General features: G+C 28.4%; 3 protein-coding genes across 8 annotated transcripts; 1 reads left to right on the top strand and 2 right to left on the bottom strand.

Moving 5' to 3' along the window:
- Positions 1–9,971: 9,971 nt before the first annotated feature.
- Hdc (histidine decarboxylase) lies at positions 9,972–64,002 on the bottom strand. 6 transcript variants are annotated; one of them, XM_087157476.1, is made up of 17 exons: positions 63,706–64,002; positions 46,518–46,561; positions 43,304–43,332; positions 38,873–39,045; positions 37,454–37,567; positions 36,269–36,388; positions 34,762–34,896; positions 30,670–30,813; positions 29,842–29,908; positions 29,088–29,250; positions 26,641–26,711; positions 25,555–25,574; positions 23,515–23,613; positions 21,515–21,616; positions 16,563–16,904; positions 12,496–12,582; positions 9,972–10,477 (listed from the first exon to the last, which is right to left on the bottom strand). In XM_087157476.1, exons 3-16 carry the CDS (start codon positions 43,329–43,331, stop codon positions 12,532–12,534), a joined length of 1,629 nt encoding a protein of 542 aa, XP_087013602.1. In that variant the 5' UTR covers position 43,332; positions 46,518–46,561; positions 63,706–64,002; the 3' UTR covers positions 9,972–10,477; positions 12,496–12,531. The 6 variants fall into 6 exon arrangements, with proteins under 6 accessions (XP_087013602.1, XP_071033747.1, XP_071033749.1 ...); XM_071177646.2 differs by lacking the exon at positions 12,496–12,582 and having other exon boundaries at positions 63,706–63,944; XM_071177648.2 differs by lacking the exon at positions 46,518–46,561 and having other exon boundaries at positions 63,706–63,944.
- A 7,867-nt stretch (positions 64,003–71,869) lies between these two features.
- LOC107456660 (uncharacterized) lies at positions 71,870–79,439 on the top strand. The gene is made up of 3 exons (XM_016074587.4): positions 71,870–71,989; positions 73,546–73,632; positions 77,663–79,439. The coding sequence occupies exons 1-3, from the start codon at positions 71,975–71,977 to the stop codon at positions 79,079–79,081; spliced, it is 1,521 nt and encodes a 506-aa protein (XP_015930073.3). The 5' UTR covers positions 71,870–71,974; the 3' UTR covers positions 79,082–79,439.
- Positions 79,440–84,058: 4,619 nt separating this feature from the next.
- On the bottom strand, positions 84,059–96,125 carry LOC107456669 (uncharacterized). The gene is made up of 3 exons (XM_016074599.3): positions 95,916–96,125; positions 86,782–86,904; positions 84,059–85,495 (listed from the first exon to the last, which is right to left on the bottom strand). Exons 1-3 carry the CDS (start codon positions 95,925–95,927, stop codon positions 84,917–84,919), a joined length of 714 nt encoding a protein of 237 aa, XP_015930085.1. The 5' UTR covers positions 95,928–96,125; the 3' UTR covers positions 84,059–84,916.
- Positions 96,126–113,531: the final 17,406 nt, after the last annotated feature.

The raw sequence follows: 113,531 nt of genomic DNA, 5'->3' as shown, positions 1-113,531 counted from the left end.
AAAATGTCAGATTTAAAGCAATATTAAAAAAAACCTCTTGAAAACAAGTTTTTAATAACTGCTCAAAATTTATTGCACAAATGATAAGAGACAGACCAAAATTTATTTCTTTATTGGTGAATACTAATAATTACGAGTGCTTAACATTCGAAATTATTCAGAATTTTTTTTCACACAATTTCTTAAGCTATGAATTTATTAAAAAATATCGTAAAAGTTTACTGAACATTAAAATGAAAAAATAATTGAAAAATATAAATTTTTTTAGAAATTCTTTAAAATATAATGAATATATTATGTCACTATTAAAGTGTAAAAATTAGATATTCTGGAGATTATGCAGCTAATGTGAGAATAAACAACAGGGGGTGAACAAAATAATGGAAACACTTCTATACTGATGTTTTATTTTTTCATATTTCTCAAAATACTTGAACAATCTTTTTATAACTTCAGAATTGTTTAGATCAGGCAATTTCTCATACGTATCTATTAAGTTTAAAGCTTGTAGAGTTTTGAGGGACTGTCATTAAATTACAAACTGAAGTAATGTTTTGGATCACCCTTTGCCGAAAAATGTAGCAATAAATAAATTTGTAACTTGTGGCAGTTATTTTAGATATTCTATTCAATAATTGCACAAAATTTCGTAAACCTAGCTTAGATATTTCTAGAGATATTGACATTTTTATATAAAAATGAAATTGCATGAACTAAGCACTTTTAAATTTATAAAAGGATTCTCAAAGTATTTTTTGAGAAAGATAAACAAATGCGTTAGTACAGAAGTGTTTCCATTATTTTGTCTAACCGCTGTAGGTTCATCCGTTAAAGTGCGAAAAATGTTTCATTTTTCTAATTATATAGGTAATCTGCAAACTACCTAGATAACCTGCACATTACCTATTAGGCAGAAAATATATGTGAACAGATAGAAAAAAGTTGCTCGCTTCATAATAGAGACAACTAATAATTAAGAGTGCTTAAAATTCAAACTAATTCAGATATATTATTTTTTAACATTTCATTCTGATAAGAAATATTGAAAGAGTAGAAATCAACAGACAGAGTTATTTATAGCATTTACCTCAGTATTTTATTTTTCAGTGTTTTCAAAAAAAAACGTAAGCTTTAAAAATATAAACTAGGGTTTAATCTCCAGCTCAATAAGCTCGATATCTGAAGAACATTTTCGTTTTTTTTTTAAAATTTTCAAATGATTAAACTATTAATTCAATCACATTTAGATTGATAAAAATTCTGTTAATACACCAGTTTAATGTCACACATTCAATTTATTGTGAAATACTATATTTACCAATCGACAATATTTATAACTTAATAAATGTTAAAGCAGAATCACGTTATAAAATAAGAAAACATTTTTAATTTTCACCAATAAGCAAAGTAAAATATTTATACTAAAACAATCGCAAGTATCTGTATTTAAAAAAATATTAAATGATTATAACTTAGTTTAAGTTTCCTGCGAGTGATAGCTTATCATATCTGTGGATATTTTTTCATGAAGATTATATCACGTGATTTATTTGTCTAATACAGTGATTCTCAACCTTTTTTTCGTTGCGGCACACTTTTAACGATTTCGAAATTTGACGGCACACAATGAAAAAATTAGATTAAAAGTTGTTTAATTACCTAGTTTGCACTGTGTTAAATAGTTTGTGATAATAATTTTGAATGTGGAATAAAATAATATGCACTACAAAATCACATTTATTAAGGGATTAATTATTTCTTTCGACCAATTTTTTATTAGTTAGTAACAGTTATTTATTTTTTTTGCTAGTTATAAATTGTTAGCTTGTTTTCTATAATTATTAACTGTTTTTTTTTATTTCTTGTTGACCAGTTTTTTTGCTAATTATTGTTAGCTTAATTTTTGCTAATTATCCTTTGTTAATTTGTTTTTTATATATTTGTTTTTTTAGTTATTCTTTGTTAGTTTGCTTACTAATTGCATAGCTTACTTTAATGATCAGCTCTTACAACATTTTTTAAAATTGTGTGTTAAACACTTCCATCTTATTTTAAGATTGTCAGAGACAATAAAATCGCCGACGAAGATGCTATCACGCTGTTGAAGCGTGGGAAAATTTTAAAAAGTATATACATATACACTTTTCCTTATTTTAAACTTTACTCATAATTAAAAAAAGCATTATAATTTTTATTGTATCATTTTTAATATTTGGAGGCACATTTTAAGAATTTGGCGGCACACAAAAGTGCCGCGGCACAGTGGTTGAGAATCACTGGTCTAATAGGAATGCGTGCAACGGCCAACATTTCATTACATTTTTATGTATAATTGGATATCTTTTTTTCTTTTAAATTCGTCTTTTGAAACTTCAGACCAGAATGACGTGAAATATATTAAATTTTTTACTGGCTTTACTCACTTTTTAAACCCATAAGAAGACATTTATTCCAGACATTTTCCTTCTTGATCAGGAACACACGAATATTACAGGGTACTACACATTTAAGGAATCTTCCAGAATGAAATTTTTTTAAGATATGCAAATGCCCTCAGTATCACGTGAGCCTTAATACAGAATTACCACATGAATTTCATGGCATTAAATGTTCATCCTATTCCACTGATTTATCATTTTCTTAAGATATGCAAAAGTCCGATAGATATTCATTTTTTTAATATTTCGCCAATAAGGATTCTTTATCAAGATGACACGATAATTACATAATATTAGATATTTGACTCATTACACTACAAAAGATAAGCAAAAGTTTGAAAGATATCGATTTTTGACATTTTGCCGTTGGAATTCTTAATTGGAACGAAATAATATTAAATGTTCAACTCCTTCTACTGAATTATTATTTTCAAAAGACACACTAATTCCGACAAATATTGATTTTTGAATATCCTGACTGTGGGGAATTTTGATCAGAATGGTATAATATTAGCTGTTCAACTCATTCTGCTGAATTATTTTTTTAAAAAGGAACGCTAATACAAACTGATAATGGTTTTTGAATATTTTTCTGATTCTTCATCAAAATGGTATAATACTAAATGCTCAACTCACTCTACCGAATAATTATTTTCAAAAGACGAGCTAATTCCAACTGATGATAATTTCTTAACATATTTCTCATTCTTGCTCAGAATGGCATAATATTAAATATTCAACTCATTCTACTGAATTATTACTTTCAAAAAACACGCGAATTCCAACCGACAGTAATTTTTGAATATTTTTCTCATTCTTTATCAGAATAATATAATATTAAATGTTCAACTCATTCTACAAATTATTATTTTTAAAAGATACGTACATTACAATAGATAGTAATATTTGAATATTTTCTATTCCTGATCTAAATGGCATAATATTCATTCTACTGAATTATTATTTTCCAAAGACTCTTGAATTCAGGCAGATACTTATTTTTTTCCTGCTGAAAATTATGATCAGGGTATCATTAAGTTTTTAGCAAATTAATAAATATTGTAAAATTCTAATTTTTGTAACAAATACAAGAATGTAACGATTTTACTAACATTGCAGGACCAAAAAACTTTTTTACAAAAGTTTATTGTAAACAATTTCTAACAGGTATTAACCTATCATTCCAAAGTTGAAATACCCAGAAGCCTATTATTCTAACCAGCTCAAACTGACTGAACCCGTTTTAGAATTAAAAAAATAAATAAACTATATACAGTTTATTTAACTGGTAATCCATCTTTTCTTTCTCGATCTTCTTGCATAAACCAATCTTAACTATGTAATTAAATTGATCTTACAAAAACATAAGCTGCTGAAGCATGCTACTTAAGTGCATTTTCTTGAAAAGAGAACTCCTAATTCAAACTGTTTATGTTTTTTGTGAACCCGAAAGAAAAATATTTTTGTTACTGGATTAACTTTGCTAGTCTAACTTATCAACCGCTGCTAAGTACATGCGGAAATTTTTTCTGATATTAATTTACTTCTAAAAATTCAGTTATATGCAATCATTTTACTTTGTTTTTAATGTTTCTGGTTATAAATTAAAATACTTCATAATATTCATTGATGTTTTTAATTGAACAATTATCCATGAACTAATTATCCAGGAACTAGGGGTGATATCTAATTCCTGACAACGCCACTCTTTACTTTCACTAATGAATTATATTCATATTTTAGCAGGCCATTATGTAAATTACTTGTTTCCATTGAGTCTCCACCCTGTATGTAGAACTGCAACATAATTTTCCTTTTCGTCGAGCTATTGAAACGAAATGTTTTTTGTTAAAAAATTACAGTCAAAGTATTAATTCAATTTTTGTGAATAATCCAACTTTGTTTATTTATTTTTATACAACAGAGCTGCTGTTATTAATAAATTTTTCAGTTTTCCATCAAAATCTATCTATAGACTCATAATTTTTTTTAAAAAATTTACTTTGCGTTGAAATGAAACAAAAAGAAGCATTTTGTGAGAGCTTAGCTTACCAAAGTAGCTAAAGAAGTTTCAAAAGACCAATATTATTTTACTCAATAGAGTTTTAAAAATTTTATTAAAACTATTTCGCAATGCAAACACCTTTAAATTCCTATATTTTGTGCAGGCTGTTGTTTCAATACCCCCCTAAATTTTTATTTTTAGAATCATTGTCTAAAAAAGTCAGAAGTATTTACCGCTTTGGGTTCGCAAATGGAGTAATATGTAAACATGAGGGGGAAAAATTCATTAGCAGAAGCTTCCGAAATAATTTTTAGTTTTAGAACTAATTAAAATTAGAATCAAAAATCAGTTCATCAGTCAGATGGAAGGTAAGTATGTCATAGACGAAGACTGAATGCCTTTTAGCTTCACTGGCTAATTAAATTGGTCATAGATGGTTTTAATTTCCTCTCGATAATATTTTGAATATTTTAGTTTTTTTCTGCAGCTTTAATATTTTAATATTCAAACCTAATGTAAGAATTGGTGTCAGAACGAAAGGCAGACCACTTACGAAGTCAACGTAGAAAAGGATTTTTGAGAAAATATGTGGAGAAACCCTGCATTAAATTGTACTGACTGGAGGAAGCAAACTGAGAAAGTTTTATTGGCCTGCCCTGAGCTGTAGGGCTGATGATGATGAAGAAGAATATGGAGATTTTAATTACTTCATTTCGACAACTTATATAAAAAAAAATTATGCTATTGGTTGTAATTTCCAATCATCCTAAATGCGTAGAAACATCGAAAGGTAGGGTATCAGGAAATAAATAAAAAATAATCAATGTTTTCAACATTTTATACTTAGCAAAGTATTCAAATTCTTTATGCTTTTTTAAAGAAATAAATTTTAACTCAAATTATATTATTTACAAAAATTCTTCTTCATTAAGAATTAATGGTATTTAAGTAGGATAAACATTAAAAATTCCAATCCATAAAGTAAAAAAGCAATTGCATATAATGTGTTCTATGCCGATTTCAATTTATTTTATTTTATTTTATAATTAATGTTAAACAGCCGATCCATTTTTGAGTTTACGATTCAATGTTCAATTCCATAGATTTTCAATTTTGAACAAAACCCCTTAAGACAAGGTAACTTCTTGATCAAGTATTGATTCAAACTAACCTTCGTGGAATACCTTTTAAATTGAACTAAGCCGAATTTGCGTTACGTGGAGGGAAAAAACACGAATAACTCCCTCAGTTGGTCCGACGTCAAGGAATTCTAACCTTTGATCAGTCAACTAGTCAGAATACATTTTACATCAGTACGGAGGTCGGGTGAGCCAAGTTTAGAATTCATATCGACCAGCCATCGCTGCGATTCAAATCTGGACCACATCATTAGGAGGCAACTGCTCAAACTCGAAGCATCTTGCAAATGTCATCATCATTTTGGTATATGTCAGGATAATTGAAAAAGCCTTTCATCCTCTTTTTTAGCCTGACATTTTCCAGGCTTATAATTACCAGTTCATGAGCTTTTCAGCGAAATTAAAAAAATCACGAGACTGAAGTTAAACCTGTATTTCTTAATATGCTGGTTCTTTGAAAAGACAAAGATAATGAATCACATAAGTTGAGCAAGACTAATTATAGGCAAAAATAAATCGTTAGACAATTTGGCTATTCTAATTAGCTTTAAAGTATTTGGGCTGATTGCAAATAGCCAAAAACATAGTAGGCTAATTGAGCAATAAATTATCTATTTTCTTATAAGGCCCAGAGTGCCATTACAGAGTATCTGAACTCAATGCAATAAACTTATAAAGTGTTAAGATGATTAAAACATACTGAAAACTTTTTGAATTTGCCTAGGACATTGCAGTAACGGGTGACAAAGAGCTGTTTTCCTATTCGCCTATGACACAGATGAACAATTAAGTTTATTTTTTAATGTTATGACCATTGTGTTGATGTCGCGACATCTGACGATGTCTACCAACCACATTGCTCTGACATAACATTATGGTTGAAGTAATTTTCTTTATTGTTTAGTTCTATATTTAATTATTTTTGTTTTTCAGTTCAATAAACAGTATTTTCCCACAAAAATGAACATTGCTAGGGCTTTTGAATAATTTTTTGATCACAAATTATAACAGTCAATTTTAAAGATTAATAAAAAAATCAGATATCGTAGTAGATTATTATATTATATTATATTATATTATATTATATTATATTATATTATATTATATTATATTATATTATACTATATTATATTATATTATATTATATTATATTATATTATATTATATTATATTATATTATATTATATTATATTATATTATATTATATTATATTATATTATATTATATTATATTATATTATATGTAGGTAAATATTTTGGGTTCAAAATCTTTAATGTAAATGCGATTGGTAAATCAATAACACTTGTATCAAGTACTACTGCAAAATTACAGGCTTAATTCAGCTTTTAAGCGACATGCTCATTAAAGATTAAAGTTTCCACTGCCGTGAACATTTTTTAGCATATCCAATAATTTTAAAAAATATTTTAACAATAAGTATTGTTTTTCTGGGATTATATTATTTTTTGCATGTTTTTTTCCAGTTATTATTATATTCTCTGTTGTGATTTTTCTTAATTTTCATCTGAGGAAATCTATTTATTTTAATTAATTGATTAATCTGAAATTTTGCTCATTTTGAGATTTGCAGCATTTAATTTAAGTCATTGGTTCCAGTTGAACAAACCTGTTTTGAAAGTTCTAGTCTTAACTTACTGCCTGAAAACCAACTTAAGCATAAGAAATATAATTAATCTTAACTGAAATTAGAAAGTCAAATCGGAAGAAAAATTGCACTTTTCTTTATTTTACTAAGTTGGTTTGCTATTATCATTTTTTTTACTCTGCTTTCCTTCTTATTTTCGTATCTAATATATCAATTTTTTATTTTTTATTTTCGTACCTCGAACTAGTTTTCCTTCACGTATTTTTGATTTACTTTATTATTGTCCTCCTCACGTCAATATCTTTTTTAAATATTCTATTTCTGCTTAATTTCTCTTTCTGTTACTCTACCTTTTTCGAACTTATTTTTTATTACCCCTTCATTACAACTACATACTATTAAAAGGCCCCGCACCACCACACCAGATGTGATAAAATCGTACATTTGGCTAATAAAATTGTATTTTAGCGAAAGTAGTGACAAAGGATTTTTCCACTGGAAAGAAATATATATACAGGATGATTCTAAAAAGATAGGAAAAATTTTAGGAAGTGGTAGTACACACCCAGACAAACAATTTTTATCAAAGAATGCATGGTCGAAAACAAAACCCAAAACCGCTAGAGGGCGTCAAAGTTTATGTTCTTATATGAGGCAAAAACACACAAAGAACGATGAAGTTAAGTTATAAAAGCAAATTTAATGGCATGTGATTACAATAAGTGTTCAACACAGTGGCCGGCAGCGGCTATGCTGGTACAACGGTGAAGAAAAGATAGGCGAACTTTCCCTGCAGTGGCCGAAAGCTTGGCGACAAATAACGTAGCGCAGTAACTCGCAATACGAATGGAGCTTTCTCGTTTGCATGAAAAAACTTTCCAAATGCGCCAGCACCTTTACGTTTTGTTTTCGACCATGCATTCTTTGATAAAAATTTTTTGTCTGGGTGTGTACTATCACGTCCTAAAATTTTTCCCATCTTTTTAGAATCACTCTGTATTTAACTCGATACTCAAAATTACATAAAAATGAATTTTTCTGAACAAATCAATATTTTTTATTTGATTACAGTAATTTTCAGTAGATGCACCTTGACCAATTAAAATTGTGTCTAAATTATATAAGCCTAAAACATTTTCTATGGGAAAAAATTAATCATAAAAAATTTGCATTTGGCAAAGACTTTTGAAAATTGGCGAATACTTTTGAATACCAATTTGCTGGCTAATAATTTTAAATCCTTATCGCAGGCCTTGTATATACTGTAATTCCTTTTATATTCTTTATTTTTTATGTATCCCTTTTTAATTATTTCCTTCTTTAAATTAATTTACCTTCATATTATGCTAACTTTTTCTAATTTACATTCATATTATGCAAACTTTTTGACTAATTTACATTAGTTTATTTTTCTCTAATTTACATTCTTATTATGCATTCTGGCTATTTCACCTTTTCGGAAATTAATTTTGTTTATTTCACCTATTAGAATATGACGATTATTGGACTGAAAATATCGAAACCTGTTTGATTGAAAAAAAGAAAAAAGTTAAAAGGCGATCATTAGAAATGCCTCCAATTTTCAATTGGTTTTTAATGTTCTTCAACCTACCTTCTTCTATAGTGATTCGGCTGATTTTGATATCTCTTTCGTTTCTTTCTTGTTTGAATAAAAACTCAAAACAACTAATTCATGTAATTTTTTCCCCAGAAATCTGAAAATTTATCTTAAGACTATTGTTTCAAAGAACCTTTTATCTTAGTACTTTTACTTAACCCTTTGCTTACTTCTGGTACCGTAAGTGGAACAGAATGGCTTCATCATGCTAAGTGATTTAGTAAGCATATGGTTAAGATTATTTTTCGATTACTTTGTCACTATATGAAAGAGCTCTTTTTTGCGAACTCTGTACCATTTGCGGTACTGCTGTGAGTTCAGAACAGTTATTCATAAGTAATAGATCAATTTTAGGCTGTCCCAGATAGCAGGTAACCTTTTGATCAACGTTGTACTTTCATTTTCATTTGGTTGGCATAGAATAGTTGATTAATTATGTTTTGTTTAACTTAGTAGAAAGATTAGTATGCCAAGTTTGCTTCCTTATAGATTAAATAAAGCCATACAAAAAAAAATTTACAAAAAAATCTTTTTTTTTAGCTTTTACTATAAGCCTCGTATTTGCCTTTCTTCCCCACTGTAACTTTGTCTCGTCAACACTTTATTTGTGTTAAAAACTTATAGATCTGGCCTACCTTCTCTCTTAAAATGTTAAAGAAAGAATATAAAAGATCGCGCAAATAAGCCTTGCTTCACTAATGATCATAAAATCTAAAATAAATCTTGAAAAGGTGAATTTATCATTGGTTTGAGTACGCTTTTTATTCTTGATTTGAGAATGATGATTCATCCTCGATTACAAAAGGTTTTTATAGCCTTGTTTTCTAACTGCAGATTCAATATTGATTTTAATGGGTTTGCTTTTAACGATTATTGTTTGCGTAATGCGAACCTCATAGTGCGTATACTAGAGTACTGAAATTTAACATTGCTTCAAGCTTGTATAGTTTATTTGCTAATCAATTATAAACCTTGTTGGGCTTTGTGATTAATATTGTTACATTAAAATCAACCTTGCACTTCTATCTGGTATCTTCAGCTAGAGCCATGTATGTTAATTCTGAAAATGGCACAAAACGTAGGAAGAAAATCCACATTATTTTGGAAACAAAAACGTACTCTAATCGTCTTACATCGCAGACTGCAATATGAAAGAGGCAATATATCAGCTTGCAACATTTATTTAAAAAGCATATGATGATAAAAGCAACAACAACAAAAATATCAACTACATGCAACGCATTAAAATATATCTCCATAAATTATACAGAGAAAAAAATTGCAAATGATAATAGTCATGACTAAATTAAATTACTCTGTGGAGAGCACTTGTCCACACTTGGTACAACGCGTATCCTCTTCTGCATCCTGTCCATGGCTGAGTTCTTCGATGGCTGGAACACTGTTTTTTGAAGTTTTATCCTCTTTGTCTGAGTTGGCAGCCACCATCAAGTCTATGTGGGAGTCCAGACTGTACTGCCGTTGCCCTCTGATGAGCCCCTTGAGCCTTCTTTGCAAGACTGGTGAATCCTTGCTGGCAATTCTTAAAGTCCCGTTCCTATCTAAAAACTCCTGAATAAGCAGCATGAGGGCGAGAAATAAATTATTAGTACTTACGGGTATCAGGTGCGGAAGTGTGAGAAGTGCAATAAAACTCTTGTAAAAATGACGCTGAAATAACAAAATAAGAATGATTTTCTTCAAAATTCTAGGTTAATATTATAAATAATAAAGTAAAAATTCAATGCGCAAAATGTTTCGTGTTCACTGCCCTTAACATGATATTTTAGAATCATTATCAATATATATGAAGTTATAAAAAAAAAGCGTAGGCATCAGGATATTAAAAAAAGATTTTATCAAAAAAAAAATATTTAAATTTTTATGCTAAGTTAATGTTAGAAATATTAAAATAAAAGTTCAATGCAAAAAAAATTCACAGGATATTTTGGATTCACCCCCTTTAACATGAATTTTTATAATCATTATGAACAATCATTGATATATGAAGTTTCGAAAAGAATATGCACATCACGGAGTTAAACCAAATTTTTAACAAAAAATTTAGTTAAAATTTTATGCCAGAATAATTTTAGAAATAATAATATTATGCAAGGTATTTCGTATTCAGCTCTTTTAACATGAATTTTTTTAATCATTCTCAACAATATATGGCTTTGCGTTGCATGGAAAGGAAAACCATGAAAACTTTCCGCGGTTAGCTTGACGGCAAGGGGATTCTAACCCTTGATCCGTCTACCAATGAGGATATTATACGTCAGCACTCTGGTCGGTGCAAGCTAGATGTGGAATTCGTATCGACCAGTTAAAAAGTCCTCCACGAAGACAAATTTCTCCCAATACTTGTCTTCTAGATTGGGTTCAAAATTGCATGACTACGTTGTTGATCATTAGTAGTCGTAAATTGGGTTGGCTGTTCAATGACTGTTATAAAATTAAAATATATGACACAGAAAAAAATACATATCAGGAAACATAAATAAATATCTAAGTGTAAAACAAAAGCTTTGCGAAAATCTGGAGGATCATTACATAGGTAAATACCAGGGAATATAAGCTTTTAAGCATTACAACTAGTTTGGTTGTTTTATGATATAGACAGATGGAAAAAGGGACTTCTTAGAAATCGATCTTATTCAGTTTTATCCAGTTGTCAAACTAATTCTGTTGCTCTTAATTCAGCCATTATAGAAATTGCCATTGATAATGATTTGTCTGACTTAATAAAGCTTTTGATTTTTTCCAATAAAATTTATCATTAATCCCCTAGTGTTCCTTCATTTTGCAATGATTCCAAAACTATTATATAAGAGCAGGGATTATGAAACGATTTTGTACAATATAAATAATAAAAATGAAATTTAATGTAAAATTTTATTTAAACAAAATAAAAAAGTATTAAAATGAAAATAAATAAATATTAAAATGAAATTAAAACTATTATTAAATTCAATAAAAAATTACAGATAAATAATAGATTAAAAAAAAATTTTTTTAAAAAAACAACTTTTTTTCACCCTCTCTTCATAAAGATAACAAAAATTAATGGAAAATTTGTGATAAACGGAAAACGTCAGATAAAAATGTATTAAGCTGGATTTGTTGATTTATTCATACTTTATACAATTTCTGAGTCCACTTGGATAATATCGAGAGATGGTGAAAGGTTCTTCTTGGAAATCGATCTTATTCAACTTCATCAAGCAGTCAAGCTAATTTTTGAACTAATTTAATTATTTTAGCTAGTTTAAATTAACCGATCAACTAAACGGAAAATTTTAAGCATTTTATAGCGATTGAATGATTTTCTAAGCATTGAAAACTTTTAAAATCCGATACCTGACGAGCTCCTGAAACGTGATACCAGCGTAAATAGTGAGAAACACATTCAATCTATTTTCTTTGAATTTTAGATTTTGTTATTTAGAATTAAAGGTGAGTTTTTTTTAACCTTATATTAATAAATACTTCTGAATATTTTTAAATAATTCATGAAATTTTAGAAGGTAGGAAAAATGAAATCCACAGAGTGTTTTGATATGCAATCATTTCTAAATGTAAAATATTTCATAATCATTGCCCCATGCATTAAATAATGCATGGTGCAGTTTAACTTCCTTAGATTAAATAAAATTCAGTTTCTTAGATAAATAAAAATCTTATCGTACCTTTTTTTTAGAGAGCGCAATTCCTAAAAAAAAGTGCTAAAAGACTGATGCCGATCTAGCTCTAACGGGATATCTCCATTTTCCTACCTATTGTGAAATAAAAATGAAATTTTGAGAATAACGCACACATCTACTACTCACACCGTAAACTTTTACAATTATTGGTTTAAAAATAATTAAGCTTTTGTGGCCAGGTAAGAGAAAAACTTAAGCTTGACCGAAAATCTGTTTTTTTTTTTAAAAAAATAAGCTAATTAAAAACAAGAATTTAAGAAAAGGTTTTTGTGGCACCGTAAGAGAAAAACTTGAGTTTGAGTGAAAATCTGATTTTTTTTAAGAAAAAATAAGCTAATTAAAAATAAGAATTTAAGAAAAAGTTTTTTGTGGCGCCGTAGGAGAAAAACTTGAGCTTGACCGAAAATCTGATTTTTTTTTAAAGAAAAATAAGCTAATTAAAAACAAAAATTTAAGAAAAAGGTTGACAATACTGTGAAAATGCAAGAAGCTTCAGAAGTTTTAAACAGCTGAAAAATGTAGTAAAGATTTAAAAAATAAAATAAAATGAGTTAATATTTATATTAAAGTATTAACAGTGAATGTCTTCGCATTGTTGTTGCAGATTCATATAACATGTTATAATAAAATAAAAAATTTAAAATGAGTTAGCATTTTAATTAAAATACTAATAAAGCAAGCTTATACATAGTTTAAACATTGCTCAACGTGTGATTAACAAATAAAACACATAAAGCGAGGTGAGTTTCCTTAGAAAATGTAAACAATACAAGTCTGCGTAAGGTTGTTGCAATGTAGATCAACGTGTAATAAACAAATAAAAGGCATAAACCGAGTTGCATTTTTGGGATTTTTAACAATAGAGTCTAATATGATTAGTCTAATAGTTAATGAAACAATTAAAAAATGTCATGATTTTGTTTGACAGAAGTTGAAAACTAAAAAGTAGTGATCGCGTTTTGAGAAACTGTGAAACAAAAACTTAGCATTGCTAAATTTGAATTCAAATTTGCTCGTAGGGCGAGATAAATTTTTACCTATTTTTAATTAATTCATAGAATAGCAATTATACAAACGAAATTTAATTTTTTTTTTTCAGTTTTACACAAGGGAATTAATAATTACATATTTATTCCAAATCATCTAAAATAATAACAAACAAAAAAATTAAATAAATAAAAAAAAAAAGTAGAAATGTTACTGAACAGTACGCAAAATGAAATATGGACCACCCTGAATAATTTTTGATCTAATGATTGAATCTTTATCTTCTAGGACTCAATCTTAATGATTCGAGGGGATGACCTCAAACATGCTAATTAATTAGTGCTGACGATATTTTAAGTCACGAATTCAGACATGAAAACGCATTGTCCCTGAATAAGCCTCCCCTTTTTATTCGATGGATTCCGATTTCTAACATTCAAAATACAGGAGGTGGCGGCAATCTGAGAAATATGGCTCCAATAGTTTGATTTATTGAAAGCAAAATTTATTATCTTTTTTACATAGACAAAGATTTCCCGAATTTGTTTTAGGAAAAGCTATTTGTTAAACTAGTAAATGTTAACATCTATGTTCATATAGTTTTACACGAGAAGGAAATAGAACTGTTACCATGGATAAAGTAAAACCAAACTATCAAGTAAATATTTCGAAGAAACTGACGCGGTAAAATATTACCTGTTACAGCTTCATTCGCTTCAAAGATATTTATAAGGTAAATAAAAATCGACCTGTTTCAAGCGCTTCAAAAATAGGCGCCCATTTTCAAGACTTGTCAGACAGGAATAAGAAGAAACAAAAGTGATTTGAAATATAAAACATTGTCAATGGAAAATGGGAAAATAAAGAAGAGAAACTCTCTATTTTTGAGGTTTATCCTCTTTATTTTTCCATTTTTCGTTGACAACTTTAACTTTTACGCTTCAAATCACTCTTGTTTCTTTTTATTCAAGTCTGACTCACATGTTCTCATTTTTTCACAAGTCATTTTTATTTACCTTTTATGTACTTTTGAAGTGAATGAAGCTTTTAATCAGGTAAAACCAAACTAATTAATAAAAACCAAACTAATTAGTAGATAAATGAATGTAATACAATTTAGTATGTAGATATGAAAATTCATTTGGGTACACTTAACATTTTTGTCGACTTGGAGATAATTTTGGCTACTTGGCGATACTTAGCGACCATTTTGCAACAAAATGATAGTTCTGGAAAATTTGAGTTTCAAAGCGATACGACTAATATTTACGGAGTTTTACAAGAATTGTCAAGAATTATGCCGAAAGTTCTTGTGTCCATCGCCAGCCCTATATTAATAGGAGTGTGCCTCGCAGTAAAGTAGAGAGAACATTAGTCCTTTTGTGACCTCAATAGTAATCTGATTTACGGGTCTCTTGTGAACAGTTTGAAGTTTCAGAGCCGGTGATTTGTTGTGCACTAGCCAATTATCCATGCTGCAATTAAGTGCTGAAAATTGCTGTCTTTTCTTGAAGATTCTACCAATAAATTTTTGGAGTCCTAAGGACTGTTTTGTTCATCTCCAATCGATACGAACTGCTGTGCTCATTACAGTATATATATAAAGACCTTTAAAGCCTCTCTAGCTTCGAAACTGACTACAAAATTACTTTTCCTAACTTGGGGATCATATGACTGTTACTCAGAAATAGACTAGTATCGAATTAAGGGTTCCTCAATTTTATAAGTTTAACCTGAACCGTTTAACTGCATTCCAAAAAAATATCAAAATAACGGTAGTACGATGTGGTAGATCATTTACCATACGAATTAAATCAATGGAAATATAATTGTCTACAAAGCATCTCCCACTTCGAAAATTGTAACAAAACTGCTATTCCTAACCTGGGGAGTCATAGAAATGTTGCTCAGAATAAGACTAGCATCGAATGAAGAGTTCATCAGTTTACTATGCTTAAAATAAACTGTTTGGCGGAATTTAAAAAAAATCTAAGTAACTCTCGTATAAGGGGATCGATAATATGTATCGTATATATAAAGTGACCAAACTGAGATAAGGTAACCTCGTATAAGATGACCAAACAGGTTCAATTAATGGAAATACCATTCAAATCACTTCTTTATTCGAAAATGCTGACAAAGCTGCTATTCATAACTTAAACTTAGGGAGTTATGACTGTGGCTCAGAAGAAGACTAGTACCGAATAAATTGTTTCTCAGTTTACTAATTATAACTATTATATTGACTATTCATAACTTAACTTCGAGAGTCATGATTATTGCTCAGAAGTAGACTAATACCGAATGAATTACTCCTCAGTTTACAAAACTTAACTTGAACTGTTCCGCCAAATTCCAAGAAAATCAAATTAACCCTCGTATAAGATGATAGACCATTTACCAAAGAGATTAAATAAATGGAAATATTAGTACCTTCAAAGCATCCCTTGCTTTGAAAATGGTGAAAAAACTACTATTTATAACTTAACTGTGGGAGACGTGATTGTTGCTCAGAAGTAGACTAGTAGCGAATGAATTGTTCCTCAGTTTACAAGCTTAACTTGAACTTCCAGGAAAATCAAATGAACCCTCGTATAAGATAGACCATTTACCATACGAACTAAATCAATGGAAATATATTTGTCTAAAAAGCATCCCTTGCTTTGAAAATGGTGAAAAAACTGCTATTTATAACTTAACTGTGGGAGACGTGATTGTTGCTCAGAAGTAGACTAGTAGCGAATGAATTGTTCCTCAGTTTACAAGCTTAACTTGAACTTCCAGGAAAATCAAATGAACCCTCGTATAAGATAGACCATTTACCATACGAACTAAATCAATGGAAATATATTTGTCTAAAAAGCATCTCCCGCTTCGAAAATGGTGACAAAACAGCCATTCCTAACCTTGGGAGCCATAGCACTTTTGCTCAGAAGTAGACTAGTACCGAATGAATTGTTCCTCAGTTTACAAAGCTTAACTTGAACTTCCAAGAAAAATCAAGTTAACCCTCGTATAAGATTGACCATTTACCAAACAGATTAAATAAATGGAAATGTTATTACCTTCAAAGCATCTCCTGCTTCGAAAATTGCGACAAAACTACCATTCATAACTTTGGGAGTCATAGGACTGTTGCTCAGAAGTAGACTAGTACCAAATGAAGGGTTCCGCCTCTTGATCTCGGCTATGGACAGAGGACGTCTTCCAGATGGTGATTCGTTTAAGATTTGGCTGCACATTAACTGGATGAAGGTCCAGTCATTCTGGATGTCTTGGAATGTTGTCCGAGGTGATGTGACTGTGAAACGGATGACATATTTACCCTTAAGAGAACTAGGAACGCAATGTAGTTTTCCACTGGTATTTATTTTCTTCAGAAGTGTTTCGGTTAGCTCGTTTTCACCCTTTTATAAGGATAAAATAACATTTGTACGTTAGTAAAATACAATTTTCAAGTAGCAATTTTACATTGTATATATATAAATATCTGTAAGGAAATTAAAGTTTGCAAATTTTGCCCTAAAATGCATGTGAAGCAATTGGTTGATTGCAAATTTTGTATTCTAATACATATAAAGTGATTGGTATTTTGTAAATTTCGCATTGAAATATGTACGATGCAGTTGGTAATATACAAATTTTGCAATGAAGTACATATTAGGTAATTAGTAGTTCGCAAACCTCGCATTGAAATATATATGAGGGAATTAATTGGTTGCGATACGAGACAATATAATGTAAGTGTCATTAATCTAGATGCCTATATACACTAGTTCTTGAAATGACTTAGTTTGTAAATCAAACATACGCTTAGTACAGAGAGAATATTTAGACGAATTCAAATTAGTCTTAACAGAACCGTAGCGGATAGAAATTACATGTTATAAAATTATTCAATGCAGTTTAGAAAGACTTTAATACTAAAATATTAACACCCATATTACCCAACTAAAAGCACGCATACATACTTTAACCCTTGACTCAGATTTTTTTTAAACACATTTTTTCTACTTCTTTAGATTATTTTGTGTTAATTTAAGTAAAAATATTTGAAAAATATTATATTTATCATTTTAATAATTTATGGTTATGAAATACAAAATAAAACATCAATGTCTTTTTCTGCTCTATAGATCTTTCTAACACGGTTCACTTCCAAACAATGTTTGTTTTTTTTATAAATTTCTACTTATTTACAATTATTTAGATCTAAGAGAAACTCATCATTGAAATTCATTAATTAAATTCATCATTGAAATTTCCTTAATTTATAAAATCAGAAATTGATAAATTTTTGAATATGAATTTTCAATTATTTTTTTTCAAACTACTTTTTTTTTGGATTTTGTATTTTAGAACAAATATAATTTCGATAATCTAACCTTTTTTAGTAACTACTAGACTATTTTATTTTAATTAAAATAAGCCAAAATATATTTTGGATACTAATTGGTGAGTTAGAAAAAAATATATAGAAAGGCACATCGATGTCCATCTGCTTCAAAGGGCTATAACAGCCCTTGAACATTCAACCTATTTTTGGGTTTACAAATATCAATGTTCAACTCAATAGTCTAGTAACTCTGAACCCAACACAGAAGACAAGGGAATTTCTATACGAAGCATTGAGATAAGCTAGCTTTCATAGCAAACTTTTTGATACCTAAACAAATTCAAAATAAACTTCTAACATTTAAAAAAATATTAGTATAAAACTAACACATATAAAAATTACCTGCCTACTAGAGTTTAATTTTGGCTTCACCTTTCGTTAATTAAATCCGGCTACAGACAACCATTATTAATGATGGTACAATTATTAATAATCTATTGCTATTATTATTAAGCTTTCACTATTACTAATAATATCAATAGAAATCCTTTATTTAAGACTTCAATTTTAATTTTTGATATTTATCATCATATTTCTTAAATTATCGATTTAAAGCTAAAACTCTATTTTTGCGACTTGCCACTTGATTCCTAAGATTACGTTAAAAAATATATTTAACTATACATCTCTTAGATCAAATATTGTAAGGTCATGTAAGTTCACATCATATAATTTCTTCAGGGAACAAAATGTTCTGTCTTCCTCGCCGGTTTAGAACCGGTCTTGATTCGAGATTTAGTAGTGTACATAATAAGAGTTGAGTCAAAACGGCGTCTACAAGAAAGTAGAATTTATTTTTGTGGGGGGAAAAAAAGTGGATCGCAGACCTTTTTTCACCTCATAGGAGTCTGCAGTTGTAAGATGACAGTTGATTTAAGTTTACTTTTACATTAACGAAAAAAAAATTTGAAAAAAAACTTAATGTTCTGATTTATCATTATAACAAAAGGTGATAAAAATTTATCTAAGATCGATTTTTCAATTTTTTTTTATAAGCATATCCTTGCATTATTTTACTTTGCTTGAATGAATTTAAATAATAGAAATAATATATATATATATATATATATATATATATATATATATATATATATATATATATATATATATATATATATATATATATATATATATATATATATATATATATATATATATATATATATATATATATATATATATATATTTATATATAGTATATTATTTGTACAATCAATAATATACTATTTCTAAATTTAAATTCATTAATACTTTAAATAAAGATAAAACAAAGAAAAGATCATTCATTAAATGATAAAAGCTAATGTTAATTAATTCGTGGTGGGTAAAGCTAATGGATATTTAATTGAAGTACTCTTTTTTTATATTTTTCAATCACAGTATATTTCATTTTCGAATTTATTTCAAGAGTAATAAAATAAGAGTGGGGAATTCAATTTAAACGATAGTAAGAAAATTACTAATTAAGGCTGATTGGATAATTTCTTTTTTAAATTTTCTGAATAGCATTATATTTTATTTTTGAATTAATTTCAAAAGTAATTGAAAGTGTTGAATTAAAACTAATATCATATGATAGAACTCAGCATTGAACTGTTATTTTATAAAATAAGCTTAAATAGCATTGCTATAATATCATTTTTTACACACAAAATTTAAGAGCTTATCTTATTTATGTAAAATCTATAAGTGTGTGTGTGATTTAGATAGAGAAAAGTGATAAAGCGTTTTCTAAATAAACGATTCAGCTTTCGAAATCATTTTCTACTTTTCCATTTCAAAATCGTTGTCTACATAAGACACTTTTTGAGTTAAAAATAATTGTTATAAGTTGAAGTTGTTTTGTAACGTTAGAGAACGATAACCTTATAGAATGAAATTGTTTGCTATTGTTTCTTAAATGATTACACAAAAAAAAAAAAAAGAAATCAGAACAGTTCTTCGAGTTTTAATTCACTTTTATTAAATCTATAAGAATTTCTGAAATTGATTAAACATTATCATACAAATTTAAAAAAATGGATTTTGTCTATTCTTCCTTCGAGAGGGAAAATAACTCGTTTTTGAAAAATTTTGTTGTTGACTAAAATAACATTATATAGCGCTGAATTTATAAAAGAATTACTTAACATAATAGGTCGATGACCTTAAACAAATAATAACTATTGATAATAATTTAAAAACAATAAGACATGCAAAATAAAAACTAATTTGGATTTCTATTTAGGCATACGTATTATCTCAAACAAATCAGAGGAAAACACAGTTTTAATTTACTTTTATTAAATTTATAAGAAATCTGAATCTTAAAAAAAATTATTACTCAACTTTCAGATATTTCAAAAGTTTTAAAATTTGTTCTTTCCTTTTTTTCCCGAGAGGAAAATCTCATTTTTTTTAAAAAAAATTTCTTGAATTGTGACGAATTTATTGAAAGTTAAATATTTAACTTTATAGAACAATAACTTTAATTAAAAACAATGTTAGATAAAATATAAGAATGATCAAACGAGCAAAAATAAAAGAAATTTTATATAGTTTTAAAAATAGGTTCAAGATATGTTCAAGATATGCAAAGATATATTCAGTCAAAAGTGCCTATTTTTCAAAATTTCTATCAAGTGCTTTGCAATCTCAAAAAAATTATGTTCAAACAAAAATAATGAAAACATTTTTTTAATTTTGGAGAAGTTAAAAGAAGAATATCTTTTTTTTAAAATTGCATCCAACAGAAGTATTTGTATTGAAAGCTTAAACAATGTCATTTTTGGAAGAAAAAAAACTTTAGATTTATGTGATAATCATTAATTGAGGACATTATTTTTAATAAAAAATATATGGTAGAAGTTCGTTATCGGGAAGACAATGCATTTTTGTTATAAATTAGAAATATAACAGAGCATTTAAAAGGCCGGGATAGCCTGGTAGGCAGAGAGCAGGACTCACGTTTGTGAGAACGGTAGTTTGAATCGGGTCACAAAGTCCTCCATGTTCCCATGACAAATCAATACCTCTGTCGATAATGAATTGGAGATTGATCGTTCAGGTCAAAATTGGTGCACGTTCAATCCGTTGGGTCACCAAGTCCTCCATGTTCCCATAAGAAATCAATACCTTTGAGGTTATTGAATAGGTGATTGATCGTTCTCTAGTTGAGGCCAAAATTACTATCTGTGGGTGAATGAGTGGATGTATTAATGAATCCGCCCTATAAACGGGTGTGACGTATGGGTGAGGCAGAAGTTGAATTCTTCGCCATTGACGGAACCACTAGAAAACAAGGACAACCGCACCCCCTTTGCCTTGATAGCCGACGACAACAAAAACATAACAGAACATTTTTATAAGGTAAATCTAGGAGAGATTGCGCACATAGAAGTTCTGGGAGATAGTACAGTACGCACACTGCAATTCTAAGTATTTGTAAGAAAGGTAGTACTGCTTTGTAAACTTCATAGAGCAAGTTGATTGCTACAAACGTCTAGGACATGGCATAGCTATGTAGTTTTTTTTTTCGCAAAACATTGTTTGTTGAATTGTGCGCAGACTCTCCTAACTTCACCTTAATAAAAAAAAGAAAAAGAAAGCATGAGTAAAATAATTTTTTTCTAAACATCATACTTTGATTCTAAACACAACCAGACCAAGATGCCTCTGGGCAGGAATTTCAAATCTGTCATCATCTCGAACAAGCGTTTCAAATAGTTTTGCAAGCTTAATACCCTTAATGGAAATTTTAAAAAAGTGTTAAACATTTTTCATTAAAAACAAATATTTTACACAAAGTTCGCAAAAAAATTGTCATCCACAAGGTTTATTTTTCTCTGAAGACAATCATTTATAGCTCCAATTTATAAACTAAAAATAATTTAATAATTATTATATGTTTTATTATAATCACTAAATAAGAATCTACACTATAAGGAATATCTGTAAGCCTGTTTTATTAATAATTGCTTTATTATTATTGATTTATTATTTATTTTATTAATTAAAACTGATTTTATAGAAATCTTATAGTTAGGTAAAAATACTAGATATTTTTAAATTAAAATTCCTTTTGTATTTTATTAAAAGTGAAAAGCTACATTAAATCTTTCAATTAGCTTCCAATTAGTTTATCTATTAAATAAAAATTAATTATAATAATTTAATAACGTATTGTTTTTGTTCCAATCAATCCTCATTCACCGCCAGTAATTTGTATTTCTAAAGTCCTTCTCAACCATGACGTTTACAAATATATACAATAAAGTTGACAAGTAATTGTAAGTGAGGGAAAAAAAGCAAAATTCTTTAAAAATCTTACGAATCACTATTGCGGATGATGTTTTAAAAAACATCAAAATCAATTTGAGTAGTGAGAAAAATTTTAAGTTTGTAATAATAGTTCTTTTCTTTTTTAATGTTCTTTGTTCTTTTTTAATGATTATCCAGGTTTTGATTACGATTTTGCTTTTACGATCTCAAATGTGATATCAATATTTGATAATAATTTTGACACGAGTTCAGAAAACGAATTCTAAATGTGGAAATTATAGAACACTATGTATGATATATTTAAATTATTTTAGTTTTTCAATAGATTATTCAATTATTGATTCCAACTAGTATAAAATATGCTTATAAAATATTCTTCACAAAACTATCTTAATTGTTAAAGATATTATTTATGTATATAATTAAATTACATTTACATAGTTAAAAGTTTTTAATCCTTTTTTATTAAATTCTAAATGCAATTTTGAATACAACTCTAATACATATGATATTATGATAACTATGAACTGGGGAATAATTGTTGCTCGTAAGCCAATTGATGACTCTAGTACAGCGGTTCCCAAATTGTGTTCCTCGAAAACCTAGGGTTCCGCAGGAGATTTAACGGAGTTCCAAGACTGAAGACTTTTCTTTAACATTTTTGAAATCTGCAATTGTATTTAGATACAATTAGAACTACATATTTTACTTATTATTTCCATTCCCTTTATGAAATTATGTTTAAAGTAAAATGCCGAAGAGAGAGAAATTAAAATTTTGAAAAAAAAATCTTCTAACAATATATTTCATGAAAAATTAGGAAAAGAACATGCAATTATAAAAGAATTGCAATAACATTTCACACTGTTTTCGTTTTTTTTTTTTTTTTTTCAAATCAAAATAAAATAACTGATTTCCTTAATAAAGAAATACGCTTTCCTAATAACCATTTTAAATATTTACAAAAGCTCTTTTTTTATAGCAATGTAAAAACAAATTTTTAGCTAGACTAGTTACATTTTCAAGACTGCGAATTTAACTGTCGAACATAAAACTCAATTACTCATGATAGAGCGATGAAAAGAAATTCATTTCTCTCATTAATTATAAAAAAGTTCAAAAGTCAAAAGTAAGTAGTATTTTGACGGTTAATGCGTACAAAATTGTCATTATTCACTTCAATTATGAAGTCAGGGTTCCGTCGGAAGAAGATTGATTATTTAGGATTCCGTAGACAAAACATTTGGGAACCGCTGTTCTAGCACCTGCCACTGCTGCAAAGCTAAGACTCGTTTGCAAGTAACATTTAACAGCAAATTTAATATTAAGTTAATTTACATGGCAAATAAGAGTTTACTTACATGACGAATGTGCTTCTGAAGTCCTTTTATACCGTAATTCCTCAGGACCATCCACAATTTTAGAGCACGGAAGCGTTTACTCAGCGGTATTTGCCAGTGCTGTGATTTTATAAAATTTGTATTACAACTTTAAAAAATATATTGCAAACATTTTAGAAATGTGACATTACATAGCTGACTAAGCAAACAGAAATTAAGGACAGGCACAAGTGCTAGATACAAATCATCTTATAATTTCTCTCTATATACAAATTTTAAGGGAAAGGAGTACCTTTAGGTACTGCACAGGGATTCAAAGCACTATTACGATGTTGCAATTATTCATTTGAGAGATAAACCAGTTGTTCAGAAAAGATTATTACTATACTAGCAATAGTATAGCTTGTTATATAAGAAGACGAGTTAAATTAAATTCATCGATTTGTGCAAAGCTGTTCATAATTTTTGTCATTAGATGGCAGCACCATTAAAATTCTAGTTCTCTAAGAAACAGAAGTAAAACTGAAATGAAACTGAAACAAAAATTTCATATCTATATTCTGCAAATATTTATATTGGTTTGTATTAAAAAATGGAGTATGTTCTCAATAAAGCAATTTTCAGTACTATATCTAGAAACCTCGAACAAAAATAGTATTTTATAAAATACTTTTAAGTTGAATTATTTTGTAGCAGTCTATATTATTCTACAATTGAATAGAATGGAGAAATTTTAAAAATTTGATTATAAAGGTAAATATTACATTTTGTAGCAAGCAATTAAATCTTAAAATGCAAATTATGATTAAATAAAGAATAATAGTCTATAGAATCTAGTCACGTTATGTAATTTTGTTACTCTCATTCAGAAAACTCTGAAAGTTTTGATGCTGCCATCTATCATTCAAATTCATGCATATTTAGATTTGCAAGACGTACAAGATGCGATTTTTATGTGAAATTCCACCAAACTTTAAATATTGAAGTTATGCATAGCTGTGAATTAGCATGCCACTTTTTTACTGATAGGTTCAAATATTCGGTCCTCAAAATATGTGTGAATAGGAAGGAAGAGGAGAGAATCAGCAATCTGGAAAATATGGTGCTTATTATTTGGTCAGGATTGAAGTCCGAAGTTAACGTTATAAGATAAAGATTTAATTTTCTCTTAATGCGTCCCGTTATCTCTCACTGAAACTAATTAAGCGAAGCTGAATTTCCATAAAAGTGAAAAACTCATCTTTTCAAAAATTATACCATAAGTGAAGTTTTACATCGTTTTATAAATGTCTAATTTTTTTATCGTTTAATTTAACGTGTTTTTTTTTTTGTTTTTTTTTTTTTTTTTGTACTAAATGGTATTTAAATTTTTAGGACAATATTTTAAAACATTTCATGATAAAATGCAAAATTTACTCAGAATTAATTGAAAAATTATTGAGAAGTATAAATTTTATAATATCACTTTTTTCTGCACTTTGCAAGCGATAAAGTCCAATGCTGTCAATGCAAGAAAATTCAACTTTTTTTTTTTTACAGTTTCAGTTTTATTTACTTTTATTTTTATTTACTTTTATTTTTAGGTTAACAATATTTTTTTTAAAAATAATAGTAATAAATTGATAAATAAAATAACTGAATTTACTTGCGCTGCCAAAATGGAGAACTAACCCTTTTTTGAAATTTTACTACTCCATCGGGCAGTAATTTGTCTGATTTCATTCAATTTTCATCATTTAAAGCTGCATAAGTTTAACACTCATCAATACGAAAATTTTACCATTATTGACAAATATTAAAAAATAAAAACTAATTTGCATAATTATGACCTTTTAGAAAAAAATATATTATGTAGGCAGGCCACTGGGCAGCAGATTATGATTGCTAACCATAAAATAGAATCACTAAGCATGCAGATGAATTAAATAATATTCGTTATATTAATAACTTAATTATTCTGAATGTTGTTAATACAGAAGCATTGTAATAATGAATATCATATAATAAATAGCTATTATGTAAACATACTGTATGTAATATAGTTATACTATTCGGACTTACCGTGAAATCAACAGCTAGACCTGCAAATTCAATTTTTTTATTTGTGAAGTGATAAAACTTGAACAAATAAGAGATAATTGTTGAAAAACTATTAAACTTTTTATTAGCTATGTATGTATTTTCTTCCCCATTATGAGTAAGATTGTTATATTTTCCTTTGTGCACCCTTTCCTTCTCATAATTAAATTAAATACAAATATTGTGACTCAAAAATTACTTTAAAATAACTAATAAAATAATGTATAGTTACGCAAATAGCGGTTTAAACCAGAGATAGGAAAGAGCATAGTTTGTGCTTTACTTAAAGATTCTTTTAAAATAAAATAGATGGCGACAGTATATGTTTAAAAAAAATTCTTTTCGAAATAAAGTCATAAGTTGCTTCATAAGTTGCTTTTAAGTATGGGTTGAGATTCAGGACCGGGATAGTGGGTGAAAATCGCCCAACAAGAGATCTTAACTTAACATCGTTAACATTTATTTATTTATTTTTAAATGAAATTAAATTATTAAATTTTTTTGAATGTAAAAAAAATTAGTCTCTACAGGAGAAAATCCAATATCTCTGATATCTGAATCTAATATCTATCTAGAAAATCTGATATCTAAATTTTATGCGATAATTGCTTTTCATATATATTTACGTACGAGCACGTATGAGCCTATCAACGATTTTCTCTAAATTATGGAAAATGGACTTTTTACTTTACTTTTCACAAATCAAAAACCGTATTTAAAAAAAATTGAATTTATGTTTTATTATTTTTTTAAATATTTTTATTCCGTAATTAGTTGCCTTTGTTAGATGTGGCTTGAAAGATATTACAACAATTCTAGCATTGAAGGCAACTGAAACTATATTGTAATTTTAGACATAAATTTTTAAACCGCAATGTTCGTATAAAATTTTCTACTAGTTTTAAGAATTTAACTATAAGTTTTTCCGCAGAGCGAAATAAAATATAAGATTAATTTCCGAACATAGTGGAGCTAGTAGATTTTTAAATATTAGAGAAAAAATAAATTTGTATAAAATAAATTTATAATTTGTAAAATTGTTACTTTTAGGATTTAAATGTATCTTACCAGTGTTTTCATGCTTCAAATATAATGGATCGACATTAAATGTCCGATGAAGTCTTTCACTATTCCTTACCCTAAAAATAATTTTATAAGTAAATAATTTTACTTATAAGAAGTGTTAATTTTATAAGTAAATAAATGTTAGAACTTCCAGAAATTCATGTGCATTTCGTCCATGCTTTCACGTGTGTCTTAATGTAAAAGAGAACTTGAAATGGATAATGTTTATGGCACTTAAAATTACACATAAGTGCAAACATATTTCATTTCAATAATTTGGGTTTTTTATTTTATAAATGTTAATTTTATAAGTAAATAAATGTTAGAACTTTCAGAAATTCATGTGCATTTCGCCCATGCTTTCACGTGTGTCTTAATGTAACAGAGAACTTGAAATGGATAATGTTTATGGCACTTAAAATTACACATAAGTGCAAACATATTTCATTTTAATAATTTGGGGGTTTTATTTTATAAATGTTAATTTTACAGCTTAATAAATGTTAGATTGTTAGATGTAAATTATCGTCGTTAATGAAAAATAATATGTTACGCAACATCAGCTATAAACTAATGAAACATTATATGACAAAATTGCAAGGTAAATATGCATGTTAAAAGTTATTATATTATTTATAAATAGCAGTTATTTATTTCCCATTTAGATACCAATCAATATCCTAATTATTTCGTGTGATTAATTAATAATAATTTACTATAGTGTTGAATGCTGAATTGAATGCCTTAATTTTAGCATATTAAAGTTATTCATTTTGTGATATTATATTCTGTACGATCAAACCTACCAATAACAAATTTACCAATTGTAATTGTACAGTGGGAAATCCAGTAACAAATGGCTAAAGAATTAAAATTAATAATTTTATAAATGGAATAATTAATAATGTCATTGAGTAAGAAAAGGAAAAATTCTAATAGTTACTTAATGGGGATTTAGAATTTTTCTTCTTTAATATTATTGTTGTTGTTTCTAATGATACTTGCCAATACCAGCAAGCCTGCTTGGTGGAACCAAGCGAATTGATAAAGCGACGCCATTGATAATTAAATAATTTTAGTAATAATTCTAATTGAATTAGCATGATTCTTTCAGTGCCGATTTATTAGTTATTTTCTTTTTTTCCTTCTTACGAAGAACTGATATTCAGCTAATTATAAAATAAAGTAAATCCTAATAAATATGCACAATACGTAAACAGGCATAATAGCATAAAAAAGTCATGCGCCATCCGGTAATGCTTTTTTGTCCATAATTATCTCTGAATTTACACTATCAAATGCTTATTTGTACGAATGAACCAATAAACAAGCAAATTAACTCCATCAAAGCTAATTTAAACTTAATACTTCTTTGTTAATAATACCAAATACTGTTGTTGTTGTTTCTATTCCCCAAGAGGTCCATTACAATTAGACCAAATCCATAAGTCCAAAAATGTCCAGAAAGTCTAAAAACAGATCAGGTTTTGAGTAAACACCAAATACTTCTGATTTATACTTAACATAAAATTGTTCCTGTAAATATAATGTCATTTTTAATGACTGATAGTCGAGGTTGTATCATTAATAGGTTTTCCGTTTATAGATCTTTTATAGGCCGTTTATAAGCCTTATTAAAAGATGTTTGTGTACATAATTCAAGCATAATGTTATCCAAACATATTGCACTTATGACGAATGGTACTTATCGAGCGATTTCTAAATCCCATTTTCGCGAACGTTAGTGTACAATATAATATGCTACTGTGTAGACAATTGCACTAATGAGAAATTTGATGCAAACCATGCTATGCTCTAATTTGCTGCAATTGTATTGCATATTACAAATACCAAGTTCTTGCAAACATTATTATACTACATAACAATTTGTTGTAAATACTATTATACCATACACTAAGAGTTCATGTATAGTATAATAGTTTTTACAGTAAATTATTCTTCTGGCACAGGCGATAACAATAATCGTAGTGTGAATTCTATGCAAATAGAGTAAAGACTGGTAAATTAGATTTTTGTCGTCTGTTCTCACGTCGGAATACGTCAGTCTGAAAACTGCTTCGGGATATGCTCATTAGATGCTCTGATACGCCATTGTGAACCCAACTCAACCCCTTCCTTCTCGCTCCCGTGAAAATGACGGGCTGGAGTGTTCAGTAGTAACGTGCCAATAAGAATAAACTAATTCATTTCTTTCGTCCGGAGAACATTTTATTTCTTATTTTACACGCCAGATGGCAGTACCATGATATTTTTAAGGTAATTGTAGATAGTTAGTTTATTTTAAACTAGATGCCAGCACAAATCAAATACGTGTATTTAGCAAAATAGGCACTTTTATGACCGTTTTCTTGAAAATTAACCGATCATTAAGGGGTTAAGTTGCTGCAAACAGTATTATACAATAAGCAAAAGTTCGTTAAGTCCTTTACCACATAGCTGTGCAGTCAAAATGTATCATTAACCATTTAGATGGATTGAAAGCGAATGAGTCAGCGTATTCTACGCCTTCCAACCAATGCCTGAACTCGGGGCAAACAAAAGCACTCCCGGCATATGCTGCGTCTACATGAAGCCACATATTTTCTTTTTCACCTAAAATTGAAAACAGAATTCCGTTTAAAATTTAGAATACTAACAGAATTCTATTTTTCTTTGTTTTTAATTATTCTGAAAAATGTATAATTGAAGAGACAAAGGCAAATATTAAACAGAATTTTACATCACATTTTTTTAAAAAAAGTATACAATAAGAAAAATCCCAAAGTGTTATAAATTAATTAACATATTTTGTTGCTAATTCTGTTATGATGCAGTTTGAAACTTATAATTTTGCTTCAATATCATTTCCTCTACAATTTTGTATTAAAAATACTTGCTTGATATTTAGTTTATTAAGTAATATTGGGAAATGTACTAACACAGTATATTTTTTTACATAAATATTTTATAATGTATTTATCAGGCTTAAATTATTTTATATTAAATAATTTTTAAAATTTTTGATTAATTATCAGTGATTGAGAATTGTTTGGAATTCGTTTTTAAAGTATTTGAGAAAAATTTCACATTCATTTAAGTTCCTTCTCTCTTAAAACCGAAACATTTTATAATTGTAGTTTTTTATAAAATGAGCATTTTTATGAAATTGCTTATTAACTATGGTGAATGGATTTGTTTACTTACAGACCAAGCCTATTTCTTTCAAGTTGTCAAATGCACAACCTCCAGTTGTTCCTAATGTAGCACACACCTAAGAAATTAAAATGATTGATATTATGATTAATGTTATGATATTAGATGAATCATATATTCATATGATATTAATTATGTAACATAATATACACCGAAGAGCCATTACATTATGACCACCCTGTTAATAACATGTAGGACCACCTTTAGCCCTCAAAACTGCTAGCACCCGCCGTGGCATTGATTCCACAAGGTGCTGATAGGTAGTCTGAGGTATCTGGTACCAAGCTCTCACCAACTGGTCTTGCAATTCTCCCACATTGCGAGGGGGAAGCGTGGCAGCACGAATTTGGCTTTCCAAGTAGGACCACAAATGCTCCATTGGATTAAGGTCAGGTGAATTTGGGGGCCAAGACATGACTTGAAAGTCACTGGAATGTTCTTCGACGACTCGACCCTTATGACATGGTGCATTATCCTGTTGGTAAACACCATCCCCGGCAGGAAAAACTGTTGCCATGAATGGGTGAGCCTGGTCTGCAACTATGTTCAAGTAGCTTACAGACGTCAGGGATTGTTCTATGAAGATTATGGGTCCTAATGTGCCCCATGAAAACATTGTTCCTGGGCGAGAAACCATGAAAGCCTGGGCGAGCCCATTGTTATAGATGGAGGGTGGTCATAATGTAAGGGCTCTTCGATGTATATTAATCATATAACATATATTAATATATTATCATTTATGATTGATACTACCATAGATTATGGAAGCAAAAAAATTTTTTTTAATTAAAAGGCTTATAAAAGGAAAGAAAAACTTACAAAAAATGGAACAAGCCCTTTCTCTCGATCTCTCAGTACAGCGTCCATCAATTTGTCCCCTCGCATACTCAAGTCTTTATCACTCTCAATATAACGCATTTTCACCAGTCCTATCAATCCAGCTTTTTCCACAGAAGAATGGGCCTTATTAAATATACATGTTTATGAGTATTAAAATAAAGCATAAAATATCATAAATTTTTTAATTAATTGAAATTAATGAAATAAAATAAAGCATAAAAAATTAATAATAAAGCATAGAAAATTTAGAATTTTCATTTGTTAGATACTCAGAAAAATTAGTTTTAAAAGAAATTCCTTTTTCTTGCGAGAATATACTAATCTCCTCACACTTGTTTCTTATTTTCCTTCTTTCATATATTGTACTTCTCCCCTATCGGTTAAACCACTTATTGCAACGTGCTCGTCTCCTAACTTTTCCACTCTCATTTTGTGTTAAGGCATTGAGAAAGGCTTTTTTCTTATAGAACCGAAATTATAGTATGCTAATTTTTGTGCCTTCTCTTGGGCTTTATTAACGTTGCTTTGCTTTATTCATATGTAGCACAAATTATACCCTATTCTCATTTGGATATACTTTAACTAGATCAAAAAATTTACTTTTTTAAATTAATATACTAATTATAGCTATTTTTTAATAAAGTGCTTTTTTAATATGCAAAAATATGCTGTCAATTGTACTGTTTTGAAACTTTTATAAGTTGACTTTGAAATAGTTCAAACATGGTCTATTTTATGAATCTTTCAATTTATTTCAAGACATATTCAATTTAGTTCAAGTTAGAGTGCTTTACATTCTCACAAAAATAGAATAACTGCTGAACCGTAATAACGGTAGCTTGCACCATGATTTCGTTAAAATTTATTGCAACTCTAATGAAGAGGTAGTGATATTGCACCACATTTCCGTATACGTTTAACCGAAACATCCAACAATGGAGTTTAAAAAGAATTAATTAGTACTAATATGGTTAAATAATTGGCACTAAAATAAAGTTATAGCAAATTTTCAATACATTATGGTTCAGCTCACTCTGAAATTTCTCACACATTTGGTTAATTTTGAAACGATGCAAGAATTTATGCATTAATTAATTTAGAAAAATCAGTTTTGTTTCTGAAAACTAATGTTGTATTTCCCTCTAAATTAATGCATCAAATAAAATGTTTTTTTTTAATTGGTTCGTATTTAAAAGCATATAACAAAATATAATGATTCCAATTAGCATTTCATAATTCAAAGGAGTAAAAAAAGTCTGATATGAATACAAATTTTGTATGCATATTTTTTTGTCTTAATAATATCTACGTAATCAAATTGAATTCCATAACTTTTTATCCTAAATGTTTTGACTAGCTGAGATCGTTTATAACTGGATTATAAAGCCAATGCAATAAATTGTAAGCTTTTTTAAATTACAATGAATTTAGTAGTTTCAGTTAACAAAATATTTAATTGTTGCTCAGTTTTTCCTTGGTTTTGAAATTAATAAGGTTTTCTGACGATAATTAAAAAATTGATTTATTTTTTCGCAATATAATAAAAAAATTTCTTTTTTTAATCTTCAAAATTTTTGCTCTTAAATATTAGTTTTAGAGCAACTGAACAATCAATAATTCTCTGGCATTTGCTTTTATTTTCTAAAATATCTTTATTATACTAAATTTTGAACTTATCGGAAGATACTTTATTTATATTTAATTATTTTAATTAATTGAATAGCGTCGTATTATAAATACTGTAAAAGAGGATAATAAAAGATATTTTAAATTTGTTTTTCTGTTGGAAACAATCCAATTCTATGACTGGCAATAAAAAGTTGTAGATAAGGATTTGACAGCGAAACATATAATGTAATACAAAGAAATAAAATTTTGTAATGACGAAAAATATGCAAAACTCTTGCAAAATTTTATGAATAATGTCATCCTGACTCCGCCCATGGCACATGGGTTTTATCAGCTATTAAGAAAATTGCTTTAAATCAAAGAGCCTGTTATACCACTATAGGCATTACATATTTTCTAGCCTGTATAATTTTTCTAATTTCCTAAACTTTTTTTTAATCATTCTTTATCGAATTTTAATTTAAATAAATCAATTACTTAATTTTTATTACATTTTATAAAGAGCAAATATATAATATTTTATCCTTTTCTTATGGATCAATGTAACAACTAACTATTAATTTCAATTGTTATATAAGATTCATTAATTCACTGTCGCGACTAATTGAAAACAAAAATCTATTTATAACTCTTTGTTCTTTATTTCTTACTGCAAAAATGTTTCTGTTACATGGTGATAATGATTATGGTAAAGGAATATTCAGTGTGCCAATTTAAGTGGTGATGATGGAATATTAAGGTGTGGGTGGAAGCTTGTACAGTATAGTGGACTAGTTGAAGAATACTGACAAATTGAAGATGATGAAAACAGAAAAAGATGATGAATATAACACTTGAACCGGATCATATTTAAAAAAAAGCTTTTATTTTTATTATATTTGCAGAGCTCGAGGCACCAAATATAAAAAATTATCCAGAAGAATTTCAGTTGAATCAATTTTGCATAATAATATTAATAAGGACAGGCCTTGGGAGACAAATTCCCCACGACCTGCCTAATCAAAAGCCAAATTAAAAGAGTACATGTAATTTGTTCCCAACGGACACAGAAGCATGAGTAGGAGATCCAAAATTGGCGATTCATTAAATTATAACATAGCCAAAATAAAGCCTACCAGCATATCAATATTGGGTTTAAAAGAATACCTTGGCAATCACGAGTCGCCAACAAATTTATGAGAATTATTACAACCATGCAACTGAAACATTTTTGCGGTTAGAAATTTAGAATAAAAAGTTATTAATAGATTTTTTCTTTCGATTAGAGGCGGCAGTGAATTAATAAATCCGCATTAGTAATGAAATAAAAAGTATCCGTTACATTGATCTAAAAGAGAAGAATATTTTAAGTTCGTTTCAAAAGATTAAGTCTTTGATTTATTTTAAATATAATTCTATTAATAAAAATAAGCTTAAGTAATGAAAGATATTTTAAAAGATAGGGAATAAATATGTAATGCCAATTGTGGCATCACATATATCCCCGCTGGACACAGAAAAAAATATGTAATATTTTTTTTTTTAATTTATGGATCTCCCCCATGTTGCAAAGTAAGTTATTCACTGAAGCATAATATATCCATGGAACATATAATATACACTTATGCATAGTTAAATATTAAAGCAAAATTATTATTCAAAAAAAATTTTAGACATACAGTTATACTTCAAAAATATATTTTCAATATTCATGTTATTAAATCTTATGCTGATGTAAAATTAGCTGAGCATTGTCATCACCTGGGCAGGACATTCTAATTTCTTTCGAATTTGAGAAAACTTTATCAGTAAGAAACAAGTCTCAGTCTTTTTGGCAATTTGTTTTCCCCCAATTATTTTCCAATTAATATTGAAGGCTATGATATCTTTCAATAAATTACTAACCTTGGATCTATTCCTATGCTCCTAACTGTCTGTTGGGAACAATTCAATCACTTTTAAAATTGATTTTTGATTAGGCTGATCATGGGGCATTTATCTCCCACGGCCTGTCTTTGTTAATATGTACAAAATGTATTATTTAACTCAGAAAGTCATATTACGAATAAAAAATGATTTTATATATCAAGCTCTACAAGTACTAAATAAGAAGTTTTATTATAATTAGGATCCAGTTTTAATCTTCAGCTGTTATTTTTATTATCCTGTTTTCATCACTATCTTCAATCAGTCAATTATACCATACAACTTCTAATCACTTTTGATTTCATCATTATAGACCAATTTTTTTTGCCAATGAACTTTTATTTTAACTTAATATTACAATAATTCCCTTGCTTGCAAATCATATTCCTACTTTTATTTAATAAGTTTTACGCTAGAGATATAAGATAATTTTTCCTTTTTAAATTAAAATAAACGGATGCAAATCAGTTATAAGCATATCGACATTTTTAAAGGATCCTAATCTAAACTTAATTTCAGTAATAAAAAAATACTAACCTGATCAGATGTGTATGCAACTAGTCTTGTATTGAGTTCAACTTCATCAATATGTTCATATTTTTCCTTGTACAGCTGAAACATTTGAGTACGAGCTGCGAGTAAGCTGATAAGTGTAGATTCACTGGCTGTCGTCTATCGAAAGATATGAAGAAAAAACAAGGTATTTTTACTGATGCAAAGAATGATTCTCAAAATGATTCGAAATATCGAATCAAGAAAATCAAAGGAGATAAAATGTCGCGGTTTTCCTCCGTGTTCCCATAACAAATCGATGCCTCTGTAGATACTGAATTGGAAATTGATCGTTCTCTTGTTAAGCTCAAAATTGGTGCACACTAAATATTTCAGGTCACAAAGTCCTCTACGTTCCCATAACAAATCAGTACCTCTGCTGATACTAAATCGGAGATTGATCGTTCTCTAGTTTAGATCAAAATTACGATTTGTGGGCAAATGAATATATGCATCAATGAGTCCGCCCTATAAACAGGTCTGACGTATAGGTGTGGCAGAAGTTCTTCGCCATAGATGGAATCATTAGAAAACAAGAACAATCGCACCCCCTCTTCCTTAATAGCCAACGACAACAACAACATAACAGAACATTTTGATATGGTAAATCTAGGAGAGATTGCGCACGAAGAAGTTCTGGGAAATAGTACAGTACGCACACTGCAATTCTAAGTATTTGTACGAAAGGCAGTACTGCTTTGTAAACTTCATAGAGCATTGTTTGTTGAATTCTGTGCAGACTCTCCTAACTTCACCTTAATAAAAAAATAAAGAATGAGTAAAATAATTTTTTTTAAACATCGTACTTCTTCTTAATCAAAGGAGATAGAATGTCACGGTTTTCTGTATTCTGATGGAGGAACAAGAATATTTACTCTTTCGAGTTTCAAAATCAATTACAATACTTGTCACCAGATAGCACTGGTAACTGAGAAAAACCAAGAAAATTTTTTTTTTTAAAATAACCAGCATTTGCCTTAACTCGCAGTGCATACTGAGAAAAAAAATTACTGACGACCATGTTTAATTGGAATACGTTGACATGCACCAGCGAACATTGTTTTAAAGTTTTCTTAAAACTGCGCCATCTCCTGATGAACTTTCTTACTATTTTTTAAACTTGGTTCGAGTAAATTCCGTAGCTCACAAAGCAGAATGCAACAAAAAGTGCATTTCAAAGTTAACAAATTGTTTCAATAAAGATTTGTTTTAACTAATAATAACCAACGTTAAATCTAATGATTTTTATTGGTCATTTTAGAGACATTTAGTAATATGATACAAATAATGTAAAATTCGAAATTTTCCTATTTGTTCGTGTGATAGTTGTTATTTCATCTGAAATTTTAAACAAAAATCATTGAAAGCCATGTACAGATATAATAATTTAATGAGATATTTTTATCAAAAATGTTACAATATTCCCTTTTTAGACTATCTAGTAACTTTAAATTTTAAATTATCACTTTCTATAAAAATAATGTAAGTTTACCTGTATAACTCCTCCCCCTCTACCAGGAGACGAATGCAGGAAAATTTCAGGTAATCCTATTGCTTTTGCCAGCCAGTCCATTACCACAATTTCTAATTCAGTGCATGCTGGACTAGATGCCTAGATTTAAAGAATCTTTAAATATTGTTTCAATGCATAAAAAGTCTCTTCAGATTGTACAGTTTTTTTTTTCGAAAATAAAATTGAATTTCTCGCCATTTTATCATTACTTGACCTTCTATTAATATTCTTAAATAATTTTAAGGATTAAATAAAAACAGTGTTTTTTCAGAATATAGTTTGACCAAGTTGAAGCCTTTAAATAAAAAATGTTTTGAATAAATCTTTCATGATTTGTTTTTTGTATCATTGAACAACTTACTTATTTCTAAAAATTTTGGCCAAATTAAAAAAATAGAGCAATTTACCTCCTAAGTAATTTATCTCCCAAGAAAATAAGTCTTCGGAAACTTACTTAGAGATACATTCCTTGCACTTGTGAATTCTACTGATCAGTATGACGTAACGTAACCCAACATGACGTAACGTAACGGATCATCATGCATCATCATGTTTGAAAAACTTGATTTAGTTGAGAAAAAAAGATTGAAGAATTGATGTTCATGATTGAAAATATTATTGCGGTCCTCACTGAAAAACTAACTGGTCCTTTTTCGGTCTAAAAATGCATAGTATGCTTTCATGAATTATTTTCTGTCATAAATTATTCGCAGCCATTCTTTTTTTAAATTTTTGATGGCAACACGTATCAATCATTTGATTTATTTATCAATTATGTAGCTTCTTTCGATGTCAAAATTGATTTGAATGTAGTTTTTTTAACAATATCTGAAAGAAAACGCTATATAGTTTAAATTATTAATTAAATTAATATTCATAATCAAAGTTTTTGTAATATTTCTAATTATAATTAATTATCAGCCTAAATTTTTATAAATTAAATTGTAAAAGCAATTAGAGTTTGTTTGTTTTTAATTTAAGATTTTTTCAATTGTTTTAAATAAACCGAAAAGGTTCATGCAGTAGAAATTTTCTGATAAATTAAGCAACAGTTAAACCTAATCTGTAAAACATCAATAAAAACTTCGATCTAGGTAAATTTAAATGTTTCTTTTTTGTTTATGAGAAACATTAGTATAAACAAATACATATAGAATATCTTACCCATGTAAATCCGATGTTACATAAACCATCAGCCAGCATATCACCTAGAAGTGATGCAGGGCTGTTGAGAGCTGGAAAATACGCGTGCATCTGAGGAGATTGCCAATGAGTGATCTGTTTTCGAAATAAAAAGTATGCTTTTCATCAATTAATTTGTCACTTACTTTGTTGCACATAATAAGCAAAAATTGTTTTCATTAAATGAAATATCGTATTTTAGACTGTTATGTTTTAAACTGTCATTAGCTTTATACACAATGAAAAAAATTCCGGTAAAATTATCGTACTGTATTCTAATAACTTTCGGACGAAAGAAAACTTAATTCTGGTAATAAAAACTAAAATATACGGTAATTAAACCGTTCATTTATATGACAACGGCATACAGGAATTTCTGGTTTTCTGTGTTTTTTTATAGTTCTTATTACCACATATTTAATAAAAAATACAAAACTGAAAAGTGAATTTAACCGAATAAATAGTTTCTATAGCATGCTCCAAGATATCATGACAGACTACCTAATATTTAAACCTAGAACATGCAATTTAACTTACCAAACTTTATTGCATAATATAAATCTATATTTCACTGCTAATTTAACCAAAATTATTACCAAAGCGTTTCAGAAAATTACCGAGCTTTTTGGTGTTTCCATGCGGCAGAAACACAGTAAATTTTACCATATTCTGGTAGTTTTAACTATACTTTTTTTTTCAGTGTAGAAGAATGTATAGTTACGGTTGTAATTCATGTATAGCGGTTGTAATTTATGACTGTAAAATTATGATGCAATTAGATTTTAATTTTTTGTCATAAAATCAATGGATTTTAATATAATGTAAAAATTAGGTACTTTTTACATGTGTTTTAAAACAAACTAATAAAACCCATAAGAGTTATAATGTTATGATATTTGCACTATAATGTTGATTAACAAGTGCAAAACAGTTTTTAATATTCAGAAGTATGATTAAAAATACAAAATAAAAAAAATAAAGTTGTGTTAAATATTAGTTAATAATATATTTAATTACTGAAAAACTATTTAATTAATTTAGTTTTCAATTACTGCGTTTTTTACTGCTATTTCTGGACATTCACTTAACAGGATTTAGTGAAAAACGTATCACATTTATCTAAATTAAGTACGTAATTTTATAAATAAAATATTAGGGGAACCGAAAATTAATGCCGTTTCGGTGAATTTGATATTTGGTATCAAGATTTTATTTTTAATCCATAATGTATTCACATTCATTAGCAACAAACTTTCAATGCGAGATTGAAAATGAATCGAAATGGATAAAAAAAAATTAATTGGTTTTTTAAGACAAGCGAATATTTAATGCTCCGAAACGACATTACTTTCCGGTCCCCCTAATATATACACATTAGTTGTACATTTCAACAAAACGTACCCCTGGCATTATAACACGTTCAAAATCTTGAAAGATATCAGAGAAGTTTTCTCCTTCCTCTGGAGCTGAATCCGGGAGCAGAGGTCGAAGATAACCTGGCTTAACATCCGGAAATACTCGTCGACTACGAATAGTCTCTAAGTAATTTGCAATGTAATCTACCATTGCATATCCTGAAAAACAACACGTTGTGTTTCTAAGCAAGATTAAGAAATGATAAGAAGACACTGTAGTATTTATACTGTGAAAAAATCCAGATCAAATTACGGTAAAAAATACCAGCACTCAGGGTGCTGGTACTTTAGTCTAAAATCCATTTTTTACCGGAACCTGTTACAGAACAAAAATATCTGATATACTGCAGTCTTTACAGTAATATTAACCTTAAAACCACTGAAACACTCTAATTAAATAAATGTTACTGTAAAAATTACTGTATAATGTTTTACGACAATAATGGATTTATGGGATGATGCACGCAAAATGCCGTACCGAAATTTGATTCGATCCGGAATTTTTTACAGTGTGTAATAATCAGGGACTGTTCATGTAAACCATTTCCAATTTTTTGGTCGATATATTTTTAGAATCTTCGCAAAAAATGAAATAATAAAAAAGTATGTATAGTAAGGGATACAGATGTTTAAGCGGAGAAAATACAAAAACGCTTACAAAATTTTACGAACCAATACTGAAGAACTTGGACGGAAACCACCGTGGATGACAATCCATCTTTCTAATTTAAAAACATTCACTAATGATATCATTTGCAATGGCCAGTAGACAAACAAATATTTTTCCTCTTTTTTCCATTTTCATATAAATTTTTTTATTATTTTAAAATAGTTTACCGATGATATATATTTTTAGTGATATATATTTTAATAGTGATATATATTTTTAGAACCTTTGTAAAAAATTAAGTAAAAATATTTGCCCATAAAGGGATAGCAAATTTTAATACTTATCAGAGAAAAAAAAAATTCTTTCGAAATCCGATGAATCCTTAGTGTAGAAAACAGTTTGATATCCAATAAAATTAATTTAAATGTTTGGGGAAATTCGAAGGTGTTTCTAATAGCTGTCTATCAATTCCTCTCTGTTTCCTCTAGCAATCAAATATCTTTTGATGATTTCAGTTCCACCTTCCTCAGTAGTAATTCGTAAAATTTTGATAGCGTTTTTTTTTCTTCTCCACTTAAGCATTAATCCGTGACCTTAAAGGGCATAGTTTTTTTTATAAAACTTTTGTGAAGATTCAGAAAATATGTTTCAAAACTTCATTTGCTATTACATTATCAATTTGTTAGTACTTAACCCTTTCTCTCAACTGGTATATTTTTTTCAAATGAAATTACTTCCATTAATCATTGGATAAACTTTTAATTGTATTTTCTGTTTCTGTTTCAATACTTTTCCATTTTGTCAAAATTATCTTATTTTCTATTTATTTTTAGAAAATATTAAATTATATGCTTTATCAGGTTTGCTCATTGGTTTCCTTGTTATCATGATGGATCTTCTGCGTATTCTTCGTATTTCATTTTCAAAATGAAGTAAAGTTTCAGTTGAAAAAAAGAAAAAAAAGTGAGCTAGTAATTAAGAAGCAATTTTGCCATTGAATCGCCTAATTCTACAAATTAAATAATCTTTTTCATAATCAAACTATTATGCTACTTTAATTATAATTATGTAATATATATATATATATATATATATATATATATATATATATATATATATATATATATATATATATATATATATATGTATATATATATATATATATATATATATATATATATATATATATATATATATATATATATATATATAACATATTACATATTACATATTACATAATATTATTATATTATGTTTATATTTATACTTATGAGTAAAAATAGGAAACCAATTAGCTAAAAATTTTAAATCGTGATTGATAAATCATGCATTTACGGCTACTGCTCCCTATTTACCTGCGGGTATTAAAAGCACTGCTAAGTTTGAAATACAATGATCAAAACAATTAAAGGATATTGAAGTTGTAGGTTGAACTTGCACCTGGAGAATTGTCTGAATGATAGATATATTATCAACAGACGCTTACATGAGATAAAAGATATATTTTTTTTATATGAGATGAAAGTGATGTTTGTTCGGTAGGAAAAAATGAGCTTTATTGAGCGATAAAAAAAAAGGGAAAAAAGCACGATTTGTTCAGAAGAGAAAAACAAGTAAAGAAAAGTGCTTGCTTAAAAGAAAATCGTTTTTAGTGAGGAAATGGTTTCCTAGGACGGCCAGCAACGTTGAATACCTTTGAGGCATCGAGTCAATGAGGTTATTAATGAAGGGCTGGAATATTCTGTCTCACTCCTCCAGAAGAGCTCTTTCCAGTTTTTGGAGAGATTGTGGGGCTGATAGTCGTACAGGAATTGGTCTGCTTAGAATGTCCCAAACATGCTCGATTGGGTTCATTCCTGGAGAACACGTTGTCCAATCCATTCGTTTGATTCCTTCCTCCAAAAAGAAATCATTCACCAAGTTAGCACGATGTGGCCTGCAATTGTCATCCATTAACATGAATTCATCTTCAATTGCTGCAGCTTAAGGGACTACAATAGGTCTCAGGATCTCATCTCTTTATCGGAGACCTGTCAGAGTTCCATTTCAAATGATATGGAGATCGGTGCACCCATCAACATAGACCATCACTCTCCTACCGCCAAATCTTACATTTGCGTGCACGTGAGCAGGATTGTTTCTAGTGCCACGTTCCCTCCAAATGAAAATACGCCTATTATCAGGATGAACAGAAAAACTTGGCTCGTCAGAGAAAGGAATATTCCGCCATTCATTTCTACTCCAGTTCACATCCTCTGTAGCCCACTCCCTGAGGGCGCGTCGGTGCTTTGTTGTTAACGTGATACGCACCATTGGTCTGCGAGCATACAAACCTACAGCGTGAAGGCGATTTCGGACAGTTTGCGTCGATACTGTGGCGCCAGTAGCCGATCGAAGCTTTTGTAGAAGAAGAGTGGCATTCATATTTCGGTGTTTCCAAGATAGCTTTATAGGGCGTTGTTGCACGTCTAGACTTTTGCACTGATCTTCGGCCTGTACTTCCAGTCTCAAAAAACAGTTCCTGTAAATGACACTTTGTTAAACTCCAATGGCTGAGGGCCGGGATAGCCTGGTCGGTAGGGCGCTGGGCCCATATCCAAGAGGTCGTGGGTTCGATCCTCGCCGGCCGAAGACTCCCCGTGTAGTAAATGGTGACTGATGCACGTTAAATCTGTCGAGTCTCAAAGTCCTCCATGTTCCCACAACAAATCAATACCTCAGGAGTTTCCTTGTCTTCTGGATTGGTTCAAAATTACAAGGCTACGGAGTTGAACATAAGTAGTCGTAAACCCATGAAATTGGGTCGGCTGTTCAACGACGGTTATAAAATAAAACTCCAATGGCTGAGCCATGATGGCTCAGGGGATAGAGCGTTCGCCTTCCAATGAGGTGAATCGATTCGAATCCCAGTCGATACGAATTCCGCATCCGGCTTGCACTGATAACAGTGCTGATATGAAATATCCTTAGTGGTAGACGGATCACGGGTTAGAGTTCCCTTGCCGTCAGGCTAACCGTGGGACTTTCTCGTGGTCTTCCTCTCCATGTAACGCAAATGCGGTTAGCTCCCTCAAAAAGTCATCCACGAAGGCAAATTTCTCCCAATACTCGATCCAGGAGTACCCTTGTCTTCTGTATTGGGTTCAAAATTACAAAGCTACGGAGTTGAACATTGCTAGTCATAAACCCATAAAATTGGATCGGCTGCTCAACGACGGTTATAAAAAATAAAAATTTAAAAAAACTCCAGTGGCTTGTGTTTGGCCCCCCTCTATCCAGCCAACAGCTCTCCGAACTTCTGATTCAGTTAAATGACTTCGTTGAGACATCGCACTCATCGAAACAATGCGCTAACTGAATGTCGATCATTCTTTTCCACTTTGTCTTACATTAAGTTAAAAGCCAAATCAACTTCGCTGCTGCTAAAGCATCGTCTTCGACAACAAACTCAAAATTTGCATACTGCGAAGTTTGAAAATAAGAAAAATTTGCACTTGCGACTCTCTTCTTTAATTTTATACACACAAAAAAATTTGTTTACACCTTTATTTTATAATTGACAAGACTTACAATATCCTTTAATTGTTTTGAGCAGTGTATGTTGAAAACAATACTTAATTTGAAATATTCATTCAAACTTAAATCCTAGTGTAAGTAATGTAATATTTTGAAACTAAATCTATATAATTATGAAACTAAAACCATATAATTATGAAATAAATTATCATAATCTTGAGTCTATGAAATACTTTTTTTATAAAAAGAAATACTCTTAAAATATATGACGAAATCAAATAAGGTACTCACCATGACTTCTGTATTCATTTAGATCCATTCTAAAAACAAAGATTAAGATCTAAGATTAAAATATAGACAGAGGAATACTTTTATATATAATTTAAAGTTACAAGGGACAAAACATAAGCAAAAATTGAAAAGTGCGGTAAATATTACATTATGTTAAAATCGTCTTTATTACCAGAAAATAAGTAAGGTCTCGAATTCAATTATAATTAATTTTAAAAGTTATGAAGTCTCTAAGTTTCAGCACGCAGACTACCCGATTCTTGGAGGGGTTATTCTGTTTGAATTTTATAGAAAAAAATGCATAAAAACATTAAATATTGCAATATTGCAAGTTGAATGATAATATTTCAGAATTCAATTTACTATTTATTGTTTCAATGCTTTAAATCTAGGCTAAAAAAAAGATATCTCTTAAGTAAAGTAAGCTTTTAGACTGAAAACTTTTTTTTTTAATTTTAAACTAATCAACGACAATTCTAGCTTAACATTAAAACTGACAAGAATAGAACCTATTAAGTCGGATTAATCTATTTACATTTTAAGTAAATATCATGCCTATAAGTCAATATATGTGCTTTAAATGAAGGCAAGAAACTAAAACTTGTGATAATAAGTACTAAAAAATTAAATTTAATAAAATTGGATTGAATTGAATTTTAAATTCAAAAGAAGGTCAGAAATTAAAATGTAGGATGTCACTAACTAAAAAAATTGAATTAAAAGAAGCTCAAAAAGACGGTAAGAAATTAATATTTAGGATATTACAAAGTAAGAAGTCGAATTTAATGAAGACTTTTAACTAGCTTCAATAGCTTTTAGAAATAAGATGAGAAATAAATATCTATGACATTACAAACTAAAAAATTGCATTTAATGAAAATTTAAAAGAAGATAGGAAATTAAAATATATCATATTGCAAACTTAAAAATAAAATTAAAAGAAGGTTAAAAAAATTTGAGAACTTAATATTTAGGATATTTCAAATTAATAAATGAATGTTAATGAATGTATTTAATGAAAATTTAAAAGAAGATGAGAAATGAATATTTAGGATATCACAAACCAAAGAAACTGAATTTAATGAAGCTTTAAAAGAAGCTGAGAAATAAAAATTTATGATGTTACACGAGTTAAATTTTAAATGATTTTGCATTTTAAGTAAATACTGGATATACCTTGTGGTGTACGATTTGGAAGAAGATGATAACGCAAAACTTCCTTAACAGTTCCTGAGACTGAGTATATTGACGGTACTGAATGCCTATTCATTTGATGTTAATCTGCAGTCACATGACTTTATTTGAAACGTCTCCCGGGAAGCCATACGATACTCGAGAAAGGGCTAAAAAAAGGTGTGATCGCTAGAGCAGACCTGATCCTCAATACCTGTCAAAACTCAGTATCCTTGAATCCCTCAAACCCAACACATTCTGACTTATTAAGGGAGTTTTGTTTCTTATCTATTAATCTACTAGTCCATGTTAGATTTCAAATATACCACATAAGTTCTTACAGTTATTTAACACAGGTGGTGGCAATTCAATTTAATATTGTTAACAAGGTTATCTATTAACTTTTAGATTTCCTGACCTATGCAGTACTATTTCTCGAATTTATCTAACATTATGTAAAAATCGTCTTTATAACATATATTATCTAACTTATAATCCAAATTAACATTATTTTATATAAGCTTATCAATTTTTTAACTAAACTTTACTAGATTTATAATATACTTGCATTTCTATGTTCCTAAATCAATTTATTTTTAACGAGCTTATTATTAGTTAGACTATAAGACTTGGATAGCATATATGTTCCCAAATATTTTTTTCAAGCATATATATTAGTCAACTCAGTGATTAGAAAAACTAAATTATTTGCAGCTACTTTATTACAAATACATTCACAACTGTTTCACTACAAATGTACTTAAGTACAGTTCCTACTTCTTTATTAGAAATGCAGTTAACTACAATTAAAACTACACTTTTTAAATGTAGTTATTTCAAATTACTTTAAAAATTTAGCCACTATTTCACTATTTTAAGGAGACGAATTTTGCTGGTAACAAAATTTACACCTTTGTTCCGAATGGTTTTCAGTAAAAGTTTGCTTTTTGAAATGCGAGAAATTATTAAAAAATATTTAGCAAATTTGTTATTTTAAGCTATTTAAGTAGTAATTATTTGACTCTGAATGTTTCATACCTTTCTCGACGTCGAATATTTAATTTAAGATAATCGAATATAAAATTCTAATATATTATGTAGATTCATGTATTTATTCAACATGTATGTTTCAAAATGTTTTTGCTTTGAGCAATATTATATATTTATTAACTAGATGTGTTAGATTTTCATTAAACCATATTCGTATTTGCATTTATTAAATGCAAAATTAGATATGGAAACATAAATGTTTGGCTAAATTCTGAAGAAAAAAATTATACAAGTAAAATTATAAATTTCACTATAAACAATTTAAAGGGAAATCACTTCAACACATATTTATTTTTACTTTTTTATTTTTACTTTACTTTTTACTTTCACATTTCTATTTTAGTGCAGATTGTACGGAAAATATACAGTACTAACAGATATTTTGTCCTGTATTGTTTAACCGAGTTCACTATATCTCCTATACAAACACTACAATATCATATAAATTCACAAAAACAAAACATATTTTTTAAATGTAATCCCGTATATTTCGTTTAAAAAAATCAAAAATTCCTCCACATATTTTAATTACAATTCCAGCCTACAACCAACATCCAAATATTTTGATTGCAGATAATATTTTCTTAAGAAAATGTATAGTAAGTACTGAAAATGTATTGTAAGTTCATAGTAAATATCGACTATACTTACTATGATTTTATTTTATTAATATCGCTTATAAAAAAGGAGGTCTTAAAAAGAGCTCTAATAACTATTCACTTAATGACGAAAATATTGGTAGAAAATTAAAGATCAATTTTAAAATTCTATTTGTAGTGTTAAGTTAAAATTAAGATAACTTGTTACATACATGCATAAAAATTTTATATTTTTTTAAAGTATTTATTAAATATATTATAAATAGATATATTATAAATAAATATATTATCAGTACAAGTTTACAATAGATATCATTGGTTTTCACTTATTTAAGAAGTTAAAAATAAAAATTTTAAAAAATGAAACAACTGAGATTATTTATGCTTGATACCTGCAAGTAGAAAGGTTGTGGCCTCAAAGGTGATCGAATGCCTCCTAAATGAAAATCAAAGAAGACTGTTAGTTTTTAATTTTCGATTTCCTCACTCAATGATTCGACAACAATAAAATCAAAATCATTGACGAATATTATGTCCTTGAACATTTTCTTATTAAATCTGTTGATATGGTTAACATTTACTACTCACATTATCAATAAAAGAAAACCCAACCTATTTGTTTAACATTATGGGAAACCCATTTTAAAGTCAGTTATTTTTTTTTCCTTTCTACTGCAATAAAGTTTGTTTGAACAATTACTGCTCCATTGCCCAAGCTATCAACGTTAAACAGTTCCGCATGTCACCTTCAAGTAATTTTATTGGAGTGTTTTTATTAATCCAAGTCCATAAATTTATTTACATTTTCATATAAAGACAGAGAATGAACGTAGATAATAAATGGGGGTGCGAATTAAATTTATAACTTAACGCTTCTATAAGCGAAAACAACTACTAAATAAAAATTAACAATACTTATTAAATATATTATGAAAATAATCGTGTAAAATCTACATATTTGGATTTTTTTACGTATATAAATCCTGCATCCCCCAGAGCTGTTTTCATTTAATTGAAGTATAAAATTGTTATGTAATTATTTCAATCGTCATCACCCTGAATAAACGAGGGGTTAATTTTTCAGTTTAGTAATCCAGAGTATTCAAAGTTTTCTGCAATCTACTTTAGGATGTTAATTTACTGGTGTGGTGTAGGGGTTTAATTTACTGAGCTATCATAATGGAAATCAGGAGCTCGATCCTCAATAGTGGCTTTAAGCCCGCCCATCTTCAGATCGATGTGTGCCATCTTATCCGGAAAGTAAAAGTAGCCTGTGCGCAATGTTGGCCACATTGTCATAATTATGCTTTTAGTCATGATATTGTTGAGCCTTGGCCGCCATGATTCTTTTGGCTTTGCTTTACTTTACAATATTATCAGTCGAGAGCGACATATTTTTTTGAACTTTGCTTCATGCAGGTGAAAATAATTTACACCTAACCAAAAGTCATGAATTTAAAAAAGGACACCTATTCGGTATGGTGGGCTTGACCTTGGGTTCGTTTCCCCGTGCTAAATAACTACTTTAAAAAGTAGTAGTTTAGTAACTACTTAATGGCTGGGAGTCTTATCAGACGGCATTCTTTCTGATCATGTCTCAGTGAGTCGTAATTTTATTCTACTTGTAATGGCGGCTTAAGAGTTCGGCATACAGTTCGATGGTAAGGAAGTGTGGTGCAGGCCGCATGATTTCAACTGCTATCTTCCATCCGATCTAAATTATCGTGTGAGCAAGCGGATTGATTAACATGGAATCATTATCAAGCATGACTTCTGAGACTGTCACCAATAGATCATTAGTGTAGCTGTAGCGCGACGTTAATTACAAAACGATGACAAACTATAAAGAAAGAAATTATATTGCTTGAATAAGCTTGCCTTTATACTACGTGACCCAACTCTGTCTATAAAGAAAAGATAATAATGGTATACATCGTCTTGATGTTAAAATTTTCGCTTCTGTATATAGGTAAATATAGGTAAAATATTCATTTTGACACATTTAAAAACGTGATTATGGTTGCAAATAAAATCCTCCTGCAACAACCAGCTTATTAATTATAGAACTTACATTCTACAATGTCAAATTCACCGATACGTTGAACCAATGTGGTCAATATTACGCACCTACCGCCTTACTTCTCTGGCAAACTTTCAAGAGAGTTTGAAGCTACCTTCGGGGATAGAACTCTGATCTCTCATATATTATGATATACGAGCATATCTAGACACATTTTGGACTGATTCAACATTATTGTGGAGGGTATATTCCTATGGAGGAACTATTACATTTCATTACTACCTATTATGATAGTAATAAAACAAATTGAAAAATTTATACATTTTATTTTAAAAAATATTAATTTGAAGATAAAAGCAAACTTTTCTAATCGCTAACACCTGGAAGGCGACGACGGTTTAGAATAATAACACTTTTGTGTTGAGTCATAAATATTTTTAAGAAAACACATTACGAACGGGTCTGATCAAATACAAGTTAAACCTAGGTGAGATTGCACGTTAAGAGAGACTACGCACGGAGAGAACTAAATTTAACTTTTCATTTTTTATAAACGGCATGAGTAATTCGGAATATGCTCCAATTTCTATGTTTAGAAGAAAAAATTTCAGAAATCTATTTTTATAAAAATACGACCTTTGCTGTATAATGTTGGACGAGCAATCAAATTTATTATTTTGATAGATAGGTTTTTATTTCAGGTTCTATTATTACAAGTAAATTTATCTGGAATTTGTCTTTTAAATAAATTATGAATTGAATCAGTCGATCAACATTAGAAGTATTTTGTTATCTAGAAAGCTATTAGAAACGTCCTCGTGTTTCGCAGGAACTATTGCAAAAAAGCAATATACTTGCAACTAGAGAAGAAGTTGTTGTTGCTGATCTCGGAATCGTCTAGCAGCGCTAGATGACTCCCATGAATCCGAACACCACCAAAAAGTCCATAAAAAGACTGGAGTCTCGCAGGATCTCATCTTTACCGAACACCAAACAAGTCAGAATATGCGTTGGGGAGGCCATGTCTGTCGAGCACCAATGACATTCAGGATAAGTTTTTTGGCCACGGTTGAAAGTAAGGGATCTAGTGTGGCCACTCAAGAAGCGTGAAAAGGCAGTTTGATGGGCTCTCGGTCTAAGATTGAAAGATTCTCCCGGTTTTTTTTGCAAAATACCAAGAGTGGTTGGGAGGAGTTCTTACGGTCTTGTTTAATTTCATTTTTGCCAGGGAAGAAATTTCACTAAAGGTAAGCTTCCCACAACGATCAGTGTCTTCTTCGACAGCGGATTTGGCCAGGAAGTCAGCTCTCTCATTCCCATCAACCCCAACATGTGAGGGTATCCACTGAAAGTGTAAGCAATGGTTGGATGAAGGCCTGTCAATTATCATGTGAAGAGAATTTAAGCAGCTTCAATTAACCCGAAGGTCTAGGGCAGGGGTGGCGAACCATCATGCATCAACGTGCCATTTTTTCTAAAATATATTTTAATGGGGTCATAGACGTGCCGACAAACAGTTTTGACTTCGTGATTATTGGGTAAATAATAATACTAAATACTATCAACTCAAAAATCTTTATTTACTACGAAAAAATGCAATTCTCAACTTTTGCAATGTCTCAATTATACGCGCAATTCAACTTAAAGTAAGATCAGTGTGACTTCTGTTGTTGCAGATTAGATGACAAATAACTTATATTAGGGTTATAAGATGTTAGTTTAAGCAGAACTGTTAATTTATTTTTGCTAGTTATTTATTGTTCGCTTGTTTTTTTATGGTTATTAATTTCTTTTTTGGCATTAATTGTTCTTTTTTTGTGAATTTTAATTGAATTGTTAATATGCTTCATAGTAAACTTTGTGATCGGTGGAGTGCCCAAAATATTGTGTCGCGAGCCACTGGTTCGCCATCCCTGGTCTAGGGCAACAGAGGGAGAAGACTGACTTAGCCCTGAGTGCCTGCAGACTTTAGCTGAGCATAATGGAATGGCCTTCACGCCTAGGGTGACCCTACCAAGAGTATACACTCCCGGCGTACTTCACCACTCCGCCCAGGTACACCCCCTCGCCGGCTACTAAGAAGAAGTGAAGTGATCATGCCTAACCATGCAGTTTAAATCAGATTTAATTGGATACCTGTAAGCAATGTAACGCGCGTGTGTTGAGCCTGATTGGCTTCTGAATCATCATTTACTACGATTTACAACGATGACGTCACTTACAGGTCTCCAAATGACAATAAAATGCGTATTATTAACTTTTAAATGGACTGCTTTCTATTAACTTCAAGATTAAATAAATTGGTCCTTTGTTCTGAGATGGTTGATAAATTTACCGACACCAATTGAAAAGTTCATATCAAATGTAAGAAGAATATTTTTAAATTTTAATTTTTAATATTTTTTGGCGAAAATGTTTTGTTTTTTTTTGGATGAAAATTTCTTTATTGTTTTTCCCTGGATTTTACAGAAAGGCGTAAGCATGAAATGTATTAATATTAACCAAATTCTCATCAGCAAAGAGCTCTGGCAACTTTGGCAAACATTAACCAACAGTTCTTATTGTAATCTTGTTAAATAAAAAGCCATGTAATATCTCCAACCAAAATGGAAGAGTTTGAGCGTTTGTTTAGTTGGATAAAGGGAGTCCTTTGCTAGCATTAATTCTTGGATCACCACTGCTATTCAGCAGCGTTCTTTTAGCAGATTTTTTCTGTAGTTACAATTAATCAGTTCTCTTTAATAATATTTTACTTTTCTGGTTATTTTATCAAGAGGTTGAAATATTACACTATTTATTAACAAAAACATTATAACAATGTTATTTAAGTGCATGCATTATTATAAACGATTTCATAGTAATTATTTATAATAATATTAATAATCTCTTTTATCCATGTGCGCTCTCCCCTATTTTGTACGAGCAAATTAAAGTAAAAAGCTTTACTGATTTCATTATAGCTGAGGTCCGGATTCTGATGACAATTTTATTTTTTGCATTATGTTCATTTTTATTTATATTTCCTTTTTATTTCTTTGCATTTTTGTTTCTTTTGTTATTTACGGAATTTTTTTCTTACACTTTAGGGCACTTATTGAGGGGTTTGTTTAGGTTTTTTTTGTTGAGATAGATTTAGCTTATTATTAGAACTTTCATACTTTTTGACTAGAGTACTTCATATCAGCTTGAAAATATTCCTCTAGAAATATAGTTTTTAAGATGGCGCACTGATTATTCATAACGTATCATGACGAATTCAAATTGTATAAAATCCGTATTAACTATTGCTATATTGAATATCTTAATTTTGTGTAGCACACAATTTTTTTTTTATTTTCAAGACATTCTTGGATGTTTTTAAGGGCCATTTTTGCTACTTTTAATGGCGTTCTAGATCATCTAAATCCGGCATTAAATTAGAGCTGTTGCGCTAAGTTAAATTATCACAGCAAAATAGCTATGAAAATACATAAAAAAATAAATAATGTTAACATTAATAAAGAATTCCGTTCCGCAAAAAAAAAAAAAAAATAAGCATCAATTTGATGTGATTTTGTTAAATTGCTCGTAAACTCATCTAGTAATTTATGGCTCGTTTATATAGATAGAGTCGGCATTAAAACTTTCAGCTTGCTTTCTAAGATTGACAAACCCTTTCAATTAAATAAAGGCTGGGTATATTTACACAACGATGAATGACAAAGAAAACAAATAATAAATTAAATAAAGACATTTAATGAGTAACAACTGTTTCGGTGTTTCAAATAAGTAGTACTTTTTGCATTTCTATTGATTTTTTTCGTATCTCTGTATGTCTAAGATTCATAAGATCGTATAGATTCAAGGATTTTTAACAATTCCTTTTCAATCAAAACAGTTGTTTAAACATAAATCAATAGTGTATCAATCAATATATTTTAAACTGAATTTATTTGTACAGCCTGTTTCATAACGATTCCCGTCGTAATTTGTACAACTAAATCATTTTAAAATGCATCTCTTAGTTATTTTGAAATAAATTTAAGTATATAAAATGATTACTTAACCTTACCAACGCACACTGAATAAAATAACTGTAAATTCTACAGTAAAAAAAAACATACTTTTAAAGAAAAAAATGTTTGAAGATAAACACAGATTTTTTTGTTTTTAATTGTTACCCGCGGCTGCAAAAAAAAAAAAAAATTTTTTTTCCTTGCTTTCTTTATTTTACAGACTTTTTTTGTATATTTGATTGTTTAAAGTTATTTTTTTCTAAAACACTTTTCTCTGTTTTTCACAGAATTGAAAACGGATTTAAGCTGTCAATTCAGTTTCTCGATTTTGTTCAATGTTGTTACAGTCTCGATTTTTCTATTCGAGTCTTGCTAACCGTAAGATAACTTAATATTTTTCTTTTCGAATCCTTTAACTAGTATTTTACATATTTGCTCTTATTTTTTCCGATATTAATTTAACAGTTTTGAGCATCGTATATTAAATTGTGATTCGACTTCATTGTCTAATTGATAATCTACCTGATTAATATCTGTCTTTTGATGTAATACTTAGGTATGTTAAATTGTCAGAAATGTTTATTATTGGTGGGCCAATATAGTTTTAAATGTTTTTGCACTTAAAGATGATATAAGTAAATAAGACTTTTAACATAAAGACATTGTACGATTTTTCCTTTGCAACCAAACACCAGAATTAACGTAGCTCAGAGAACAGAACTCTCTTCCCAGAGGCATTGCAGAATCCCGGCATTGACTGGTCTTGCAAATTGTGTTCTCGGCTCTCACCGACCAACATACAGACAAAGTTATTTCATAGAATTTTTTGTTGAAATAACGGAGTTTGATTGTTAAAATAATAACACTAATCAACTTACCCGTTTTTAAATAAGAGTTTTTTTCTGCGAAAGAAACGGTTTTATGCTGGTACACGAGCTGACAGTTTTTAACTGCAAATGTAAAAGATTTTCTTTACTGTGTTGATTGCTGTATATATTTAATCAATAGAAGCAAAATATTTATTCAATATTATTTTAAATAACTTTTTCACTATTTGTTTTTTTAAATAGCAATAAATGATTATATAGTGGAACGATTTGCAAAAAGCATATCATAATTTTTTACCACAACCAGTGCACACATTAAAAACCAATACTAACATTTTAAATTTAAAATTTTTTATTTTATTGTCAAACAATCGCGAATAAAATGTGCTCGTTCAGTTTAAGAGCCACTTTACCCTTTCAGAGCCACTTTACCCTTTCAGAGCCACTTTACCCCAAATTAGCCACCTAACAAAAAATATACTCAAGCAATTAACTCACGTGACTTAACGTTCCTAAGAACGGCAGAATTTTAAAGGCATGTCAAGCGCTAGTTAAGCAACGTGAAATGTAGTGATTTTAGCAAAAATTATTTAGATGTTATCAACAATTCCCGTTAACTACTGGAAATCATACTATGAGATGGAATTTTTTTACAAGAAGAAGGAGATAAGAAACATTTAATTGCCCATTTTAAATTGGGTATAATATGAAAAAAACACAACTACTTCGATTTAGTAGGAACAACATATGACGCAATGCTAAACGAATGGAATTTAGTTGTTGTTTATTTAGTTATTGTTATTAGTAGTTGTTGTTATTTGTTTTAGTTGTTGTTGTTTATTTAGTTGTATTTAGTTTCAATAACTTTTCTTTATAATGCAATAAAATCTGGCGAGCAGCTATTTAAACGATCGAACACTTCGTTTGTTTATTTGTGGCTTGAAGTTAGGCTCGCAGAAAATGCCGTTCATGGGTTAAATTTAGTAGGAACAACACAACCTGTGACGTAGGCTATATTATACCCAATTATAGATAATTCAAACAGCATGATAGGTGACTGCATTAGTTGGCAACAGTGTGGTGGAATCTCTATGATTGGATGAAAACTTAAATAATAGTTCTGCTACTTTACTCACTTCCTGTTTCTTAAACTATATTTGTTAGTACTGTAAATGTATATGTACTTGAACTTGAATCTATTTGCTCTTATTACATAACATTATTAATGTTCAGATAAATTTAAAGCAGTTAATAGGTAATGAAAAATTCAAAAAAAAAAAAAACTTTTGTTTAGTTAGAGTGATTAGTAGAGTGATTATTTTGTTAATTGATTAAATTGTTGTGTTAAATTAAATTAATATTAAATTATTAATTGTTGTGTTAAAATGATTATTTTGAGTGGCATTTTTAGAGTGATTAATCGATTCTCATAATTTTTTACTGACTCTAATAAAATGCCTTATTTAAAGTTTATTTTTTAAGAGTAAAATATATTTTATTAGTTGCAAAATAAAAAATAAGGAAGCAGGAATATTTTTTAAAAATTATTAAAAAATAGTGTGAAAGGTAAATAAAAAATAAGACATTTTAAAAAGGTCAACAGTATTTTATTGAAAAAAAAAACTCCGAGTTTAAAACAATTTTTGCGTTTTTAGCGACATCAAGCATTACGCCTAACGATTAGTCAAAATATATCTGATTAAAAACGCATTAAAAAAAAACTTCATAAATTCATTTTTCAAAAAATTTATTGTTTTTGCAAGATAAACACTGAATAAGAATACCTAGACTATCTTCTATTCAGATGTAGCTTAAATATAAAGAATAGATAGTCAAAAAAACTTCCATTTGTTTTTACAAAAAAAAGCTTTGTGTATTTTTTTTTATAATTTTTATACAAAAATAAATAAAACGTAAAATAAGTTTTTCTGTGTTAGAGGAATAATTTATTTTGACTCGCATTTGTCGAGGTGGGGGGGGGGAAATCGATTCTCACAGTTTTTAACAGTTTATGACATTATTTATTAGAAATTTGTATAGTAAAATTTGATTAGCAGTTTAAAATAAAGGAAGAAGGAAGCATGAAAGAAATTTGATCTCAGATACATTTGACTTTATTGTAAATTGAAGGATTGGAATACTATTAAAAATAGCGTGATGGGTAATATACGCAATGTTGGACATTTAAAAAAGTCAACAATAAATTAATTAAAACTAGGGAAAATCAACTTTTGAATTTTTAGTGGCATCGAGTATATTACATCACTTTTAACGATTAGCTAAACTATATTTGATTTAAAACACATAAAAAGACATGTTAATTTTATTTTTTTTAAAAATTATTGTTTTTGTGCACTAAAAACTAGATAAGACTATATAGATTATCGTCTTGTAAAGATTAACGCTTAACTAAACTATATCTGATTAAGTAAGCACGAAGAAAAGAAATTTATTTTCAAAAAAATTTATTGTTTTCGTATGCTAAACACTTCAAAAGATTATGTAGATTATCTTTTATTCAGTTGTAACTCAAATTTGGCGAATAGAGAGCATAAGAAATTCCATTTGTTCTTACAAAAAGTGCATTGTGTATTTTTTTTCTTGAATTTTTACACAAAAACTACCTAATCACCTGAAAATGATAAAAATCTTAAAGAATATGGCGAAACGGAGAGTTTGTCAGCCGCTTTTGGCCCGTGTTAATAACATGTATTGCGCCAGATTTCTTATTTTTCTTCTTCTTTGGGGGAAGGTGATGTATTTTCGATGTAATTGCGTTCTTTTTTTGTTATTACCCTTCCATTGTTTTATCTTTTCCGATTGCGTGTATTGTTTCTGAAGGAAGTTTTTTTTTTTCGTATACGGAAGTTGGGGGTGGTCGGTAAAAACATTTTATTCTCACCTCTAAGAAATTAAGTGAAAATCGGTAACTGAGATTTCTCTTAGATTTTATTTTTTAAAAAAATGTACTGGCTGATAAATAAAAAATAAAAACGATATAGAAATTTTTAAATTTCATTAGAAGCTGTTAAAACTTCGTGGGCATTTTATTTTTAAATATTATTCTTATTTTAAACAAAATGGCGCTGCTAATTTTAAAAATTCAACTCTCAGAAATGACGTTTTTGCTATTGATTCCGCCTTTCAGCTGTATTTCATTATTTTGAACATTATTCCACTTTGAAATCAATGATTCTTGACGAGTTGAAAAATTTCGAATATTTGACGAAATTTCTTACTCACTCGTATATCAGAAATGAAGTTATTAAATAATTTTAAACTTAAAATGAATTCTCTCTTGAAATGGATTTCTTTTAAGTTTAGAGAAAAATTATCAAGCTCTCTTTCTCCTAATTTAACAAAGATACTCCCTTATTTTCCCCATTTTATTAAAAATATTGTGCTGCTAAATAATACTATATCATCAAAAACATTTAAAGTAACAAAAAAATAAGAGAACGAAAACTTGAAAAGTAACCTGAAATTCAAGATGGCGCGGGTAGAGGTCTCATCTCGTTAACTTCTAGCTAAACGTAAGCATGCTGGACAATTTTCTTTTGTTAATTACGAATCTAAAGATATATTTTTCATTTTAATTTAAATTTTATTGCTGATGTCTCTTTTAAGCTCAATTATAAAATATAAGCTTTATATTATGCTCTAATACTTGTGATACATTTTTTGTAAACTCATATTTTTTACCGAAATTAAGAAAAAGGCAAGCAGAAAAAAATTAAATCTATTATAATTTAGAAATACTTAATATAATGGGCAAAAATTATTTCTACAAAATTTTATCATCTTAAAAAACATAGAACTTAACACATTCAGGAGAAAAAAAAACAGAGAAGCATTTTGTGTTCGGAAAGTTGTGAAACAGATATTTTTTTACAGAAATTTAGAAATGCAAAAATAATAAAATCACTTAAAATTCAAAAAACTGAATGTTGTGGGCTAAAAATATTTCTACATAATCTCGTCATCTTAAAAAACGTAGAACTTTAAAACGCGCTCTGACGTGAACCATAAAACATTTCTTTAAAAATTGAGAAGCATTAGTGTTCTGAAAATTGTGAAATATATACTTCTTACTGAAACTTGAATAGAAAGAATAGAATCACTTGAAATTAAAAATGCTTAAAATTTTGTTTAAAAAGTAATTCTACATAATTTTTTCATCTCAAAAAACGCAGAAATTTATAACGCGTTTTGACGCAAAACTCAAAAGAATTGAGAAACGTTTGTGCTCTGAGCACTGTAATTACATTTCGGTAATTAAAAACAGAAAATAATAACAAGTTTCTCACTTCAACATAACATGCTAGTAAAAAATTTATGTTTTAAGAAACCTTGAAGCGCTTTTGATTCGTACATTAATAACAACACGTGTAAGTTTCAAATCAATGTAACATTATGAAAACAATTAATGACTTATATAAGTTTCATAAATCCCTGCTTGGTATTCAAATTATTGTTCTAATTATAAAAATATACAAGCACATTCAAATTTTCCTTTTAAAGCGTAGAGACATGAAATATTTTGAGTTGCAAGCATCTAAAATTAAAACAGTTTCGTAATTTTTATTGAAGATAATGATACATGTTGACATTTATTCCAGTATACGTAAACACCATTTTAGTAAACACCATTTTAGTGAAAATCAATAAACTAAATAAACCGAAAGATTTTCTTCTGTCAAGAGGGCATTTCAAGTTCAAGTATAAAGCTATTAATTTTTTTGTCAGCAACTGAGCAATTAGGATTTATGGTGTTTGTTTTGCAAAGTTATCTAATATTAAAATACAATGTATCTTTTCGAATTAATCTCTTTTACAGATAATATTTTGTATTCTCTTAGTTCAAAATATTATGCAAGAAAAAACTTTAAAGACTAAAATCAACTGTACAATATATCAAATAAATAGTATTATCAAAGAAATAATTACACACTTCTTTGAAAATTTCATATTTTATTAAAAGACTACATAACCTTGCATTACCAGAAATAGTATTCATTCTTTTAAATTTCGGATTAGTAGATTTCTGCAGTTATTGTTATTGAGTATTATTACAATTTATAAAAAAGCAGTGGTAATTATCAAGACATATTATGAATAATATGTTTTGATTGAAGCATTTACTTTCTTTTAAATGAAATTTAAGTCATATTTTTAGTAAGAAATATATTATTTGTTAATCTATTCATTTTCTTAATGATGTTTATTTATTATTTCATTCAAATATTCGTCAAATATTTATTATTCAAATAATCGTGCGTTAACTAAAGAAACTTTTTTATGATTGAACTTTATCAATAGTTTTTTTTTCTCTTCTGGTATTGAAAACAGATATTTTTTAACCCGATGTTAAAACTCGGTAAATCATTTTAGGCAGTAAAAAATGAGTAAAAAATCAAAGACGGAATTAAAATGGGTAGAGCAATATGCAACCCCCAAGAAAATAAGCATAGCTGGCAATAAGAATTATTTACTGTGCGATGCAGATTATACATTAACAATTTAGTACATATATTTATATGCAATGAAAAATCATAAATGAGTTCGCTGAGACTCTGAAATAATAGAGTTGCTACCTATATACACAAATACAACTAATATGGAGGAACTGTGTGTTTATTTACTAAGGCATGCCATAAATCTCATCTGGAATAATAGTTTGAGCAAACTTTAGTTCTAACTTCATAGTCTGAACCATGCGTCCCAAAATGTTAGCGAACAAAGCTCTCCTCTTAAGCAACTAAAATAAATAGGTAATTGTTAGGTTTGTAATTTAAAAGGAAAAATATCATTTATTTATTTTCCATAAATATCAGGGAAACTTTTATTTTTGATAGTTATAAAATTTTATTTTTTATCTGCACGTTTATGCCTTTATACATATACATTTCCCAAATTTATTTCAAGATGCCACTATTTTGTAAAAAAAAATTAAAAGAAGTGCATTTAATGGAAACTACCTATGATATACAAGCTGTCAAAGTTTTAAGTTATTCAGATAAAAATCGAAGGAAATAACAAGCCCACAATTCTCCAAAATTATACAAGTAAAATTTTAAATTATCAGATAAAGATTGAAGGTATCAGATTGAATTTCTACATGTTATGAAACAAAAATTGAAATCAAATCCATAATCCATAATCAAATCCATAATTCCCTAAGATTACCAAAGTGAAATTTTACATTGTCAAATAAAAATTGAAGGAATCAGAATAATTCCCTTCAATTAATCAGACAAATAGAAATTGGCAGAAGTATCAAGTCGTCAATTCTCAAATATTACCAAAGGGAGTTGCACATTATCACCAAAATGCATGTTTAATTTGAAGTGCTAAGCCATTTCAATCCTTATTTTAAATTTCAATAAAATTAGTGTTAGACAGACTCTAGTGAAATGTTAAAGACTCAAATAAATTCAATCGAAAACTCTGACATGACAAAGAAAAAAAACCTCATAAGCAAAGAATTTGAAATCATTGCGTAAATCGACAGGAAATGGATATAAAACAAATACACAATATTTAATAATCAAAGTGGAATTTAACAATAGGAACTCCTTCTGCATTTCCGCTCATATGCTTTGTTAGATGAAAAAGAAAGTTAATAGAAAAGACTTCGACGTAGATTTAAAATTTATTGTCTCTGGGATTAAAAAAAAAGGTAGGTTAAGTGTAACAACTACTTTTTCAGAAAAATTGATTCAACCTTGAATCCTAACATCGGTACTTTGAACTAAGAAATTTCCCGAACATTTTTTGTCACTTTAATAAGTTGTTAAATTTAACCGTGTTTCAGTTCAAGAGGAACTATAAGAACAAGCAATCGAATTTAAGAAGCAGGATTATATTTACGCAGTTCAACATTGAATCCTAACATCGGTATTTTGAACTATAGTTTCATTCAATTTTGATGACACTTTATTAAGGTGTTAAATTAAATAGTATTTTAGTTCTTGATGAATTTTTGGAACGGTCGATAAAAATTTAGAGGCACGATTATATGGTCAAATTTTATACCATATTAAGATTGCTATAAATTTGAATAATACTGGTGTTCAAGCACCATGTTTGAAGCAGTGAACTGTGAAGGATTCTACATAAAATTGAGTTTCGGTTTTAAGGTTGTTGTTTGTTTTTTTTTAACAAAAATAAACATCACGGTTTAATAAGTTTAAAAAGACAAAAAGAATTTTAACGATGTTTTAGAAAAAGTATTAAAATTATAGGATCTTTTAAATGAGTAAACTGTATTTCCTAGTCCATGAATTAACAATATAAAAAATAATGTAATGTGATAATTTTTAAACTGTCCAGAAAATTTTGACATATTCAGAAAAATCGGAAAATAAGCGATTGTTATAATTGAATATTAAGGTCAAAAATATTTTAATCGAATCGATAATTACACATGATAGTTTTTGAACTAAATTACCAGTTTCTCGAATCTCATCCAAGCAGGGAATATTTCATAATGCAAAGCTTCAAAAATAGCGTGGTTTGAAAGAAATTTCTTTGAATATGAGCATGATTATTCTATTTTATAAATAAAGTTGCGGTATAATTAAATCTAAATAATAAATTGAAAAATTTTTTTATTAATATTACCTTTTCGTTAATACAATATCTCCTCTCATGATTAATAGATACTGTAAAAAATATCACAGCGAGCATAATAACATTGATATTTTTTTAAATAGCTGTAGATCCGTTTGTATTTCGGAGGCATTGAGGTTACTTCACAAAGTTTAGCTAAGTTTAATGAAAATTATCAGACGAATAAGATTAATTGATTCCGTTATTCTAGAAAAAGGCTGAACTAGATCGCAACTTTTAGTGTTTCAAAAACACTAGAGCTGATATTCTACAAAACATTTTAATAAGTTATAGTTTTTAAGTTGTTAAAATGTTGTTTGATTGTTGTTAAAATGTTGCTTAAAAAAACAATAAATCAATAATGAGCAAAATTATGAAATAATGTTCAAAACTAAAAGGCCTATACCTGCACAATTGAAGAGCTTGATGAAAGAACTAGGTTTCTTCCCCTAATTTCTTCAATTAATAAAGCAAAAATATTTAGTTTTTTTTTTATTTGTTGCCCTTTCCAATGTGACTTCGATTACATTGAAACAATAATCGATTCTACCATTTTCTACTATAAATATATATTTCAGGTGCATTATTAACATTAAAATAGGATTTTCAATTTTACTGTTTTTTCTAACAGAACGACTCATTTTTTTTTTTCATATGATATGGAGCTTAATGTTTGCTTTGCTAATTTCTTTGAAAAACAAAATATTTTTAATATTTAAGGTAGTTTCTTAAAAAAATGAAAATGAAAGCAATGTGTAATTTAAAAGTTTTTTCATGCAATTAAAAAATCTTTTTTTTTTCAAACAACCACAGAATTACCTTTATGTACAATATTATGAAAATAATAATATTAAACTTATTTATCTTAATATCAGTTAATTATTATTATTTGTTATTAATCATTCTAATTCAATAATTTTGCGCAAAGATCATGGAGAAATACACGTCTTTGAAATTATATTTGTATGGAACATTGTAGAGAGGCACTATATTTTTGAGAAATTGTAACGCTTGTAATTTCTGTATATTGTTTCTTATTTTTTCTATGCTGTGCATAGATTGATTAACACTATAGTGTGTATTTGTGCATTTTAGACGTAAATACAATGAGATAATTTGTGGAATGCAGTAAGAAACGTTAGCTTCAAAGTTGGACTAGAATACAAGACTTTTTTTGATCCAACATGAATGTACCTAGAAATGTATAGAATGTACCAATGAAATTGGTTATGCTAAAGTATTATTGAGATTATCTTACAAGGTAGCAATAAAAAAGTGCTCAAATAAGAATAGTAAAAATTACTGTATGCAATTTGTCCAAAATTAGTCATTAAATATCAACATCAGACTAAAAACAGCATTTTTTCATTCCCCTTTTTATTTATTAATTATTTTTGATCTGAAAAATTTTTTAAAAAAAATTAAAATTATCAAACTGGATTTTTCAGAAAACAGATAGCTTAAAATTATTTTTTGCAAAATGGTAGCAAGTTTAAAGATCACCATTCAAAACATACTCTTGAAAAAAATTAACTTTTTTTTCTAATTTTCTTTGAATTATGATTTAATGTACAATGTGTACTTAAACAAATTATCACAGAAATTTGGTTTTATTAATTGATTCATTGATTATGTCTAATATTCAAATAATAACTTGCATACTTCCGCATTGGGGAAATTTTTCTTAATTTTTTTCACTATTATAAATGAACTTTTTTCACTATTATTTCGCCCAAATAATGAAATAAACTGTAAAAAATATCAAGAATACTAGGAAAGCACCAGTAAGTGAACTTCAGTAAGAAAAATACATTTTCACCTCAACTTTTAATAAAAATAACAATTCTGCTAATATATTTTTCCTCTCATAGTTATTTAACCGTTTCCTAATTATTTTATTATCCAAAACATATCACCAAAACTTTTTACTTACTAAAACTAATATTAGAGGAGCCTTTGCTAACATAATAAAACTAACAAATCTCAGAAAACAAATATTTCAAAAACATAATGTGTAACAACAGTTAACTTTATATTAAATTAAAAATTGCTATAGACTCATTTTATTACTCTAAATTTGTAAAAGTTTTGATAAAAATATAAAATCACAATAAAAGTAAAAAATTACATTTAAAAGAAGAGCAGCAATATGCATTATAATAATTTTAAATTTATCGCAGACATTCAAAGAAAACAATAAAACGTACAAGCCTTTTAAATATTTTACGAAGTCCCTGATATATCGTAACTTGGTTAACACTAGAAAGACTGAAATACCTATATTGCCCAAAAGCAGTCAAAATGACAGCATTGTGAAAGAATAACTAATGCATAAAGAAATTTGTTTAAAATTAGTTTTTAATACTTTTGATAATTTTCTTCATTTATATAACAGGTTATTAGTAATTATCAACAATAAAATTAATTATAAAAGTCAAAAAATTTTAAGAAACTGTGTCATTTATTTACAGTGTGTCATTATTGCTTTTCTTGCTGAAATTAAAAAGCAGTCAAAATGACTTCCTTGTTCAAATCTAGTGTTAAGTCCTTGACGAAAAATATCATAAAAATATGAATGAATGATTAATGAAATGATAATGATAAATGAATATGAATGATTAATGAAAATATCATAAAAATAAAATATAAATCAAAATAAGAAAGATTGTCCGAAAATCTAAATAGAAGCTTAATTAACAGAAATATCATACAGCTAACTGTTCCGAATATTTCATAAACAATATTTTGAAAGTTATTGACAGTATTTTGAGACCCTCATCGTCTGAGGAATACAAACGAACTTAATAAATTCAAACATTTTCTAGTTACAAACTCTACATTAATTATAGATGTATATGATTAGCATGATATTTTTTATAATTAGGTACTTTCACTGAATTTAATGCAATTAAATTAAAATTTTATTTCTTAAATATTGCTTACTAATTTTCATGATAAATTAATATAAAATTGCTAAACTTCTGAAAAATAATTTCAGTAAAATATCAACTTAGAATGAAATTAAAAATTTTAATCAAAGCGACATAACATTTACTTAAAAGGTAGAACAAAAAAGCTATAAAATATCTTTTACACATGAAAAAGGATAATTGCATAATAAATTTACCTGTCTCAAATATTCTTAAGCATTTACACGCAACGATTAATCTTTTTTTTTTAAAATTCAATTAAATGTTATCTTAATTTAAGTTTATCGTCTGAAAATGTTAAAAAACCTGAATCGAAATAATATTTTTACTAAGTAAGAATAGTTCCTGAAAATCGTTTGATTTCAATTTTAATAATTATTTTTGTGCAGACGATATTTCTTGCTTCTTTCAGAAACGTTTCAAAACGTACATAAGCACAATAATAAAATCGAACGCTATGTAGAGTACATAATGAAAGATTACATTTATAATGGATAGTACATAAAGATTTACATCTTTAAGTACTATCCCTTTTGATCTTAATCATGGTTTCAATTTTGGTAAATTAATATCAATATAGAAACAATTGGCTTGTTGTTGGAATTAAATTATTTGTTTAACGTCCTATCTGAAATAAATAATGGAATTCGTGCATTTAATTTTGTTCCTTAATCTGAGTCTATTATTGAGAAATAGCTGATTCAATATGTGTATATGAAGCAATAATAGTACAAAAAGATTTTGCATTGAACATAGCATGTGCGTTGTTTTACATCCTTCTAGTCATGATATTAAAATTTACTCAATTAATGCTATTCTGATTTAGCGTAAATTAATATATTTTTAATTTAAAAAAAAAGAATTTTCAGCTTTTGATATTTTTTTTATTAACAATTATATCAAAAGATAAAAAAATGGAAACCAACTAATTCAATGAAACATATTTATAATGAAATATTAAATAAATAACTTCTGATTTTTTAAAATATTGTCGACTCAAAAGAAATACGGTAAAAAGTACCGGCATCCTGTTTGTCAGTACTTTTTACTGTAAAATCCATTTTTAACAGAACATACATTACGGAGCAAAAATCTGATACATTGCAATTTTTACAATAATAACTCTCCCGTAAAATCACTGAATCACTGTAAGTAAATATACATAACTGTACAAATTACGTTATAATATTTTATGGTGAAAATTGACTTTACGGTAAAATGGATTTCATGTATGATGCACTCAAAGTGCCGGTATTTGATACCGTAATTTTGTTTCGAATATTTTACAATGTAGGTGTTTATAAAAATAAAGAGAAGTTTTTGTGTATTTATTAAAATTTAAAAAAGCTAGGAGGACATCAACTCATACCAAATATAAAACATTGAAAATTCTTAAAAAAGAAAGTAGTAAATTTTATAACAAAACTTTTTTAACTTTTTATTGTTATAAAGCTGAAAAATCATATTTTTTACATAAAAATTTTCGTTTTTTTCTTTCAAGACGTTAACGGTGTTACATTACGTTTTAAAACGGTGTTACATTCCGTTATTTTCTAAGCGGTGTTATGTAAATTTTAAAAAATTGCAAATAGCTTTGAATTATGTACTTGTAATATCCATACTTATTTTTGATTCAAGAATAAAAATGGTAATTTATACTTATTTTATCAATTCTTTCCAATTATTAATTTACTAATATATCGAACTATTACGGATAAATTTCTTTCTGTCATTAAAATTGTTCAATCGAATATAAGAGCGAAGTTCGCGCTCTATGCCAGCGAGAGGTCTAAATTATTTAGAAGTGAAGTAAATTAATGAAAGAAGATGAAAAGCGTAGCAATAGGACTTTCCTTGTCCTCTTTCTGATGTTATTTATAGCTCATTTGGAAGCTAGTTGTTATCTTCCCTCGCAACTTGAATAAATTGAATCTTATCACTGCAGATTTTCTGACGAAAGAAAGTGATGAATTCCAGGAAAAATAATTCAATTACGGTTTGATTCACATGAAAGATTATTTCAATTGAAAACCTAAAGAGTCTTAAGAATTTAGTTCTGCTTAGTTTTCTGTGAATCTTAAATCTATTCTATGCATATCTCATTTGACACTTTATTCTACACTCTCGCAAAAATAGGTTCAATATTTAACAAGTTCGGTTCTATATTTCAATATTTGATCGGTTCAATATTTGATTTTATTAGTAATTTGAATTATAATGTGGGAATACCTTTCTCTCAACTGGAATTAATTTAATCGCATCTAAATAGATCTTCTGACTTAAAGAAACGAAACATTACAGGAAGATAATTCAATTACAATTTGATCCAGTTACGTAATATTTCAATTGAAAACTTTATGCGTTTTATGAATTTAGTTCAGTTTACACGATGTTTAAAGCCATAACGTAATTGCTGAAAAATAAAAGCAAGTATAGAAAATTATCGTAAAATGACATGAAGAAAAAAGGAGAATTGTCGTACGGTAAGCAAAATTGCATGTTATAAGCTAGAATTTGAAATGACTGTTTTAATCTATTTACGGTTTGGATAAAAAACCGAGAAAAACCGCTTTATCAACAAAACAGCTTTAAACAATTAAATATACAAAGAAAGTCCATAAAAATACCATAAATTTTCTTACAATGTAATGGAATATTTAGGGCACAGAACACAATCATATGTTTTTTTTTAGATGTTTTGTAAAATGAGCAAAATTGTACTTTCTAATTACACTACATTCATACATTTTATAATGGTAAGCATTAATTTGATTTCAGTATGATAAATTAAGTGATTTTTAAATTTTCAAAAATATCGAACATTTTATTTTATTTTTAGATTAAAGGGATCAAATAATTTACACAAGGGTAATAAACAGAGGTAAAAATTAACACTCATATTAAGTTACCTAGTTATTGGAAAATTTACAAATCAATTTAATGTGTTCTTTAAATTTTTTGAGACGTAATTTTTTTTTGTAATTGTCAAAATATATTTGTTTTTTTGATCTAGTTTTAAAGACCCTTTTTATTCTACTGATTTTTGAAAATTCTGAAATTGATAAATTAAAAACAACCCTCAACCCTACATCTCTAAGTTTTCATATTTGGCGTTGTGCATTGGTCGCGAAAAAAAGAATTTTATATGGTTTGGATTCACAGAAACAATATTTTAATTGAAACTCACTCTCCTCAAATATGCTATTAAGTGAGAATTTTCAAATTTATTGAAAGATTTAGTGCTAGTCTATTATATATAATTCTCTTACGTGGCTCCCAAATTTTGGCTGTATTTCTTTTCCGCCGGTGGCAACGTTTGTTTTGCTTTGTTTACGTTTTGAAAACACCAAAGCATTCTGCCTTTTAAGGATGTGTTTCTGATCTAATATATATAATTCTCTTACGTGGCTCCCAAATTTTGGCTGAAGTACTTTGTACAACTAAATAAGATTCTTTTCACAACACTTAAATATTTACTTTATTTCCTTCATATATCAGTCGGCAAAGAATTCTGTTAGGTTAAAAAACATTTCGCTAAAAAAATAACGAATTCTAAAAAATAAAAATGCTGTTGCCAGCCATAGAATTTTTTGAAAGTTAACTTAGCAACATAAATCAAAATGACATAGAAGCGCAACTAGATCAAAATTATGATACCTGAGCGCTTGACGTAACAAATCCTTCAATTCTATAAGTGTTGTATCGCCAAATGCCCAAATTAACAATTGTGTTTTTAAAGAAATTCTATAAAAATTTTAAATAAACAACCTACTTCTACAACTGATTCTTGAAGAACTTGGCTCATTGATTAAAAATATTGTTTTAATTTTACAGTACTAACTTTACTTCTACTTTCATTATTGCTATGACCCTCTTTCATTACATTTTACAACTTCATGCTAAATTTGAGGACTTCAATACTGCCATTTAGAAATGTGTGCATAAAAAACTAATATTTAGAGGTTAAGAGTTTGCCTCAGAAAAATTTGAATTGTTGACATTGAATTTAACAATGGAAACAATCGTTTTTGTGAAAAATTGAATTGTATTGTTGACATCAAAACTAAAAATATTGTGTTTCAACTTAACAATACTACCTTACTAATACTACTTTAGAATTGCCTGGGAGAAATTTGAATTTTTAGAAATGACTTAAAAAGCTATATTTTAACTGACAAATACTATATTATAATTTTAACTTTTTCTATGACTATACTCATTTTCTGACTCTTTTCTTTGTTTTTTATAAATATTATATTTTTGTGATAAAATAAAAAAACTCATTGTTGTTTTGCTTCTGAACACTGATGAAAACACAAAATGATGGGCTTCATCAATAATCAAAAATATCTACATTTATTTTACAAATTACATATTATTAGGGTGGCGCCCTGCAGAGAATTAAAAATACAAAATTATCTTCATCAAAGCCGCATCGGCTTTGCATCGGAACGCCGGATTTATATCCGGCGTTCAGTGGCAGACTACTAGTATTTCATATTGTTTTACAACACATGGCTTTAGCCCTCTGGTGGGAAAGACTTTGAAACAAAACTTACAACAGTTACTTTTCTCAACAACTGAAGTTTACAATAGTGTGATTAAGAAAAATATGTGAACTGTTTGCAATTTCAAATTAATATTGAAATGTACAGGTTTAAAATTTTCTACAGTGAAAAGTTTTCGGAACTTCAGTATTCAAAAAGTATACAAAAGCTAGACGTTAAGAACGTATCCAATGAGCGAGCAAAGCGAGCATTGGATTGCGAAGCAATCCGAAATGAACTGCGAAAGCAGTTCCGGGGGTTGGTGAGCGTTAGCGACCAGGAGGCGAAGCCTCCTAGTGTAATTTATAATATTTTAATTTGTAAAATTTATATTCCTTTAATTATTGAAATTTATTACTTTTTTAAGGTAAATTTGAGATTTATATCCGTCGAGTATAAACTTATTTTCAAAAATAATAAACAAACAAGGCTCTAGTTAAGTATTTAACAATACTGAAATATTCTTATGTTAGTTAAAATATAACACATAACTTAAATTTGAGTCAATCAATTTAAATCAGAATAAAACAGCCGTTATGTAACTTCATTTTTGTCTTTTTTTATATAACTATACTACTTATTATACTTAACATTTCACTAACAGTAACTCAGAAATGAAGAAATTTAGAGATTTACTGTACTGTATAATAATAAAAATTTTAGTAAAATAAAGCATTTTTTAAAAAAAAGTATAATTTTGCTTAATAAAATCAAAACATAGGGCATTTAAGCAATTTTTTCTGTTCATATGGTAATGGTTTATCGAAAGATCTGGTTTTAAAAATTATAGTTCTTATTAACTCACATATAATAAAAAATACAAAACTAAGAAAAATAAACTTAACCAAATAAATAGTTCTTATGCCATACTCTATGGTATCATGATAAAACTCTCAAGTCTTATCACATATCATGAAACCATACTTTATTATTAAATTTACCAATATAGTTTCCAAAGCTCTTCAGTAAAAATTATTGAGTTTTTTTTAGATAGAGGCAAAAACATGACAAGTTTTACCATTTTTTGGTAGTTATGACCATAGATATTTTCTCATTTTTGGTGTATGTATGTAATTTATGCAAGACCATAATTCTGAACTTATTCGGACTAAATTTAGTTCCAAACACGACGGACCTAAATATCTACATTAAAACCCTGATCACTGGCTCTCGCTTCCAAGAAAAAGTTTTTCCTAGGATTTAATATATATTTTATAATATGACCGATTTGATAGCTTTCAGCTCTAATAAAACAAAAATTATCATAAGTTTTAATAAATTATTTATCTTCGGCTTCCTAGATTAGGTTATCGCAAGTAAAATCACTGTTAATAATTCTCAAGGTACGGTGATGACGTCACCGAATTCGGAATTTAAAAGGTGCATGAAACCAATATTTTTAATTCTTATACTTACTTAATTCTCTTACACTATACTTAGGCTTTTAAAACGCGTCTCTATAAACATTCGACTCAAAAGAACTAATATATTAAATTGAATTTATCCATTGGAAAATTGATACAAATTCTGAATATTATATGTCAATTCCTCTTTTATTTTATATTTTATTTCATAACTGTCGTTGAACAGCCTTCGTCGAGGACTTTTTGACGAAACTAACCCGCATTTGCGTTACATGGAGAAGAAGACCACGAGAACCTCACACGTCAAGCCTGATGGAAAGGGGATTCTATCCCATGATCCGTCTAACATTGAGGATATTTCAAGTCAGCACTGTGGTCAGTGCAAGCCGGATGCGGAATTCGTATCGACCAGCCATCGCCGGGATCGAACTCCGGTTCACCTCATTGGAAGGCGAAGGCTCTATCCCCTGAGCTATCGCGGCTCCCAATTCGTCTTTTGGTGAATTTTGGTTTATCTTTCGTTTGGTGAACTCCTAAATCGCAGAGTAATGAGGTAAATCTAATAGTATGAAGCAGCACAAAAAATTATAATAAATGCCAGAAATAAAGTTTTCGTATTAGAGGGTATGAATGTACATTATAAGGATATTATTAGAGTATTTATCCGTTTCGAAGGGTAGTAGATAAACCTACTACAACAGTGTCTATTCAGTATTAACACCGATGTTGGTACAATAGGTTCTCACTTCAGCGACACCTATAATACCGCATTTAATTAAGCTTCGCAGGCGTCAATAATAGTTAGGTAATTTTTTACAGCCTTCAAAATAAGTATACTGATTTTAGTTCATAAAAATAAATAAAAAAAGTATTAGTATCGTTACGAATTATTTTAGAGAATTACAAAGTAATTTTCGCAACATATACAATATGAAATTAAATATATTTTTAATTAAAAATCTAAATTAATGGAGAAAAGGTACTTATTTGTCGAAGAGATCCATAAAATATCGCCATATTATTATTGACGCTAATGTTAATTAATATTGGTAATAAGTACTACTGATAATTTGTTAATAAAAGTTTTATATAGTTACTAAACTCACTAATATTAGTACCAAAATACATATTATAGTCTGCATGGAAATAGGGTTTTTATGGCCCACCGAAAGGTGGTGGTTATAGGAAGTTGAGACTGAGCAATAGCAACAACAGCATGACCGCGAGCATAGTTAATTTTTATTTTGATCGATGAACTTTTAAAAGCATATTGGGTAACAAATAACAATAATTTTTTTTTAATTTACTTGTTTTAGCTTAATGGTGTCGGTATATATATCTTTCAGTATTTTAAATGATTTTATAGTGCTTATCAATACCGAGTAATTGATTATTTTCTTTCGTCACACCATACAAAAAACGGTTGTTGAATTAGTGAAATATAAAATGAAACACGTGCATTACATCGGTATTATTGAGTTTAGAAATACATACATGGATTCAGATCTTTAAATACGTTTAACGGAAAAACTAAAGAACTTCAAAATGACGTAAGTAATATTTTTAAATATAAGTTTTACGTTTTGCGTTTCTAGATTATGGTGCTGATTCGGATATAAATTATAAATAAATATTGAATTATTTCTAATATAATATCCCTGAGTTACATTGTCACAAATTTGCTTTACGGAAACACAATGACCACGAAAACATATAAAATCTATGCTATGTAAAAAAATAAAAATGTTTTCATGATAATAAAATTTATTTGAACCTTTTTAATCTCATATTTTTGAATATTGCTTATTTAAATTTTATACTTATTAAAAAACTTATTGATACCTTTCTTGCAAAAATTGTTCAGTCAAAATTTATTTGACTTAAATCTCCTCTAAAGTCACTATAGCATGAAAATTCACAAAGTTATAAAATCTCTTTTAAGTTCCTTTCATTTCTTAAGATCGAAAACTCCAAAAAAAAACTGTATTGAAATCAAACACTTTTTAGTCTAGCACAAGGAAAGAAATTTTTAAAATTTTTTTTTATTCTTGAACCATTAGAAACATAAGGAAATTGAACTTTTATCTACTAAAAAATCATTTTTAAGGTTAAGTAACTTTCCCAAAATCGTTTTTAATAATCTCAAGTATTCAATGTCAGTCTAAATTTCATATAGTAACACAATCAAACTTTCTCTTTCTCTTCATAGTTGCAAAATATTTTCAAACTCTTAAAAAGCGTAATAATTTTGTTTCATAACATGGGTAGAAATCGAAAATAATAATGAATTTCCCCAGTTACTGGAAATTCGATTGCTGAGGAATTTGTGCCAAAATCAAAAATTCTTACCGCGGGAATGCTTCAAAATACTCTTAATTGGTGACAATTAATTCATCGCGCGAGCTCTTCTTTCCTTTAATCTTTGAACCCCCGCAGATCTGTGGATTCTTATTTGGGGCAAAACTTTTCATATAAATATGAAATCGAGGCAAGATACGACAGTTACAGTTAATCTTCTCAGGCTAAGAAGCCTGTGAAGTACATAAACTTATATTATGGGTTTCTCTTATGTAAGTATTGATTAGTTTTATATCAATTTTATTAAATTTTAAAATTTTATTTCCAAATGAAAATTTGTAAGTGAATCACATTTTGTAGAGTAAACATTTGTAGCAAGAGTCTTAAAATTATTTTCTTCCAAATACTTTTAGCAGAATATGAATGTAGAAAATGTACGGTTATCGTATTTAGGCAATATACTCAAATAAAGTTTAATCAAAATACTAAAATAAAGGCATAAATTCCAGTTAAAATAATACTTTTAAAGTTATGTAAATGAATAAAAATGTTTGACGTACACAGAAATAAATAGATTTAGTTCAGTAAATTAGTTCAGTAATCATATAAATCAAAAGTCTATTAGTATTTTTTTGTTAATTTTGAATATCAATTAGGATTATGATTTATAATTATTCTTTTTTTTTATATAGATCAAGAATTTAAAACCTTTTTTATCTTTCATTTAGTTTTTGAAGCGTGCTTTATGTACATTTTATTTCTTCATTTTCATTTAATAACCTCTAATACAATTAAACTTACTGAAGTAATATTTAATGCATATTTCAGTAACTAGATCATTCACTATAAGTAGTTCAAAATAAACATAAATTGTGATTTTAATAAGTATTCTGTTCGTCAATAATTTTTTGTGTAAAAATTATTTAATTTAAATAATTTATTTAAAAACTTTACCACTGTTAATATTTTTTGTAGCGTGTTTCGTGTAGATTTTATTTCTTCAATTTCCTCTGAAAAACATCAAATGCGAATAAACTGACTAGTTTAATATCTAATGTAATTTCCGAAACTCGATTATTCCCTTTAAATATTTCAAAATAAATATAAATTGTGATTTTAACATTAAATAAATTTGATATTTAACATTATGTTAAAACACAAAGTGTGAATTTAATGTTTATTTTATTCTCATTTTTGATTTTTCTGTAGCCATTAGCTAGTTTTAGTGCTTTTTTTAAAATTTTTGTAATTATATTATTTTACTTTGATTGAATTTAAATAATATATGTATTGAAATTTAGCATTTATATTGTTTATATTACGCATAAACGATGAAAATCAATGCCAAATTTGATGTATCTTATCTCACTATTGAAACGGTTATTTTTAACTCCTTTTCTCCTTTGAAAATATTTTAACGATGATATTTAAAAACTTTGAAAAATTAGAAATAAAAATTTTTAACTTGAGTATTATTTTTTTCTGTGGTTTCTAAATTTTTTAAAATATCTCATGTTAAAATGTCTCCACTGACAACAGTAAAAAAAATTAAAAAATTTCTTTTGAAAATAAATAAGTAATAAGTTAGACCAAGCCTCGGTTGGGATGAATTATCTGACTTCTCTAAAACGGTTTTAGACACAAAAATCTTTTTATTGAATGTATATTAGTACAACAAAGAGATTTAATGTTTACAATTTTAATTTTGACATAATTGATAAATTTTTTAATTTCTAATACATAATTGTTTATGTGTATATTATTTTAGGTGACATACTTTTTGTGACGAAAATTTATGCTTTAATTTTATTAAAATTTTGTTTTACAGACTTGCTTATTTTTCTCTCTACTATCTGTGATATTTTGGAATAGCATCTACATAAAAGCAGATAAAAACTATCCTAAGTACCCAAAAGTAAGTATGTTTTTATTTTTCCCATCAAATTAACATTTTTATTTGAAAAGAGTAAACAGATTTTAAGCATTATTAAAAGACGAAATGAAATCTTTAACAAAAATGTAACAGTTTGTTCATTACTAATACAATTTTTGTGGTAAAGTAGTATTTTTTCAGTAGGGTCAGGTTAGCTAAATTGGGTACATGTTAAAAAAATTATATTTTCGTCTTTTAAGTTGAGATAATTTTAATAATTTTAGGGATTGCTGGGATTGCTGCAAGCATTTTTTTTTTTCAGTTTTATAAACTGATAAAAAAAAAATTTAAGATTCACAAACTATATGTTTATGTAGTTTAAGCTGTTGAGGAACTTTCTTCCAATATCTTTAAAAACTGTTAAAAATTCCTAATTTTAGTTGAAACAGGTAGAGGGACATCTAAATAACAGATCTACATAGAAATTTAAAAATAAATTTTAAAATTCTATTTATTGTGAATTGTTTTCTGAGGTGGGGAGAAGTAGGTATATCAGTAGGCTTAGCTATGTGTTGCATGAAAGAGATATTGTTTTTACTTCTGCGTTATCCTCTGTTCTGTAAAAAGTATGTTCTGTCTGAAAGAAAGTCTGTTGCGTAGAAGGTATCTAATGCTCTATATTTTATAAAAAGATAACTAAAAAAAGTATTTATTCATTTGATTACTGTCATACATAGTAATTTTAACTCTGAAAGCAAAATTTTTTTAAATTTAATTTTTAAAGAGAAGAATGACCAATATAACCGACGTATTATACAATTAAAGAAATTACCAAAATAGTATGATTTTATAACTTAACAGGTATATTTATAGATATAGATGACTTTCCAGGCAAGTTTTTGCATTCATATGACAGTTTTTTCATGAAAAAGGACTATTTCCATAAAGTAGCTAAATTCAATAAAATACATGTCTTTTATAAATAGTAAAAACACTTTAAACTACCACTGTAGATATTAATTTTTAAATTTTCAAATAAACCAAAAGCTATTACACTTTTCTTGCTTTTTGATGAAATTCTGTTGTAAAACTCAGTAAAATAAGCTGAATTCGAAGTGAAATCTAATATTTTGATAACCACAAACTGCTTAATTTAATAATATGAAGGAAATATTTTTATGCGATATATTTTTTCAAATATAATAATGACACATTTATTTAAGAGCATTTTTATTTATAAAACAATATTTGGATATGTTTATTAATGAAATGTAGATTAATTTAAGAAGTGGGTATATCGAACCATGTTCTTTTGAATGCATCACCGTAAGAAAACAATCAAACAAAATAGATAAGTTATACTTCATATTTAAGCTTCATGAATCCAATGTATGCAAAATGTATCAAAATGTTCAGTAAAATAAATTTAATGGTCTAGTTTTACAGCCTTTTTTAATAAAAAGCTTGATTTTATACCCACTTTACCCCATCGGTCCCCATTCTTAAAAAAATGGCTGAATACATGACGATCAAGAATGTTTCATGTATAGATTTAATACATATTTAATCAAATGCTGTAAAGAAAATTGAAAAATTCCTTAGAGTAATGTTAGTAGTATATATATATGGCATTAGTGTTAAAAGCGATGAACTAGATCATTTATTTTTCTGGAATTTGAAAACGATAATAAATTACAAAACGATGTGTGATCTAGTTGCGCCTTCGTTATTGTATTTGTTAAGTGATCTAGTTACGCCGCCGATGTTTTTTCAGTTTTAATATGTTCTTGAATTTGATGTTTATTATTTGGTAGAACTGTTATGTTTAGGATTATTAAAAAGTTGTTAAGTTTTCAACGCTAGTATTGGTAGCTTTTTCAAACAGAGTTGTGTTTTAATTTATTCTAGTTCGTGGTTTAATATTTCAGTTGCGTTTTTAATCAGTTCTAGTTCATGTTTTAACAATTAGTAAAATGTATGTAGTTAGATTTTAAGTTGAAGCGGTCAGATTCAATATTCGTAAAATCAATATTGTTAAGGTTTTAGTTAAGTCGAACGAAAAAGTTGTAAAAAATATATTGTTAAATTTTTAGCAAAATCACATGAAATAGAAAGTCCTTGAGCCCACCACTATGAAATATGTGGATGTAAAAAAAGCTTTATCTTAAAAATTGAGAAAAATGCTGCTTTATATTCAACCAAATGGAAAAAAAACGCTAGATTCTATTCATTTCTAAATATAATTATAACAAAAGTTCGCAAAATTGCACAAACTTATTAACTATTTAAAAGTAAAAAAACTAGATTTTGCTTTTTTTCTTTGTACATTTCTTTGTACTCCTTAAATGTTTGGAATTCTAACTATTGTTAGCTTGAATCATATTTTACAGACACAAGGAAAACCGTTCTATATATAAATATTGATGTAATATAATATAACTAGATATTACGAGACTCAATAACGACAAGTTTTCAAACCCTTTTATAACCTTTTGATTCCTAAAAATTATATACATGACTGATATTTACTTATTGTATAGATGAAATCTTAAATCTAATATCAATTTCAATTTAACTTAAAAAAACACTATTCAGCAAAAAAAAATCAGGAAGGCATTTTATTTAGTTTTAATGTAATGCTTTAATAAGTAAAATATGCTATTAGATTTTACTGAGATAATTTAAAAATTTAATTTATCGTCAGCAAAATTAAAATCTCATAATTGTATATTCCGTATCAATTTTGAAAACTTATTATATTACCATGAATTCTAGAACTATAAATTTATTTCTTATATAAAAATTTGCAATCATTGCACTTTGTTTCAAAAAATAATTGTATTTTCTCATTGTAACACGTATTGTTTTTGTAGATTTTTTGTTGAACTTGTTCATCAGATTAATAATATAAAATTAGAATTTAATTTTAAAGAAATTAATACAACTTAAATTAAATAGTTGAAATAAGAAAACAATAAGACATAAACAGTAAAAATATTATCTAATAAAAACGTTTACTCTAAGATTACATTTAATTTAATAAGTGTTACGAGCTTAAAAAAGTCTTAAGTCAATTTAGTTCCGACATCAAAAAATATTTATAAAGTAAACATTAGTATCATGTAATAATAACATTAAATATATATGTTATCAAAATTATAGAATACTTTGTAAGATTCCTGTGTCGTAGATTATTATATAACATACCACAATTTTCTGAAATTTAGCAAGGAATCATATACTTTTTAAAGCAGCAAAAACTTTCATTTTACAATATAAAAATTTTTTGTTTACTAAATAAAACTTATTAATTTCTTTACTTAATTCCTTTCAAAAAGTTCTAAGCCTTTCTCAATGATTTGCAAAAGCAGTTAAACTTGCAATATAAATGTTGTAATACAATTTGATTTTAAACACTGTCATCTAGATTTCGTCATATTTTTTCTCATAAAAGATAACTCACTTTAACTGGCAATAACTGTTTATTGCTCTTATAAATCATTTTTAGATTGCTATTTACAAGATAAATGTAGACAGTTAAGAATTAATTAGTGGAATGTATTTTTTAGGTGAGGGCATTTATTAGCCTTTTTTGCATATCTTTTGATTAATCAGTAACGACTACAAAATTGAGAATGAAAATGTATTTCAGGAAATAAAAAATATAGGAAAATTTATTTGTATTATTCGAAATAAAAATTGCTGTATTTTAATTTCTTCACTTCATTATTGAATGACATTCATATAGCATTGACATTCATATAGATTATTCATTAAAAACATTCAGATCATTGCAAAAAAATATTACCTTTTTGGATAAATTCTCTCTCAATTCTTCTATGAAATAAGGGAAAAAATTGTTAGAGAAGCATTTTATTTCTTAAAATATATCCGCATGTATATTTATTTGCAAATGTATTTCCTAGCGTAGCAATACAAGCTTAAGATATAAATATATTTTTTAAACTGAAAAATAATTCCTTCGTATTAAGAGTTTTAGTCTAAATATCATTTTAAAAAATTTTTTGATAACCTTGCAGTTCTTAATTATAATTTTTATTTTTTTTTTCAGAAACCTTATTCATTTGGATACAACACGGATGATGGCTATGGTAACTCTCAAAATCGTTACGAGTCTTCTGATCCTTACGATGGATCTGTAAAAGGATCATATGGTTACTGGAATGCCGATGGCGTCTATCGTACTGTCTATTATGTTGCCGATAACGCAGGGTTTAGAGCGAAAATTAAAACAAATGAGCCTGGTACTGCTAATCAGAATCCAGCCAGCGTAGAAATAACAGCATTGGACCCACCTCCTTACAAGCCTCCTCCGAAAACTTATCCTGCTTATCCACCTCCTGCATATTCGCCTTCATATCCATCTTATCCCTCACCTCCTCAGTATAAGTATCCAGAACCGACAAAAACTTCTTATTCTTATAGTTACCCACCCAGCTACCCTAAATATTCTAGTCCTTATCCCCAACCAAAATATCCACCACCAGCTTATCCTCAATCAAAATATCCACCACCAGCTTATCCAAAACCAAAGTATCCAGCGTATCCTCAGCCGAAGTATCCAGCTTATCCTCAGCCAAAGTATCCAGCATATCCTCAACCAAAGTATCCATCTTATCCTCAACCAAAGTATCCAGCCTATCCTCAACCAAAGTACCCACCTCCAACCTACCCAGAGCCAAAATACCCTGCACCAGCGTATTATCCACAACCTGATTACCCTTCACCTCCCCCTTATTCTCCACCTAAATATCCTGCTCCAAAATATCCTCAACCTAAGTATCCTAGCTATCCACCTCCTGCCCCGAAATATCCTTCGCCTCCAAAACCAGATAAACCTAGCTATCCTCCACCTCCAAAATACCCACCCCCTGCTACTTATCCCGATCATCCAAAAAGTTACAACCCAAAATACCCAGAACCAAGTTATCCTCCCCCTCCACCAAAAAGCTACAAGCCAAAATACCCAGAGCCAAGTTATCCTCCCCCTCCACCAAAAAGCTACAAGCCAAAATACCCAGAACCAAGTTATCCTCCCCCTCCACCAAAAAGCTACAAGCCAAAGTACACTCCAAGCTATCCACCACCTGCACCGAAGTATCCTGCACCACCAAAGTATCCCACCTACACTCCTTCACCAGGATATAAATATCCTTTACCTCCACCAACAGAAGCACCTCCTGCAGAAGAAAAACCTGTTGATCCACCTATTGAGGATCCACCCACAGACGATGCAGAAACAGTTACTGAAGCCGCCCCAGAAGAGCCCAGTGGCGAACAAGTTACTGAAGTAGAAGGTCCAGAACAACAACAACCAGTTAGGTCTGAACGTCTGCAAAGACAAAGGCCGGCTTTTGGTAAAAGATTAAGACCCTCCGTGAATAGATTTTCAGCTCCAAGTCCTCCACTTGAAAGGTTAGAAGTGGAATCAGTTGAGATACCTGATGAAATATGGGATTTGAGGCAATAATTATGCTATATGTTTAGAAAATCTAGATTTTATCACACACTGAGACGTTCAACATATCGGATGTTATGTTATTATGACGGGTTTTGTCATCAATATCTTGATTTGCATTATATGCAAGTTTTGCACAAATTTTGTACTGGTCAAGCATTCGAAAGCTTTTTAATGCAGAGTTTTATAAATAATGTACTATATATTTCATGATTCATTTTTTATGGGTGATAGATTTAATCTGTATCATTTTCATCAACTTAACCTCGGTACCAATTTTTATATGTGATTATATTGTATATATTTTTAAATGTGAAGGGTGTGTAACTTGATTGGTTGAATAAATATATTTATGCATTGCAACAAAAAAGTTTTGTCGTGAGTTTTATGATGTTTCACTAACAGATTTTAGAAATAGTGCTTACATTAACTAAAACAAAAAGCAACATGAATAAAGTACAGAAATGGACACATAGTTTCAGTTCTATGAATTGGCACTTTCTTCAATGTCTCAACACCAGATGACAGTAGAAGAGAAAAGAGACAAACGTGTGCAAACTTACTTAAATAGTAGGGTCAAAGGAAAAAGTTTGAACAAGATAATAAAATAAAGGCTTCAATAACGAGGCATGAGGAAGTTTAGAGGAAGTGCAAATTATTGAATTAGAATAATAGAAATAATAGTATTATTATTATAATTATTAATAATAATAGTATAATATTTTTAAAAAACAATATAATAATAATAATATAATATTAAAAAGATAATATAATAATATTAGTACAATATTTTTAATAATAATAATAAAAATATTAATGCGAAAAAATTATCCTGAACTAAATTATTAAAAGCTTTCAAAATATGCAATGATTCCCGAAAATCGAGCTTGGTAGATGAAAAGCATTTTTGAATGATTATACGAGAATAAATTTCAAATCTAGGATTAGAATTCCAACTATGAAGGACGTTTAATATCTTGATTTTGGGACATATCTTTCATGTTCCTTTAGACGAAATTTAAAAATGCGTTTAGTTTGTCCAATATACGTTTGACCACTCTGACAAAAAGTTTGATTTCTAAGAATCGTTCAATATTTCTCAAGTTTGTTCTCCTTTCTCTACTGACCTAACTGAGGAGTTTTTAAATAGTTTGAAAAGTTTTTAAATACTGCGTTTTAAAGTGCACTGCATTTTAAAGACAAAAGAATTATTTATTCAACAAAACAGTATAGTTTAAAAATAAAGTTTTGCTTCGATTTTAAGAAACTAAAATTGTAGTTTTTGGTGAAAGGATTCCTGAGAACACCCCTTTAAACATACATAATTATTTACGAATATTTAAATGGCGTTAAAAAATTACCTATTCAATCCTTTTAACAAATTTTAAACATAATAATAATAATATATTTTTTACATACGTCCTATTATAAGTATCCTTATGTCCCGTTACAATTAAAAATTATACTTTTTTGAAATACTTATTTTTATATTGCATTTGCAATACTTAAATTTAAAAAAAGTACTTCTTTATGACGTCACTATAGTGAACTGAAATTTATAATGACTCAAACCATTATTTGAAAACTGGTAAAAAGCTCAAAATTATATATTTTTAAAAACTGAAATATGTAAAGCTCTCTGGAGCTATAATTTTTTTTTATATTTTAGAAATAACTCAGAAACTTTCAGCTCAGAACAATAAACGGCATTATAATCTATGTTCATTATTTTTAATATAGATGTACTAATATAAGCTTTCAAGTTAAACGTGACTTATAATTTCTTAGTGCAAAATTATTGTTTAAAAAAATGCATATGTGCCATTTCATAAAACAACAATAAAGTTAAAACAAATTGTAAACAAGTATGATTTGCAATTGTCAGGTTCTCATACTCGTTATCTGTTTTCAATCTTAAATATCCATTTTAAATTGTATAAGAGACATTCAGATACTTTGTTGAATAAAAAAATTTTCAAAACAAATTACCCGGAAATTTTTAGAAATTTGAATGCTATTTTATTTCTCAACTGTTCTAGCTGTTGAACCCAGAGCTTCTCGAATAAAAAGAAGCTCAATATTGATCTGTGGTACCAGTTCTTGAGAATAAATACTTAACATATTACTATTTTATATTAATTTTTTTTTAAAAGTGATGCCAAACTATATATGTCACTCTTTAGCCTTGTTATGGATTTTTCTGAACTGGCACTTAACATGCAGCTTGATTTTTTTTTATCAATCAAGGGAGCTTGAGTCGCGGTGACTCAGAGGATTGAGGATTCGCATTCCAATGAGGAAAACCGGGATCCTCACATTAATTTAAAGTAAAAAATACAAAATGGAGTATGAATAATATTTGTATCATGAGAAACGGTGGCTCTGGGAAAAGATGAAGAAAAGATTATTATGTTTTTGTCGTGTTAACGATTCAGTTCTTCTAAATGCACTCTGATGAACGCAGGAAAGACAAAAAAAAGTAAAATGAATTTTATGCTGCTTCATACTAAACTATTGTCACTGTTTTACATGATAAAATGAGTATCCAATTCAATTTTATGTTTTTTAAAATGAGGATCACTTACGGATGGAAAAAAAACGTGGGGAAAATTCTAGTTTACTAAAATCTGAAGTTCACTGTAACTGCAACCGTGATTGCTCCATTGTTATAATTCATCATGATACCGAGTATATATATACCTTCAAGTCATACTATCTGAAATTTAATTTAAAATGGTTAAGATTATAGGCCTTTAGCCATTTGCATATGGAAGTTTTTATAACCAAAGATATAACCAATCCTATAAAAGCATTGAAATAACTAAATTTCAAGTGCATAACTTTAAAATGAGAATGAGAAAAAATAAGTTCTTAGAAACTAAATCAGCTAATATATGACTCACAGCTATGAGCTTTTGTATGAAAATTTACGATTTGCAACAAAAAATTACTATCTTTAGTAGAAGTTAATCAGGTCAATAGAGTATTATTTTTAAATGTATTGCGCAAAAACAATCACGAAATCTTACAAATGACAATACAAAAACGTCTTAATAAGCTTAGTATATTTGTCGTATCAATTTTCTCTGTATAACATCTTGAAGATTGCTATGAAAAATATATCAAATATTATTTTTGATAAAATATAATAAAGAAAATTAATAATGGGCAATAAAAATATATAGCAGCAATTTAGTTGGTAATAAAAACACAATTGAGGAAACAATAAAATCTAGCATTTTGTAGCCTAGAAAATTTAATAACCATTATTTCAATTTCTCTTTTACATCTGCTAGGTTATTGATATGATTTTTCATCTTAAGTTTTGAGATCTAAACTTTCGAGGAACTTAATTTATTCTTTTTATTTCTTAGTGTTGAAGAAGCAAATAAAAAGCATTTTAAGATAAACATTTGTTTAAGCATTCGAATTTTTATGCGTTAGATGTCACAAACTTATACAGTAAGAAAGAAATATAAACTTAATCGAAACTGGCGAATCTCTATGAAGGAAAACAGGAAAAATATCAGAATCAACTTGATTCCCTGATGAAAGTTTTAGATGTTTTCTTATTATTACCTTTTACTTCCTCTTAGTTTCCTCTGGCAATTAAGCATTTTCGCCGTTCTCGTTCATGATTCGTCTAGCTTTGAATGCTTTTTTTTAAATAAATTTATGGCTTTCAGTACGTATATTTATTGCAAATTTATTTTTTCTTCGGAGGTTAAACATTTTCGTCATATTTTCAATTATTCATCAATTTTTGATTACTTTTTTTAAAATTAATTAAAAACTTTTAGTATGCATATTTAATTTATATATATTTCATCTCTTTTTAACAAGAGTACTTAAAATATGTACTGAATGCGATAAATCCAGAAAATCTTTAAAAAATATTGTTGTAATAAAAATTTCAAACTCTAATTTTATTTTCAAAGTCATCAAATTTATGTTTGCATGATGTCAGGCATGTTTTGAGCCAAAAGCTAAGCACTAAGTCTAAATTTATTATTTTTCTCGCGTTTTAAGTAAAAATGTTTAGAACGTTTCATTAAAAAATAAATATTGAACAATAAATATAGTTCTATCAATGTATATCTGAAATTTTTTAAAAGATTTCAGTTCCCAGGTAATCAACCATATAATTAATCTAGAAAAAATATTATTTTGATATCCATGCAATGCAATCACTGTAAAAAAAATTTGTTGTTTGGTTGCCATCGTTTTTGGTGTTGAGAAAAACTGGTCACGTTTTTATATTTACCTTTTCACTGTTATAGTTTTGTTTATTTATTAATCCATTTTATGCTTGTTTATTTACTGACAACAAGCATTTTCATGCGTATTAGAATCAATTTATGGCTTCATTGAGAAAAAATTTTGTTGAAAAAAACAATAACTTTTTCGTAACATATTTACATTTAATCTTTCAAATAATTGTCATTCTATTAATTTTATATACTTTTTTACACAATAACCACAATTTTGTACTTAAAAATGTATTTAGTTTACCTCCATACCAAAAATTGCGGGCCAAGCTTTTTTACAGTGATTCATAGCAGAACTCTGCGCGTGGCATGAACAATTTAGTCTTTACAATTACAATTCAGTTGACAAGTTTTTTTTACTCTCAAATTTGCCGTTATTTTTAAAAACAAAAAAGAAATTTTTGAAGATTAAAAGTTTGTTTTAGTTTTAAAATTTTAGATCCCTGCTTACCGAAAATGAAATTAAGATTTAATAAAGGTTATTTTCGACAAAAAAAATTCCGCTGAATCTTACGTAACCAAAAATTAACTAAGAATTTAAAAAGTGTTTGCGGAGGAAATTGCAATGTTAACTCATTAAAAAAAAGCCTTGTTTAATAAGCCTTGTTAATATTTTTTCCTCTGATTAAAATTTGAATTGGAATCAAAGTATGGAAGCCTTGTTTAATTTCCAATGCAAGCATAAATTCATTATGTTTTATCAGGACAAAATCTCACTTCAGATTTTTTAAAATAATATTTTATTTTGCTTTCTCTGAAAATATATATTACACATATAAACAGAAGAAGAGTCCCTAAAATCACAGTACACTTGTACACCATAAAATAAAAATTGCTTGCATAAAATCACTTATACATCAGTTTTACCATAAAACACTGTACAAACATAAAAAGAACAACAAAAACGAGGGTAAGAATTATTACAAAATGAGAAAAGAGAATAAATAAAGGATGAAGAGTTGAATAAGTGAAAAGCATTCGCCACTGGCATGTTGAATCAGATAATTAAAGTATCTCATGACTTAACTCTAAGTAATAAGAACCAAAATTTAAAAAAAAAAGTTTCAATGCGTTTTATATCACTAAAAATCAAATAAAAGAATATTGGAAAACTAAGCCCAAGCCGAGAAACATTATATACACCAAAACCAAATAGAAAACTTGGCACATGTTACAGATGCATAGCTTAGAAACAGTTACATTTAAAGATACAGTTACTTTTGTATTGCGGTTACGTTTTTGTTACAGTTAAAATATTTTTTTACCTAATCCTTTGGAGGAAACAAATTATAGGTTTCGAAATTTAAATGCATAAAACATTCCTTTTAAATTTAAGTCATGTTTTAGCTTTTTATAAAATTACTTTTCGATGTCTTTTATTAAATAGAAAACGCTTTGAAAATCCAAAATAGCCATCACATAGTGATAAAAAAAACGTAAAATATCTCATACATACTAGATAACAATTGCAACTACAAGTGATCTTAAAAAAAAGTTAAGATCACCGTAGACAATATTATTGTACAAAACCATGCATCACAATCGAGGTTTGAAAACAAAACTTAGTCCTTCACTTCATTTAATAGACATCATCATACTTGCGGTAATGTGGTTTGTATCCGTAAGCTGGGATCTTGTATACTTTTGGTGAGCTAGGAGCATAGACTGGTGTTTTGTGAGAAACTTTGTAAGCAACTGGAGCTTTGTATGCTACTGGAGCCTTGTATACAACTGGTGCTTTGTAAACTGGTTCAGGAGCTTTGTAGGCAACTGGGGCTTTGTAGGCAACTGGAGCTTTGTAAACAACGGGGGTCTTGTAAACAACTGGGGCAGATCCGTAGCTATCGTAATGAGCGGGAGCTGTGTAGTGAACTGGAGCACTGTAAGCTGGAGCATGGTGAACAACTGGCGATTCAACTGCGTTGACATCAACATCAGCTGGGTTTTGGTTGGCGGTTCCTGGTTCGTTTGTCTTGATCCATGCTCTGAAACCGTGTTTATCAGCAACGTATTCTACGGTTCTGTATATACCATGGGCATCAGTGTATCCGTATGATCCCTTTTTAGCTCCGCTAGCATCGCTGTCTTCTTGACGGAATTGTTTGTTGCCATAAGCATCTTTGGTTTCATAGCCAAAACTGTAGGGTTGGGGTTTTTCCTGTAAGCAAAACAAATGCATCAATAAAGTTCAGTGTAATTAGACGTGATTAATTGAGCACATAGTACCATAATATCAATATTTTTAACTTCAATAATATGTAAGTCAATGAAACATTAATAACTTGCTTGAAAGTACTACATTCCTGCTTAAGTTGAACCCTAAAATAGGGGAATCCAGTTTAAAAGAAAACTCTTCCATATCGTAGAATATTGAGCCATATTCTGCTATAACATGGCCCAATATGGTACCATAATAAAGTTGTACCAAATTTGAAAGGAAATTTGGGGCAATATGCTCCTTAAGTTTTAACAGTGTTGTACACTTCCTATCAAAGTTTTTCGCGAGTTTTTGAAAATATATTGCTAAAGACATTTTGAAATTCTGTAATGAAAATTTGGTTCGAAATAATAACTTAGAAATATCCCAATATGCTGAACTAAATACAAATTTCCATGGAAAAAGGATAAAGCATATTGTAGATACAACTATGAAGGAAGTTTTAAAACAATATAAAGAGAGAACTATCATTGATGAAACATTAAACCAAAATATTATCTTAATTTAATGAATTCAAATTTATGAAGAATTCAAATTTATTATAAATTTTTAAACATTTTTGTATACAGTTTTAAAACGATTTTTCATAGATTAAAGAAGGTTTCATTTTAGCTACAAAAAGAAAAGAAAGGTATATTTACAGTACTATATGATAATGACATGTCTGGTAAAATAAAAGCATAATCCTGGTTAATAAAACCAAAATGTATGGTATTTGAACCATTTATTTGGTAATTTGGTAATTTTTATATGGTAAATGTTTTCCGGAAATCCTGGTTTTTATTATTCTAGTTTTTATTACCACACATTTAGTAGAAAATGCAAAACTGAAGAAAAATTTAACGGAATAAATGTTTGATCTCCTCTGAAGTATCATGATAAAATTACCAAATTTTACCAAATTTCCCAAATTTAGTCACATACTATAAGCCCATATTTTATTGTTAACTTTACCAAATTCAGTGCCAAAGTGCTTCGGTCTTCCCATAGAGCTGGGAAACTGGAAACATTTACCTTATTCTGGTAGTTTTGACCATACTTTTTCTCTCCGCGTAAGCATTTTTCGAATATAATGTCTTTCATAATTAGTTATCATAATTATAGGCACATTATTTTTTAAATCAGATAACACAATGATTTTTTGCGTAATTATAAAATTATTTTATTTCTTTATGAATTGCGTATATTATCTTAATAGATTGAAAAAACTGAGACATAATACATACGTGGACTTCATATACAGGCTCTGGAAGAGAGTAAGATGGTTTGTATCCATAAGATGGAGTATGATGGTCATAACCATATGGGTCAGCTGAAACTAAGGTCAAGCCTAAAACAGCAATGATAACCTAAAAGGAAAGAAAATTATAAATTACAAACTAAAATATTTCAAAAATTAATTAAAACTAAAACTATTTTACAAGTTACATTACTTGGAGTGTTGTTGTTTTTTTAAGTATCTGACAAAAATAGAATTACAATAAAATTTTGGTTTTATTTTATAAATTTCAATAGAGGGTTGAAATAGAGTAAATAGAGCAAGCGAAACAAATTATGGTGATGTTACCGTACTGCATGGTAAAGATATTTCTGGTTTAAAAAAACTACCCTAATTCGGCAATAAAAACCAAAATATACAGTATTTAAATCATTCATTCTGAAATTTTTTCCATTCATATGGTAACGGTTTACCGACAATTTTAGTTTTCAAAATTATTGTAATTACCACACATTCAGTAAAAAATACAAAGTTGAATAGTAAATTTCAACGAATAAATGGTTTTTATGTCTGGTCTAAGGTTATCATGATAAAATAACAAAATTTTACCATTTTTGAAATTTTTATCATATCTATAAGATCATATTTTATTGTTAATTTTACCAAAATCACTTACCAAAGTGTTTCGGTAAAAATTACTAATGTTTTGGTGCTCCCGTAGAGCCAGAAATGCCGTACATTTCACCATGTTCTTGTACATTCGAATATATTTTATTTTAATTTTCCTTAGCATGTAGTTAAAAATAATAAATTCGCCTTAAAAGATGTTGTAAAAAGTAAAAAAATTAAATTTATGGAAAACTTTGAAAACACTGTAAGGTCACGCTTAATAAATTTAATTTAATTAATCAACCTTCAGTTTTTATTTTTTTTATTTTAACAAACGTGCTAAAATGTAGAGCGTAGCTTATTCTTCAGACAAGCAAATTTTTATTTTTCATTCTTTCAGATAAAAATTATCTTAGATATAATTCTCATTTAATCTGTAAGAAAATAAAAACATTTATTAGTGGAAATCATAAATCAAAAAATGAATTTTATGATTAATTCTTCAACAATCGCGAAATGAGTTCGAAGTAACAAAATAAGGTCACATCAATTTTATCAAAAGTGAAATGATTTAAGTATCACCTACTATAATTGCATCATAAGAAAACGGTACAAAATGATTTAAGAGTTCATTTAGAGGCCTCGATATTATAGTTAGATGGCAGATAATGCTTTCGGTTCGACCGGAAGTATCCCTCATTAATGCAACAAAGAATAATCGAACAATGGTATAAACTTTCTCACACATTTTAATCGTTCTAAAAAACAAACTCGCCGAACGCAATTTATTGAAAGCCGATGGCTCCAGTAATGAGCACCAAACAGTAGAATAATTAAAACTTTTCAATTCTTATCAATGGCAACTCTATTTAAGCAGAATACATTTGGCCAGGAAGTTTATGAATCTTCAGTTACAGATGAAGTTACCTGATAACGGTCTCGTTTAAGATCTTGCTCTAATTGCCAGCATCTATTGTTCGGAGACAGTTTCAGGACTTTTTTCTTCACATCTTTTGATATTTAAACTAGGTTTGGGCTCTCTTTATTAATCGTACTTTTTCTAGAAATGAAATTCCAAGTTGCTACAATCTTTATCAATCTTCGATAGATCTTTCTTTGGGAGGATATTGTGAATATCTTTTGAAAGTAAAAAAGCTAAATTCGAAAGTAGTTTTACCTTTCCTGTATTATTTCTCATTGTTCTAAGATCTTCAAGTATGTATTTCATTGTCTCACTGATGCTAATTGCGCCAGAAGCGTGCCACTAATACCCTGCAATCGGTGTTGCGTCACTTAATTGCGCAAGGTTATCGAACTCCACCGAAAGTGCGCAACACGTCACATAGCGTGTAGCTGTTAGTTTTGTAGCCCGTTACAACATGGCGGAAGTATTAAACTTAGAATAAGTGTTCGCGTGTTTAAATTTATGGGGGGTACTTAACGGCTTAGCTTAGTAGGTCGATTCCCTGCATTATTTACATAAATATTTATGCCTACAATATTGCCGACTGCGTCTAATTTGAATTGTGGGCGGTTGATGATTGCAAAATTAGAGGAGATATGTCTTAATCTTCACATATATATTTTTTTTAATTCGCTTAAGCTGCATGCAGACAAAGAAAACATCCTGAATTATTGTTTTGGAAGTGTGCACAGTTTTTTGTCTAATTTTTATTTCAATGTATGGGATAATTAATCATAAAAATTTTATGAATGATTTCCTAAGTGTCTAAATGTCTAATGGGACTCAAACCGAATAAAGAAATATTCGTATTTTTTGTCAGAAATCGATGTAGCTATTATTGTATATGATTTCTGAAGTAACGAGATGCTTTTTTTTTTTAAATTATTATACAAGATTCAAATAAAATCGAAACATTACTAAATATGAATGCTAAATATGTATTTATTGTCATAAATTATTATTTCAATTAGAATGTATGGCTTCTTAAATTAAAAAAAAGTATTTAACGACTGAAAACTATTCTATGAGGTTCTAAATAAAATCTAGAAATATGCATTCTTTTCTAAACCAATGTTCTTAAACTTTAAAACTGTTCACTAAGAAGTGGATTTAAATTCTATGCTTCAGTGTCTTATAAAAATAAAATTATTATTACTTTTAATTTCTTATGATCACTTTTCTCTGAAATATATTTATATATTTTAGACGCTTCAAATCAAATTTATTTAAATTCTTAGAATTGTGTTTTATTTTTAATCTTTAGCAAAAATAATTCCTAGTTTTCTTTTCACTGCTAGCAGTTTCAAATAGCAAAAATTTTATGCTTTATTTTTTCTCTTTTTATATCATCTTATCCATTACATAAAGCTTGAAAAAACACTATTTAAGACACTGTTAACAGGTGTGTATATCATTGTAAGAATAAATAAAAAATGGATTTTTTTAGGAAATTACACAAAACGGTGATCTAAAAAAATATTGCAAAATATACCTTTTCCGAGAATATTTTGTACATTTTAAATCAAACATTACATCACCCAAAATAATATTTAGAGTCAAACATTATTATTTTTTATCTTTTTGTGTCCCATTAATTTGTAAAGCTTTAATTTTAAGTGTACAAGTGGCATTGTATTATCAGAAAAACTGATTTCAAAATATACATTTTTCACGAAAATTTTGGAAAATTCACGAAATTCCATAATATTACTAGTTTGGAATCAAAAGTTTTTATTCTACATCTTTTTGTATCGTATGTATCATTTTAATTTTTAAAACTTTAGGTTTCAAAAGGTACATGTAACGCAAGTGTCTGTATCATTGTAAGAATAAATTATACGGTCTTATAACATGACTCTAAACTGGAATTAAAGTAGTTTTAAAGTTTCTATAAAGCTGTTTTCGAGTTCTATTTGGATTACAGAGGACATTACGAGTATCGTTCGCTAAAAAGGGATCGGACATGCTTCATACGGTTGTGTCCAGAAAGTCTGGCAAGCCAATCTTTTCGTGAATATTTTCACTTACCCGAAAATCATCGACCAAATGAGTTCTATGTGAACAAGCGTTGTCGCCAATTAGAAGGATATTATGGCCAATTACACTGTTGAGAAACAAAAATATGACTCTAAACTATTATACCTACACCTCATCATCATCATCATCATCCTGCTGCTACAACTCTTTCTTTAAGAATTGTATCATTCTTTTCAGTTGGTCACTGTTTTTAAGTAACTTCAGGTCTTCTTCAACATGTTCCTTTCATCTAGTTCCAGATCTTTCTCTAAATCCTGCCCCTCCAGATTTACCCCCTAAAAGTCGTCTGACAAACCAGTCAAAATGACTCTCTTAAAAGCAGGGAGAAAGAGAAGTGGGAGACCATTGAACAAGAAGTCTGTCCAGACCATCAAACTTCTAAAAAAAAATTTCTGATATTTCAGTGTATCGTATTCCTAGTTTAAACATTCATGCAGAGAAAACCAGAAATCCACTATTTGTCCTTCATTTTCCAGGAAATCAACCATGATGACAGCCGAGGTTTGATGGTATTTTGTTGAACGTCTGCCCTCCCCACCACGTTTTTGAGAAAGGCACTTGCCTGATTTTAGACTTAAAGGCAACTTCTTAGAAACCTACTTTTGCATCTCAGAGGTGCAATTGACTTTTATTTCATTATAATAAACAACAACGCGCTGCCAAAATGGAGACCATCGGATCAAAAATTTTCTGGAAAATAAACAATTTCTACAAAAACATCGAAACTACCCTACCCTGTTTATAATGTGAAATCACGCTGGTGTAAGACTTGTATACCTGTACCTGTAAGATAGAGTCATACCACATATTAACCCTTTTTTTGTTAGATTCGTTGACCACTGTTTCACACCTTCTTACTCCTATGAGAGCTACCCAATCTTATGAGTGTATATTGCGACTGTTCAGAAGAGCTATTTTTATTGTATCAACTTAAGTTCATACGAAATTTCACTAAAATCTGACAGTAGTTCTGAGTTAAAGTGTCTGAACATTCCAGAGCAAATTAAATATATTGATATAAAAATAATTTATAAATCTTTTTCTTTATAAAGATTTTTTTTATTCACATTACAGATCATATATGTTTTTGATCCTGTTGATGATAATCTATTTATATATGACATAAAATGGAAAATCTTCTTGCTTCGTAAAAGCATCTTTCGCTCGAATAGGATGAAAATGCTTTTCAGAGTTATCTTCTTTAACAATTATATAGTACTTAAAAAATTGAGTTAGATCATGAATATTTAATTTCTTTTGTATATATTTTAAAATTTTATTTTCTTATAAACTCAGCAACAAAATTTATTAATTATTAACAAAAAATCACCAGAATGTTAATTTTTCTACATTCGCGAAAAATCCCCTACAAATATAGACTGAAAATTATATAACATAAAGCTATAGTGTATGCTTCACTGATACAATAGTTTTTTAATTTGAAATTCGCAAATTTTAAAAGAAAATTCCTTTAAAACATAGCTTTTCAAATTCCGGCGTTCTTTGCAATTTTTTATTTAATTTCATTCAGTTTACTGTAATAAAAATCAGAGAGGACAAACGCGTTCTGCATAAAGAGTTGATTTTTTGTGATATATAAGTAATAAAGAAAAACAAAACGAGGTGTGCATTTTTTTAAACTGTTTGATCTTTCAATTATAATAAATCAGATATCGAAAAATTCCTTCGAAAGCTCCATTGTTCACTTGATTTTTACATTAAAAAAAACAGTTTATTAGATATTTTGCCTCTTTTTGAAATAAGAGTTATATTTGTTTTACTTATCCAATTGTAAATTTATTTCAATTAAAATTCCATTAAAAGTTCCATTGTTCACTTAATTTTAACTCTAAAGAACTATTTATTTGATATTTTGCCTCTCTTTTAGCTACGAGATATTATTGTTTTACTTCATCTATTGTAAATTTAATTTAATTAAAACTATACTTCACTTAATTTAATATTGCTACTTATTGCAATATTCATCAAATTTGTGAAATATTCAACAATGCATTATAATTATTATATGTTGGTCTAAATAATAAAACGTTTAGTTTTATCATTTATACCAGCATTATAAGTTAGACTATTTTGATCAAAAATATGAAACATTCAGCTAGGCTTTTTGGTTAGGACGGTGTAGCAATGGGTATCGCGATTTTGAAATATTCAGCCAGGAATTTTGATTAAGCTTCTGTTGCAATGTTGATCAAAATTGTAAAACGTATATAGTCTAAATATGTATATTGATCTAAATTGTAAACATTGTATAGGCTAGGCATTTAAATTAGACTATCAAAGCATTTTTGATCAAATATATTAAACATTCAGAGAGGCTTTTTGGTTAGGCTATTGTAGCAATGTTGATCGCAACTTTGAAGCATTTAGAGACGCATTTTTATTCTGTTTTTTTAGAAACATTTATCGAGAAACAAAAGTGTTGTTAATAATCCATACAGATTAATTCAACATACAATCTTATGGCATATGCCTTATAACATAACTTTATGAAATGAAATTAAGCTTATTAAATACTACATACGAATATTTTATACAATATCATGCAAATATGGAGAAAAAAATTAAAATTATTCAAAATTTTTCAAATTAAAATTAATTATTTTCCTTATTTCTCTGTTATCTTGTTAAATTTCTTTCTTTTTTTTAATTTTTTAGTTTAAAGCTTTTTTTCGTTTATTATGTTTTGAGATTTTTAAATTGATGCGATAAGATCACCAGGATCAGCTTATATATTTCTCTCTGAAAAAAATGCTTAAAACAACAAATTTCTATTTTCTTAAAAATTTATGTTAGATATTAGCACGAAGGAGTATAAAGGTTGTCATTTTAATACTTAGATCCATGAAATTACTTTTATTGTACAAAAGAGTAAGGACAAATCCTCATTTATTTTTTATTCTTTCTAATTGAAGCGCAATGTTAAAAATAGTTACGATGATGTTATGAAAAAAATGGCGTTAAAATAGAGTAATAAGCTTTATGTTAAACAAAAAAGATTATTTTGTAATTAAGCTTTTAATGCTAACCTGCTCACATTGATTATTAAGCGGTACTTTAACAGATTATCCAACTCCAATAAAGCATCTATACTATAAAAAAATTTTAGACTGAAAAAGTTTCAAACTTTTACAGAAGCTAAGTTTCTTCTTTTTTTATATACATAATCCATTCATAGATATATTTCATCTTCATTTGATTCATTATTTTAAATTCTTACACTTCAGTTTTGCTTTTAGATGTTATGAAGGTAAATTACTGCAACCAGTAGTTACTCCTTTAAAATAGTAACTATTTTTAGCAAAAATAAAAAACTACTGCCCAAATCAATATTAATAAAATAGTTAAATTAAACGAAAGCAAATGTGCCAATTATTTTGTAGAATTCTTTTTTCATTACTCAAAGTTTTGCACGTCATATAGTTTTAAATACATAATAAAAATAGTTTTTTTTAATTAATATTAAATAAATTGGTAAGATTGGAATAAATTAACTAATGGAAACAAGACAGTATGAATTAAAACAGATTTTTTTTTCCAAATGTAAATTTCCAGTTTGTTGTGAAGAATGGGTAAATTTTTTGTTTAAAAAAATTTTCACATTATTTAAACACATCTCAGAACAAAATATTTTCTAAATAAATATTTTCTTTTTTCTTTATTATTGCTTATTTACGAATTTGTTTTTCTAAATTTAACACAACCCACCTTAAAATTAACGTAAAAATTTCGTAACAACAAATTGCATAAATTAAAATTGCTTGGCTGCTTTTTGTGTGCTCTTTGGAATAAAATAGAACAAATGCATTATAAAATCGTTAGTCAAAAGCACTGAAAAACTTATTTCTGTAGAATTTAAATGTATTTAACAAGTAGAGAATAAGAACATAAGATTTATGAATAATTTGGGTGGTACTATTTTGCAATATTTCATGCACAATGTGTATAGTTAAATTAAAATTATAGAAAATTCACATCAAAAAAACATTTTTATAAATTAGTTACTTTTCTTCGACAGTTTAAATACATAACCTTTCTTTATCAAAAACAATTTATTAGTAATAGAAAAACTTGGTATATTTTTCTCAAACATTACTTAAAATTAATGAATCAAATAACATTTGTTCATCTTCCTACGGTATGACTTAAAAGGCGCTTTAAAATAAATCTCCTTTACATAATGTTGTAATATGCTCTTGCTATGGATTTGTACAAGTATTACTTAGCGTTCATTGCTAAAACATTCCAGAATTTAAAAAAACATAAAAATCATGAAATATTTATGAAATTTAATTAGTTTTTAAAATACAATTGTAAAATAGAAAGTACAAATATTAATACATTTACTTTAGTGTTTACTTGAATGCTCATAAGGTTTTAATAAAAAATACCGTGGCACGTTTTTCAATTTTTACAACACTTTGTCCACCATGTTTGTTTACCAAAAGTTTATTACTCATTGAATTAAACTACAAAATTAAGTTCGTCGTAGCACACCTTGCCTCAAAGTAGTTTTAAGAATTATAAAATACAAAATCAATAAAAATTAAAAAAAATTTAAAAAAAACATTGTTTTTAAATAAAAGAGGAAAACATGGGAAAACAATAAAAACGCATTGCTAAAGATTTTAACTCATAACTTAAAAACTCACTATTATTTTTAAATACTTAAAATAATTTCAGTGATGGTTTTCCCTCACTTCGTTCCTTCGTAAGTTTTTACAGCCTAATTCTAAATTATTGACCATACATCATTTTATGTGAGTTTTAATATTATTTTAAAAACTTCACGCCGTAGATATTACCAAAAATGATTACTAAGAAGAGCAAGAATACTAAGACCGAGCATTAAAACTACTATTTCAAAATGACTTACAAATTAAAAACACACTGCAAATTTGAGATTCTTTTTATGAGAAGGTAAAATTATTTTGATATAAAATTTTCCTTCAAAAACCTTTTTCAATATTTGTCACTTCAAATTTTGCTGATTTTGAATACTTAAATTTAAAACTTTAGAACCTAGTTAATTTCTATTATTTAATTTTTTGTTTTCGAAGTACTTTAATTTCAAAAATTTAAAATTTTAATACTTTTCAGCTTTTCAAACTAATACTTTTAAATACTTAAAATTTAGTATCAAGACGCTGTGATTCTTTTAAAACATTTTTACCCTAAACTATAATTCGTTTTCACTAAATATTTACAAACAAGTTAAGGTTTTGTAAAATTAACTCCTCACGGTAGTTAAAAAAAATTCAATTCACCTACTATAATAACAGTTCTTATTCCAATATGTTAAAAAAATCGTTTCCATTTCATAGTAATCGAAAAAATAACCCTACTTATTGATAAATTCCCAAATTCTTTAACGTCTTTTTTATTATTAAAAAAAAATTACTATAACAGCTTTATGAATAAAGTCCGTTTTCATCACATTACTCTCAAACCACAAGGTGTTCAAAATCCGATAATAATCCAGTTAGAAATATCCATTGGTAATATCAACTCACCTGGTGAAGCATGGTTTTCAGTAAAGTATTGCAGGAAAGCACACTTAAGAATTAGAATTGTTGTTACTCCAAACGAGGCACAATACGTTTTGTTTTGATTCGAATGAACCGCCGAGGTATTATATACGCTGGACATTCGGAGTGCCCCAGATAGTGTAAATCACAGCACATGTCCCAAATTAGGACTCCAAAGAAAGTGCAAGTCTGTCTGTCCATTGTGGGTGGGTTAGAGTTCAATCTTGCCCGCCGGCCATCATTGCGCCCCACCCTTTAGGCGGCCTTTGTGTATCTTAGATCGGTTGCTTTTTGTTTTTCTTATTCATTTAGCGAGAAACGTGATTTTCGGAATTTTTTCTTCGCTTTTTATTTTATATTTCACTAAGGTGTTTGATTTGAATGCCAACTATTAAAAGGGGATTAAATTAATATGAATAAAAAAAAGTATCAATAAATAAATGTAAAATATTTATTTAGAAGTTAAAGTTTTGCTTTTGGTAAACACATTCAGCTTTTTTTTTATTTAAATAAAAATGTTTCTGCTCATTCTTTAAAAAGTAACTGAATAAAAATTAACTTATTTCTCTTTGACATTTTTTTAAAATTTTTCTATTAAGTTTACTAATTTCCCAGAAATATTTGTATTTAAATAAAAAATTATCAAAGAGAAATAAGTTAATTTTTATTCAGTTGCGTTTTAAAGAATGAGCAATAGTAATAATTATAAATAAATCCTCCTATATATATATATATAGATGATTAGATTAGAAAATTTTCCTTCGAAAATGTTTTTCAATATTTATCACTTAAAATTTTAATGAATATTAATTAATGAATATCGAATATTAAATTAATGAATATTGAAAAACATTTTCGAAGGAAAATTTTCTAATCTAATCATAGATTTCTATTATTTAATTTTTTGTTTTCGAAGTACTTTAATTTTCAAAATTTAAAATTTTAATACTTTTTAACTTTTTAAACGCTAGTACTTTTAAATACTTAATCTAATATGTGAAATGTAAGTAGGCTGTTGTAAATTATTGATGAATTGATGATGATGTATGAAATTGATATTGATGACTTATAAAATTTTGCGTGTATTAAAATAGATTTTAAAAAAACTTGGCTTGAATGCTTCTATTAATTATACCTGATTTCTAGTCCAAAATTCTAATTCCTTTACGATGTTATCCGCAGTTTAATAAGAAGTCAGTTCTTCTAAAGTTCAGAAAATATAACTAAAGATATTAAAGTCCTTAGTTAATTTAGAACGAATATTTAAACATTTGTTAGATGTCCTACATCTCAAAAATGGAATTTATGTTAGATTCTGAAGGATTGATTCAAAACAATTCAGCAATTTTGTTTTATTTCAGTTGCGAATTTTTTTATTTTACCTCAACAAGCAAAAAAAAGTAAGTTAAAGGAAGTACAAACTGAAATAAATAATGATAAGAAAAAAAAATAAGAAAATTCTGAGCTTAATAAATATATTTAATGAAATTAAAATTTTCATAGAAATAAAGAAAATTGCGTATACTGCTCGTTTCTTAATGAGATGAACCGGGTTTAAATCCCAGTGATGGCTGAGATTCAGACCACAGTGTTGGCGAAAAATATCCTCAGTAGTAGATGGATTATGGGTTAGAGTCCCCTTCCCGTGTTCCTTAGCCGTGGGAGATTTTCGAGGTTTTCCTCTCCACGTTACGCAAATGCGGGTTAGGATCATCAAAAAATCCTCCACAAAATCAAATTTCTCCCAATACTTGATACAGTAATTCCCTTGTCTTCTGGATTGGGTTCAAAAATTACAAGGCTACGGAGTTGAACATTGCTAATCTTAAACTCAAAATTGTTTCGACTGTTCAACTTACTTACAAAATCAGACATAAAAATTTAGTTACTAGAAACAAGTCTTTTCCGGCAGGTTCTTGACCATAAAATATTGAGGGTAGCCTGAGCTTGAAAAATTTTAACTTAGCAGTTATTTTTTTAGATCTACCCAAGGGATTGTAATTTCATATTTTGCCTATCACGCCATATAATGTAAAAAATTTTTAAGATCGCCATTTCGAAATCATTAAGATCGAAGAGCTTTAGCTGCATATTAATAATTTAAATTAAGAAAAGTGAGTTCCTTTTTTATAAAAAAAAATATTAGTATATTAAATATTAAAGCTTGATTAAAAAAAATTCATAGGTTTCAAAATATGCAGATAGAAGTAAAAGTCGGCATCTTTCAAGCGCTCAAAATTAGGCTCCCATTCTCAAGACTTGACAGATGACTGATAATAGACAAAAGTAATTTGAAATTTAAAAAACAAAGATACCAAAGAAAAAATAAAAATAAAGGTGGGAAACTAAGCTTAAAAAAACCTCAGTAGCAGAGTGTAAAGCAAAAATATAAGTGAAAAAATCAAAACAAGAAAAATCACTGTAGCCTCAGTGTAAATCATTGATTCATTTGTTAACAACTTTATTTATATCTCATATTTCCATTTTTCGTCAGTAACCTTACGTTTTATATTTCAGATCATTGTTTCTTCGCATTCACGTCAAGTAAGTCTAGACGTCTATTTCTCAGCGCTTGAAGTATGCGAACTTTTCGACTTTTAATTCAATCTGAATATTTTTGAAACCAATGAAGTTTTTTAATCAAGTAATATTTTACCGCTTTGATTTCTTGAGATTCTTTATATAATAAAATCTTAGTATTAAGCAAAAAATACCCTTAGCAAACTGCATCTTAACAATCTTCAAAATGATAAGTAAAAAAAATCTTCATAATTGGTGTTAAAGTGCTGAAATTTCCTCGCAGTAGGAATAGAAGGTGGAAAATTTTCTATCAAAAGTTTTTTTTAATAAACTATCAAAGATAATTTTTGATCCACAATTTATAAAATCATTTGAAGTTATTAAAGTTTTTTTAGCTGAAGTGTCCTTATTCATATTTAATTGTAACCTCTATAATTTTCCCCATTTATCAAAAAGCAGTTATAAATATTTTTATTTGCCTAATTACTTTCCTTTTCTTTATTAAAAATCAATTTACCATACTTGGCAGCTCACAACTCTAAGAATTATTTACTAATGAAATTTATACATCGAACTGTTTTAAACAATTCCAAAATTTAAATAGTAAGTTTTTTTCCCCCTATCAACTATTATTCTTAGAAACATGTTAAGTCATTTTCTTCAACTTATCAAGTTTCATTCTATCAAGTCATTTTTTTTCACCCTATTCAAATGTTAAGTTCTTTTTTCACCCTATCAACTATTATTTAAGGATATAAAAAATAAGAGACAGTCTTGTCTTAAGTGTCCTTATATTCATATTTAATTGTAACCTCTATAACTTTTCCCATTTATCAAAAAGCACTTATAAATATTTTTATTTGCATAATACTTTCCTTTTCTTCATTAAAAATCAATTTACTATATATGGCAGCGTACAACTTCAAGAATTATTTACTTAAAAAATTTATACATCGAACTGCTTTAAACAATTCCAAAATTCAAATGATAAGTTATTTTTATCACCCTATCAAGTTATTTTTTTCACCCTATTCAAATGTTAAATTATTTTTTTCACCCATCAACTATTATTTAAGGATATGAAAAAAATAAGAAACAGTCTTGTCTGTCTTTTATAGTACATATACATTAGACAAATTTGCAACAGAATAAAATATCATAATCGCAATTTAAATGTAGAAATAAAGTGCTATATACATGGCTAATTTCGCAATTGATTAATAGTGCTAACCAAGCAGCACATATGCTATTGAACTTTAGTGTTCGTTTTCATAGTATTATGATCAGATTATACTAAAATAACGAAAAAGAAGAAAAGTTAAGATTATAAAATGAAAACCAGATGAATATTCATTAAAGTTCCGAAACCACGTTTCGCCTCACTAATAAGCACCGAAACTTCGTAATCTGGTTCCACTACTTGCCTCTTCATAATTAAAAGAATGAATGCATGAACGTGGCCTGTAGCATTTGAGAAAGCCAATTTAATCTGAAACAATCAATATTTAAGGATATAAAAAAGAAACAGTCCCGTCTATCTTGTATAGTACATATTTGCTGTGGAATTTCAACTAACTAAGACACTAACTAACTGTAGAAGGTTGACTAACTAACACTCTCAAAAAATATAGTTCATTTTCAAAACGCTATAATGTGGGACTTTTCAACAATAATGAGGCATTAAACTGAACCATATTTCAGTTTAAGTTAAACCATAATATCAAATACTTTAAGTATGGTTCATATTTTAAGGTTATTGCAAAATTGCATGATTGTTAAATCCAAAGTGTACCGAACTATCAGCATAGTATCAGAGGTGAGTAACTGAGAGAACGATAGAATTAATTGTCGATCATTTTCGTATTTGGTCTCTCAAACATATTTCTTTTTTGTGTTGCATGCTTTCTTCAGCCTAAAGCTCATTCAATTTTTGTTTTTACGTATTTTAAAAAAAAATTTTGTGTAGAGTGGGATTGAGAAGTATTGAATTTAACATTGATATATCGTAAAACATCAATATCTTTTTTTAAATATCATGGTATTGATATTTTAGAACATGTGCACTGAGAAAAGAGAAAAGTTCAAAACTACCAAAATGTAGTAAAATTTACCGGGTTCCTGCCTATATAATATCACAAAAAACTCAGTAATTTTTACCAAAACGCATTGGGTATGATTTTGATATAATTAACATTAAAATACGGTTTAATAGAATCTGATAAAATTTGGTAAATATTATCACCATACCTTAGAGCATAGCATTAATATCATTTAATCCATCAAATGTACTGTACAGTTCTGTATGTTCTACCAAATGTGAGGCAAATAACAACTAAAATTTTGAAAACCAGAATTTCAGGAAAACCGATACCATATGAACGGAAAATTACCAAATGATTCGTTTAAATGCTGTATATATTTTAATTTTATTTACCGTTTCATTTTATTTATGTTTTGTTTCTTTCACCAGAAATGTTATTACCATACAGTATGATAATTTTACCATAATTCTTGCTTATTGCCTTAGTTGTTATCGGGATTGCCCTAAGTTGTTATCGGAAAATACCGAAATCTCCAATGTTTCAAGAATGTAAAAACGTATCCTTTGGATTACAAGTCTAACAAAAAGTTTTGGATGACATCAGTTTTATTTGAAGACTATGTAAGAAAATTGGATCGGAAATTCTTCGCTAAAAAAAGAAAAGTGATACTCTTTATGGATAAATGCACAGCGCATAGTGATCTACCTAATTTGAAAGCAGTAAACTTGCAGTTTCTCCCGCCAAACACAACAGCAAAGTTGCAGCCGATGGACCAGGGTATCATAAAGTGCTTCTAACAGTCTTATCGTAAATGGCTTGTCAGAAAAATAATCTTAAATATTGTAAGCATTTAGAAGATTTGTAATTAATAAATAAGCATTAATTAAATAATCCGACAATATTTTGAAAGTCTAAAACCGAAACTAATGGTAAGTCGAACTTCCGATATGTCGAAGTTTTTCGTCAGTCCTATCAGATTCGAGTTATCGCGAATTCACTGTATTATGATAAAAAGTGTTTCAACCATTTTCTCGAACATTATTTTTCTTAAATTATTACTGATAAAATGTTTGAAATTTTTAAATTATTAATTATTTAAATTCCATTTTTAAATTATTTAAATTTTATATTTAAATTATTTAAATTTTATTTTTAAATTATTTAAATTTTATTTTTAAATTAAGTAATAAACCTTGCAATTAATTATCGTTAAACAATTGTGAAAAATATCGTTAAAAATTAATACTTTTTGAGAATGTACTACTATATTAAAATTCCAATACTGCACAGTTAAGTGAGTGGTATTTACACACCTATACAATTCTTGTACCATTGTGTAAATAAAATGCCAATCAGATATTAGAAAAAAACTAAAAATTAAATATTCTTGAGATAAAATTTCTTAATACTATTTCAGTAAAAAAAAATTCTTTGAAAAGGGAAGTGCATTCCAATCAACTGTAACATTCTCCCTACCACTTATAATATGAGAGATAGTTGACCCGAAAAAAATATCTTTGAAACAATAGACGATAACAGACAACTATCAATGTGAAGTGCGGTTAAGGTATAAACGAACATTTTTTTTCGCCAAGGTGGAGTGTTTTTATGGTTTGAAATTATCTTTATCGATTTTGCCTTGGCGCGGGCTTTAATTATTTATGGCAGTGCTGTGCGTATCAAATAATGCAAAAGCAGGCCACACGACACTTTTGTTGGTACGGAAATATATAGTGAGATTAAAAGTGTCGATACCATAAAGTAGAATAGGAATTACAGTTTCTGATTTTAATGCGTGAGGGAATGTGATAAAATTTTGATTAATTAAGAATATTTAAGCTGGCTTATGGCGAAAAGCGGAGTGTTTTTCTATTTTAGTATTTTTTTCAAATTTAGTCAGATAAGAAAATGATAGATAGAATACAAATTGTTGCTAATTGTACTAAATAGTTGTATTTACTTTAATTCCTTAACTCTCTAACAGTTCATTTGAGATACTTTGTAGATAAATATATATTTGAGTTTTGCAAAGAAAAATTATTTTATGCTGGAACTGTATATATATGGGTGATTCTCACGAAATACGACAATTCACTGTCCCTTGCTCCAAGATCTAATACTATAATACTAAAAGAACTTTTTTTTAAAAAAATTAATAAATAGCATTGCTGTTAGCATTTTAAAATGACTTTGCACTAGTATTGACTGTTTTGTATAGTTAAAAAAATTTATTGAACTTCAAAATGTCATGTTTCTGGCGTGTCCCAAACAATGTTTCCAGTAATAACTTAGCTTCAAAACTTCCTATAAATATTTCAATATCCAATTTTTTTTATCTCAACCGGTGTAAGCATTTCTAGGATATATGTATTATATACAAAAACTTCGTTTAAAATAATTTTTTCTGTCAATAATTTGTTTGTCCCAAGAAAATCTGTCATTTTCCTGGCTACTTTTATTTAGTGGTTTATAACCAAAATAGATAGAGCCAGCAATCAATATCTTATGTTAATATATTGATTAGATACCCTCTTATAAGAACATGTCTTGTTGAATGAATAAAGAAGCAATTTCCTGGTTCAAAATCTGTTTCAAAAATTTTTTAGGGTGAGTAGGTTTTTGTGTTGTCATTTTCCTGTCTTCTTGAAATCATTAATAACATAAACTACATAGATTTATCTGAGTTATTTTAAGAAATCCTGTTGTTTTCCGCAGAATATAAACGTCTTAGGCTAAAATATTAAATTAAAGTAAAGTTATCTGCTATAAAATGGCGAATTGGTCATTATCCTGGTTGTCATTTTCCTGACTTCTGAATGCCAGGACATTGAAGTGTTAGCAGAAATTTTTTTAACTGCTAATACTATAAAGAGGAAAAGCAAATATTAACCTAATACCAAGTTTATGTATGATTGTAATATGCTTGGATGTAATCAAAGTAATTTATTTTTTTAATGATTGATTATTATACACAATTTTATTCTGTACATATCAGCAACAAAAATTTTTTTGATTCTTTCTACAGAGGATAAAAAGAATTAATTTTTAGAAATTTATAGTCCATCTAACATGAAGGCTTAGGCTGAGTAACTTACTATTAACTTAAAATGACTGTTTTTTAAACTTCTAAGCTAATATGTCTATTTATTTTTTTTCTCGAGCAAATGTCAATAAACTACACTGCTGTTTGTAAGATATTAATAAGTGTAACTAAAGAAGAATAAAAAAAATTTTAGATTATTTTGAAGACTTTAAATTTGAAGAAATGTTTTGGTCCGAATTGTCATGTTTGAAAAGATTCACCCATATATATACAGTCCCTGGCCAACTTATTAGGTGCATTGTAAGATTCTATGTGAAATCTTAATTATCAGTTGATACTATACTACAGCTTTATTGCTTTTACGTGACTGAAAGCAGTTTGCACTTGCCTACGCTCGTGTATTAATTCGTTTAATTAGGCGATATATAATATAAATTTGACGATTGGATAAATTAGACGATATATTAGTATATTATAATAAATATAACTATATTAGTATATTATAATAAATAGATCAAATTATTAGACACACAGTACTTTTTTAATAATTACATGTTTGTACGAGTTTGTATGCAATACTTCAGTATTTAAACATACATGTTGTAGGCTTTTATTCCGATTTTTAATATACTTCCTATTTATATTTATTTTTTACGTATTGCATTACAATATTAACCAATTGATACACGAACGTATAAAATGCAAACTGGTATCAGTCACGTAAAAACAATAAAGCTGTATAGTATCAACTGATAATTAAGATTTTACATAGAATCTTATAGTGCGTCTAACAATTCGGGCAGGGACTACATATATAAGTTCAAAATGTAGAGAAATGTAGAGTTGTTTTTATTTATTAGGCTATATATATATATATATATATATATATATATATATATATATATATATATATATATATATATATATATATATATATATATATATATATATATATATATATATATATATATATATATATATATATATATATATATATATATATATATATATATATATATATATATATATATATATATAAATAATTATTGTAACAGAAATATAAGAAAGCGTACCTTTATAAATAAATATTTTAGTAAATATAGCAAAAGTGCAAGAGTAATTACAGATAATAAATTTATTGTGTCTCTCAACCAAATTCCATGTCGAGAATTAGGACAATTTTGCAATATTGCGCATGCGTAATATAAAAAGCGTGTTCACTGATTTCCAGGACTTATCTAATAACCACCGAGAATATTGGGAGAATTTCATAACTTTTTTTTGAGTTTCAAAGTACCTCCACCTAATGTAATGCACTTCTGGTCTCGATTGTTGCGGTTTCTAAAGCAACTTTTAAGATTCACTTTCTGAATGCTCTTCGTGCGTCAGTTAATATCTTAGATATCCTTAAACCTTTTATTTTAAGGAAATTTTTTTAATTTGGAAACATAAACTCTGTATAAGATTCATCTCCAGATCCTCCACTGTTAAGAGCATTCTTAAAAAAGACTTCCTTTCTCATTCTTTTACCCACAAGAAGTACAAAATTCTGTTTACGGCAGCTGGAGGTAATTTCGAAGCATATTAAACGTGTATGTAGACAATAAAGTATGTAACAATAATATATATATATATATATATATATATATATATATATATATATATATATATATATATATATATATATATATATATATATATATATATATATATATATATATATATATATATATATATATATATATATATATATATATATATATATATATATATATATATATATATATATATATATATATATATATATATATATATATATATATATATATATATATATATATATATATATATATATATATATATATATATATATATATATATATATATATATATATATAATAAATGAATAAAAACAAGAAAACACGAAGAAAGTTAAGAAAAACAATAAGTTTCATTTATTGCGCTTAAGCTGCAAGTAAACAGAATTTATTAGATAAGTTCAAAATGAAGAATAAAACAAAGAAAAATGATAGACATATGAAAAAAAAAGGCGGGAAATAAGTAAAAAAATAACAAACAGTTTAAAAAGAAAGAAAAAAAAAGATGACATTTTGTTTAAAGAACCGGAAAAAAAGATATAATCTTTCCTTCAGCCCACACGATTATATTCGCAAAACAGAGAGCTTTCTGATATTGTATCAATAAAGCCAAAGCAAAATATATTAATACAATAGTGTGAGGAGTACTCAAAAAAAAATTTTATAAAAATAACAACAAATAAAATATTTTATTCTTCATTTTGAACTTTTATATATATATATATAAATTTATATATATATATCTGTGTGTGTGTGTGTGTGTGTGTGTGTGTGTGTGTGTGTGTGTGTGTGTGTGTGTGTGTGTGTGTGTGTGTGTGTGTGTGTGTGTGTGTGTGTGTGTGTGTGTGTGTGTGTGTGTGTGTGTGTGTGTGTGTGTGTGTGTGTGTGTGTGTGTGTGTGTGTGTGTGTGTGTGTGTGTGTGTGTGTGTGTGTGTGTGTGTGTGTGTGTGTGTGTGTGTGTGTGTGTGTGTGTGTGTGTGTGTGTGTGTGTGTGTGTGTGTGTGTGTGTGTGTGTGTGTGTGTGTGTGTGTGTGTGTGTGTGTGTGTGTGTGTGTGTGTGTGTGTGTGTGTGTGTGTGTGTGTGTGTGTGTGTGTGTGTGTGTGTGTGTGTGTGTGTGTGTGTGTGTGTGTGTGTGTGTGTGTGTGTGTGTGTGTGTGTGTGTGTGTGTGTGTGTGTGTGTGTGTGTGTGTGTGTGTGTGTGTGTGTGTGTGTGTGTGTGTGTGTGTGTGTGTGTGTGTGTGTGTGTGTGTGTGTGTGTGTGTGTGTGTGTGTGTGTGTGTGTGTGTGTGTGTGTGTGTGTGTGTGTGTGTGTGTGTGTGTGTGTGTGTGTGTGTGTGTGTGTGTGTGTGTGTGTGTGTGTGTGTGTGTGTGTGTGTGTGTGTGTGTGTGTGTGTGTGTGTGTGTGTGTGTGTGTGTGTGTGTGTGTGTGTGTGTGTGTGTGTGTGTGTGTGTGTGTGTGTGTGTGTGTGTGTGTGTGTGTGTGTGTGTGTGTGTGTGTGTGTGTGTGTGTGTGTGTGTGTGTGTGTGTGTGTGTGTGTGTGTGTGTGTGTGTGTGTGTGTGTGTGTGTGTGTGTGTGTGTGTGTGTGTGTGTGTGTGTGTGTGTGTGTGTGTGTGTGTGTGTGTGTGTGTGTGTGTGTGTGTGTGTGTGTGTGTGTGTGTGTGTGTGTGTGTGTGTGTGTGTGTGTGTGTGTGTGTGTGTGTGTGTGTGTGTGTGTGTGTGTGTGTGTGTGTGTGTGTGTGTGTGTGTGTGTGTGTGTGTGTGTGTGTGTGTGTGTGTGTGTGTGTGTGTGTGTGTGTGTGTGTGTGTGTGTGTGTGTGTGTGTGTGTGTGTGTGTGTGTGTGTGTGTGTGTGTGTGTGTGTGTGTGTGTGTGTGTGTGTGTGTGTGTGTGTGTGTGTGTGTGTGTGTGTGTGTGTGTGTGTGTGTGTGTGTGTGTGTGTGTGTGTGTGTGTGTGTGTGTGTGTGTGTGTGTGTGTGTGTGTGTGTGTGTGTGTGTGTGTGTGTGTGTGTGTGTGTGTGTGTGTGTGTGTGTGTGTGTGTGTGTGTGTGTGTGTGTGTGTGTGTGTGTGTGTGTGTGTGTGTGTGTGTGTGTGTGTGTGTGTGTGTGTGTGTGTGTGTGTGTGTGTGTGTGTGTGTGTGTGTGTGTGTGTGTGTGTGTGTGTGTGAAACATAGGTTATTTCGAAACATTTAAATTTATGTGTAGTTCACAAAGTATATAACAATTATATAAACCTATAAAAGTATTATAATATTATTACAAGCATAATAATGAATATTTCAGTAATCTAAATTTTATGAATTAGAAATATGATAACCTACATTATAAACAGCCAAGAATTAAGAAGAGTCATAACATATATTATAAAGAGCATTCTGAAAAGGAACTTTTTATTGAACTGAACTTTTAATTGAACTGTACCTTTTACACATAAGAACTACATGAGTTCATTTAAAGCAGAGGAAGATAACTTTGAAACATATTAAATGTGCATGTAGTCCCTAAAGTATGTAACAATTATATAAACCAATATACAAACTTAATATTCTCTATTTTAATAATCGAAATATTATGAATTAAAACCATACTGCAACTTAACTTTTTCATAGAAAGTCTCATGTTTTCGTAATAAATAATAGCATCATCAAATAATAATTAAAAACTTTTTGTTAAATTAAATTCATTAGACTACAAAAATTAGAGCTCGCATCATTGTTACTTTAACGTATTTTTAAGATAAAGTGAGATATAATTCACTATATGTCAACCTACTTTCCGAACGTCTATTGTAAGGAAACTTTTATTTAAATTTCATAATTCATTACTCACTATTATGTCTGTTTCAATTTCAGTTGTTACAATTTGAACGATGGTGATTATTTTTGCGTTCGAGTTAGACTTACAAACAAAAGTAATAAATGGAAAATAATGATTTGTCTGGTTGATAGACGTTTATTATAATTGCAAACGAATAATGTTGCAATCGCTTAAGACGTTTGGTGAAGTAATAGTTAATTACAGAGAAAAAGCCAACTCCATTTATGTATTGTGGAAATTATGTGATAAATATACCACATGATTACAGAGCGGAAATTCAATAATTTAAATAGAAGAAAATATTGCAATTACTTTTTGTTCTTTATTAATATTTTGAAAGCATAATTGTAACACAATTCGATAAACTGTTGAAGATTTTATGAAACATACTCATCTATTGCTTGGACTCCTAAATCTGAAATGTGACACAGCTGTTTTAGTAAATGAATTTGTCTATAAAAGACACCGAAGTTTTAAAATTTTTTCTTCCTACTATAAATGTTATTATTATGTGATGTAAATTTTTAAACACTATGCTCAAAAAGGTTTCTTATGTGACTAAAAATGTTATTCAATTGTTATTATAATACCATAATTTTTATTATAATTGTTATTCTACATAATATTATATATACTTGGGATATAAAACGTGCTATAAACAGTTTTACAGTATCTATAAAGCAGTACTTGGACATTTTGTAATGAATGATTTTAAATACAATCTATACTAATATTTTTTAAGAAATGATGCAACTTACTTAATTACAATTTATTTACTTATTTGATACAATTTATTTAATTACAACAAAATTATTTGAAGGACTGAACGGGGTTAAAGTTAATCTTTTTATAGAGTAACTGAAATGAAAAATAATAAGTAATTATTTAGCATTACGTACAACACAACGTAATTATGTACAAAACTGAAAGACATTTGATGTTGCAAATAAAAAAGCTAAAATAATTGCACCCTTTTTTATTGTATTTTGTTGCCCTTTCTAATGACATTACTAATTATATTATATAAAATGCATTTTTGGACCTTCTACTCATCATAAATAAAAATTTAACATACTCAATATCATTAAAGATCAAAAATGATGTTATTGATTATTGATATGACTAGATTTATCACAATTATGCAATTTTACTTGAGAATTTACACTTTAGTAAGTAGACTATTCGTATTTCAACTGTCGTTGATCTTTCATAATTTAGCTTTACAAAACACCTTTCAAAAGCATAACTGTAAACAAAAAATAATCACATGGTTTCAAATAGTTTTTGAACTGCTAATTCGATGATGTCTCTCCAAGTTGATTTTGACTACGCTTATCTGACTAAGTCCATCAAGCATAAATAACTACCTAAGATCGTGTAATAAACTCTGTGAAACTCGGTTTTGAACCGATAGAGCTGAAGTCTATCAAACAATCAATGATGTTACCTTTCAAATATATATAGAAAAAAATAGAATCATTTGCAGATAAATTTATCAAATTGTAAAACCTATGAGCAAATTTTTAAATGAGTCTAAGGATAAAAGCCAAAATTTTCTCTAAATATTAGAGATCTAGCCGCAATAGGTTCTAGAGCTCTAAGCAGCTCTCACAAGCTCTTTATTTTATTATTATAAAATACAGTAACAAACTTAATCTAGCTCTCAAATGCTTCAAAGTCTAGAACTTAAAAGAGACTACTTTAAATATAATAAATAATCTTTCCTCACAGTATTTCCCCATCAACATTGACACGACAGCTCTTTGTGAGCCTGGGCCTTCCTCAGAAGCTTTTCCCATTCTGCCCTTCTCCCAGCAATTGACTTCCAGTTCTTTACTTTTAGGATGGCAAAATCTTCATCCACACAGTCTTTCCATCTCTTTTTGGGCCTTCCTCTTGGCCTTTTAATGGAGGGGGTTGCATTAAAGACTCTCAATGCTGTTCGTTTTGGACTCATTCTCACTACATGCCCGGCCTATCTCATTCCACTTAGTTTAATAGATTTAATGATAGCATTTCTATTAAAGATCTTATATATTTCAAAATTATATATTTTTCTCCAGTTGCTGTTATCGAGGATAACACAAAAAATGGTTCGTAGGACATTCCCTTCGAAGATTGCTAATAGCTTCTCTTCCCTTTTTGTTAAAGTCCATGTCTCTGAAGCATAAGTCAAAACTGGCTTGATTAATACCTTATAAAGTAAAATCATCGTCTTTCTTTTTATTGAGTGAGATTTCAATAATGATCCTAAACCATAGAAGCAGCGATTAGATGCAATTATTCTTTTTCAGATTTCGGGATTAATTCGGTATTTAAAGGTATTTTAAGGTACAAAATTAGACTCAAAAAAGTACTTCCGTTCAACGAAACATGCAAATAGATTCTGTTTAAATTTTGCAGTTTGGTGGTTCGTGAAATTCTCACAATTATATCAAAAATTATTCAACCGTCGATTTTTCGCACTCTGTACTTAAAAGTGTGGATTGTTAATTTCGTCAGTCATTATTTTTCTCAAGTTTACGTAATTATATGCATCAAGAAACATTTTTTCAGATACATTTTTTAAAGTGAATTGATTTTAATGAAGCAACTTCGAAACAAGAGCATGAATAAAATATATTGCAAGAAACGGAAATGATAGTCTAAGTAAGCTAACCATACGATGCTATAAACTAAGTTTGACGAGCAGAAAGAAAAATATTTCCTGATCCATCAGGCACGTGTATATTTGAAAAAGGAAAATCCTCCGAAGAGTTCTCCAGGGAGGACTTTAGATCAGGAAGATGCAATTTGTCTAACATTATAATTACACTTGTTTTTTACTCGTCTCTTACAGCTGCACTGACAGGGCTCGATTGTCTTCATAGCCATCTTTTTACCTTAAACATCGTTTAATCTTTTAGATGTTCACTTTGTTTGACGACCAAGATATGACTACTTTTAATTTGGAGGAGTGTTCTACATTATCATTGCTTTCTACTAAATTTGGAGGAGTGTTCTACATTATCATTGCTTTCTACTAAAATAGAGAAATATTAGCGAGTCAGTGGTCCACTGGCTTTACAGTCAAACTGATTTGAAAATAATAACTACACTTGTATATTTAAGGCAGTATAAATTCCTAAATTAATGGATGTTAAATTTTTAAAACATTAATTACAAAGCTTTACATGTAGCAAAAGATTTATTATGAACACAAAACATATATGTTTAACTGTTAATAGGACCATTCTAAAAGTAGTTTGTATTTAGTATTATTAAATTACCCCAAATATGTAACAATTAATTAAGGTAAATGATATTGGTAAATGAACGTGATATATCTTTTCTGAAATGAAAATAATGATTTATAACTACTTTCATGACAATAATTTACAATTTTCAATTCAAATTTTAATAAATTAGTGTCAGAATGTTTAAATTTGATAGGATCAAGTTTCACTGGATTTGTTTTACATTTAAGTCACAATGTCATAGGTATTTTAAAAGTTTTTATGATTTCTTGTGATATTATCATGACAGACATACATTGAAAAAAACGTGAAAGCGAATTTTATAAAAACGTTTCTAAAATATAAAATTTTTTCGATAATACTGAAAATGCTTCAGCGAAATATAACGGAGACACTAATGAAATTTTTTTGTACTGTATAAGTAATATCATAAAGAACATGGAACGTGGTTTTTGGAACATAATAATTACAAGAATAAACTTCATGCAGATTCAAAAATGAAAAATATGATTTTTAAAAAATAATTTGTCATAAAACTGATGGATTTTAAAAAAAACATTAATCTTTAATTGTTGAGTATTTGGCGTCATATACAGGTAAATAAAATTATTTAACTTATAAAGAGTATTTTTAAAACAAATCTAAAAGCTGAATATCAATACTTGATTCAAATGTTAATAAAATGATTCTACTTTCATTTAAACTAGTTAATTATTATCCTATTTTCTTTAATTCTATTTTCATTCTATACACAGACTTAATCATTTTACTTTCTAGTGAAGAGGAAAAAAGAATAAGATAAAACTTTTACAAAGCCGGCTTATTTAGATTCATCTTAATGATAAGAAATTTAATTTATAATCTTTTCGAACAAAAAAAGGAAATAAAATCCTGCTATTAATAAAATAATAAGTATTTTTTTAGGAAAGAATCCCCAAAAAAGTTTAAAACATTTATACAAAAACATGAATAATAGTTTTAAAAAATGACGTGTGGGTAAAGCGGGGGAGGAATCAATTAAATTTGTATATACACTCTATAACAAAAAAATCGACGCACCAAGAAGCAATCATCCGATTGCTTCTTCGTGCCAGATTACAGTGGTGCATGGCTCGATCAGGCTGGAATGATGCCGACTGGGGACGTATAGTCTTTAGCGACGAATCCCGCTTCCAACTGCGTCCTGACGATCATTGAAGACATGTTTGGAGACGCACAGGGCAGAGGTGGAATCCTGCCTTCACTATTGCACGCCACACCAGCCCTCAACAAGGCATTATGGTCTGGGGTGTCATTTTCTTTGACAGCCGGACCCCTTTGGTCGTCTTTAGATGTACACTTACTGCACAACGGTACGTAGACGACATCCTAAGACCTGTTTTGCTACCGTTCCTTTTGCAGCGCCCTGGGCTGGTTTTTCAGCAGGGCAATGCCAGACCACATACGGCACGTGTTGCTATGAACTGTCTGCAAGTTTGTCAAACTCTTCCTTGGCCTGCCAGATCACCAGATCTCTCTCCTATCGAGCATGTCTGGGATATTATGGGAAGGCGATTGCATCTGGCACGGAATGTTGATGACCTCGTTCGACAATTGAATCGAATTTGGCAGGAAATACCACAAGAGACCATCCGGGAGCTTTATTGGTTTATGCCACGTCGTGTGGCAGCTTGTATCCAGGCTAGAGGCGGATCAACACCTTATTGAACTTGTTACTGTAACTCTGCAATAAATTATTCAATTGTTCTGAAATTTTAATCATTTACTATTCTGTACATTGTCTTCCTATCCACCAATTTTCGTTTCAATCGGGCAACTACTTCTTGGTGCGTCGATTTTTTTGTTAGAGTGTATATGAAACTCCGATAAAAATGATGACCGGACCATGCATTCTCATTGCACAGATAAATCGAGTATGATCCATTTTTGTCACATAGTAGATCAGGATTTGTTTAATTGTTCCCATGATAGAATGGGATGCCTGCAAGTGACGTTGTGTAGATATCTTGATTCTGATTGGTTCCTGAAACGTCACATTTGTTTACTTCAGCAACTGTTCCTTCAATTCTATTTCGAGTAACTAATTTTTTAATTTAATTTTTTTTACTATCTCTTTGAATCAGTTTATCAATTTTTCGTTTGATCATTCAATCTTTATTTAGTTTTGTTTTATCAATTAATTGTGCAGAATGTATCTATGATTAAATACTGCAGCTCCAAATATTTGCGCCACAGTAAATTCATTAATTTCAATTTCTTTAAACTTTAAAAAACTATTCATTAATTCAAAAAGAATATAAATATTATTCTTCATTTAATATATATTCTTTCAACTGGTGAATAAA

Source organism: Parasteatoda tepidariorum, chromosome 2 (genome assembly GCF_982258835.1).
Source record: "Parasteatoda tepidariorum strain Cologne lab strain chromosome 2, Ptep-v5.0, whole genome shotgun sequence".
In the NCBI taxonomy this organism is placed as follows: Eukaryota; Metazoa; Arthropoda; class Arachnida; order Araneae; family Theridiidae; genus Parasteatoda; species Parasteatoda tepidariorum.
This window is presented reverse-complemented; position numbering and strand designations above follow the sequence as displayed.

Bases quoted from the DNA above. Each gene is read 5' to 3' on its own strand.
- Hdc (XM_016074594.5), bottom strand. From the start codon at position 43,331: ATGGATCTAAATGAATACAGAAGTCATG. The intron at 36,389-37,453 runs GTAAGATATTCT...CTTTAAATCTAG, and splicing joins GTAACATCGGATTTACATGG to GCATCTAGTCCAGCATGCAC. The intron at 21,617-23,514 runs GTAAGTAAACTC...ATTTCCATTAAG, and splicing joins TTCAGAAGCACATTCGTCAT to GGTATTAAGCTTGCAAAACT.
- LOC107456660 (XM_016074587.4), top strand. The intron at 73,633-77,662 runs GTAAGTATGTTT...TTTTTTTTTCAG, and splicing joins ACTATCCTAAGTACCCAAAA to AAACCTTATTCATTTGGATA.
- LOC107456669 (XM_016074599.3), bottom strand. The intron at 85,496-86,781 runs GTATGTATTATG...TTTTGCTTACAG, and splicing joins AGCCTGTATATGAAGTCCAC to GAAAAACCCCAACCCTACAG.